This window comes from Stegodyphus dumicola, chromosome 11 (assembly GCF_044657685.1).
Source record: "Stegodyphus dumicola isolate Sdum_Otavi_A_Nest chromosome 11, ASM4465768v1".
NCBI classification, from domain to species: Eukaryota; Metazoa; Arthropoda; class Arachnida; order Araneae; family Eresidae; genus Stegodyphus; species Stegodyphus dumicola.
Window position 1 is genome coordinate 40,130,915 of NC_140778.1, and position 121,896 is coordinate 40,252,810.

The 121,896-nt window shown below is 32.6% G+C and overlaps 3 protein-coding genes and 1 long non-coding RNA gene across 6 annotated transcripts; 1 reads left to right on the top strand and 3 right to left on the bottom strand.

Moving 5' to 3' along the window:
* Positions 1–40,402: 40,402 nt before the first annotated feature.
* On the top strand, positions 40,403–45,971 carry LOC146993898 (uncharacterized). Its single transcript, XR_015043827.1, has 3 exons — positions 40,403–40,472; positions 42,755–42,844; positions 45,831–45,971. It is a non-coding gene; the product is annotated as an uncharacterized LOC146993898 (long non-coding RNA).
* Positions 45,972–57,042: 11,071 nt separating this feature from the next.
* On the bottom strand, positions 57,043–104,273 carry LOC118179794 (ankyrin repeat domain-containing protein 16-like). Of its 3 annotated transcripts, XR_015043924.1 has the most exons (4): positions 104,205–104,273; positions 95,363–95,557; positions 65,184–68,525; positions 57,043–57,939 (listed from the first exon to the last, which is right to left on the bottom strand). XR_015043924.1 is itself a non-coding variant. In XM_085826617.1 (3 exons), exons 1-3 carry the CDS (start codon positions 104,218–104,220, stop codon positions 57,911–57,913), a joined length of 240 nt encoding a protein of 79 aa, XP_085682743.1. In that variant the 5' UTR covers positions 104,221–104,273; the 3' UTR covers positions 57,043–57,910. The 3 variants fall into 3 exon arrangements, 2 of the variants coding, with proteins under 2 accessions (XP_085682743.1, XP_085682744.1); XM_085826617.1 differs by lacking the exon at positions 65,184–68,525; XM_085826618.1 differs by lacking the exons at positions 57,043–57,939; positions 65,184–68,525 and adding an exon at positions 94,749–95,217.
* On the bottom strand, positions 78,210–88,371 carry LOC146993899 (uncharacterized). The gene is made up of 2 exons (XM_085826616.1): positions 84,650–88,371; positions 78,210–79,928 (listed from the first exon to the last, which is right to left on the bottom strand). Exons 1-2 carry the CDS (start codon positions 84,945–84,947, stop codon positions 79,816–79,818), a joined length of 411 nt encoding a protein of 136 aa, XP_085682742.1. The 5' UTR covers positions 84,948–88,371; the 3' UTR covers positions 78,210–79,815.
* A 2,489-nt stretch (positions 104,274–106,762) lies between the features above and the next one.
* On the bottom strand, positions 106,763–119,077 carry LOC146993900 (uncharacterized). Its single transcript, XM_085826619.1, has 2 exons — positions 110,408–119,077; positions 106,763–108,113 (listed from the first exon to the last, which is right to left on the bottom strand). The coding sequence occupies exon 1, from the start codon at positions 118,036–118,038 to the stop codon at positions 114,964–114,966; it is 3,075 nt and encodes a 1,024-aa protein (XP_085682745.1). The 5' UTR covers positions 118,039–119,077; the 3' UTR covers positions 106,763–108,113; positions 110,408–114,963.
* Between the last annotated feature and the right edge of the window lie 2,819 nt (positions 119,078–121,896).

The following is a 121,896-nucleotide window of genomic DNA, read 5'->3' on the forward strand; positions in this document are numbered from 1 at the left end:
GGGTCAAGATACTTTTCAAAAATAGTCTAATCCAAGAATTATTTATATGAGAAATTTTATGTAAAAACAAATGGCGCACATTTTTACGTTTGAAATTTACTGGCATATTCCATGACAAATTTAGTAAGAGATTTCAGGTTTTTACCAGCTATAGGAAGTCAAGGATTTCTAGAATAATTTACAAAGTCAAGGACGAGTTCTGTCTATTGTTAATTGGTATTTTCATTTCCAAAATAGAACGTTGAAAATTAAATTTTGAGAGAAGTCTTTTTAATTTCTTTGGCATGCTGCATAATGAGTTCATTTCAAAAAAGCTGAAAATAAAAGTATCAGTTTTCCACATTTTACTAATTATTCTTTCCTCCAATACCTAGACTTCATTTCGGAAACTTCCCTTTTGGTTATAATAAATAAATCACAAAACAATTGACTGATGTCAATCGAAATCAGACGGAGATACTTATGTCCAAAATTATTTCATAACGAGTGCAAACTTTTTCCTCATAAAATTATGAGTGTCGGAGAAACATACGAAGAGCTAGGCTTCGTAATTTTTACAAAACAAATGACTTTAAATTTAAAAGTACCAAAGCGCAAACATTTACGTTTTTCAAAACACATTTGTACTTGCAAGTCAATGCCTACCACAAACGACCAAGATCCGGTCTGAACTTTTGCAGACAGTGCACAGACATGCGTTTCGAGTACCTTTCATTTTGGTTATTTGCGTATGCCATATAACCTTCTCAAATATTCTCATGCTTGTGACTCAGAATTGAATTATCATTTTAACTGATATTTTTATGTGATGTGTAACAATAATTTTGTTTATTTTTCAGGATGAAGATTCAGGCCCCCTTTGCGCATACCCACTGTAATTTGAATAGCCAGTTTACAATAACAAGCTTAATAGTAACCGACCGTCATAGGGAGACGCCCGAGGCTTAAAGGAACGCGAATCTCTATCAAAGTTGCAACTTGTGTAAATGCAATTTTGACTTTTAAATTCTTTTATTTTCCCTTTCTCGTGTCAAAAATGTTTTTCTCTTCAATATTTAGTTTAATAACGTGAAACTTTAATTTAAATTTTTCTTTTCGCTATTTTTACTTTAAAAAGATTTTAAGTTCTTTCATTTTACAAAAGTAATACTGATTTTAAAAACTATAAATATTTCCTTTTGGTTTTTTATTTTAAAAAATTGCTTTTAAATGCTCACTTTATTTATTTTACAGAAATATTATATACTCTTATAAGCTAAACATATTTCTTTTTCGTATTTCCATAAATGCCATTTTTTAAAAATATTTTACTCCTTTTTATTAAGGGGTGTTGGAAACCCTATAGCAACAATGTTGAATTGGCCATTTTTGGATTACCTTTTCTGAAAATCTGCTGTTCTTACAGGTTTGAAGGTTTTTACGTAATTAAAGTACATCTATCACCTCGCGCTCTTTCAAGCACGAGGCAGGTTCGTCTATGCACTCGCCATAGTAGGAAAATAATCTCTATCTTTGAAATTTTATCCTCTAATTTATTACACATAACGGTACACAATATACAATAAAACAAATATCACTAGTATAGTATACATTTAATTATATACATAATATAAGGCGTGCAAAATATGTTTTAAGTAATCTCTTTCCACACGGCATGGCTGCCGGTCCAATTGCTAATGTACCAAGTCTCGTATTCACGCCACCAGCCTGCCTCGATCGGTTTTTCCGAGGAATCTCGAATTCTTTTAATACGGTGTCTTTAATCATAATATTGTTATTTCAATCCATTTCATCGAGAGTCGCGATCAAACTTTTAACTTTTGTTTTTAAACTCTGCAAAATAATTTTCCCTTCTTCAGATATTTTATAGAGATTAAGAATCACTTCAGCATGATGTAAAAAGAACAGCCATTTCTCAGCTTTCGATGGTGGGTCAAACATAACTCCTTTCATTATTTTCAAATGTTTCAATAATCGTTTCCCTTGCTCTAAGAATCTCTAAGCATCTCCTATATCTTGATAAAAATAAGAACCTTAATTTCTCATTTCCATATAAAATATACTTTCTCGGTGTCTACTGGCTTTAACGCCTGACATTTGAATCATGTTATTAACAGACATAAAAACAATTATAATTTTCTAAGTTAATATGGTTAATATATAAATTAAGAAGAACTTACCTTTGATCCCGATAGTGAAAATATCGAACGAAGAGCACAACTTGACGCTGTTAACTTTAATCATGAGCACACTGCAGTGGCACGTAACTTGACATGATTACAACACGGTAATTCACATTACCCCTGATTTAACCTTTCACGATTTCACTAGGATGATGAACACTGATGATCCCATTTTACCACTCACTGGCTGTTACCTTTTTAGCACATCACGCTTTCACAAATCGGATGAATTTATTCGCACACATGGCCTTAAACGCGCCATTTTCTTTCGTCATAAAAATCTTCTCTCATCGTAGATCCATTCGTGAACTATCACCGAATTTCATTTTATAACTTTCAGTAACTTTTCACAACCATATTTATTTATTATTTTCACTATTTAGTGATTTCCTTTTTCCCAATCTTATCCTATCGACTGCGCCGATGTGCACCTCGCGCCGTTTCAACTCCGAGGCGGGTTCGGTCATTTCTCATGCACTCGCCATAATAGGAAAATAATCTCCATCAGCTTTGAAATTTTCTCCACTAATTTATTAAACAATACACAATAAAACAAATACCACTACTATACATTTAGCTTAAGTTATCTCTTTGCACACGGCATGACTGCCGGTCCAACCGCAAAAGTCACAAGTCTCGTATTCTTCCCACCAGCTTGCCTCCACTTTCCGGCGTAACTACGTCCCTTCCTTTAACCGTCTTTCGCCCCTCGCGGATAAAATGTTCTGGAAACGTCTTTCGCTAAGGGAAGGAACATCACAATACCTAGCTGAATATCCTGAAACGAGCTTTTTTATCATTTTAAATTTTAGAGTATTTTACAGTATATTTTGTTACGCATAGTAAAATTTAGCACTGATTATAATCAAAAGCTCATTTCGGCAAATATTTGGAAGCGTAGTAAATAAGGTATAAAAATTTCAGATACCTGTGAGCAGTAGTTCTTGAGAACAGGTACTACATCGAGTATAAAAAATCACGTTCGGGGGAAAAACGCGATTTTATGTAAAAATTCTCAATTATCAAAGTATTCAATGACAAATTAAAGCTAGATTTTGTACAGTCCTAATTTTCATAGAGATTAAAGAACGGTGTTTTAAGAAAGCTAAAATTGTAGAGAATTTGAAAATGCAAATATCAGAAATCCTCATTTTATGAAACGTTTTGGCTTTCAACACCCCTTCAACTATTCTATTCTTTAAAGTCCTTTCTCTTTTTTTCTATTCTGGTAAAACTTGATATATAAATTTAATTCTTTGTCTCTTAATTTTTAATTTTATATCTCTGGTCGCATTTCTCTTTAACGATTAACATTTTGCATTTGGCTTATTATTATTATATTAAAATTATGCGAAATGAACAAACAGTAAATAATGAGATGCTCAATTAAAAACAAATACAGATTTAATGATAAAAGGGAAATTTTTAATGTCATTACAAACAAGATTTCAAGGGGTTCAAGAGGCCGTTGCCTAAAAAAAAAAGAAAACAATTTGTCGTTTCCGGAAGAAATGAAACTTTAAAAAATATTTTCGTTGTCACAAAAACCAAACTTTTTGAAACATTACGTTATTTAAACTCTTACGTCACTTCCGAGTGTCACGTTATCTAAGATGGCATAGGTTTCGGCTACGTCCCCAAGCCTCTGGCATCTCCTGAGGGCGGTTGGTTACTACACCTGTACTAACGATAGTGAACTTCCGGTGATATCCTTCTGTCTGTACCTGAATGAAACTGGCTCTATTTGACGGCACACTAGCGAAACACTAAAAAGTCATGATTTAAACGACGATGATTTGAATAATTTAACTGGAATTTTGAGGACGACAATTTAGATTAACTGCTGATGATTTTTTATTTAGGTGATCGTGAGTATATGGTTTAGTGATGAAGAGTATGAATAATTGAGTAGGATGATAATAAAACTTTAGGTGATCGGGCTTTGTATCTAGGTGAAGTTCTTTTATTCTGACGACGACTTCAATGATGATGATGAAGATGATACATAGGATGGTTTAGAATGACTGATGTGATTTGGGTGATGATGGTTTATCTTATTCTGACGATGATCATGGTGACGCGATATACATGATGGTTAAAATGACGATGTGTATTAAGTGATAATAAATATTTAGATGAATTTGATGGTGACATAGTTTTGACTGATGACGATTTTATACATGATGTGAGAGTGATTTATATAATAATTTAGAGGAGTTAGACAATGAAGACGATGATTAAATGAGGATGAAGAAGATGATGATTTGGTTGATATTGCTTTCTATTTAGATGATCTGGAAGATTATGATTTATGTATCTCGACGATGATAATGGTGATGATGACATATACGACGGTTTAAACTGAAGGTATGATTTCGATGATGATGATTATTTAAATGATGGTTTTGAATAATCTGGTGATAATTTTATAATTTCTTTCTTGGTTATTCAGATAACAATTTTGATGGTGAATTAGAAGGTTGAGGTGATGAAGACGATGATCAAATGAGAATCATATTGTTGATGGTGGTGATTTAGGTGATACTGCTTTTTATTTAGTTGATTTGAGCTATGATGATTTATCTTAATTTGGCGATATTTTCAATGACGATGATGATGATAATATATATATGATGGTTTAACATGAAGATGTGTTTTGGGTAGTTATGCTTAGTTAGATGTCTTAGATTAGCATATGAAGTTGATTGGATTTAGAAGGAAATTTATATAGATGATAATTTCAATGAGTTAGATATTGATTTAGATGAAGGTATATTCATTTGATAATGATTATTTAAACAATAAGAGGGTCGTCCGAAAAATTACTTTGCCGTAAACCATAAAAAACAAAGTCTTATTACCTGGAAAAACCTATTGTAAAAGATACAGCTATATTTCTGCTACTTCTCAGCATAAGAAACATCGGAACAATACCAATTGTCATAGCGTCTGTTACCTATTTCCATTACAGTGTCATAGAAGTCTGTCGCCTGGGAAGAAAGGCAGCCCGTCACATTTGTCTGCAACATTTCACCTGTAGGAAAGTGTGCCCAGACAAGAACGTCTTCAGGTGCAATAACACGTGGAAGTACTTAACAGCAAGATCGGAGCCATAGAATGGATGGTCAGACATCTCCCAGCGAAACGTCTGCAATATATATTTTGTGGAATTCCCCGTATGCGTCCGATGTTGTCGTAGGACACCACAACACCAGCACTGAGCATCCCAAACCATTTGTTCTGAATGGCTCTTCAGATGTTCTCTAGTAAAGCGCAATAAAGATCAGCTTTCACCGGAGCACCACTCGCCAATACGTCAATGAGCAGAATGCCTTTACTATCCCGGAATACCGTGGACTTCAATTTCCGTGCATAGACTGAGGATCGTCCGGCGCGTGGATCCCTGTGACGCCAATCAATCGTGAGTTGCTGTTTTCTGTGGTGAAGTGAGCTACCCACATCTCATCACCTGTAACGATTCTGTTAAATTGCGTTCAATAAACTGATTTATGTATCTGCTGCCTCTAGTTCTTTGTGTTTAAGTTTTGAGTATTCGAAATGGAACTCAAATACAATCAATCATATATATAGATTACATATCAATTCATATATTTGAATTAAATACATATTTACTTACCGGCCCGAAACTTTCTTAACACGTTGAGCGCGGCGCCGGTCTCTGGGGACCGACAGTGAACTTTCCGTGTGGCCGGCGTCGGTCCCTGGGAACCGGCACTGGAATTTTCGTTTGCCTGGCGTCGTTCCACGGAACCGACAGTATAAGTTAAAAAATAAATATAGTCTCAATGAAATGTGATCAAATTTAGCATTAATGAAATGTATTGAAACATTCTAAACAAAAATACGGCTTAGTTTTAAGGCTTAGCTCGCTGCCGGCTGAACGGAAAGACAGCAAATTCGGCGCCGAACTCAGCGTGTTAATTAGAAAGCTACCGCTCGGCCTTAAAAACGCACAGCAGTTTGGTTTAAATAACCATTGATAACACTATTCTATAACGTTCTTTCTATAACGTTCTATAACGTATTATTCTATAACGTTCTTTGTACGTTAAAGTACATATAGCACAAGAGTGTGCAAGGAAACTGATATATAACAAATTTATTTAATATTTTTCATATAATAAGGATAATTTCAAACTGTAAACATAATTCTAAAAATCCATGACATTATCGAATTGAGACCTGTTTCGATGTCAGATATATCTCGTAATGAAATCTGAAATTTTTTGAAATTTAACAACTAATTTTTCGAGGTATTTGACAGTCCAATCTGTATAAGTTTCATTTATTTGTTTAAATGTTTGTAAAGTGTTATCACAGATTTTCATAAAAAAGGGTGTGAGAGATAAATGATAAAATTGATAGATAGAAATGGCGGGAATATTATGCATTTGTTCAGAAACATAAACGTAGTATTTGTGAGATTTCTCGCACAGCCAAGTTATAATTGTTTTGTTAAATTCTTTTTTTTTCATATTTAATTCTTTTAAATTAATTTCTCAAAGTTTGTCATAATTTATGTGACTCAACTAGGTACGAAAAATTGATTCGGAATGTAAAAGAAATATATGTATTCTGTAACATTATTTTTTGTAAAGTTTAATTTTTTTTTAATTAACAAGGTCTGTAACCAATGTTTGCACTTATTTAATGCACGGAGTTCCAAGCAATTTCACTCATCATCCTACAAGCTGCAATAAACACAAAAACACAACTCTGAAAATGAAATATTCTAACAAGGATTGTAAAGCCAAAGGCATATAATTAGTCTCCTCTGTATGCTCAGATCATTCAATATGATTTCTCTCACAGCTTATAGATTTTCAGATGAGTTACTCACGTTCGTTTTTAATGGTAATCAAAATAATGTAAAACTGCAATTAAAAAGATTAAAATTTCTATTAAATTGAGTAAATGAAAAATATATTCGCTGGTCGCTTAAAATTGATTCAACGGTACCTAGTTCCAAACTGCAAGACGGGTATTCCACACACGGATAATCGAGAATTAGTATAACATTCTACAGCAAAATAATGTAAATTCCGTGCTTTTTTCATATAATGCATTCATGCTGTCAGATTTATTATGTCTAATCTTATAATATTATTGTAAAGTTACTGCCGGTAGAAATCATTCCTTGAAAATGAAGGCCCCTTGCCACCTTCTTGATGCCTAATTTCAAATGGATAATTCAAACGTGGCCAAAGGAGAAATATTAAAATTTTCAAAAATTCGTGTTTATGGATTTTTAATACCTAGATTTACCACTGCTAACTAATATTATGATATAATAATATATTAATAATTAGTCAAATGAAATTTATGTGGCTTCGTGTCAAACACTTGGTATTTTTAACGCTGTGTTTGAGCAAAAACAGAATATTTTTTATTTAAGCTATAATAAACATCCTACAGTAACATTTAGTTATTGTACATTGTTTTTTATCAGCACTTACGAGCTGAAGTTTCGTCTTATTAAACTATCCATATTGGTGTTTTTCATGCTCCTATATTGTTTTTGTATATAAATAATGGAAATTACAATTGGGATGATCAGTTACATAAAACTCTCAGTATTCTGCCATCCTAACCACATGACCAATGGTGCCCCAAACATACAAGAAACAAACAGGTATTTACAAGTAGGAATGATTTCCGAAACGTTTGCTTGAACAAAACTCAAAACAAAATAAAACAAAAGGGTCGAATCAAAATGTTAATGTTTCATAAAAATGTGCAGGATAATGTTAGATGTAAAGCCTGTTTTCGTTTCCCTGGCAGACGTACTAGGAAGTTTCATAAATGAAAGATTTCTCTTTTGGTGGGATAGTGGCTGTGACCTATACATCGAACATTCATTGCTGGACAGTATGTGTATAATTACAGATAGATAGAGATAAGTAATTAATAGAGTATTTGACATATATAAACTCATCATTCAGATCTTCGAAAGTGTTCAAATAGTAAAAACACGATACCGTATGCTTTCACCACTTCACTTATGATGTATACTGTACCCATATGAGGTACTTCTCCCTGTTAGAGTTAACTAAATCTTAGCTATTGAAATATAGCATTTTCAAATTCTTTCCATTTGAATTTAACATGAATAATTTTACTCTGATCTCTCTCTTTCTTTTCTGTTTGTTTCTTACTTCTAGCCATCTATATCCAGTTCTATATCTTCTACTTGTGCCTCTGATATTTAATGTAACGGCATTTTGCTTTAGAGTAAATAGATTTAAAATAATTAAAAATTACATTCCTATTTTCAAAATACTTTTATTAATATTTCAAGGTAAACATTTTGATATTCGTCAAATGGAACTCGAACCTAAAATTTAATTTTTATTAAATCTTTAATCTATTTCCAGCACTATGCATAAAAACGCCCTTTCTTGTTAAAATAACGAAACTGATTTCAGATTTACTAGTAATGAATCAAATTGCAAATTGCTTAGATGACATTTTTCAGCTCTCAGAATACATTCCATTTAACTATGCAGTAAATCGAATGATTGTTTGCAGTTAACAATATGTAAAAAGCTGTTTGGGCCAGGTCGAGAAACAGGTGGTTTACATCTGGAGGAAACGAATGTTTGACAATGTCTATATACTACTATATATAAACTAATAATTAGAAACTTCCGCGTAATGCCCTTATGAAATAATTCACTGTATATTAGAAAAGTACGAGAAACAGACGCATATTTTTTCGAATGAAAAAAATCGAAAAATTATGTGCTTACTAAAATCAAAAATCTCAGGCGAACAACAAATAAGGCCTTGTAAGGCCTTATGTGTTGTTCCTTATAAGTTATGTGAATTTCCTTATAAGGCCTATTAAAATATACACACTTTTTGCTGCTGATCATTTAAATTTATTTCTTCGAATTGCTCTTTCAAACTTGAATACCCGATTCCTAAAAGAAAGTTGCTGATTTTGAAATTACGTATACTGCACAATTTTGATCGTGCGTTTATGAATTTTTTCTAATTTTATTTCTTTATTAGCGGAAGTACCCGATGTCAATTAAGTTAGTTTGAAAGCAATGTATCTAACAACAGAGAGAACGATACCGTTGTAATCCTTCTCTAACGATGTAAAAAATACGATTCATAGTTATACATTTTTCAGTCTGGTGCGATATGCAACCCCACATAAAAAATTTCGATAGAAAAATATAATTCTCTCTCATTGTATCAGAAGCAATGTCACTCAGCTTTTAGTGATTTTCGTCTTTCTAATCAAATGGTCGTAAAAGCTCAAGTTCCATCCAATGTTTCACCTATATTCAATTTTAGTCGATTCAGTGTCGCAAAATATTTATCATAATTGATCAGAAATCAATAACGCAAACAAACACACAAACAGACATTCTTCTTTATATATATAGGTTATGTAAAATTTACAAATTTTTTTATTAACAAAATGTACGAGTTGCAAGCGAGCAGTAGCAACACTTTTCGAAATAAAACAATTCTATCTCCAACGCCCGAGACTGTTACCACTAGGAAAAATGAGTGCGAAAATTAGAACTTTCAGAATTTTTAATTAGTATTTTGGCTCATGAAAGTGGTTAAGATGAGAATAGTCGAAATGGCTTCCCTCGAATTTTCGGAATCGGGAATAACGTATTTAATGTTTGGGAAAGCTATTTTTATTTCATCTTTTATCTATTTTCGTATTTTAACAAACTCTAGGATTTGAAACAGAGCAATGGTAACAACTTTCGAAATAAAGCAGATTTTCGTCTCCAGCTTGCGAGACTGTTGCCACTCGGAAAATGAGGAAGAAAATTATCGTTTTTCCGAGTTTTTAATTTATAGCTCTGATTTTAGCTATATTTTTTTTTTTTTTTTTTTTTTTTTTTTTTTTTTTTTTTTAGAAAAGTGACGTCGACCTATTCCGGGACCGATAAAAGAATTGTAGAAAGTTTGGTGGTGATAGCTATAGTAGTGACCGAGTTATGAGAGGACAAACACACAAACTTTCTTCTTTATATATTATATAGATAACAAGTATGAAACTTTCCCAAATGTAAGTATACGAACCGCGAGACTGTATTAAAATTTGGATTTACTTATTTGTCAAAAAAGATTTTTTTTTTAAATTTGACATCGCCAAAACATGAATATTTTCGTGATTTAAAAACATTTCGATAACTGGAAGTATATTACTACAAGCAACGATTGCAAAAACAAAGGTCGTGTACGGACTTTTAAGCCGGATAACGGATATTGGTGTACATATACGTGAGCATATACATATACGGTTGGTACAGCTAACCTGCAATATAAAAGAGAGAAGCAAGTCTATCTTTAGGAAATTTCAATATTCTTCGGCTAATCGTTTTTGAGTTATGCGAGATACATACACACATATATTATATCTACATACATACAGAGAACACGAAAAAATCCCTTTTGAATGCATTATAAAATATACTATGAAAATGAAGAAGTCTTTATTCTGTCCGTATGAGATGTCGCACAAAAATCATCCAAATGGATTCAGATATGGACAAAATGGATATTTCCACTGAAATGTGATACTTGAAAATTTTCGTAATAATAATACTTCCTTTATATTGTAAAAGGCAGTAATAAAAAATTACCTAAATGGGAAATCTTAAAAAGATGAGAATTAGTACCAGAATTCCACAGCTATACTTTTAAGAAGTGGTCGTAAAAAAAAGTGGTTCGCTGAGAACTTCGTGCTAAAAGTTCAAGCAATAACAAAAAAAATTTCGAATAAATTGTGTCTGAAAACTGTATGTTCCGTCGTTCAAAAGTAGTGGACTGTAAATTCACTTGATGTTCCCTCAGTGTAGAACCCAAGAAACCTCAGAGTCATAATGTTGACCGAAACTACTTTATTGGCTTTCAAACATTAAGTTGGCTGAGGAACGGCGAAGAACACTTTGAAATCTCCGACTTCAGTAGCGGCTCACCAAGTAAACTCAGAAGAACCTCTGCTTAGTTGAACTCACAGCAACTTAAAAGCTCTAAACCCGAGCTTTACGATCCTAACAAATTTGTGTAATACAATTTGCGTAACATAGAACTAAAACATTTAATCCTTTGCGGCGCACTGTACGTTAAAGTCGGAATTTCAGCAAGAAACGTTGTATTCAGTCCATTTAGTCCTAAAGGAGTATACAGGTAAAATGTTGTAAAAATTGCACTTACCGTTTTAATTCTGTGGATGTTCCATGAGGAGGAACACTGCGCCGCCAGAGCTTTTAAAAGTGCGACTAAGCGAGCATTGCAGTGAAGCACGAAAATGAGTAGAAGCGTTTGCATAAGAATGAAAAAACTCTGTATTATGGCTGTATACATGGTTTCCTGGATATACACAATATTCTTGAATATATACGGATAAATGAGATACATATCTATATACTCATGTCCTATATACAAAAATGTTTATAAATTTTCCTATTTCTTAGCTTCGTGAAATTGTTCAAAGCAAGTCACACCTTTTTGATGGAAGCACAAACCAACTAAGATTAAAATAATTAACTACGATTAATATCAACACAAAAGAAAAATAAGCTTATAATATATAGCTACACGAAAAATATCTACACAATTATTGAAAATAAACGGGAATAAGATTAAAAAGACAGCAAAAAATTCGCGTATGTCTAAGTAAAGATGAGTCAAGCTACTAATGAAATTCCCGCCTAAAAACTACCCCCAAAAATTTCGAGATGCCAATATTAATGCTTTCATAACACAAAAACCACCTCGCCCCTCAATGCTGCTTTGTTTGAATTCATTCCCCCCCCCAAAAAAAAATCAACGGAAACAGAAAACGAAAACAACAGATGTTCTCTCCTAAGAGCACAGATGTTCTGATTAGTAACAGCATGAGATTGTTAAAGGCGCAGTGTTCCCGCTAATGGAACACCTGGTTTTATTCAATGATTTTTGTATGAAAGATTAAAAAAATAATTTGGAGTACAGCCAGCAAAATTATGCCTATTTTTTCTCCAAATAAAATTTTTATATCATTAAAAAAATAGAGAAAATTACTTGAAAAAAATGGATTTTAATAACACAAAATAAATTAAAATTATGTATCTCCTTGTGATATGCTGCTATCTACGGTTTAAAAAGAAAAGTTCAAAGTATATTATAAAAGCATTTTTATCTATTTACGGTTGAATTTAGAGGTTTTCGAAGCGATTCAGTTTGGGTGTTCCATGTAGTGGAACACTGAGACAAAAAAGTTTAACCATATTTTAAAATCATTTATAAAAATATATAAATGTAAAGTTAAATATAAAATATTCTTTTTAAAGGGATCGTTGACGATTCCATATCTCTTTAGATATGGAATCTTTAGACCGTTGATGTGGTCATCTTAGAGAGACATTGTGAAATACCTATATTTACTTATTTTCTCAGATACATCGGTCATCTTAGGATGGTAGTCGACAAGAGGATTTATTGTACCTATATTTTCTTTTTGTAAAATTCTGCGTTTACATTTTCTAAATCTAAATTTAAATTTGATCTTTCTCAAAAAATTAGTGTGAAAATGAATGCAATTCCGTTAATAATCTATTTCGTTAATAACTATATCTGGCGCCAGTGGTCCAGAGGTAAAGTCGTTGAATGCTGGTAGCTAGACCCAGCACAAGAACACGCTGCTTGAGAATTTTGTGGTTTTTCTAATGTGTAATGTGCGTACGAAACGTTTCCTGAGAAAGTCCTTCCCAAACGTTTCCCTCCCCTTTAGGAAAAGAGCCCTAACGTGCTCTTCCAATAATCCAATAAATATAAATACGGTACTGAAATATTACGTAGTTCATCCTGACTTGTGTCATCACAACTAACGAATCGCAACATCCAAAGGATACTTATATAAAAGGATTACTTTGAAGAAGCTGAAGGAAAAAGAACAAAAGAAGTCTTAATTTTATTCAAAGAATATAATGTAAGAAATTTCAGACATGCATAAACCTTTTAAATATATTTAATCTGACGTAAATGCTCCTTTTCCCTTTTTTAATTTTTTAAAAATATATTGTTCATGAAGAACTGCCAATACAACGTTATGAAAGGACTTAATTAAATAATAACGTTTAATAGTTAAGTAAATAAATTTAAAATTCTCTTAAAATGAAAAAAAACCTGCGTAGTACTCCCATACGTATCATTAATTTTCTACTAACTTTGAACTTTTCAATGCAAGAGTTCCTTCTTGGATTTTTAGCAAAAAATTATTAATAAAAGGAAATATATGAAATATAGAGGTAAAAATATTCCTCATTCTTACTCGCACCTAGAATTCATTACTCGAATACGCACCAGCACCTTTTAAAAGTAGAAAAGATATATCTGCAGAATAATCGTCATGCGATTATTTTATTTACTCTATTTTATAGGAATATATTTTCCACGACGATATTTTTAAACTGCGAAGTTTTGGAACCGCTTTCTTTTCTTCGTCGATGTTTTGTACCACGATTGTTTTCTTCGACGATGTTTTAGACTTACGATCTGTTTTCCTGCCTTCTTTTCTCCCACATGTTTTCTACAACGAAGTTTCCGTCTTACGTTGTTTTCTCCGCTACGTTTTCGTCCGCGACGTCTTCGTCGGACCTCCTAGAATTCACTCGCAAGCAAGCGAAGTAATCGTTCCATTTAGACTCTTGTCCTTCGACAAAATAATACCTGGCCCAGTATGGATTTATGCAAATGTACAGAGACGTATAAGATTATGGGGTTCATTAAAAAATGACTTTTCAGTCCACTTTCATATTAGTTTGATTACCATTGAAAACGAACATGAGAAAGGTGTCTAAAAATTTGCGTCTTAAAATTAGGAATTTTTGAATAAGATTACAATCAAATTTTTTTTTTCTTATGGTTGGCACTTGCCTATGTCGGCATCGTCCTGCCCTAAGGCGAGATCGGTAGTCTCTTTATCATGGAGGCGCCTAGTAGGTGGGCCATCATTGCCTCCTATGAAGGGACAGAGAATTTTACATCCATGCCTTCTCCGGGATTCGAACCCGAGCCCTTCGCTATCGCACTCAGTTTTCTCTAACCACCATAACGCTAAATAAGGTTTGCAGGTACAGATTTGATTCTATTCATGACTTATCATTATAGTCGTTAGAATATTTTATTCTCACAATTAAATATTGTTTTTTTTTAGCTTGTACAACGATGATTCAAATTTTAGTGTTTTTCCAGCATCAAAGCGGTGCCCACATTGATTACAGACATGTTGTTTAAAAAAATAAAATTTAAGAAAAAAATGCAGATCAATTTTTGAACAGTGGGAATCAATTTTTCGTAACTATTTCCTTAGTGTCAGTTAGGTCAGACTTGGAAAGATTAATATTAAAATATTAAAACTGAGACTCGGTCTTTCAGAAAGCCTCACAAGTACTTTCTCTCTTTCCATAACAATGTATGTTATTGTCGTTATCATTGATCAATACCAGTATTGATCACTGATAATTTTTAAAAAAATCTGTGATAACTCTTTACCGACTTTTAAACAAAGGAATGAAGCTTATACAGGGTGAGCTGTCAAGTACTTGAGAAACTGTGTTCTTAAACGTTTAAAAATATTTCATATCTTTTAATGAAATACATCTGACACTGAAGCATGTCTCCATTCGATGATGCCACCGATGCTTGAAATTATATTCACAGTTTCAGCATGTTTATAATAAAAATTGTAACCAATGTGCTACTCACTAGTTTTCTCATATACTCCTGCGCTTTATGTACTTTAAAATTACAAACGCCTACAACTGTGTCTAAGTTCATCTTGTTTATTTAATCAAACTACTTTGTCTTTAACTGACAGAGTGGTGGCTTTATAGTAATATATACTTCTCACACTTCTGCTGCTTTGTTTTGTGTTTAAAATGTTTCTTCAGTTTTATTTGGACCGTAAACGCTTTCAAGAAAGTAATTCAGAAATCTGATTTAGAGTGTGCGTGTTGATGACTGACTGATTCAGATGCTTGATTATTTTCTGATTAGATCTTATTTTCGTCTGCAAGAAGTGCCAATAATTAGGTTATAAATCTATACTTTTCGTCAGAACTCGCTGGTATGCAAGTAAATAAAATGCTTGCACAAATGAATAAAATACTCCTCATATTACGATTTCGACGTTTCATATACAGATAATTTGACTAAAGCCTGATAATAATTTATATTTTCTCCCTCATTCTAATGTTTCTTTATACTTTTATAGACGTTCTTCCAAATAAATGTTTCCACAAAATTATTACAATAGGTTCTCAAGCTTTCCCCTCTTAATCGTATTCATGTTCACTCGGCTGGAGAACTCAGTAAAGAGCTTCTTACCACAAAACCCACAGTTGGACAATCTTCAGTTTCTGGCAAGTACTATCTTAGCTGGTAAAACGCAGCAGACCAACAATAAAGTGCTATATTCACATTCAATGTTCCCATGTTTAGCTATTGTCTATTTTCCCTTTCTGCTCACTTTTCGAATATTTGATTTTGAGTGAGACGATCGTTAAGATAGTAGGTGCTTTGAAATTTATAATCACTCATCCTTTGGTATTTAATTAGGAAAACTCTCATCTAAAGACTCAGTGTGAAAGTAATTCAGCTTACAGGGAAGTACTGCTATATGCATAAAGGTATGAAACCGGCCCTTTAAAAGAGCTTCAACGTTTTCATATGAACGTGTATTTCTGTTGAAATTCAACTAGTTGCAAAAGCGCAAACCTTCATAATTTATTTTGAGATGGTGGAAAAACAGTGCTGATGTACACTGCTCAAAAAACATATAAATAAATAAATAAATAAAAAAAGGGGACTGTGCTATATTTTCCGTTCTACTGGGCCGATTGACAAAATTCAAATTGTGTTTCTCATGTCTCGAAAGCGCGACTTAGGATATATATTTGTAGAATCAGAACTTAGTGTCTAGGAATATGATGTCTGTAAACTTACTTCCGATGTGGCTGTCTAGGATCTTGAAATGACTAATTCGACTTATGAATAACTCGAATATTTAATGAAACATAAATAGTTGCTACAGACTACAAAATGATTACATGCGTAGAAAGATGAATTTACATAGATGATATATACAGATGAAGAGAATCGACTGTGTTTTACATCTAAACATCTTTCAGTCGCGTCATCGTCTTAATGGCGGAATCGTCTGACTTCTATCATCGGAAAAGTAAAAGATTTATTCTCACAGCTTGTCGCGTCATCCGATTATAATGAACGATGCCATCCCACAAATGCTCGTCCATCCTGATGGAATGCGGACTCGCATTCTCGTAGCACCACCATCTACATCTAGGGATCTAAAAAATAAAATTTAAAAAAAAACAAAAAAAAATATTTTTAGTTACTATTGAGGGAAAAGTCGTCTTAAATGGTTTATTTCAGCCATCTTCCCTTATCATCTTAACATCCTCAGAAATAACGGCGTTAGCTCTTCTTAAATGCTCTTTCAGTGTTCGTTCATCTTGAACAGTCTATCTGAATACATGTATTTTACAAACACGTCTTCCTTTTATGTTGTCTGGAACAATTCATCTTCGTATTTACGTCTTCTTAAACATGAACTGAATACGTCTTTTGAATGCGTCTTCTTAGATACCGTCCGGATACGTCTTCTGAATGCGTCTTAGATATCTTCAAGATCCGTCATTCGAATGCGTCTTCTCAAAATCATCTTCTTTAAGCCGTTTTCCATCATACATTTCATCCTTACAATAGTTCATTAGTCAAATAGTGAAAAATTAGTCAAATCGGGAGAAATTTGTCAACTTGGGAAAAAGTCTATAATCAGAAATCATCAAAATCGGTATTTCATTGTCAAAGCCTTTCGGGTTTCTTCCTATATCTTCTGAATCTGCTTTTTCGCTCCTTTTTTCTCATCTTCTTTAGTTTCTTTTGTTCCGTCTTGGATATCTCTATCAGCGTCGTTGTCATCAGGTTTTCTGACTGACTTCTGCTTTTCAATCTTCTCTTCTTCTTCGGTGGTCTCTGTAGTTTCTTCGTCTCCAGTGGCTTCTTTTGCTTCTCTATTGCAAGGTATTTTACTGAAATTGTTCTAGTAGAATTCACATTTGATTCATCATCTTTAGCAACTGATTCTTCTTCGGAAAAATGCTTCTCTTTAGAATCTCCTTTTGATGTGGCGTTTCTCCTCGTTGGCTTCAGAGCTAATTGTATTGTGCTTGAGTTTCCTTTTTGCACTAATTTATCTTTAATAGCATAGTTTTCATTTACAGCAGAATCTGCATCACTCGGGACATCATCAGAATTCAAAATCAGGGAAGCATTGCCTCTAGCTTTGATTGTAGATGAAGTATCTAGTTTCATCACATTCTGTATTGTAACAGGAACTATACTAACAGGATCAGTTTCTGGTTTTAGAAGTAAAAAACCATAATTAACAACTTTTTCTAATCCTTCTTCAGAACCATTTCCATTGCAATGAGCATTTTTATGCCCTTCGGAATCACTATCAGATTTTTTATTTTCTGCGATAACGCAAGTATTTGATTTAAATAAAGAACCCTCAATTTGGAATTCATCTTCAAATCTCTCTATGGATTTGTTGCCAAATTCCGTTAACTGTAGCTCTGCCGACTTAAGTTCAGGAGAACCTATCTTCTTATGCATATCTTCTCGGATTAAGTTACCTGACTACCAGTATCTATTAAAGCATCAATTTGCAAATTACCCAAATTAACAGATTTATGCATTTCTTTCTGACAAGTCTGAGTTATTGGAGTAACAGCTTTGGCATCTTTGGATATATTTAGATGATGTTTTCGAACAATCTACGGCTTTGTGTCCAAACAAATCGCATTTAAAACACTTAAATCCTTTACTCATATTGTTACAAATATTCGACTTATGGCCTAAACTTCCACAATTATAACATCTTGGCTCTTTAATCTTACTAGGTACAGCGCGTGTTTTATTTTGTGTGTTAGTACTTGAATAACCCTTATTTTTCGTATCTGGAACGCGAATTTTCTCATAAATTTTTAATTTCTCTCTGAATTCAGAAATAGTTTTACACCCATACAAAATAATTTTGTTACTACTCTGATCTAGTATTCCATTGATTACATAATCAAGAATTGATGAATCATCAACAGAACCGCGACTGGCTATTTCACGCATGGCAATTAGATATTCGGAAAGTGATTCACCAGGTTTTAAGTGTCGTTTCTGTAACAAATTATGAAGTTGTGCACTGTTTATTTTAGAACCAAATTCAGATAAAAGATTTTCTTTTAATTTGTCCCATGATATTATACCCTTCAAAGACCTAATAAATACTTTAGCAGAACCAGTAAGCAATTTTTTAGCAAACACAATTTTCTGTAATTCCGATAACTTAAATAATTTAAAAGATTCTTCTAAATCACCAATGAAGGACTCAACTGGATATGTATCAGTGCCATTAAATTCAGAAACAGTTTCTAAGATATCACGAAAATGTAGGGAAATATTGCTAGGCATTATAATGTTTTCATCCACTGAGTTATTTATGGGAGGTGATTCTGACCGAACAGAATTAATATCATCATTTTATCAGAATCATAAACACTTTCGTTTTCAGATAACTCATCATCGTCATCACTTTCGGATTTTAAAAGCTTAAAACCACAAAGACTATTCAATATTAAATCACAGTTTTTATCAGGATTTGAATCATAATTAAGATGTAACAAATTACACACAGAAATAAAATCATTTGCAGTAAGAGTTTCAAGTAATTTTTGTTTAGTTTCTTCAATATTAAAATCAGATGGAAAACCACAAAAGTTACGCAATCTAGTTTTTTTTTTTTTTTTTTTTTTTTTTTTTCGATCACCCAAAGTACCAAACACAATTTGATGTAAAAGTTTAATTGACTTAGTAGGCCCAGTCTTTAAAGAATTTGAAATTCTAGGAATAGAATTTAAGGTAGTCATCTTAATTCACAGTATCATAGAACACTATTCTTAGAAGTAACAATGTGGAAATAATCGAAACAAAACTTACTTCTCTTCTTTTGTAATATTCATCATGCTTCTTCCTAGGCTCATCGCGGCCCGAGCACCCAAATCTGTAGAATCGGAACTTAAAGTCTAGGAATATGATGTTTGTAAACTTACTTCCGATGTGGCTGTCTAGGGGCTTGAAATGACTAATTCGACTTATGAATAACTCGAATATTTAATGAAACTTAAATAGTTGCTACAGACTACAAAATGATTACATGTGTAGAAAGATGAATTTACATAGATGATATATACAGATGAAGAGAATCGACTGTGTTTTACATCTAAACATCTTTCAGTCGCGTCATCGTCTTAATGGCGGAATCGTCTGACTTCTATCATCGGAAAAGTAAAAGATTTATTCTCACAGCTTGTCGCGTCATCCGATTATAATGAACGATGCCATCCCACATATTAGATTTATATATAGCACTATTCTAACATAGGTATTTTGACACAAAATCGGACTTTTTCTGAAATAATATATCAATATTTTTCCATATTTCCATTCTACGACTCAAATTATCCCAGAATACCAAATTTTGTAAAAATCGTGCCAGTAGTTTTTAAAATATTAGCTCTCAAAATTTTAGCTCCTCAATGTTAATTGAATTTGGTAAATATTTTTTAATATCTCTTTTTTTATTACACTTTTATTATTTTTCTTTCACATTTCGAAATTTAGGTTCATTCCAAATAAAATTTACCCATTTTTTGTGTTTTTTTTTTTTAATTTCTATTTTTAAAGAATTTTTATAAATTTTTCGAAAACTTTTTTAATTATAACCTATAAAATTTTTACCATCACCTTAAAATAGGTGTATTTTTAAGCATATTTGGAAAAAATTAGACTTTTTTATTCAAAATTTTTTAAGATATACACAAATTTACGTATTTTCGCGTTTTGAAATTTGGCATATTTTTTTTGAGCTGTAATCACGCCAAATGCGGTTTATGGATTTTTGTTAAAGTGAATTGCCACAGCTATTTTTAACCTTAAATTTCAAGTAAAATTTTTACGGAGAATTAATTATATGAAATTTTTCCCCTCAATGATGCGTAATAAATATTTATTAATGCTATATGAAAAGCTATTTTTTTTAATTATAGATGATATTATTCAAAGTTTTAACTATTTTTTTAAATTTCTCTCTTTCTTCCTTTTTTTTAAAAAACAAATATGAGTAAATTTTTGTAAGAGTAAATTTTTACCTTCGGCGTTTTATCGTCTGCTACTTTACTAATTTCGTTTAAATCGAATAGTCTAAAACTGAATATTTTCGTTTGATGTTTATTTGAATTTTATGAAAATATTTTACGACATTAACTGCATAATTTATTTCTAAACAAATTGTTGCTTATGAAGTGGCTGAAAGAGCGGCTGATACTGCCATCCATATTTTTAAAGCACAGTATATTTTATAGAAACATAAGATTTAGAATAATCATTTTTATAAAAGTCACATTATGATATAAACATACAAACCTGTAGAGACTGAATTAATGGAAGTTCAATGTTTATGTAGAAATAATCTGCACCTACTTAATGGCTGGATAATTCAGCAGGTTCTGTGGACAAGTAAGAATAATTATATAAACGACACCCAACATTCTGGATTCAATTAACAAAGAGGATACGATGTTTATTAAATGTTTATTAAATGAATTTAAGAAGTTTTAAAACATAAAAAATCGACTCATTTTTTATCCTAAAATGTATTTTAGTGCGTAGCGTATTTTCATTATATCCTTAAAATTTAGAATGTAATTGTCAAGAACTGAATCCTAATCATCAGTAATAGAATAAGTAATTATTACGAATATTAATTAATCCTTCTTATAAAGTAATTGCAAATATTTCAAAAAACTTTCTGTCTGAATGCAAATATTTTTCTATGCAAATATTTTTAATTTTATATTAATCAAGATTGCACACGATATTATTTATTTACACTTCAATTCTTACCATCAGCTCTAATAGAAGTTACAAATCAATTATATTTAATTAAGGATTGGATTAGAATGAATTATTTAATTATGGCAAAGCACACGAGGGCTGTCTCGTGCCCGAAGGTACTAAAGGGAGGGATGCCTTCGTGGAAGACTTTCTAAGGGAAACTGGCTTGTATACGCGTTACACATGGGGAAAACCACGGAAACGCCCATGCAGCCAGCCCGTTCGCGGGATTCGAACTACCAGTGTTCAGCGTCTTTACCGCTCTGCCGCTGGTGGGCTATATAATTAAAGAGGAAAAAATCTTACAAGAAAATGCAGATCAATTTTTGCACTGTGTGAATCAATTTTTCGTACCTATTTGAGTCACATCAGTTATGTCAGACTTGTGGAGATTAGTATTAAAATATTAAAATTGAGACAAATACTTCATTTCTCTTTCGAAGAAAATGTAGGATATTCTCGTTTATCATTTAGACTCTATATTATTACCGAGCTATTGTAAGATGCAACTTTGCCGGTTCATGAAGTGATGCCCGAAGGTACATGACGTAATGAGCACTTGAATTGGAGTGAATCTCGGAGGAGAAATCAGAGGCAAGGGAAAGAAAAAGGAGGTTGGCCTAAAAGGACCAAAAGCCAAAGAGGGAATCAGACAAGTACCTGGAAACAAGACGAGATAGAAAAACCAAAAGTTATGCAATGATCCAGTAATGCAAATGCGAGAAACAGTTAAGATACTAGATACAAAAAAAAAATCATAAAGGAATACATACTAAAACACGATACTATACGATAAAAAAGGAAAATCTAAACAATAGATTTACAAATGTAGAAATTAATTCCATACAATTTCAAAATCAACAAAGTTTAAATCAGATATTTGAAAAAGTATAGTCAACCACCGACCGAGATGCTACGAAGCAAAATTATGGTCGCCTTCGATAACAGTGTGTTCAGCAAGAGGTCTAATATTTTTGTGTTCGTGATGTATCTTGTGATTAAAAACTTATGCATAGTTAACGAAGTCGCATTGGATGGCTTTAGTAAAGAATTTTTCATTGGTCCTTTTGATGTATTCAGAGGTGGTGTCAAAAACCGTATACTAACTTTTAAACAAATGAATGGAGCTTATACAGGCCGGGCTGTCAAATAATTCGGAAACTGTGTTCTTAAAATTTTAAAAGTACTTTATGTTTCTTAATGAAATGCGTCTGACATTGAAACAGGTTTTCATTAGATGACACCATCGGTATGTAAAATTATATTCACAGTTTTAGATTAAAAATATTATAACCAATGTTTTACTCACTAGTTTTTTCATATACTCCTGCGCTTCATGTATTTGAAAATTGCAAACGTCCTTAATACTTCATTGTTGTTTTGGACGATTTGTTTTAATCAAACTGCTTTGTTCCTTTCAGGCAGAGCGGTGGCTATTTGGAATGAAATATATTTTTCTTGTATGTATTGCTTTAGTTTGTGCTTGAATTGTTTCTTCAGGTTCCTTTTCACCGCAAAAGTTTTCAAGAAGGTAATTCAGAAATCTGATTTAGAATGTGCGTGACGCTGTAAGACTGGTGATTGATTCAGATGAATGATTATTTTCTGATTAGGTCTTATTTACCTCTGCAACAAATGCGAATAATTAAATAATAAAGGTATGGAGATATTTCGTCAGATCTCGTTGGTATACAAGTAAATGCGTAAAATGCTTCCACGAAGGAATAAAGTACTCCTTCTAGACCTTTTGGACTTTTCGTATGCAGATATTTTGCTGAGATCTAATAATAATTTAAATTTGCTCTCTCAAAGTAATGTTTGTTTATACCTTTATAAACTGTGTTATACACAAATGTTTCCACAAAATTATTACCAATACAACATTAAGCATTCCCACGCCCTTACTCGCATTCAAGTTCCCTCGGCTTGAAAACTTAGTAAGGAAATTCTCACCACAACGCCCACAGTTGGATAATCTTACGTTACTACCGAGTACAAACTAAAAATTAGAAATTTAATATAATCACATATGTGTCAAAATATCGGTTATCTCTGACTTCATCTGAGCTGGTAAAGCGCAGCAGACCAACAATAAAGTGAAATATTCACAATCAATTTTTCCCATTTTTAGCTCTTGTCTATTTGCCCCTTTCTGTTCATTTTTTGAATATCTTATGTGAATTGAGACGATCTTTAAGGTAGTAGGTGCTTCGAAATTTATAATCCTTGATCCTTTGGTATTTAATTAGGAAATTGCTCTGCGCAAGACCTAGTGTAGAAGTATGTTAGGTTACAGGGAAATACTGCTGTCTGCAGTAGAAATACATCTGCATCAAAGTATGGAAATCGGCCCTTTAATCTCTCTTTCAAATTACTCACGTGAGCGTTGATTGCAGTTGAAATTCAACTAGTTTCAAAAGAATAAAACTTTCAAATTTATTTTGAGATGGTGTGAAAACCGTGTTGATGTGTTATCCAGCTGCATTGTCTTATGAGCAGCCGAACAATAATGATGCTGAACACTGGTTAATGAGCAATAATGATGCTGAACACCGAACAATAATGATACGGAACATTGAGCTCGATTCGAGACAGACGGGCGGATGGCATGGGCGTTTTCATGATATGTCTTCTTTTTAAGGAATATACTAAGTAGTTTCACTTAAAAATTCTTCCAAGAAGGCAGACAGTCTCCACGCGTGCTTTGCCATAATCAATTTTTACACCTATTTATTATGTTACACAAAGGATCTTGCCACAGGGTATATATTTGTCTTAAAGGTGTAAGTTGAAGGATTGGACAAACTCATTATTTGCAGCCATAATGTATAATCCATGCATTGTAAATAAATTGTTCTCTCCCACAGACTTTCTTCAACTACGTATAATTAAGTTAATATGTGTTTGCTTGTATAATACACTGCTAACCAAAAGTTCACACAAATATTTGATGTTTTCTATCATTCTTTGATTGTTTGCTTGTAAGGTGTTGCGTGGATAATGTTGCATGAAGGTAAAATACTTACAATGTGTTAACACGTATGTGACAAATCAATTTAGGAAAGGGAGTACTAATGAATTTTTGTTTGGCATTGTTATGAAACAAAGAAGGAAGATACTGATTATGAACGAAGATATTTAGTCAAACATTTCCCAAAGATGTTGCTAATTTTTTATATAATATATTTTAGGGTAATTTATTTACCCATCTTTGCAGTGCAGAGAAATCTCAAATTTAATGCTTGGCAAAAACCAATGATGTCTTGAATTTCGTTCAATGGACAGTTTTAATATATTTCGAATATATCCCCCATTTCTTCACAAAACAAAAGCATTTTACTCACTTTTGGTCATAAAAATGAGACTGAAAAAAAAAAAAATAAATAAAAGTAAGAAAGTTATCTAAAGATTTTACCATGCGTTCTTAATACTTCTTAGGACATTTTCTTAGTAAAATGAAGTGCGAAATGTAAACATATATCAATAAAGCATAATACTGGAATATAAGCACATAAATAATTGGTTTATGTTTAAAAGTAAAAATTTATTACTCCTGCTGCCAAATGATAAAACGGAAAATAAAATGCTGAATTAAATTAAGACAATGTTAATTTGTTTTAAAAAAAAGAAATGTTAATTTTTATGTCCTTTTTTTTTTTTTTTTTTTTCAGTGTAAATGTTGCAAACGATTAAAATATTTTCAGAAACATTCTTGTGTCAAAAATATTTCTAACAAATTTATCAAATGAAGTATATAAACGATTGCAAATTTTAGGGACTGAGAAAGGCGAGTAAACAGTCAAATAATTCTAAAATAATATAGCCAAACATTTTTTAATGTCCAATCTTTTGCTCTCGAATTCGTTTATTTAAGCATCAAGAGTGCTATCAGGATCATACTCGTATTTTTCCAACTTTACCGAACTAAAATAATTATTATTATTATTTTTAGTCCAAAGGGGGCAGTTTGCCCAGAAGGATTATTATTTTCGTTTTCGCAGTTTGCGTTGTTTCATTATAAATGTTATTTCAATTTTCAAAGTGTTGCCACCAAATATTATCGCCCTGCATTATATTTAAAGAGATTAAATAATGAAGAACCTGCATAAATGTATGCATGTTTCTGGCATTGTGATAAAACAACGGTACCTACAGCCATATAATTTTAAATAGCGAAATCCTCCTCCGAAATGGGTATCTGGAAGCCCAAATGTGGAATTTGTTTTATTGTCGATTTCATATTTTGTAAAACTTATTATATTTTTATATTGATGTATTATATTCTGAGAAATACAAATATCATCCAAAGTATTGTAAAGAAGAGGTCAACGCAATATTCGTATATTATTATTTCTCCACTAAATTATATAAGCTAGCTTTAAAGAGAGAGCAAGTATGCAACTTTTGAACTCTGTGTTAAATTCATAATTTGCAAGCCCCTTGTTCGTTTTGCTTGCTTTTTATGTAATATTTTTACTTATTGTTCCACTTTCTGAAAATTAGGGTTTTGTTTAAATTTGGTTTAGTGCATTGCAAATAAAATTTAAGCAGATGCTAGAAAGTACCATCCTTTGGCAATACATTTTTTAAGTTTCAAACTGTTAAACAAGCTGATGTGATGTGTAACCATTGTTTCATTTCCCAATTAAAAAACTGTAATACAATATTACAGAAATATATGCAATGAGATACAGTGTTATGTGGATATATTTATAACCAAACTAACTGTCACCAAACATTGTCTCCGTGTGTTATATTTAAAGAAATTAAATTAGGAAGAATCTGCATAAATGTATGTATGTTTCTCGCATTGTGATAACGGAATCCTACACCGAATTATATTTTTATATTGATGTATTATATTCTGAGAAATACAGATATCATTCAAAGTATTGTAAAGAAGAGGTCAACGCAATATTCGTATATTATTATTTCTCCACAAGCCTTAATTTGGAATTTGTTTTATTATCGATTTGATGTTTTGTAACAAGTTAACGATTTTGATTAACAAAATCAATGTTTCAAAGAGAGCAATGGCAACGTTGTACAGAAAAAAAAAAGTTTTTATCACCAGCGCGAGGTACTGTGTGTCGAAAATTCTAAAGATATGCTCATTTTAAATTATTTTGCGATATTGCTTTTGAACTGAATTTTACGGCTAAGTGCGAAGAACATAGTAAATAAAGGTAACACACAAAACGTTAAAAAATGTCCCTTTGGATGCCTCATTTTGTGAGAATTTTATAGATCATGCCTACCGAGAGATAAATATGCTTCAGTGCATGGTCATGCATTGTTCATTGTCATCATTATATGGCAGCACATATATTGTGAAAACAGCTCAATTTTTTTATCATTATATGTTGGTAAATTCTGCCTTTTTTGCTTTAAAAATGACTGAGTTACATTGTTCTTATCTTATGGATAAGGTATTTATTCCTTTAAATAATATGCATGCAATACTTGTAGAATTATCGACAATTTATAAGTTGTTTAATAGCCTCTAAGCCTAATTTGTTTACCACAGCAGCCATATTTGTTTACATTAGAAACTTAGTAGAATAACGAATTAAGTCACTTTCTGTTCTTTCGATGTCATTTTCCCGTAGAGGACCAAACGCAAAGTTTCACTTTAGTGCACCGAACAATTTGCCTTCTTACTCGCTGGCCGAATTGCTGGTTTTTGCCTAGGAATTTTAATTTTAATTGGAAAATTCTTTTTTTAAGCATTTTAACTGAATGTGGTGTTTTATACTTTTGATATTTTTAAATTTTTAATGAAGGTATTTTGAGGTTTTCGTGTATTTTTGCCTTGCAAGAATTGAATTAATTTAATGAGAAATATAATATATTTTCCTAACATTTAAATGAAATGCCGCACAAAATACGTATAAACTGAATATTCCCTACAAGAAATTCATGTGGTGTACACATCAGATATTTTTTGTTATTTGTTGGATAAATATGCAGCTTCGTCATATATTGGAATACGTGGAAAATAAAAAGTTATTTTTTTATTACAGTGGGGAAGTCACTGGCAGCCGAGGGATGAAATTGCTGATCCCTAGAACGTTTGATCCAGTTCGAATCAACAAAGGATTTATCATGGATTTTCGTTGAGACGAAAAAAAGAAGAAAATTTGCTGACAAAACTAGATTAATACGTAACACGTTTAAAATGCGTTTTGACATTTAAAATTTAAGGAAAAAGCCTTTAGTATTTTAAATATTTGAATTTTTAAGACTTTCCGGTGAAGTTAAAAAATATGCTTCTGAGTGAAGCATTATTGAAGTTTTTAAAGCCTTAGTCATTTTGTTATAATGTTTTCAAAAAATTTAAAATCTTCAAACTGTTAATTTTCTTTTACTTGAAGAATATGCATTTATTTACGCATATGCTTCAAGAACGTATCTCTAGACAAGGTTTTCAGAAGTGTTCTAGAACAATATAATAATCGTCATACACACTCTAATTCAAATTCCTTAAACACCTTCAGGAAAGCTCTTGTCGTGAACAGAAAACTGAACAAAACCATCGAGCACAAAACAAACAAGAAAAATAAAATAATTGCAATTAAGTGCAAAGCCACCGCTCTGCATAAATAGGCAAAGCAGTTTTATTTAAACATACAGCCACGCAATTAACCGTTCGTCCGTTTCGCAGTTTTAAAACTTATGTAGCACGGGATGATATGAAAAAACTGGTAAGCAACACACTGGCTATCTATTCTTTTCTTAATATAAATAGTCTTAGATTTAATTTAATTTAAAAAAAATATATAGCTTTATCGAATTAAAACTTGTTTCCATGTGAAGAATGAAGAAATCTGAAATTTTTTTAAACTTGAAAAAATAAATTTCCGAAGTATTTGAGAATCCAACATGTATAATTTTCATTTGTTTAAAAGTACGTAACGGTTGACCACAGATCTTCTTAAACAATTATCAAAGATAAATGCTAATTTGATCGATACTAATATTGATCGATACCAATGAACGCTTCAACATCACGTTTTCCTTTCAGAGGATAAACTTAGGCTTTTTTCACCACATGGTACTCTCTCCTTTGAATGTCTGAGAAGTATTGCTCAGGCAATAGAAACCCAGAACAACACAATATCGCAGTAAGGACCAATGAACGACAGTGTCTCAATGCTGTTATATTAAACTCTATGTGTCTGACATAATTTACGCAACTCAATTAGGTACGGAAAATTGAATCTAATGCGAATATATTGATCTGCATTTTGTTAGAATATTTTGTATTGTAAATATTGAGATTTCAATCATCATTATACGAGCTTAAAAAAAATTGTAAAAAACAAATGTCATAGGATTAGAACCGTTGGTGGGGTTTAGTGAATATTGGTTCAATTTTTATTTAATTATCAAAACCATTAATCTTGTTAAGTCCCATTTAAGATTTGTTTCTTGGCAGCCAAAGTGAAATCTGCAAAAAACGACTGCACCCAGCTTTATTCTCTTATTACATTTTTGCCTTTGACAGTAGCGAAAAGAATGTTCAGAATAACTTCTGTATGCCAAGTTCTTGTTGTTGCATGTAAAGCCCTTTGAATATGCCAGGAAAATATTTCATAGCAGCGTACAGTTAAACAAGCCAGCCTTTGCAGTAACTGTTAAATATGCTTTACAATTTGCCCTTACACAAATTACACACTTCAGAAGTAAATTGTTTTTTGATAGGTCTCAGTCGCTTAGCTAATATTTCTAAATAGAGTATATTCACGCAATAGTACTTCTTATTTTCACACATTAATTTCAAAATTGGAAAATTGTTTCCATGACAGATGCATTTCATATAGAATTTTGATATGTTTTATTAATTTGAAGGTCTCAATTCTCGAAGTAATTGGCAGTGCAATCGTTAAACGCTGTATTCATTTCTTTAAAAGTTAGTAAAGTGTTATGACAGGTTTGCTGTTATAGTTACTCATCATCAGTGATAAATGTTGATGGCTGCTTGATGCATAGTCACCCATTTTTTTTTTCATTTTAGATCCCGTTTGTTCTAGGTTCTCTCCATATCAAATAACGCCTACTATTGCTTGCTAGACTAAACCTGGACTCATCTATAAAGAGAACCGCCCTCCATTGATCAGGCGTCCAGTAGACATGTTGTCGTGCCCACTGAAAATGGTCCCTCCTATGGCGTGACGTGAACGGCACACAAATGGCTGGTCGCCTCACATACAGACCACCTTCGTGAAGCTTTCTACGCACAGTTGACGTTGACACGAACCTTCCGGTGGCTGCAACAAGGGAGGATCTAAGAAGAGTTGGAGTAGCGGTTCTATTCCTGCGTGCACATAATGTCAAATATCGATCATCGGCGCTAGTCGTAGCAGTTGACCGTCCTTGGCTGAAACTCCTGGATGCCGAATCTGTGGTTTGAAATTGCCTCCACAGTCTATGAACCACAGAAGGACTCACATTTAGCCATCTGGCCACTTCTGTTTGACTTTGTCCTGCCTCTAGTCTCCCAAAGGCTCTCCATCGTAGTTCTGCAGGCAAATAATGCATGGAGGTCATTGTTACAAATTGGCTATCTCAGATTTCTGATGTCACTGTCACAGTGAAATATGTGGGCTTGCTCTCAAACATGGACTTTTATGCTCCTCGCAGATGACGTATTCCGAAAGCAGCCTCACTAATTTGCATATCGCAGTTTTACTCAGCTACTCTTACTTGGCAACATATTCAAATTTTACACGGTTTGGCTTATTTTTGAGGGAGTTATCGCTATTTTTGTGATTTTTCCTTAATTTATGATAACCAATGTATGTGAATTCAGTAACCATTTGGAAATATGCCATGTTAGCAATGACACATAAATAAAACTTTTTAGTGTGCGAGGAAAATTTTCTGAGTTTCTAGTTGCCAATGATGCCACTGATTAAAAGTTACGGAGTGCCTATGGTTCAAAACCATGTACCTCCACATCATAATTAATAAATAGTTAGCAGAAATAGAAAAAATGCATAAGTGATTAACTTGATGCTCAATAGAGGGAGCCACAAGCTCAAGAAAGGTTATTGATAGCGAGAAAAACAAAACTTAAACATCATTAGTATTTTTATAAGTTTTTAGGATTTTGTAATTTTTTTGTAGTTTTATATTTTATACTTTTTTTTTTTTTTTTTTGGTTTTTTAAAATTTTTTATACGCAATACAAACACTAAAGCAAAAAGCAGATAGGAAAAAGAGTTTCTAGTTCAATTCGTAAAACGATTCTTGTACGTACTACTTTTAAAAGGAAGTGTTAAATAATGTGAACTGCGGTCCTTATCTTTAGAGTTTTTCTAGAACTAATACATGTACTGTAGTGAATAGTGTGTGAAAACTAATGTATGTGTAACAAGGAACATGCGACTACAGTTGGTAAATAACAAGAAACAGCTTCCCACCATATTTTTATTGATCTATTTTTCCCTTCATCATTGCTTTCATTTCACCTTTTAGGTACTCAATATATCAGGCCTATGATTACAAAAAATTATCACATCACACGCTATTCATGGCTACATCAGTTAAACACGTATTAATTTAAATACCCTTTTTTCACATACTTCAGTGGAGTCAGTCGCATATCTCGACTATATTTTAACTCTGCTGTGCCTGCAGTTCAAATTTTTCAACTTGCTGCCCTATGGAAAAAATCTGGTTTCGGAGATGGGTCGTCTATGTCAGTTTTCGCCGTTAGCTTAGATAATCCCCTGTGGGAACGGCTCTTAACCCTTAGCCCGTCGAATGATTTTCTGCGAATCCCTTTAAAACTGTCGCTAGTTTTGGACCGAACTTCCCGTAAAATATCGCGAAAATAACCCTAAACCTCTGAAAATTGTCAAGCAGTTCTTTTGTTATTTCCCATCCCTCCCAGAATTTTACTTCAATGACTCCGCTATATGAGATTAATTACTAGATATTGTTCCGTACATGTGAGTTGTCAAGAGGATTGCAAAAGACTCCGTAGAATCTCCGTGATGACCGTCTCAATGCCGCAGGGTACAGCTACGAAACTTAAAAGTTTACTTCCCTAAAATAATCTTATTTTCAAATAAATTAATTTTAAAATTTACCTGGTTAAATTTTTAATTATTACGCATTTTTAACCTAAGTAACCTAAATCTGTATGTCCCTGATTATCACAGGAATTACAATGCAGACTGATTAAACTGCTATCACTAAAATTCTATTCTGTCAAATATCTGGTGCAACTTTCATACCTTCTGAAGATATTGCTGAGACATTTCTTATTTCCGATTTTCTGTATTTTTGTCATTAATTAAAAATCTTTAAAACTCTCAACATTTTCCTATATTCTTCAACTGCATGCAAATAATAATTATTTTAAATAATTTCTTTTTGCCTTAATTATTATGTAGTTTAAAGAGTAATAAACGAAACATCTGGGTGTTATTTAAGGGCGATATTATTAATATTAAATTTGCATTTTACTTTTTTATATACATTCAAGATATTCAGAAAGGGAATTATAACTTGAAACTGTTTTCAGTGTATCATAAATTTATTGTTTCAAATTAAAAATTCTTGCTTTCCTGTCCAAGAAACACTAGTAAGCTTTATCTGAAATAGGAAAGATGAGCCATATTAATAAGAAACAAAGCAATTAATTTGGAAGTCAAACAACAAAATTTTTACAATATAATTTTCATATCTTATCTCGTTCATTTGCGCTTTTGCAGCTGAGGCTGATTGTTGTTTGACTTCCAATTTAATGTTTGTTCGGCTTGTTATTGTACCTTAATTAAACGAAGCAATGTTGTTACTCATTAGCTTACAATATAATTTATTCAGTATGGTATTTTTGTAAAGAAAGAATGTTGCTGTACATTTGGTAAAGTATTAATAAGCATTGCATTTAATAATTATAACAGTTATTAATTATTTAATAATTAATCATAAGAATATGAATAATTAAATATTTTTTCGGAGATATATTTTCCGGCGATATTTTTTTCTAGGGATCCCAGCATACATTTTTGAAGCATTATGCTCTAAATAAATGTCTTGTTTGAACATAGCATTTATTATTCACACCAAATCTCCAACCAAAGGAAATACCTTACCAGGGAGGATATTTAAACAACAAATTTTATTAGAATAAATATTTTCGTTATTTTAATAGTACTAATAATATACAAGCATTAATTTAAGTTCACTATAGTTGAGTGAATAAGATTGCTGGATGTTGCTGGCAACCGAACAGTTTAGCTACTTGTTGTCTTTAGGATTTTCCCCATGCGTAACGTGAATTCAAGCTAACTTTATTTAGAAAATTACCCATGAAAGTGTTCTCTTAAAACAGATAACCCATGACTTCTTAAAAACTGTAATATATAATCTGTGGATATTTTCCGTTATACGATAACACGAACAAAATGATTTCCTATACAAAAATATATGATCAGCGCTGTTATTGCCCGCCGTTTAATTAAATGCATCCATCTTATTCCTTACAATTAATTTTCCTTTTTCAAAGAAAGTTTGATTTCAGTAAAATGTACTATTTACAATGTGTCATTTTATTTTGCTCTTTTTTTATGCAAATATTCAAATTCAGATAGATATTGCGTAAGTTCTGAAATCCATTTTCTTAATATCCAACCGAAGAGCTGAAGGGACGTACAATGATTAATATACAATGGGTACTTTGAATTATTTTGCTTTATATGCAGTTTCCTTATATATGTAAAACAAAATAAACTTTCACCCATTCCAAGATTTCAAGAACTCACAGAGAGAGAGAGAGAGAAATATCTATAACAAATTTTATTGCTGTCTGACTGATTGCTTCGAGAACAATAAGTCTTCCAACTCAATCTTCTAGCTATTCAAATACGAACGCTTCTCAGAAGCCATTTGGACCGCATCTGCTTTGTTAAAGGAAAACTTTTGGGGGTGAAATCATCCACTTCATCGGGTTTTTCAAACACAGCAGTCAGTGGTCCTGTTACTACCTGCTGACCTAGAGAATTTTCTCAGAAGCTTTTGTTCGAAAAAAACAAGTTTTATATTTTTAAGAATTTCCAGTCTGACAGTAAGATTTTCTTATTTTTTTATATATAGATGAAAAAGAAACTAATTTGTTTTTAATAAAGAAGAAAAAAATTAATAAGCTTATTTAAATTGTTCTACACAGCACCAAGTAAGGAGATGAAATTTAATTTTCTTTATAAATATTTTTCTCAGACAATACTTTTGTGCTTTTCAAGTTACGAGAATAGCGCGTTAGTGCGTGCATTTTCAAATCAGATTTATTTAATTAATATATATGGATATGCCGAACAAGCACACTTTCGCACATATAAACTGTATATTAGTACATACATAAAAATGAAATAAAATTTGAAAACAAGCAATTTAAAAACTACTGTATTAAAAAATTATTAAAAATTTGTTTTTACCTCATTTTTTTTTCGTTATGTACATTTACTTCAATTTTGTTATATGCATTTACTTAATTTTATTTTCTTATATGCATTTACTTAATTTTATTTTGTTATATGCATCTGTTAGTCTTTTTGAAAAATTTTTAGTTTATTTGCGTATGGCAAAGGAAACGAGATCTATCAGCCGAAGGCAATGGATGCCTCCATGGACGACTTTCTAAGTAAAACGTACTCATGTTCATGTTAAACATATGGGAAATCACAAAACTCAACCATGCAACCAGTTCGTTTGTTTGGGTTCGAATATGAGTCGAACTAGCGGTAATCAGAAATCTTAGCCAGGAGGCCATTGATTGGGTTTGACAGATTTGGAAACTTACTAAATAGTGTTTAATAAATATAATATTATTAAACGAATCGGATTTATATAAACAAAATAAAATTCTTATATCGAACACAACTAAATCTCGATATAACTTACACTGATAAACTGACGTGTAATTACACTGATAAATTCAAATACTAAACGGAATATACATTAATTCTACATAGATAATTTTTTGTAATATATTTCGCTGGGAATGTCTGGCTGCAAAATCCTGATTATATATACACCCTTATTTTAAGGTTATCACATATCTGATGGTTTGACTTTTACCTCAAAACACAAAGAATCCACAAACTTCAATAAAATTAAGAACTTTATTCCCCTGTTGAAAATTCTCTGGATCATTTCAAATATAAAAGCACACGCGCCAAGCAGTTTTCTTTAAATAAATATATGCAGTAATGAGAAGATGCGCTTTTGACAGCAACTCGTTTTGAAAATCGAAAATTTTTCTAAACGTAAGAAATTTGTCGCTTAAATTTATTTTTCATTAAACAAAAAACAAAATAGAATCGCATATTATTAAAAGTATTTTATTGATAATTTAGATTCTAAAAACAAGAATATTCTTGTTATAAAAAACAAAGAAAAAATAAACAACATATTTCATTCAACGGGGGCCAACTTTCGCGCATGCACTTTTCAACAGAAAAATATTTGAAGCATGTTATGGATAATGGTTTGTTTGATTATGGCAAGGTACTCGATGGTTATTTGCCTAAAGTGAAGGATGCCTTCGTTGGAGGACTGCCTAACGGAAATTGGCTTGAATACATGTTACACATATGGAAAACTAAGAATATCATCCTGGCAGCCAGCCCGTTTGCCAGGATTCGAACCCCGGACAGAACCACCAGTTGTTCCGCTAGACTCCATTCAGTCGCTGGTGGGCTGTCCGATAACGGAAAAGCTCAAAATTCCATATTAGAGGAAAAGTGGTAGCATAGTATAATTCGAAGTTATGGCCATTTCAGTAATGTGAAGCGATTTCAAGAAGGTTTAATTATTTTATTTAGCTTATGGCAAACTAAGTAAATAATTAAACATTTTTGAAATCGCTTCTCTTAACATACTGGTAGTTTGACCTGCATTCAAAATCCCGTGAACAGGCTGATTGCATGGGCGTTTTTATGGTTTTAACTTTTTGTAGTGCGAGATTGTTTCCCTTCGAAAATCATTCATGAAAGCATACCTCCCCTTAGGCAGATCGCCTTCGCGTGCTTAATAATCTAACAAGCCAAACCAAACACAACCCGAGCGGGTACTCGTAGTCAAGGCACGTCATCATGAAAAGCTAACTGAAATTGGCTCATATCTTCACCATCGAGATAGATAAGGCCTGCGCGCTGAGTTACTATGTCACTGCTAGGGGACCGGTCATAGTGCAGTTTAGCTTCCTTGCTAAACACCCGTTTTTCTAAACCTATTCTATGAAATTGGTATCTCATACTATAAAATCAGTCTAAAACAAAATTACAAGCGGCAATATAATGTTTTACAAAGCTTATACGAATATGAAATATTTTCATTTTCTTTTGTTGGTATTTATTTTCAAAACAAAAATATTTGAGAATGGTGTGGTGCTTTTAATCATATTTAAGAACAACAGATGCTTCAATAACTGGTGCTGCTTGAGTATTGATGTGAATAAATAATGTCTCATCTTCCTTTCTGATTATAGACCAAAATTACGGGATTTGCTGAGTCTCTAAGCACTTTAAAAAGTTTGCATATGTTGAAAACATGTATTTTGCTTCTTCTGATTTCGTTTTCATGCTTTCCTGTAGAGCCAAATGCAGTTGCTGATTTTGTAATCGTATTTTTTTTATCATACGGAGATTTTCGATTCTGTTTCTGATAGGATAAATATGCAGGGCAACCCGGAAATAAAGATGGTATTGCTTCTTTCGTTAATCGGGAACGTGAAAGAGGTGCACTTTTTTTCTTCCAGAGGAAGGATAATATGCACTTATCTCCATCTCAATATCTTCATCTTTGAAATGAAGTTCGCAAACTTTTGAAGCTTTCGTTAATTTAAAATTGCTCCGAGGTATAGCTTTAAGCCATTTCTTTTTTTAAATTTCATTAGATGAAAAACTGTAGACTCTCGCACGAGGACCATTATCATAATTTCCTTTGCATCCAGGAACAATACAATGGGAAGGCATAATGCTGATAACACAATTTCGCACGAAAATATGCAGAAACAAAAATGTATCACTAAGCAATCAACTTGAAAAAGCAATGAATAATGCACAAATGTTAATAAAACTGACGAAATCTAAGCATCTAACAAGATCGTGTGAAGTATGTCTAACAGTAACAGTTAAGTATGTCTTGTTAAGAGGCAGGTGGCTACTGGTAACAGCGTTAAGAGGTATATGGACAAAGAATACGGAGAAAGTTTCGGGAGTGTCATTGTGTGAGTTATTGCTGAGGGTCCCTTAACCGTGACGTCACAAGCCAGTTTAGATTCAGACCGCAGGCCTTATCTATCTCGATGGTGACGTTCATATTCACATTAAACATGGGCAGCAAAAATTCGCGAAAACTGGTATGCAAGCAATCCATTCGTCAGGATTTAAACCCGCTTCAAACTAGTAGTATTCAATGGTTTTACTGCTACGTCGTTGGCAGCCTTTTGTAGTATCTATATAAAAAGTAATCGCAAAGACACAATCATTGTGTATCGAAGGATGAATTAAGTTTGGAACTTAAAGAATAAATTTCATTCGTGCTACTGCTGTTAGCATTGACATTTGGATAAATGTTAATTTAAATTCTTTTCATGTAATTAATTTAATTCTTCAAGTAATTGCTCTTCTGACTGTAATTTTTTGTGCGGAGTATAACCCTTCCGTACACTAACTTTTTAAATTAATTTACACTCCATTAATTTTAAGAGATTTTATATTGATACATTCTTTCCCAAAAAGTTTCAAGGAATACATATTTTTTTCTTTAGATTTTAAAATATTTTGGATTTAAAATCTTAATAATAAAATTTTTAAACCAAATATTTCTAGAAATTCCTTCGGCGTATTGATTTATTCCATTTAATTGAAGTTTCGAGTAGAACATCTTCCTTTCTACATTCATATAATTTTTATATGTCAGTTCGCCATTTCTACGGAGCACAGAGCCACATATACTAGTACAAAGCTCAGCATGCTGAAAGCACAGTTTTAACATTTCAGAATGTAAAAAAAAATAATAATAATAATAATAATAATAATATACCATTACAATAATGCGCATTTGAAATACGAGTGCAAACAAAAAAGCTGGTTGCTACATTTTATATTTTTTCCTGATGAATCAGAAATTGTAATCAATTTTAATACAAAAATAAAATATTTGATTGTATAACATATGATTTATTAAAAAGGGCGTCTTCCGTTACAATTTTTATTTTTTCCTGTTTCTACTAAAATTCGACAATGTACTATAACAACGTATGATCCTGTTTGACTTTCATTTGTATAAAGTACCAAAGGGGAAAACAGTTGTAAAGCGATTTATCTTCATTCGCAAACTTTTAGTCGCCACACAGATAATACATACCTGCTGTCTGACAATGATACTTCACTCTCAGGACTCTTTCGTAAAGTGCTCTTTTCAAAGAGATTCACACCCCATTAAGCGCTTTGTGTCAACTGACAACCGCCTGCACAAAGGTAGGGGAAAGAACACCAGAGCGCATCGTCTAAACACGTCTTAAGCATTTTTGGCAAAATTTGGGCTTCGAGTATACACGTCTTAAACATTTTTCGAGCGATTTTAAATTTGTGTAAAGACGTCTAGAGAAGTTTTTACACGAATTGCACACCTCCATATGAAGACGTCTTTTTAAAGGAAACTCTGAAAACGTTTGAACATGTCTTAAGCAGTTAAAGGGTTAAATGATTTTTTAAACCATGGCCAAACGCTAACTGGTTTGTTCACTAATGTTTAAACCACAGAGCTGGCTTCCGCTCTCTGTATACTATCTGGGTATACTCATACGGAATTGCAAGCCATTCAGTTGTCATACTGCATAAATCAATTAATAGGGGATTACAACTGAATATCGAAACACTTAAAATGTTGTTGCATTACATATGGTTAAGAGATACATATGCGTAGATTTACATCGAGTTACAAAGTTAATAGACATTCATATGATATTGGTACAATTATATATATAGAAATTCAAACAATATATAGAGAAATGCTATGGTTACCACCTATAAGGTACAGACAGAACTGTGTAGGAGCTTTACGACTACACATTAGTTGAGAGTTATGCACTCTGTGCTGTAGGTCATGTGCAAGTGCACACCTCCATATGAAGGTGATGCATTATAATGTAATTACCAGTTGACACACAGAAGTAGGTAGCCGTGCGTAGCTGATGTCTCTAATTAGTAAGGTTTGATGAGTCAATGTTCGCCATAGTCACTGAAATACGATGTGCCCAGCCAGCAAATGTCTGCCAGTGTGTATACTTTGAGCCCTACCCCCATAGCACAAAACATCCTCAGGATGTCCTATTTAAGTCGCAATATCCCGGGACATAGTTAGGATGTCCTAAGGATGTTGATTCTCAGATGTCCTGAGGAGATCGTAATTTAACATCCTGAGGATGTCTTATTTAAGTCGCTATGTCCCGGGATATGACAGGATGTCCTGAAGATGTTGATTCTCAGATGTCCTGAGGAGTTCACCAATTCCACATCCTGAGGACATTCATTCTGCATTGTCCGGAGGACTTTCGTTGTCAAACATTTTGAGGATATTTGTTCTCAAATTTACCAGTTTTAATTTTTTGACATTGCACATCTGAAACTTGCACATTATTTTATTTTTCATATGTATTTTACTAAGTTGTTTCTAAATGCTGTACATTAAAAATATTGATATGATTGATGATTTATTCTTGTTATTTTGTTATTAATTTTAACTGCTATTTTTTCTGACGTTTTTAAAAATTTATTTAGTCATGGAAAAGATTTTTTTCAATGGATTAGCATTTTCTAGAATATTTGCAAAATTCTAAATAACATATATTTTTTTATAAAAAATGTATAAATTACATGTATAATTACTTACAGATTACAAACCCTACTACAAATATAGATAAAATTAGATATATATATATTTAATTACGGAAACGAATTTTTTTTTTTAAATTTGGGTATAGAGACATTAGGTATTTTTTTTGGAAGCAGGAAACATGAAAAATTAGCAACTGCCTTCGCCGGGAATCGAAGGATGGACCTCTGGAATACCGGCCCAGTGTGCAGAACCACTACACCACGAAGTCACGCTAGGTGTGGTGGTGGTGTATTTAATTATGGCAAAGCACACTATGGCTATCTGCCTAAGGGGAGGGATGTCTTCGTGGAGGACTTTCTAAGGGAAACTGGCTCATATACACGTTACACGTGGGGAAAACCACAAAAATACCCATGCAGCCAGCCCGTTCGCGGGATTCGAACCTCGGATCGCACTACCAGGGTTCAGCGACTTTACCGCTCGGCCGCTGGTGGGCCGAAGACACGCTAGGAAAGCGGGAAAAATACCTTATATTACTTCTCTTTTTAAAGGCCGACTTTTTTTTTAAGGGGATCCAATCACTAAATCCTGGGTGTGGATATACCTCATCCAACACCTTTTTAATTCGGGCGCCACTGTAGAGACATTAGGATTTTTTTGGGAAGACGTAGAGATGAAAAATTAGCAACCGCCTTCGTCGTGAATCGAAACACGGACCTCTGAAATACCGGCCCAGCGTGCAGAACGATTACACCACGAAGGCACGCTAGGAAAGCGGGAGAAATACCTCATACGGAAAATTTTTTTCCTCTAATTACAGGACAGAAAAAGTTTTTCAATCGCGCGATCTGTTATTGATATTGAATTACAGTCGTGCGATAATTTCGCACTAAAGATACATCTCTGATGACTATCCAAGATTCTAGAAACTTTGGTCTTATATAGAGATGGTCGTCTTATAGAAATAGTGCTTAATATCAATATTTATTTATAATCTCAGAACTATTGGTCACTTTCAGAAGTGGTCGTTTGAGAGGCGATATTCTATATATTTATTTACTGATACTCTCAGATTCCAAAATTTGTTTATATTCTCAGAAATATTGGACGGAAGGTGGTCGTCCCATACATGCAAAATTTTACATTTCATTAAAAATGAATTCGGCATTATTTAACTATTTCCCTATTAATTAATTAATTAGATAAAGAAAAAATTAGGAAATAGTACTGTTTATTACGGAATAATGTAGGAAGTTCTACAGAACTATATTCTTTCGCGTCATTGCACATTGTATCCGGCAAACTACTAGTTCCTCGTATTCTTCCGCAAATCCTTAAACATCTGTCTGATTTGAAACGAAATCCAAAATGGCTGCGCCATGAGGTTAACTTGTGTGGATATTTTTTGTTGCATGAAAGGTAAGTTCAGTTGCAATACTTGTATGTTTACTTTTTTTGCTTTTCGAATTTATGTTATTTATGTCATTTTGACAGTTAAATGTTTCACAGCTTTATGAATTGTTACCATTCTGTCGTGAATTACGTGTATCTCAATGGCTGGCTGTCTTTTCAAATATCTAATTTGCCCTGCTATCCAAATGTTTATGACTGAATTTTTTTTAGTCTAGTTTATGCATTCAGTTTCAAAATAATATGTGTTATCAGATTGCTTATTATTTTATTGCAGCAATAAATTTATGTTAAATAGTTTGAACAATTGTATAAAAATAAGAGTTTGCATTGTTTTGTCCAAAATATGTATGGTTGAAACATTATCTGAATCTAGTTTGTAATTCAAGTTTTTTTGGGGGTACTGTTCTGTTATTGGGACCAGAATCGGAAATGTATGAACCTGTGTTCGTAAGTATGTGCGTAGATGTGTATATGTAGACACACAAATATACAAGCATACATAAATACAATTCTGAACCCGGTCCTGATAACAGAACAGTACCTTTTTTAATCTTTTTTGAATATTGTATAAAAGGATTAAGCATTTTACAAACTGCATATCATTTTAAGATTCGATTTTCAGGAAGACAAAATATGGTCATTCAATACTGTAGTATTGTCATTATAATAAAAGTATTGATAATTTTTGTTGAATCTTGCAAGTTGCCTAACATTCAGAATTATTACTACCGAATTTTACTGATAGGTTTTTTCGAGTTGACATAATCTGTCTGATAAATAAAAAAAAAAACTGGTGTTTAAATTATATGCATTTCTGTTAATGTTTCATTGAAAGTGAGATGGAAATATAAATGCTATCCAGAAAAGTGAATTCTTTTTGCCTGAAATAACAAACTGTACTAAATGATTAATGTTTATATCATTTTAGAAATGTCAATATTAAAGTTTCTCCCCCTTCTCTTCTTTGATTTTGAAATAATTTATAATAAAATAATATATGCATAAGTGTAATTAATGTAAAGTGTCATTCAATAATATAATTTATTTTTACTGATATATTTATATTTCTTATCTGGGTTTTCTTATGGTGTTAGAAGGAGGAAAAGACTGTAATGTTTTAATTAAGGAAATAATTAAAACATTACAGTCTTTTAAATAACACACAGTAATGTTTATTGAAGCAATCAGTACTGTGTGATTGCCAGTGATTGAATAATGTTAAAAAATGCATTGTTCATAAGGAAATTTGCTTATCTTTGTGTTATAGATTTTATTTTGACACAAGCTGAAATTTGAATTATTGGAAGCACTTTGAAAACCCGAATTATTTCCTGAATCATTAATCAGGCCAATATATAACTTACAAATTTTCATACAAAATTATTTCTTTGAGCATATTATAAAGAGCTCATTTAATTTTATTATTTGTACAAATTTTAGACAAAAGTAGCATGTAACAGTTAAAGATTTATTGAAGCCTACTTGTTACTTGTGGTAACAAAGAAGTGTAAAAGATATTGCCACATTAGCGAACATGATGATCATTGATGCTTAGTTTAGTAATTTAATAATATATTGAGAAATGCTGGGAACTTTCAGAAGTAGACATTTCGGAAATGACGGGCTTGATAAGAAATTTACATGGTTTTATTATTTATTCTTTAGTTAAGAATGGATTTTAGATGTTCATGTGAAAGAATTGTTAAAGTTTGGCATTTAAAAAAATGAATTAATAATATGCAATTATCTTTTTATTATACATATATTACTATATATTTCTAATGCGCTATGTAAATGTCAATGCTAAACAATTGAGATACTATTGTCAGGGCAATCTTTTCTTATACATGAAAAATTCTGATACTTTCTTATCATCTGCTCTCACAGCTTCAACTTATGCTAAAACAGCAAGAGTATGCACACGATAATAGCAAACTATGAATATGCATACCACACACATGTATTTACATGCTTTATATTTAATCTTTATTTCTGAATATTATTCCATTGGATGAAAAATATATGAATATTGACCCAATGTATATATTTTTGTGTGTGTGCATCCTAAAATTTCTTGTTTCTTATAAAGTGCTTATTTGAATTACTACTTGTGAACAGAGCAGTAGATATGAACCATAAACTAACCATTTTGCCAATTTTCACAGCTTTGCAGATAGTCAGAAAGCACCAAAATTTGTAATAATGTTAAGTTTAAATGATGTTCTATACTTTTGTGTTAATTTTTCTATTCTATTAATTCTATTACTGTGTTATCAAACTTTCTGCAGGAATTTCAACTGGTTAAGATGTTATTACCATGTGGAGAAGAATTTGGTTTTCAAGCTAGAAAAAATTGCAGCTGAAGGATTTTGTAGAAGGTCAGTCAAACTGGTTTTAGTTAATTATAATTTAATTTTGGGTGAAGAATTCTCAAATTTATTTATCATAAGTGTCTAAAGGTCTTCTAAATTAAATTCTGCTTGTTTTTGAAATTTTTCATGACATTCATTCTTTGATTATTATTATTATTTTTTTTTTTTTTTTTAATTTACTAACTTATATCCAGGCACATAATGTTGCATTTAATGCCATACCTTAAATATTGTAAAATGTTAAAATAATACATATCACTTAAAAATGTGGTTGTGACAGTAAATTTTCTGTTACATTTAATCATATATATAAACATTGGTATACATCATTTTTCAATAATCTGTATATTATTTTGTGCATTTCTTTTACATCCAAGATCTGGCATATGACTTCCTTTTCAAACTGATAACATGGTGTAATAATGTAATCTAATGGTTAAAGTTTACTATGGAATGGGCCAAATTTAATAAATTATTCTTTGATAGAAATTTATTCATGTGTTCAGTGTGTCTCATCTCTTTAAATTGCTAAAGTAAATTTTATGTACTTGCATTTAGGAATTTTGACTGTATCAGAGTAATTTTGTTTCAGTTATTATAACATGCAAGGGAAAAATATTCATTCATAGCTCCGTATTTAAAATTAGTTAATTAAAGTCCTTAATAAAGAGGGATGTTTTGTTGTTTTTAATGTCGATAGAGTTTAATTCAAAAATATACCACATTAAGGGTTACTTTTTAACCTAATTTAAAATTTTCATTACTTTAACATGTCCAATAATTGTTATTTTAACTCCAATATTGTAATAATATCAAAATTCCTTACTTTTTGATAGGTAATCCAAATGTAAAACAAGAAAAGAAAAAATTAAAATCTAGAAGTGTATTTATTTCATACCTCTAACAAATAAAAACAACACAAGCACTTTTTACTGTCTATCTGCATAGTGTGGCATGTCCCGTAAGACTGAGATTTGTATGGTCAAATCCATGTTTCAGTTAAAGGAAAATTCATGCACAGTCTTCTGATTTTCCCTTCGATTAAGGATTCTGTATATACTAGCATAAGAAATATATTAGTTAATGCAGTGTTATACATCAATATTTATAGACAATTATTGTGGCTATGTTTATTATAATTTTGTTCACTGTAATGGCTGGAGTGCCTAAACCATCATGCTGTGTAAACAAAACTCAAATCTTCATCTCTGCATACTGCTCCACTAGTGTTTAAACCACTGAAATGGTGATTATGGTAGAACATCTTTGGTGAAAATTTACTCTACTGTAACCCTTGGCGAATCGTTTCTTTTTTTTATATCAAGATCGTCACCTGAGAGGATCGGCACCAATTTCAAGGTGGCCGCTACACAAAACCAAAATAAGAAGTCAAAGACATACACAAACTCTGTGTCCATGTACACATCGACCTATTAAAACAGAGAACTGCACAAACTGGGCATTGTGCACTGCCTTAACTTTGTCCATGTACACATTGATCTATTTTCACTTTAAGAAAATCAGAAAGTTAAAAATATCATAGTTACCAGAAAAAATTCGCCACTGTCTTAACACACAGACAACCAAAAATACACAGAGAGGAATAAGTTACCAACAATACATATTTTCTAACATAAAAACATTAAACAACAAATCTTCTAACAGAAATTAACACACAGAGACAAAAAAATAAATGAAACATCATTTTTTTAACATACCTTTTTCACATGCATATGTTTAGGCTTCCCACCACCATCCTCCAGGTAAGCAATTCAATTAAATTTTTCGTCTCTTAGTCACCTCAGACATACTCGAACGATGGTACCCACACCAAAATAATAAATAGCATGTTCAAAATACAAGACCATACCACTTCCGTGCAACCAAACACAGCAATTGAAAAGAATGGTAAGAACCAAAAATCTGGGACCATACAAAAGGTTTACTATTAAAAAAAGTAGCCCAAAACTAAATTTATCACAGCACGCTGGCAGTATTTGCAGAAATAACTCCTTTTTATTGACAAAAAAAAAATTCCCCCCCCCCAAAAGCCTACTTTCGCCAACATTAGGGTTACCGAAAAACTTATTTGACGCAGTGGGCTTCCACATTTCACAAACAACCAATACCACTTTGCGATTTTTTTTCAGACAGAAACCAAGGTGTACCATACAGTAAAGATTAGCCACACCTTCATTTACTACTGTTACAAGTACTTCTTTGGTAAATTTCTGCGGTTAAATTCAAAAGTTTAAAATTGCATTAACATGATCAGATTCAGAGTCATAGCTAGGGTTTTCAGCGCTCAGGGACAACTGAAGATTTCGCGCCCCCTACTGCTTGCCAAGGATGGAAAACATTTAATTCTAAAATTTTCTAACATCAGTTTGGCGCCCCTTGGATTCTGCACCGGGGGACAGATGCCCCCCTCTAGCTATGCCCCTGATCAGATTTTATTTTCTGCACGTAGCTAACAATTACTTATGTGTTGTCAGATAAATGTTACCAGATGCAGTTAATTATTTTTTACTTGCCAATCTCATGAGAAGTTTTTTTTGCTCCTGCAAGACTTTACTTTGTGTTGCAAAATAAATTCATTCTCACTCTTTTTGGACTTGCTTACACATTAAATTTAAAAAAGTTTTATGAATAGGTAAGATGTGATTATCATAATTTTGTTTCTCTCTTTATCTTGGCAACTTTATATGTTGATTCAGTATCCAGGTTACCTACCAGTGGCTGATTGATAAAACTGCTCATATGTTCAGCTGGTGGTTTGAGTTTATTTTCTGACATAAAAAATTTTAAAAGGCATCCCCCATGTTTATTTTACTATAATCGAAAAATCAAATAATTGCTACTCTGTTTATAGGTACTAAATGTTAAAATATTTTAAATGCTTCCTTTAATTTGCATTCTAATAGTCATTTGTTTAAATTTAATTATGAATTATATTCACATATAGTAATTGTGAGTGTTTTTTTTATTTTAGGTGCTGTGAAAGACAATGACAGAGATCTAATTATCAAGAGTTCTTATATACATAAGAATACATGGATATAAGATTGTTTTTCATGAATTCAAATAAAATGTGATAAATTGGATTAATAAAAACTATTTTGAATTTTGAAAAGTGTTTTTCCTCTGTTAATCATAGTATAGTGCCATAAATTTCTGAATGTGTTTATTTTTCATCCAAATAAATAGCTTTACAAAAATTTGTTATATTAATAGATATTGCATAATTTAGCATTATTATAAATATTTATTATAGCAGATTTAGCTGAACTACTTTTTTAGTCTCTTTGCAGATGAAGTCACAAAGGTAAGTGGTTAGATATTTTTCTGTATTCCCCATTAAGTAATTTTATCTGGTAAATTACCATTACTTATATACTAAAGGTGAAAGAATAAGCTTTCCTTGAAGATACAAAAATTTGCAGATATTTCAAAAAATTGGTATACGTAAAAAAGTTCTTTAATTGCCACATATGCGAAACTGAAAATGTTATATATGAAATAGTTCAGAAATATAAATATTTTCACTATTTTTTTAACTATAATTCACTGCATTTGTTATATATAATCACAGTTTAAGGTAGAAGTGCTTTTCTCACTGTGATTTCTCATGTATTTTGATTCATAAATGCACATATTTTGATTTCTCTTTTGAGACCGAATAAAAAATGAACTAAACATTCTCGTTGACATTGAGAGTTGAATAAAAGCTCACCTCAAAATAAAATGAATTAATAAATTTATGGAAAATTTTACATTGCATATATTGAGCAGAAAGAGTAAACTCAATATACTTAATGGAATTAATAATTGGTAGAGTTGATAGCAGAATAAAATGGTTTAATTGCATGGTAAACAGTAGATCTTTTGAAGTTTTTCTATGTTGCGTAAAATGCAGATTTAAATTTTTGATATTGATTGTCATATAAATGGCAATTACTGTTTTATTTTGCTCTGAAATGAATGGTTAGTAATAAAATTCTGGATGAGACAACCTTTAACATGCGCTAGAATTTACAAAGTTTAATTTGGTGCTGATTTCAACGGGTAAATTTCATTTTACTGAATTTTGCGTAAAATAATACCAATGAACCATTGCAAATTATTTTCAGAACTTTTTTTTTAATCTAAAAGGGCTATTAGTTTTGAAATGTGACTTCATATCTTCAGTCGTAAACTTGTTTCGCTTTTCATTCAAGTCTTGCCATTTGGCAAAATTTAACATATTTACCTTTAAAATCTAATATATTATTGACTAACAAGCCAAGCTATTTAAAAGCATTACACACAGTTCTTAACAATGCTTTTTTAAATTTTTAATCTGATTGATTTAAAATGCATTTAATTCATGATATATCTAATTGAAAACATTTTAATATTTCTACATAATTACATGATATATTTCTTCATTTTTCAAATATATAGAAGATATATAACTTTCTGGTGTCAGTATCTTATAAAATGTTTTGCTATTTCCACTGCCCCATCTGTATTGATAATCTATGCTTTCATGAACTTTTAGCCTCTTTGAGTGACTGCTAAATTCTGAGGCCTTTAAGATTTTTTTTTTTAATTGTGTGAGCAGAAAGATAGAATTTTAGAAGAGCTTCTTGAGTTACCTTTTGAATGATATAAAGAATTGTTAACATAATGTCAAATTTTTACAACTAAATATTAAATATATAAAAAAAAAAGCCTGCAGCATTCTCATGTTACGAAAACATATTTATTTATTCTGAGGCTAGGAATTGATTTAGTTTTAAAAATACAATTTATTCCTTTTAACAATTTCCCAACAGTGTCATGAAAACACTATAAATTCCTTACATGTTTTAAAGAAAGATGATTCATTTATGTAAAGATTATTAAATGGGTAATTTTATTATTCAATTTTTAATACAAATTAACTGAAATTAGAAACTGATTTTGTAAGATAATTTAATTATGAATAATTCAATTTGGGGGCTATTGGATGTTTAAAAATGATCAAAAGATTTTTAATATCTTAAAAATAAGAGCAAAATTTTCAGTTTTAATATTTGTATTAATAATTCATTTTAATTTCCTTGCTTAGTTTTAATATATTCACAAATTCAGATTTAAAAACAAAATAAGTTGTATAAATATTTTCAACATTTCTGATTTTTCCATAGTAACCATAGGAGAACGATTTGAGACTATCTGTGTAAAAAAAAGTAGGTTTTAGATCATCACACCTTCACATACTTTCACTGGAATTTTCCTCAGTATATATACTGGGATGTGACACTAAGCAGTTGAGAGTATGTATTTAAGAGGTTAAAGGGATATTGTAACTAGTGTTTCAAATCCTGATAACATCCCGCACGCTGTCGATGGGACTTGGTTAGGATGTCCTGAGGATATCCCGGGATGTGACATTAAGCACTCGGGAGGAGGTGTTTAGGAGGTTCGCGGGATGTGCGCATATCCCGCGAGCAAGATCCTTGGGATATCCCAAGGATGTTTTTGTGCTATGTGGGTAAGGGCTTTTAAGATGACCGCTATGGTCGTTACTGCAGATTTGTACTCCTGTTGCTGGGCTCTGCATTATTCGGCATTCATCTATTATAGCCTTGATCTTTAGCTGGTCTTGTCTTAGTCTCTTTGTAGTTTGGAACCATTGATGCCAGTAATTGTCATTAGGCTTTTTGAGCCTGTACTGGGCTCTGAGGGTGCATGAAAAGAATAGATGGTCAGAGTCACCTACCTCACCACATTCACAGGTGTCATTATCTACGAATCCAAAGCGAAATTTGTACGTGAGGAATGGGCCCTGTCGCAGTTGAAAACTGCGTCATAAAATGTGTGGGACTGTGTATCGGTCTTTACTTTTGGAATAAACTGACAGATCCGACGACCCGTGGTGCCATGATCCTATCTTTGTTGCCACTGAGACAGTAATTGTTCTTGCGTCTGTCTTTTGATGAAAGAGATCGTCTTTAACCCTTTCGCCGTCCTCTCCTGTCCGCGAAAAACCTTCCATACATGAGTTTCATAGTGGATGAATGTTAATGAGTTAATGAATATTAATTAAAATTATAAGGAAGTAAACCATAATGGGAAAATAATAATATCTCTGCTTATTTCTAACAGCAGGATAATTTGATAACATTTGATCCAGGCGGTCCACTCCTCCCACTTTGTTGTTGTAATCTTTTACAATTATTGTTTTTTTTTTTTTTTTTTTTTTCTTTACAGTTCTTTTCCCTGTTCCAAAATCAATCATCGTTATTATGGACTATACTCATCAAAGTATATAGTTCTTGTCTTTCCAATTCACAACCTCATTTTTTTTCTCTTTTTCTGCTGAGTAGACGTTGAAGCCATCTCATCTCTCACTGTCTTGTATCTTATGTGAAATGGCGCGAATATTCATAAAACCCGGGGCAAATTCAATTAGAAATAGAATGCCCGATTAGTGCTACCCTCTAGGAGGTACAGAAAAGGGCGCAGCCCCCGTCCTCCTAATCGACTTGATTTAATGACTTTTTAGGGAAGCGCCGAGTCATAACCACAAACGAGGACATAGAGCAGCCCAGCCATGTTCCACCCTCTAGGAGCTATTAGAACAAACAAAAATAAAAACTCAAACAAGTAAACATTTAGAAAGCGTTTTAAACGTTTGAAAGTTTTAAAATGTAGAAGAACGCTTGAGCCGCGTTACGGGCGCCCTGCGGAAGTTTCACTTGAACGCGCTACACGCGTTACGGACGACGAAGTTAATGTGCCTTTTGACGTCAGTGGAGCAGGCTGCCTCCTTTGCCGACTGTGGGAAACTACAAAGTCGAGAAAATACAATTAACATTTTCTTCTAATATTTGATTTAAAGAAATGTCCCTATGTTGTTCAAATTTACCCACTTCATTCTGCAAGGTAATTCTTATACTGTGTATATTATGGTACGTGCATTAAGTGTTGATATCACTAAAACGTGTGCGGAACGAATGTTTTGCACACTTTTTAAATGTACACATAAATACAATTAAATCATTCGCAGTAAATCAATAATAGAAACTTTTATTCTTTTATGAAACTATTTACGTAACTTGTTAGGTTTTATGCATTTTTGTCTTTACATATCTCCTAATTAATATTTCTTTCTTTCACTTTGTCATTTCCTGAAAACTAGTGCTGCTGTTTAGTGTTTCTTATTAAGTTTTCATTAAAATATGCTTAAATTTTTACCTCATGTTATGTTACAAATAGGCATTATTTCAATATTTTTGGAAGATTCATATCTTGAATTCAGATCTTCACTTTATTGTAACATATACACATGATGTCATAAACTATGTCTTCAAAGTTATCCCTACTACTATGATGGTGAAAAACTGCAGTTGCTTATCATACTGTCAAGCTTAATTTTCCATCTGTTAAACTATTAACATGATCCAAGCCAGTCTGGTATTTATAAAAAAACATATTGAGGTAACACAGTTTAATGAATATATAATTATTTTAGATTTGGTGTAATGTGAATGCTTATGTCAAGACAGTACAGATATTTTGTAATTGTAAGCATCTTCTTTTTTTAATTGGTCTATTGGTGTGAGGAAAATATAAAATAAAATTATGTAAAGTGTCATACACATATTTCACATAAACAGAATTACTTTTGCTTTGGATATATTGTTATATTTATGTCAGGATAATCCAGCTATTTTAGACTCATAAGTCACATTTTTTTAGTTGCAATCTGCTGGTATGTGGGAAAAGCATAAATAAAAATTATGTAATGAATGAGTGGTCAATGCCATAGATGGCACAATGTTTTAAAATTTTGAGTTATCTATCATATATTAAAGGTTATAAATACTGCATCATATTTTTTTATACAATAAAATTCTATTGTCTCATGGAATCTCTTAGATAACTGTAAATCAATAATATAAATTCTTTCATGCAGATGTATTATTATTCAATAACTATTTAACATGAATTAAACAATAACTGAAATTATTAATTCATTATGTCAACTTTGTCTAAAAATATCATAATGATCATTTCCAAGTTTTTGAATGCTTTATATTTTTCCTGTTATTTGCATAACTTAGCATGCAGCCAAATGCCCACATATAAAAAGAACATTCATTGGTTTTTGATACTTTACTGGTGACCAAATAATGCTCCAGTTTGTGTTCACATACCTTTTCAAAACACAGACATCATTAGAAGTTGCTTTATATTTTCAAATAATCAAAAACAATATTCTTTTTAAGAATTTCAGTTATAAATGTAAATGTTAACACTATTGCATTTTATATTTTCAGAAAATATAGACATACCAATGAAATATTAAAACATTAACCCCTTCTTCTAACAAAAATTAAAAAAAATGCAGAAACAATTTTATTTTATTATAAAGTAAATAAAAAAAAAATCTCTCCATCTCAAGATCCCGCTCTCCAAAAACTGAATAAAATCCCCTATGTTATTTCACCATTTCTGATATTTTATACGAAACATTCGGCAGTATTCTGAAGTCCAATTATAAATACTTAAGTTCTGGTAATGAAATTTCCTGTATATCATTACATATTTTGTTCAACAAAATTTCTCTTCAATACTTTGTTTAATAAACATTCTCTATTCAGAAAAAGCAAATTTAACTTTACTATATTCTTTTAAAATACTTCATGAGTTTATGTCTGAAGAGCTCCGTGTTCTGTATTCCTCGATAGCTATAACTTTTAATGGTTTATTATTAATTTGGAATTGAATATGCATACAAAATTTATTTTGTTTTATCCAGCAACAAATAAATTAATTTCTACAACATGTTCCACAATATGTTTTCATCTCACATGCAATTGTTTTTGTCACGTGACCAAACAAGTTACGCTATTATATATGAGTCATTCAGCCTATAGTGATTCAGCATTTTCTCCACAGAGGTACTGCAAGTACATGTTAGGAACATGCATATTGGATTACGCAGAACTATCCTTGCTTATCTATCATCTTCACCAAACTTCAAGAATTGATAAATACTAACTGCATTTCTCCTACCCAATTTGGATTCCAGAAAAAACATTCTACTACTCATCAAATTCTTCGCATTATCACATAAGTTTTAATAATAAAGAATGTGTTATTGGCTGCTTCCTCAACATTGAAAAAGGCCTCTGAAAAAGTATGGCATCCTGGAATTATCCACAAAATGATAAATTATAATTTTCTTACTTACGTCATGAAAATCAATAGTTCCGTCCAAAGTAGAAAATTTACGAGTAAAATCAGGAACTCTCTCTCCTCTTAAGTCAGTTCAAGCTGGTGTTCAACAAGGCTTCGTTCTTTCAACTATTCTCTGTAATATTTTTATTAATGACATGTCTAATCCTCATCGTACGCTTTTCGCCAAATCTGCAGATTACACAACTCTGTTAGCAGGTCATACAGGCCAGACACTGCTTTTCAAATTCTTGAGAATGCACATAATGAGGTCGATAACTGGTGCATTAAAATCAACCCTTTTGAATCTGTTGCAATTCTTTTCCACATAAAAAAAAGCTACAATTTACAAATCAAAAATATCAAAGTGCAGCTCAACAAATCAATAAAATATCTTGGAGTGTATCTGGACAATAAATTAAAATTCCAGGAGCATGTAAATAGCATTTGAATCAAAGCACAGAAAGCTTTCATGGCAGTTTATCCCCTATTAAAAATAAACTCTCACGTAAGCACTGAAAATAAAAGAGTTATTTCTCTATGTAACGATGCACCCTGTCATTCTATATGCAGCCCCAGAAAGTGTTGGGACTCCAAACTGAAACCGAAAGTAAGTTTCTCCACATCATATCTGATGCCCCATGGTATTTACAAAACAGTATCATCCATGCTGACCTTAAGATCACCACCACTGAAGAGGAGCTTTCAAAGTCTTGCGAAAAATCATTTCACAACCGTGCCGTCTAACTTAGCTGAAATTTTGGAGATTTTAAATTCTGACCACAGAGATATGCAGAAATACAAACGACCATGCACTGTACATTGTAACTCAACCTGAAGTCTGAACGACTACCCCGAATTTTCAACTTTCCTCCCCACTCTCTTAGCACAACACAAAGTTCTCACCTCCGATCAGATCCAGAGTTCAAGGTCCTACTTTTTCTCTGGTTTGTATCATATTTTTACTTATGCATATTTAAACAAGCTTCTTCATACAACTAATTATCCAAGATTCTTTTATTTCTGCCTTATGTTTTTGAAAATAATGCAAAGTCTTACTATCGGAAATTTTTTATATCATTCTCAACTGCAATTTTAAATTTAAGCAATGACTACAGTTTATCATCTCATAATGATTTTTATGATTAATTCTTCGGCTTTTAGGTGACTTTATACTTAATTCTTTTTATCCAAAGTACCTCCAGCTCAATTTTTCAAGATGATCTTGTTAAAGCCACAAGGCAGATACGCAACACACAACTAAGATAATGGTAATGGTATCGCTGCTTGCACACTGATGCATATGTCCAGCATGCCCTCTTTTATTAGCAACTGTGACTCCAGGATTGTGTTTTATTTTAATTTTGGTTGTCTTTTGGTAATGCAATCTCTAATTAACGTGTAAACTGTATGCTTTAATTCCCCTTTTTACATTCGTACCTTTTCTTTTAGCATTCATTGCTTATTTTTTCATTTATTTACACAAAATAATTTAAAATTTGAGCATACATCTTACATTCCTACAATCAGAAGTCTTTAGATCATATTCTGAAAAAATAAAAAAACTGGGGAGAGGGAGGGGGAAAAATATGTGAGTAAATACACTATATCTTTATATATATATATCTTGGTAATTGCCTAAGTCATCTGTGCTTCAATCTGGCCCTGCCCTTCTTATAAAATAAAAATCGCATGTGAGAAATGTGTGTTATTATTTGTTTAAAAGGACATATTGTAAGCTGCTATTGGAAAGAAAAAGAAAAAGTAAATATAATTAGTCATTCGTATTAAATATAGAGGAGAGAAATGTTAGTATGATTGAAAAGGCCTCTGTTTAGTTCATATAAACAATTACTTGTATCTAACCAGTGGAGAGCTATAAAGATTTGAACAAAGGATTCATACACTATCCTATAAAGACAAATTATTATTATTACAGTCAAAAGTCGTTAATTCGGACACCCATAATCCGGAATGATCTATAATCCGGACCTCAAAGCTACAAACTTTCTGCGTATGCTTCGCGTTCACGCATGCGCACAGGCGTTTACGAGAGCGCGTAAGACCCTTACGGCTGCGAATATGTTTGTGCGCATGCGCGTTTAATGTTTAACGGAGTTATACGCTAAGCTAAAGTTATCTAATTCAGTTAATGTTGCAGATTGCGTTGTTCCTTAATCTTCGAATTGGATCCGGCTTATTATTTTTTGCAGACTGTTAGAGCAATTTTATAAAAGTAAGCTTGAACTTTCGATTATGTCAAATAGAATTTTCGATATATATTTACTACAAAGCGAAAGTATGTTTTGAAATCCGAAATCTGTTTATCAATTTCACGCTGCTCTGCGGCAGAGGTGGGGGCAGAAACGTCATTATTATATTATGATAGATTAGAAAGATTATGTCAAATAGAATTTCCGATATATATTTACTAATATGTAATTTGTATCTACAAAGCGAAAGTATGTTTTGAAATCCGAAATCTGTTTATGAATTTCACGCTGCGGATTGGAAGTTGATCTGTCAACACTATCCTTATCTTCAGAGCAGATGTTTTTATTTTATTTGGATTATAATTCCGTACTAAGTTTAGTATTTCGTCTCGATGTACTCCGTCTTTGATATGATTTAAATCAAGTTCCTCGTCATTATAATTCGCTTCCGATAGTGAAGAAAGTGACCCAGAGGTTATTGAAAACGAAAACATTTCGATTGACAAATTAGTCGGTATTCTCAACACAGCAATTATAGGACTTGAACAGCGGAACTTTGTAACTAAACAAGAAATTATGTCTGTTTAATAGAATTAAAGAGAAAGTATTATCACATGAAACGAAGCAACTTACATTGAAGGAAATGTTTAATAAAGTAAACAAATAAATATTAAGCTTTTTCTTTTTGTAAATTTTGATACCCTTTAGATCATAATTGTTCTTTATTTCATAAATTACGGTTTCATATTTTTAATTTTGTAATTTTTGCATGCCATCTTACCAGATTTAAACTGATGATCTATAATCCGGAAAAATCGATAATCCGGAATCGCCGAAGTCCCGACGAGTCCGGATTAACGACTTTTGACTGTATTATTTTTTTTTTTTTCTAATACTATGTTTTACTTTTTACAGCAACAAAAAGACAAGTCAATGTGCAGGAATAGAAATCATTTAAAAATTAAAACAAATCACAAAATATTAGAGATTATAACTGAAGTTTGATAACAATCATCAGTGCCCAGTCTTAAAAAATCCAACTTACAAGTTGATTAATAAAACATATTTATCATTCAATGCAAAATGCTTGCATAGAGCTTTGTGACTTCTCCAAATAGCAAGAGTTATACACTGCATGCTCTCATGTTCCAAAAACAGTCGATTTTTTTTTTTTGTTGTTGTTTTTTTGTTTCAACATATTGATCTTTACTACGGTTATTTAATTTTTCTTGATTTTGGTTGTGGATTTGAGATAAACAGAAGCAAATTTATCAAGAAAAATTCCAACATAATTCTTTTCATGAGCAGTTTTCTACCAAATCTTCTAATTCTAAGCATGATGGTCGGAGCTCTGATTTGGGTATTAAAATTGTTTTTTTGCAGTTGTTTGCATTTTTTATGAAGTCAGACTAAAATAAAGTTGAATACTACTGGTATACATAAATGCCAGTTTAATTGGAATGCAATCTAGAAAGACATGCATACCAAATGAATAAGAAATCACATGACTGGTATATATAGTAAGTTATTTGTAAATGCAAGTATGTTCAGAGCACATATTGCTTTCCACACGTTATACTCAAAAGGTATATTAAAATATGCATGTTAATCACACTAAAGGGAAACCACATGAACAAGTCACATGCAGACATCATTAAAATAAGCATGTTTACACACACTGGGGAAAAACTATATAAATGCAATGTTTGCAAATCATCCGCAAATTGAAGTGCATTAAAAGGAGAATTACTTATCCATAACAATAAGAAATGACATGAATATATATTTGTAACCTGTTATTCACAGTTAAATAGTGTGTTAGAAACATATTTTTACCCACACTAGTTAGAAATCATAAACATGTGCTAAATATAGCAGTTCATCTAAATTCAAAGGTCATTTAGCAATTGCTTATTTACTCTCATGAAGAAACACACGACAATGTTATATGCAATAAATCATTTGCATGCAAGAGTGAGCTAAGAAATGCTGCCTTTGCAAGGGGATCTCTCAAATTTAATCTTCAAATGTTGGATGTTGCATGACTTCTGTTTTTGTGAAACTTCAGCTGATTTTCATAATACTTTTTTATATTAATCACCATAATACCAAGTACCTCCGATTCCACGATGATCTCGTTAAAATCGCAAGGCTGAAGCTGGACATGTAACTAAGATGATGGTAATGGTATCACTGCTTGCAAGCTGAAGCATAGGTCCAAAATGCCCTCCCTTATTTAATAATTTTGGTATGACTCCACGATTGTGTTTTATGCTAATTTTGGTTGTCTGTTTGCATTCGGTGATCCAATGTTTACCTCATGTGTTAACTGTATGTTTCCATTCCCCTCTTTACATTTGTACATTTTCTTTTAGTGTCTGCTGCTTATTTATTTGAGGTTTGCATTTTTAAGAGGTAACACTGTGATAAATCTGAACACTACTGGTATACATAAAATGACAGTTTCATTGGAATGCACTCTATTGCCTATTTGGGAATAAAAGTTTTTTCTGCAATGCGTGTTGACTTGCATTTCTTCATTTATTTTCTAAAAGATTTTGAGTTAAAGAAAAACACACTTTTTTAAAATTAATTATTTATAACTCACTCATACGAAAAATGTATTACATAACTGTATACTTAAAGAACAATACATATTTTTCCGATTTTAGCTTACGTCTGCTAAAATCAAACAACAGTTATAAAAGGAGGAGGAAACAAAAAGAATATGTTTGCTTTTTCTGTCTGAAAGAAGAATGCTCAACTACACAGTACAGTACACTAATTTCAAATTTATATTTTATTGGGACTTACTTTCCTGAATACAGGACAGAGAGGAAAAAAAAATATTTATTTACATTTACATGTAACCATGCAAATCGCATATAAAATGTGAAACTCTTAATTACTTCAAACATTTCTTTCCATCGAAAACATGTCTTATTATTTTTTAAATGGTTTAAATATGGATTTGCGGCTCTCGAACATTCATGAAATCCACCATGAGGCTGCTGTCATCATAAAGTTTGGCCACCCCAGGTATATATAATAAGTTATTTGCACATGCAAGTATGTTAAAGGCACATATTGCTTTCCGCACAGGTACAAAACAACATGAGTGTGTTCGTGCCATTTATACTCAAAAGTCATATTAAATCTTTATCACACATGAACAAGTTGTATGTGATGAATTATTTGCATCATTAAAATAAAATTGTTTACACACACTGGGGGCAACTTACATGAATGCAATGTTTGTAAATCATCCGCACACACAAGTGCATTAAAGAGACAAATACTTATCCAGCGACAATGAGAAATGACATGAATGTGATATTTGTAACTAGATATTCACAGTTAAATGTGTGTTAGAAACACACATATTTTTACCCACACTGGTGAGAAACTATAAACATGTGCTAAATATAGCAGTTCATTTAAATTCAAAGGTTATTTAGCAATACATGTGCTTATTTAATCTCATGAAAAAGTTATATGCAATAAATCATTTTCATGCATGAGTGAATTAGCTAAGGAGTTTATTAAAAAATGCTGCGTTTGCAAGGAGATATCTCATATTTAATCTTCAAATGTTTCATGCTGCATGACTTCTGTTCTTGTGAAACTTTAGCTGAACCACGCTTTTATACTAATCACCATAATGCCATTTCTTGCAAACTGTAAATACAAATAAGAAAATATCTAGAATTACAAAATAAGCTTACTTTTAAGTTCTGAAATATTATTTGAATTTTCAAAACTGAACACAATGTAAAGCCAACAATAAAGTCGAGAAATTATCCAAATTGGTGTACAAATATTTTTAATTCATTTTTTAAATCTGGAACACAACACAATACAAATCTGATTTAAACTTATCAAAAACACAAAACTGTAATTAAACTTTATTAAGGTTCACTAGAAAGTATGAAATTATGCATTGTATGGATATTTACCTAAATGATAAGTGGAATTTGGTTGGAAATTAAGAATACAGATTTGTAAATAGATAAAAAAATAACTAGAACAAGAAAAAGAAGTTGAAAAGAAGTATTTAAAAAAGACTGATGAATAACATTTTGAATAACTCTAGAGTTCCATTTAATTAAATGAAATTTAAAAAAAAAAATTGTGTACGTATTTTCATTTAAAATGAAATTACATTGAATTACCTAAACTAATATACACCATCATATTATTTATTTAAATATGATTTATAATGTAAAATGACACTTTCCTTATAATCAAATAATTATAAATACAGTACAAAGTGTTTAATCCGGGAGTCCATAATCCGGAATGATCTATAATCTGGACCTCAAAGCTACAAACTTTCTGCACATGCGTCGTTTATGCATGCGCATAATACGTTTATGCATGCGCATAATACGTTTACACATGCACGTTTAATGTATAACAAACAGTATAAGCTAGGCTAAAATGATCTAATTATCTATTTCAGTTAATGTTGCAGATTGTGTTGTTCCTTAATCTTCTAAATGGATCCGGCTTATTATTTTTTGCAGACTATTAGAGCAGTTTTATAAAAAGTAAGCTTGAACTTTCGATTATGTCAAAGAGTTTCCGATTCTGAAGCTGCCAAAGGATCTACAAAGCGAAAGCATGTTTCGATGTCCATCAAACAAAAAATGGATAAAGGCATGAAGAAAGTGACAGAGAGGTTAGTGAAAACGAAAAAATTTCGACTGACAAGTTAGTTGGTATTCTCGGCACAGCAATTACAGGACTTGAACAGCGGAAGTTTGCAACTGAACAAGAAATTTTGTCTGTTTATAGAATTAAAGAGAAAGTATTAGCACATAAAACAATGCAACTTAAACAACTTACATTGAAAGAAATGTTTAATAAAGTAAAGAAATAACTATAAAGGTTTTTTTTTTAAATTTTTGATACCCTTTAGATCGTAATTGCTTTTTATTTCATAAATTACGGTTTCATATTTTGGTACTTTTCAGTTTCGCTTGCACAAAACTCTCCAAGCAGACTTTGTTGCCAACATCATACAGTACACACATAAAAAATGTTAAAAAATGTTAATTCTAAGAATTTTTTATTTTGAAGGCATAAATATTTTAATATGGTTTAACATTTTGTAAAAATACATTAATTTAAGAATTTACTATGCTTTCATGGTTCTACATCCTGATTTGCCGGTTTAAATCGCGTGACCCCAAGTGATCTCATCTCACGTAAACTGCGCTACAAAAATCTAATTCTCTCAGCAGTTATTTACATTAATTTCAACTTAAATCTTAATTTGGAATACAAGTTTAAATGCAAGAATTATTTCAATTTGTACGAATAGCTTACTCAGAAAATATGTAAACCACAGTGCTTTACTTCGCTAGTGCATTCTCATTAGAATTTATGAATTTAACAATTGATTTTGCCTTTTCTATATTTTTGCCTTCGGGTGTGCAGTGTGATTGCATTCTAATTGACTTAATTACCATGAATGGTCTTAGGGCATAAAATTTAACTATCTTGTAAAAATTCTATGTAATTGTATGCCAGTATTGAAAGAAATAATCAATCGGATAAGAAATGGCTGCGACTTGTTTTGAAAATGAGGTGTAAAAGGTTATCAGCGAAGATATTCCGTTTGGCATCAGTTGTACCATTATTGGCGACTTTATCTATTGCGCCGGCAAAACGGAAACGTACCCCTATTTTTAATTGTATAATTTTTGCATGCCATCTTACCAGATTTAAATTGATGATCTATCATCCGGAAAATCCTCTAGTCCGGAATCGCCGAAGTCCCGACGAGTCCGGATTACGGAATTTGTACTGTATAATAGTAAATAACTATCTAAGATTGATGTTTTAATTTAGATGAAAGGTTAATTTCATATAATATTTTTTATTATTATAATTTATATAGAAAAGGCTAAACATGACTGAATGGAAGCATAAGAGTAAATAACTATTCCAGATCATTATTATAATTTATATAAAAATTGCTAAACATAACTGAATGGATGCCTGCATCGCTATTTCGCTACCCAGTTATCGCTAAAGCATAATTTCATCTCGTTGGTTGTTCAAACATAATTTTCTATAATGAATAATGCTTTTTCTTTGAAAAAATTCTTGTAAAGTACAGAATCGCCAACTTATTTGTTTGCTGCTTTTTACAAGGGTCAAAACAATTGCATTTTTGTCAATTTTCTTTTACTTTTTAAGTGAAGATAGGTCGAAGTGTACATAGATAAAGTCAAGGGTGTGTGCACAGTGCCATTTTTCAGCAATTCTGGGATTTTTGTTTTTAAGTGAAAATAGGTCGCCGTGTACATGGATACTGAGTATGTGCAATTCTTAAAAACGTGTCAAGCAGTGGGTGATTCTGCACTTCACCCAAAATTTTATTGCAGACTTTTCATCGTGGGCATTTCCCATATTGTTAAATCCATAGGATATCAAAAAAGGATTTAAAAATTAAACTAGTATTTCAATGGCATCTTAAGAAATACAGAACTATATAAGCTTACGCAATCTGAAATCAGTGCGTACGCTAGATTACGCGAGCTGTTAAATGGGCGCATTTGCGCTGCAATTCTTTAACGGTCCTCAAAACGGAACAATAACAAAAATTCTTTTGTACAGATAGCTCTCCATGTAATAAGATTAGAACCATTTTTGCAACTTTCGGTACAGGTGTCTAATGAAGAGAAAGTAAAGAGAACATAAACATGGGTAAAAGTATATTTACGGGTAACCCCTTGACAAAAACTGCAATTTTTGGCGGTACATGGAGACCAAGTTTGTGCGAATCTTTGACTTGTTATTTTGGCTTTGTGTAGCGCCAAAAATTATTTTAGCACCAAAAAATCGCTGCTACAAAAAGACAAAATAACAAGTCGAAGAATTGCACGAACTCAGTATCCATGTACATATTAACCTATTTTCACTTAAAAAAATATCAGAGAATCTCAAACTTGGCATTGTGTACTCTCTTGGCTTGGCAATAAATGAAACAAAAACTTTATGATAATACATGGGGTACCCTTCAGTCTACAGTAACCTAAACATGTTAAGAGACCAACTTTCAGAATCAAAAATAAAAAAATCAAATAATTTTGTTTTCAATGTCCTTCAAAAAATTCTCCAAAAATAAGATATTCATCAAAAATTTCTCACAAAATATGACCATTAAATGATAATGCCAACAAGATTTAAATCATTTTGTCACATATTTTAGAAATCGTATGCCTTTAAATCCTGAGTATGTGAGTTAATCGAAAAGGCACCCCTACAAACTCTGCACGAGCAAACAGACGCAAGACTTGTGAATTTTGAAAAGAAAAGAAATCAGAAAAGTGTAAAGTGAATTTTACAGAGAAAACTGATACACATTTAAATATACAGAAACAATTACACAGTATACAGTTCTCACGAAAAAATATTAAAGATGAGAAATGAAACTAATCTTAAAATAATTTCAACAATACTTTTACCTTTGCTCAGTACTTCCAAAACCTCCATACTTTCCGAAGCACCTAGCAAAAAAGCTACTGCCTATGACATTTATTAAATTGTTTATTTTTTTTAACATGTGTGCTTTAAAGCATTTATTATTTTATTTTATTCTTCAGAGACAAACTATTCCTGAGTTCTTAAAATGGAAAACAATTTCATCTTATAATATGATAGCAGAAAATACAACTGAATTACTTTAGCTTTCTTTATCTATTACATGAAAAATTATAAAAGTTTTCAAAATAAATATCTATCATGCTTCGATTTCTTACATGCAGAGATATGACGCTACACAAATTTCTTCTTATACACACTACACACCTGGTGTCACTGATCTTAATATGTCCAAGATTTGACTGAAAATGTCGGAGATTTCATTTCACTTTTCTAACAATGCAATGGAATGCTGCACTTATTTTGTAAATTTTATACACTGACACATTTGATACTGGAGCCCAAAAGGCATGGTCTTTAATACTTGTTCAGGATGAGTGGAAATATCTAATATAGTTTTCATGACAGGTACCAAGAATGGTATTACTATCTGTAATGGCATGGTTGTAATACATAACTGTGTGAAATTCAGAAACAGTTTAAAGCAAAACACAAATAATTTACAGCATATATATTGGATGAAACATTTAGCCACCATTTAGAATTTCAGTTTTTGAAGTTCTTATCCAGACTTCATTATGCAGCAGATATAAACATTGAACACTTATCATGTAAAAATATATTGAATATTTCATCTTGTGGAAACAAATAAATGGTTTATAATTTATTTTCATCAAATGTGAATCTCTGTTTCTTCTACAGGTTCACTAGTATGCTTTACACTATTCAGATTTGCCTATCTGATTTCTAAGAATTTTGCTATACGAATATTCTGTCAACCTGTGAAAAAATTCTAGACATGACCTCAAATGAGATTTTCTAGCTACAGACAAGTGCTTACTGCAAAAGCAAGTAAAAGTTGTTTCTAACATATGTTCAAAACACTGGAGGCCACTCTTCTGCGCAGATAACATATACATTTTTGTCATCGCACTAAATGGCTCGTTACACACGTAACATTTATCTCTTATGCTTATATCCATATTTAAATCCTCTTAGTGAAAACGAATGAACATTTGTGCACTACATAAGACTTCTCGGTACAAGTGACAACAGCGGTAACCCCATTTGGTTACATCATTCAGAAAGCATACAGGAGCTTTGCAGGAGGAAGTCACTAGCGCGGAATGTTCACGATCTGGGCACCACTTTTAGTTCTTTGAGGGAGGAACATAACATTTACCCACTCTCATAAATTCATATCATATCCTGGAGAATAAGCCTTTGACATACAATTGGGGGCATTTCTTTCCTTAAAAGGCTCAACCTCTGTGCAAAGCTTAAGTGCAAGGGAAAGACAGGCCTACATTCAGAAGTTAGAATTGATTTTTAAGGCATCTTTTACGATTAACGGTGCACTCTGGTTGAAATTATAATTTATCACGAAAACTCAGAAGTACCAGAGCCGGGCTCCAGTGCAATTTAAGCTCTGAGGCTCCTGGTTAAAAACCTATCCCAGCAGAACAATTTTTTTCAATTTTTCAAATGTTGACGAGCATTGTATGGGAAAGAGTAATTGCAAGTCTGATATAAAGGTGACCATGAGTCGATGTTGACGACAAGAGTTCTAAAAATAAGCACCGAGTAGGCAAGCAAATTCACTTTCGAGAGATAGCTGTAACTGAGTGTGTAGCTGGATGGAGAGCTTGAGGAAAAGTAGCAAACCTGGTGCCATTTATTGGCCATTTCAGGAGGTGTTGAAACTGAGGAGTCAGAGCAGTCATGTGCAAAGGAGGAAGAAGGTGGTAGGTGGGCGAGAGATTCTCAATGTGCAGGGGAGCTCTTTTCATTGCCATGCAATTTTGAAAGGGAAGCCGAAAGCAAGGGGAGGAGTTAGTCTAAGACATGGGAGTTAATAGAAATTTAATTAAAATGAAGAAGAGTTGCAATTAGGAGATATCATCTGAATTAGTTAATTGTTGGGATATTAAGTTAATTAGAATTTGAGTTATTAGCCTGTAAGAGGATTAGGAAGATTATGTAGATTTTTTCAATAACAGTTTGAGATTTTCTTAATTTGTTTAATTTTTGGTTGATGAGCATTGTTAGCTTAGATAAGTGAATACTGAAAATTTTTATAGCATTAAAAAATTCTATGAAGGCTGATGGGGAGTTTTTGGAGGTTTTTGGTTTTGAGTGAGTTCAAGAGTGGGATACGGTTGATTTGGAGTTTTTTCTATCTGCTGTGGTCCAGAATTTTGATGTTTATTGAGTAGTACCCTCATAGTAGGAATATTTTTTTTTTTTTTTTTTTTTTTCTGATTTGCACTAATAGTTTTGGGTTTGGGGAATTTTAAGGAAGCACGATAAGAAGCAGAGTGAGAATTACTGCTGTTTACACAGATGGGATTTTCTAAGAAACCTGCTTTTGGGCAGAGTGAAGTTTTGCGTTCTCCTGCACACTTGACGCAACATGGGGCTAGGAAAGTTTTTGGAAGTGATGCCATTTTTGGCACTGTGAAATGAGGTTTTTGTTTATGTACCTTTGAATTTCAACTATGAATAGTGAGAAATGTGTAATGTCATATAGAGAGTCAATATTGGGTGTAGGAAGAAGTTGAACTTGACATAAAGGCATGGGTTGTTGTGTACATAAACATGTCATTTGTACTATTTTATGTACGTTATATCCTGGTTCAGTTAGAATGTCACTAATTTTTGTGGTGTCCATGTCAATAGGTAATCCTCGTATTACGACTTTAATTGTTTTTTTGTGTAGTGCATTCATGAGGTAGTGTTTTTAAGACATGTAGTGAGAGTTCTATGATCATCGGAAGTGTTTGAAAAGATTTTAAGAAATTAACCGCTGAATGATTTTTAAGATAAGTAGTGAGAGTTCTGTGATCATCGGAAGTGTTTGAAAAGATTTTAAGAAATTCACCGCTACTTTTGCTGTAAAATTTAGAAGAGGATTCAGGGGCAAGTTGCTTCAGATATACATTTTGTTTGATGTTGCTTGGGAGTTTTACCATAATAGGAGGTACAGATTTTTTTTTTAGTGGAAGAGTAGTTTGATCCTCAGGAGCTTTAGAAAGAGTATTTTGAGTATTATCCTGATGATATTTCGCATTGTCCGCATTTAAGATATGAAATTTATTGCTAGTAGTTATGGGATTTTTTTACGTGTTCTTTTTTTCCTATTTAGGCTACTCGAGTGGGTTTAATGAATCCATCATTTTGAGTTGAGTTATTATCAGAAAGATCAGAGTTATCTAATATTTTCCTTTTTAGATGTTGCAAGTCAACATTACTAGCCGATTTAGAGGGGAAGGGTTTAGTACACTGAGAAATTAAAATATCTCGCTTACCTATTAGGTAGTCCTTCTGCAGCGTGTCTTCTCGTAACATCTTTGCAAGTGCCTTGGTGTATTTATCCAGTTCAGTAACAGGTCTAGTAGTGTCAAGTTGTTTTTTCGTATCCTTGATTGTGTTAATTTTCAATTCCAATACCTTGATTTCCAAATTTAGTTTTTCAATCAACAGAAGGTCCATATTCAGTAGCGGTCATTGTATCATCAGTGAAGTCATCCATAGGCAAACTCCAGTTGGAAAAGCTTTTACCCAGAGGAAGAACACCATGGTTCGACTTAGGATCATGGCTCGCCATGAGAGCGGCGGAAGAGTAACCTTCACCCATGGAGGCTTAAGGCAGATCTCCAGAAATTCTCATCCGATTCGCAAGGTTTTGTTTTAGATATAATGTAGAGAAAATTCAATTCATGGAGGTAGGAAAGGAAGGAGGGCCCATCCGGCACTAGAAGTGAAGCACTGCTTTGAAGCTTGGGTCACCAGATAGGGTGTTCTTTGTTTACATCCAGAAGCTCGCTTGACACGGTTCTGATAGTATTTCGACAAACGACAGTACCATACAAATCGAAAAACGGGACAATTCCACATAAAAGAAACATTCCTAGTATGATGGATAATAACAATTTGTATAGTTTAGCGACATTTAAGCAAAAATCACATCTTGGTTATTTTTCGATAACTAACAACAGTGATTTTTATTATAAATTTGTTTTATAAAATTCTAAGCTGTTGAACTACAAAAATTAAGATTTTAAGATAAATGTTATGCTTAAAGAATGAAAAATACCTTACGGTACATTTAAAATTGTATACGTCTTTCGATACCCTTGATAGAGTATTCGCTACTTTTATTTTATTTTGCAAATGCCAAAATGTTTTAAATAAAACAAATTTTTTTCACATCCAAATATTATTGTAACATGTACCTTTTAAATTTTTAGAGGAGAGGCTTTACTGCTTCTCATTTTAAACTCATCGTTTTAATTTTATATATCTTATTTGTAATTAGGCACATAGGTCAGATTAAGTTTTTATTAAATAGAGTAACACATGCAAGGGTTATCTGCCTAAAGAGAGAGATGCCATCGCGGAGAAATTTTGAAGAAAAACTGACCTTTGAGTGGGTATTAAAAATAATGCATATAATTTTCATTCAAATTTATTCATATATATTTTTTATGTAAAACTTTCATGTGTATGCTAAATTAGTGTAAATTACTTTACACGAAAAATATAGTGAATGCACAGAAATTAAAGATTTGCACATGCTGGACATGAAAAATAGGAAATATGTATGGGTATTTATGCATGTGCTTGCAAAAAGCATGTATCAGCCTTTGACAAAATACATAAATATTCATTAAATTATTTACAAATGTATTCGAAATAAAGAATTTATTCACTTATAAACAACTGTAAAAGTACAGTGAAGAAATCTAATTATTAAATGTATCTAATTTATAATGATTATAAATGTTATCCGAATATATAATAATCCTAATATTGAATTGTAAACATAAATTGAAATCCTGTTGACAAATACGTTATAAAACTATTTAAGCAAGAATTGTTCGTATTAGAAAGCAATCTGTTAAAAGGTATTGTAAAGCAAATGCTATGAGATGCGCACTTAAGAACATAATAAAGAGTTTTGGAATATGTATTGTTGAAATGAAGGGTAAAAAAAAATCTGATAAGTATAATTAAAAAAATTATTCCCCTTACATTTTATATTAACTCAGTTAAAAGTTTTAAATAATACTTAAAAAAAAAATTATTTTATTCCCTTTCAGAAATGTTCAGAGAAAGTTAAGTACTATTTAAAGTATTTCCTAATAATTCTCTAATTTAAAATGAACCGAATAGAGCATTAATTATAAATTGACTTACAGTTTTGGATTTAAAAGATGCCTCAAAAGCCAAAAAATCATGTCATATTTCAGAAAGTATTTTAGGAAAAAGCTCTATAAATAGAAAAGAAATAATGCATAATTTTAATATTAATAATACAATAAACTTTGATCTTAATTTTTGTACCTTAACCGAATAAAATCGAATTACCTTAAATTTTTTTTCTAATCTAATTAATGAAAACTTGTGGAAATATTTCATTCAAATTAAACCATTCTGAGAAAACTGTCCTGTGAAAAGTATAGCATTTAATTCCGTTCTGAATGAAATGTTGTTTAAAAATATGTTGTTTTCATACACTTAGGACTCTGAAGTGCTGTAGAAAAAGAAAATATATACATTTATATGTATATTTAAGACGTAATTACAAAATATTTACATTCGAACGCGTCAAATCCCATTGAACTCAATGGTAAATGACCCAATGTTTTGGTCACCACGTAGGGATCGCCAGTGCTTCAGAGCAGGGTACGGGAGAAACTTGTTAGGGCTACTCCATCTTACTTCCTACCTCCATGCTACAAGGAGGGGGGAAGAAAATCTAACAAAGGTCGTTTTCAGGACAATTTTAGTTCACTCTAAATGAAAAAAAAAATTGTAAACATGATTAATTTTTACTGCAGTTTTCGACACGTAAATAGAATCGAATGCGAGTCGGGCGGTGAGTTAAATAAAAATGGGCAATTAAAAGCTACCATTCTGCTAAAGAAATGCACGAACTTTGATGCTAAGCTTCACCATGCCTGCCGAAATATCACATATATATATTTAAGAATACTATTAAAACCTTAATGTATGATACAATACTTCAAACACGCGTTTTAAATACATAAACTATAAACGAAGTCCACGGTCTAAAAGGAACTTATTTAGGTTATCTCCTACACTACACTTTTTCGCTGCGCTGCCCGCATTCTTTTCATCCCTCAAATATTGTTTAAACATTATTTTATTGACTAAGTATGTAGGCAACGGCAAACTGCTGATGCCTTTAATATTTCGAATGTTCTTTCGAATTGCGTTCAAACATAATTTATTTAGTTGAATGCAATTCTTTGATTTTCTGGACATTGTTTTAAAAACTGAAGCATTGTTTACATTGCCATAGATAATGATGCAATCCTCCCAGCAGTGAGCGTGAAGGTTTGCACAATCTATTAGCAACTCTGCCAACAATGCAACAAATCCCTGTGATCACGGATGTCGATGTAGTTATTTCCAATCAAGAACATTTTTACCAAATTTTCTTGATTCGAAATTACCACCACGTGAAGAGAGGATTGTCCATTTGAGTTGGTTATCTTCACATCCGCTCCTTTCTTCCTTAATTGTTCACATATTTAAAAAAAAAAAGAGGATTGTTTCGTATAGGAAGCACGTTCCACCGCCATCAACAGAGGGGTCGTTCCGCGACTTGAACACTGGTTCACCTAAAAATTAAAACCAGTTTTAGTATTAAATGCTAACTAAAATACTTTAACAAAAACAAAAGCAATAAAAGAGAAAAAAACTATGTGATGAATCATAAAGTTTCATATACTTTTCAGCAAGTATGTCCGTTTTGAAGAAATGTTTTAAATCTAAAAAATCTTTACATAAATAAATACAGTACAAAGTCCGTAATCCGGACTCGTCGGGACTTCAGCAATTCTGGATTAGGGGGTTTTCCGGATAATAGATCATCAATTTAAATCTGGTAAGATGGCATGGAGAAATTATACAATTAAAAATATGAAATCGTAATTTATGAAATAAAAAACAATTATGATCTAAAGGGTATCAAAATTTACAAAAAAAGCTTAATATTTATTTGTTTACTTTATTAAACATATCTTTCAATGTAAGTTGTTTAAGATGCTTCCACAAAAAATTCAAAAAGTTCCTTTTTCTTGTGTCATATATAGCGGACTTTCCAATGCCATGCTTCTCACATAATTTTGAGACGGATAAGCCTTTATCCATTTTTTGCAGCAATTCCACTTTTTGTTTAATGGACATCGAAATATGTTTTCGCTTTGTAGATCCTCTTGCAGCTCCAGAATTGGAAACTCTTTTTGGCATAATCGAAAGTTCAAGCTTAATTTTTATAAAATTGTTCTAACAGTCTGCAAAAAATAATAAGCCAGATCCAATTAGAAGATTAAAGAGTAGCGCAATCTGCAACATTAACTGAAATGCCTTAGATAAGTTTAGCCTAGCTTATACCGTCCGTTATACGCGCATGCGTATAAAGTTTGTAGCTTTGAGGTCCGGATTATGGACGTCCGGATTACAGACTTTGTACTGTATCATCAGGTATCGTTTTTCGTATAAGTTGTTATACTTTATTAAATATTTCTATTCTATATGTACACAGGGGGTCTCAGTACCACGTTTCAGAACTTCTAGAAAGGGTAGAGCCAAAGAACGTCTATTCTTTGCCTCAACGACTCTGAATCATATACCAATGCAGGGTCTGAAATACTTTTTTGATGCTGTAGATGGCGTTCCGCGAAAGTTCCGCAGGAGTTCTTGCAGGGAATCGTCACTTCGCACCAGGACAGATAGTTAGTAGAATGAATAATTATACAAATGGAAAGTTAGCCAATATGCATTTGGTATATGTGCTACAAACTGTAGTGGGCCAGCCGCACAGCGCTTGTACGCGGAACGACAGGCTATGAGGTGTACACCTAGCCATAATTTGTTTGCAATGCTGCACAGGAGGTTAGCTGAAACAGGTTCGTTTCTAAGAGCTGTCATGAATCGGGCACGATCAGCATAGACTCCAGACATCAAACAGAATGTCCTAAATCAGGTACAGGTAACTCCATGTTTAAGTACGCAAAGTGTATTGCATGCATGGAGGTAGGAAAGGTTTCTACCTCCATTGCGTTCACTACACCTTACTTCCTACCTCCATAAGTGCACGCAGAGTTTTCCATTCCGGTATCTGGAGGCTTCTCTGCAAAAAAAAAAAAAAAAAAAAAAGCATCCCTATCACGTGCAGCTTATCCAAGCACATCGCCAATCAGGCGATTATGCAGCTCATATTCCTTAAAATATTCATAGGAAAGAAAACTATCATTCTTTTGAAATTATATTTTTAAGGCAGGCAGAAACAGCCTTTTTTGAAACTCAACAGCAAATGGTATTGAAGAGGTAAATGAATGTATATATATATTTTTAAATTCCAAGCAGATATAAACATTGTAACAGAAATGAATGAGCTACTTAGAGCAAATAATAAATGATTACATTTTGGTAGAACAACTTATGGAAGTGAAGCTAGTCAAAATGAAATTTAAAAAAAGGTTTGCTGAAAAACGTTGCGTACCTCAACGAAGATTTGGATGGTTTATTTTAGTGAACACAAAGCAGTTTAGAACTATCCGCGAGGGAGGAATTTTTCAGGAAAGCTGTCTCAGATTTCCATTAGGTTTTTGAGGTAGATTTACGTGAGATCCTCTTTTTGCAGGAGAAAATGTGTTCAGAAATTGATACATGTTTCTGTAGAAAATTCGCACTACCTTTGCAGCTTGTTAAAGAGCGAGACTTTCCGATTTCTACGAAATGTATAAAATTTTTAAGTTATATTCTTTATCAGTATAGGATCAAATTTTTCCTGTTTTTAATTATTATGCGTAGTTACAAAATGAAGGCTTGATTTCAGAACTAGAAATTTTCTGAAACTGAGTGAATATTAAATATTTATCAAGCATCATCTGTTACAGTGTATGTAGTTGGCCACGAGAAGGCGCAGCGTTTTTTTACTTTAAACTTGTTATATTTTTCTTACCGCATTGCGGATTTTTGAGATAGATGTAGTGGCAACCCGAAAAACATGTTGAACGTTCAAATGTAAGCATACAATTGTTGTACATAGCTGTAAATAAAGCTTCTGTGTGATAAAAATTAAAAGGAATTCCAAGCGTTCCTGTGGATATTTATCAAGAAAGGTAAGCAAAAATTCACTTATCGATGTTGTTAAATGTAAATAATAAGAATACGAAAAAAGATCAAAAGTTGCAACATCATCCACCTGATTAAATTTCATTTATACTGTTTTCAAACAAATATATTGATATTTTGTACTCATTAATAATTTATTCATCTGAGTCTGTTAAATAGTTCATAAATTACAAGATGAAGTTTCTATGGAGAAATTAATAACTGAAATTTAAGTATGAACTTCTGTTACTATATCAATATATATAAGGTATTTTCTCTCTAATTTCCGTGTGCCTTCTTGGTGTAACAGTAACAAACTTCGCAAGTATTCGAGAAGTCCAGATTCGTGTCCCGGCGAAGGCGTTGCTCATTTTTCATGTCTCCAGCATCGAAGAAACCCTAATGACTCTACAAGTGGCGCTCGAACTAAAAGGTGGTAGACAATAATTCGTCACAACCAGAATTTGAAGACTGGGTTCCCTAATCCTCACTCACCCTTTAAAAGGGGAAGTATATAAGGTATTTTCTCCCTTCTTCCAGCATGCCTTCCTGGTGTAACGGTAACATACGCGGCGCGTATTCGACAGGTCCAGATTCGAGTCCCAACGAGGCCATTGCTCATTTTTTATGTCTTCTCCTTCAAAAATTAACTTAATGACTCTACATATTTATTTACTATTAAAATAGCATTCAATATATTCCAGGATTTTCTGCATAACTTTTCTAATTTAATTCCACATTTTCATTGTGTTTCATGACAAACGCACATAGACAGTTCAAATTATCAATGATTTAAACTAAAAATTTATTTAAAAACATTTAATTAAAAACCTTAAAACGTAGCTACAGTATCTCAGAAAATCCTTAAAAATAAATACAAAGAAATGTGCACTTCAAAGAACCAAACTTTTATCTTCATTTCAAGTTTTCTCCAAACAAAGCGTTGGTTTAACTAAGTAAAATCACAAAAGATTATTTGCCGCTTTGCGTGGAGATAGTTTTCGTATGCTTTCATGAAAGACTTTCTAAGGGAAACGAATTCCCTTGGTTGCGTGAGCTACATGACAAAAATCAATAAAGTATTTAAATGCTAGGCTATTTTATCGCTATTTGAAGCGGCACCTACCGGAAACATCATCATGACAAAAACATCGCAGATGAACACATCTAGAAGGGAAAAACGCAAGGCGAAAACGTCGTCTACGTGAGACAAAAAAAAACAGCAAGAAGCATCGCAGCTTTAAACAGTTTAAAAATGTATCAATTTTAAACATAATAGTAGAAAATATTGTGGTAAAAAGTCATAGTAAGGAATCAACATCCAAATTTTCGATTATGGGAAAGCACCTACAAATCATCATATAATGATAACATCAGACGCCTAGACGGTATAGTGGCTAGGGAAGCCAATTGAAATACCAAAGGGCCCGGGTTCGAATCGATGGGCGTATGTATATTCGTCCTTTCATAGGAGACGGAGGTGGCCCACCTCTTAGGTGCCTCCATAATAAAAAGACCACCACTTTTGGCCTTAGTAGTAGGACGGTTTGTGACATTGGGGAAAAAATAATGAGAACATACCTGACATTAGTTTTTTAGGTCAGACATAAGCTTTAAAAGTTGTAAATGTATATTTGCATAAAAATTTGTGAGCTCAAGAGGGAGTAAGGAATATCTTTACCTCTGCGTATTCTATTTTTGCGCCATGTCGAATCGGCGCCGTCGTGCTTAGCACGACCTTCCACCTATTGTCGGCGCAAGCCAGTGAGCTCATAGCCGTCATAGTGGAGGGACGTGCTTCTTTTATCTCTGTGACAAATGTGATTTTTTCCTGTTTCTTAAAGATTTTCATGTGCGCAATAAATTGTATCTTGTGTGTGAAATGCTTCTCTGCATCTTGACACGTGTTTCATATCAACGTGATTATTATTGTGCGTATGCTAGTTCTTTAAATCAAAATTCTCAAAGTCCAAATTTCCAGCAACCATGCCTAACTTTCATATCAATGCTTTTTACATTTTCCCTTCAAGACATCGTTTTCATCCCAAATCATTTTTCTTTTTCTAATTGGACGAAGCACCTACTGCACAAGGCACAATAGACTTAATAACATAAACTTTCATTTTCTTATAACTATCGTTCAATTTACCACATCTGATCCGCCACCCGGCCCTTCGCTGTGGTGCGCTGATAGTGGTTTCTTCCTTCTGTGCAATGGCATCATCCTGCTCATTGTCCTGCAGGACAGCTTAGGTCAGGAACCATCTCGTTGGGTAGAGCTGTCGGCGCGGGCCTGGTTAGCATAATGAAAACCTATTCTCATTGTATCAAAAAGGCATGTTATTAATAATAAACAGTGATAATTTTTTATCCCAAAATTGACATCTTAAAAACTCTCAGGCAGATTTCCAGATTCTATACATATAGGGTCGAGGATTCTTAATGTTTCCACACCCCGCTTCCTTGTTTCATTTGTTGGTCATAGTGGTGGAACCATACTTCATTTCCCTCTCCCCAGCTAACAAACAATAAAAGCTTTTTATCGGCGTTTATCATGCAGAGCTATTCTCGGACTTAATGCTTCTTCTTTCTGGCTTCAACGTTCTGGACACCACATAGCGCGGAACTTCGACATCCCCAACTTTTCACACAGGATTTGTTTTCCAACCACTGCCCATCTTTCCAATCTAGGCCCATTTCCACTGCTGCGTATGCATTGCGGTGTCTATGCGTTTCTCCAATCAGCGAGCGAATTCACTTTGATTGACATCTGCAATCCGGTCGATGTGCGGTGATGGATGACGTACAGATGGAGTTCAACAATGTTCAACTTCTATTCGTATGTCTGCGGATGCGTTGGAGTCACGTGGTAAAAAAGGAGCAATCAGGTGTTATCACCAAAAACTAATGGCGGCAGAAGTAGTGATAAGCGCTGGCTTAAGGAAAGAATGTTTTGCTAAAAAATACTTATTTCTGAATTAACATTATAGCGAGAAATCTGCGAGCGGAAAAAGACAGCAATCAGCTGAATTTAGTTTAAAAAATCTGATGTGTACACCACATGACTTCCTTGTATTGGAATATTAAATTATACGCATTTTTTCTTGCATTTCATTTAAACTTATTGGATTGAATGAAATCTACTTCGCCGACAGCGCATAAACCACAATAGAATAAATGCATTCTTTAAAATTCACTATAGTATTTGTTTACCATAGCGACACTCTGGCGCTAGATTCACTTAACAGTATTAATAATTATATAACAGTTAACTTATATAATAATTATATAATGGAAACTAAGTTAACTGTTATATAATCCAATAATTATATAACAGTTAACTTATATATTTCGTTCATATTATAACTCATAATGCACAAAATTTATATCATTCAAAGAATAAAATTATCTAATCATTGCCACATGTTCTATTCAAATACCATAATAAAGCTAGAATGATGTATAAAAGAAATTAAGCAAACAAAACAAAAAAGAAACAGTTTTTGACAGACGATTGAGTATTTCTCATTTAATTAATTCAGTTCTCACTTCACGAGAAGGCAAAAATAAATAAAAACTCAAAATATCTATGTTGAAAATTACAAAGTAAATCTTAAACACTTATTTCTTCGAAAAAATTCCAGAAAGAATTAAGCATGATTTAATTGGCAATAATAAATGAATGCGTTATCTTTGTTGTTGCGAAGCTGTTTCTCTAGATTGGCAACAAATCCACTAGTCTCCTGTTTCAAATGTAAACATCAATGGCCGCCATTAAAAAAAGGCTCAGCGGCACTTAGACAACTTTAACCCATTTATGCCTACTGTTCCATTTTTGGAACATCCCTCACATAAAAGTTATTTTTAGGCCACGGGTTCAAGGTCGCACACATGGTTTGATTTGTGATGTCAGCCAGTTTGTAAGGGCATATGGTTTTGCTTAGAACACAGAGTTTGTCACTCCTGCAGATATTTGGCTGCTGTGATGTTGTGAAATTTTGGTCTTCATTTTCGTCAAGGTTTTTGTAGATTCATCTATAAACAGATAACTATAACTCTGTTGCATTATACTTTAAAATTGTAAAAAAAAATTGTGTTATTATTTAATTAGTTACTCTTTATTACTGCAAAAAGAAAATGAATTAGTTATAGGCTTGAAATTTCCCTTTTGGAACACTAGGCAAAACCACTACCACAAGAATGCATATATTTTCTCTTCATATTTTTTTAGTTGAAATAATAAAAATAATTTAATAATTAAAAATAATTTTCCAAGACACAAGATGTCCGAAATAGCCTTACATGAGTTAACTGATCTTTTAGAGACGTGTGACAACATAGAAGCAAGTGCCACAATCATAGAACCACCTGAAAATGCTACAGTGTCTGTTTCTGATGAGGACTCTGGTGAGGAAGATGGGGGAACAATAAATAATCTGCCTGGTTCTTTGCTGCGCGCACCTGCTTATCTTGTTCGGGATGGTTCTTTTGATGCTTACTCTGACCCAGATGATCCTTCATATTTCCCTAAATTTGATTCTCCTGCAGATGGGGTTCCATCGACTTCTTCTACTTTGCAGCAATCACCTCTAACAAAGAAGAAAAAGCTTGAAAAAGTTGTACGAAAATGGGAAAAAGCAGATCTAAATGTGTAACCCATATCAGGAAGAATTACTCAGTTACCAATTACCAAAGTAAGAATGATGTCATGTCTCTTCCTAGATGGCGCATATTCTGGGAACAAAGAACCGATTCACAAAAAGCCCTTGTTAGTATTGCCATGAGACGTGACTGCTTTGAAACAATATTTTCAAATCTCCATATTGCAGACAATGCAAATTTAGACCCACTTGACAAGTTTGCTAAATTACGACCTCTTATAAACAACTAAATGAGCTGTGCATGAAGTTTGTTCCAAATGAAACACATTTCAGCATTAATGAATCCATGGTTCGTTACTTTGGTCGACACGGATGCAAACAATTTATAAGAGGAAAGCCTATTCGTTTTGGATACAAGTTTTGGTGTGCGGCAACTCGTCTAGGTTACATTTGTTGGTTCGAACCCTATCAAGGTAAAAATCTGGCAAACAAATATAAGGAGTATGATGTTGGTGCTTCTGTTGTCTTATGGTTTATGGATGCACTAACAGAGGAGCATCCTGGGCAATATCATTTTGTTTTTGATAATTTTTTCACAAGTATTGCCCTGCTTGATAAACTTGGTTCAATGGGTCATCAGGCAATAGGACACAGTTAGAAAAAGTCGTATTGATAAACCACCATTGCAATCGGATGTTGCCCTAAAGAAAATGGAAAGAGGCTCATTCGGTTATCAAGTTGATGGCAAAGGCAATATTGTCTGTAGATGGCATGACAACAGTGTTGTGACTGTTGCATCATCTGGTGCTGGTGTAAATCCACTGTGTCTTGTAAATCGTTATTCACAAGAACAAAAAAAGAAAATCCAAGTTCAGCAGCCAAACATGATAAAAGTATATAACCAATTTATGAGAGGTGTGGATAGAGCAGACGAAAACATTGACAAATATAGAGCATCAATTCGTGGAAAGAAATGGTAATCAAGTCCAATGTTGTTCTGTTTCGAATTGGCCTTACAAAATGCTTGGCAATTATACAAAACTTATGATGCAAAACCAATGGATCTTTTAGAATTCCATCGTCATGTAGCATGCAAATTATCTTGAGACTCGTGGTCATCCTGCAGAACCTGGCAGGAAAGGAAAACCCTCTCAGAAACGAAACATTGATTCACGCTATGATGGCATAAATCATAGGATCGTAAAGCAAGGAAAGCAAACTCGCTGTCGTCGTCAATGTCATAAAAACACCACTTTTCGATGTGGAAAATGTAATGTGGCTTTACATGTTAAGTGTTCTTCCAATTACCATACCGAATAATGGGAATAACCACATTTTTCAGGGAAACCCATGATTTTATACATTGTAACATTATAGCAATGATTTTGCCTAGTGTTCCATTTTTGCTTGGCAATTACACAAAACTTATAATGCAAAACCAATGGATCTTTTAGAATTCCGTCGTCATGTAGCATGCAAATTATCTTGAGACTCGTGGTCATCCTGCAGAACCTGGCAGGAAAGGAAAACCCTCTCAGAAGCGAAACATTGATTCATGCTATGATGGCATAAATCATAGGATCGTAAAGCAAGGAAAGCAAACTCGCTGTGCTCAATGTCATAAAAACACCACTTTTCGATGTGGAAAATGTAATGTGGCTTTACATGTTAAGTGTTCTTCCAATTACCATACCGAATAATGGGAATAACCACATTTTCAGGGAAACCCATGATTTTATACATTGTAACATTATAGCAATGGTTTTGCCTAGTGTTCCATTTTTGGAACACCATATAACTTGTAAACTAATTAAAATAAAAAAAAAAATTCTTTTTCAAATCATTGTTTATTATATTTTTTTACTTAACATATAGAAATTTCATGCAAAAATTCCAATTTTTAAACCTTCGGCATAAATGGGTTAAAATTGTTGATAATTCTAAAAATATTGCATACAGATTTATGAAAGGCATAAAAACAACATAATACAATCATTTTTAAAGCAAAAAATGTACAATTTACAAACATATACGAGGTGCACATCTACATGTTATAGCAGTCCTATATACAAAATTTCAACGTTCTGAGGCTACTCGTTTTTGAGTTATGCGAGATACGCACGTACATACGTTCGTACAGACGCCGCAAAAAATTCTCTTCAGAATTAATTTTAAAGCAGTTTTATAATTTTTTTGAAGGAAAAGAGTATTTTATTCTGTTACGTACAGATATCATGCAAAAACATCGTTAAATTGCATTCGATAGTGGTCAAAATGGATATTTTCGTTGAAATATGCTGCCTGAAACTTTTCGCGATTACAATACTTCCTTTTTACTTCATACAAGGAAGTAAAAAGATAAAAAAAATAAGAAAACTGCAACTATAGTACTTGTTCGCAGATAAAATCAGGCGTTCAAGAAATTCAGTTCAAGAAAATCAGGCGCAAAAATTATAATTCCAAGTCCATGAAATAGCAAAATTTGTCCTGAAAATTATTTCCTAGTTCTGCATACATATTTACCTTTAATGAAAATGAATGCCTGAGTATATCAAACTGCTATAGCAAATCAGATATTAAAAGATTTGTTATTTTTTCTTTTGAAACAGGTAAAAGCTAAAAACGTTAATTATAAATTAAATTTGATAGCCTTTTAAATATTCCGCTGCATTAAAGAGTATGTTAAATTTGTATTTCTCTATTTATAAATATACATTTCTGTCTAACATATATTTGTAAGCACATGGAATATATTTTTAGCAGCCCGTTTAACTTCAACCGGAACGCCACTTTAAAAGATAATATTTTTTGTAAGAAATGTACTAGAAGCTGAAGAACAAACTCTGGTGAATTTTTTAGACGATAGCACACTGAAATAGGACCAAAGAATTTAGTTTTAAAAATTGATTTACTTGATGATGTATATAAGCCAAAATATTCATATCGTTCCCGTGTGATGCTAGCTTAGTGGTAAAGGCTGATTGGTAACAACATTTAACTTTTGGGGTCGTGAGTTCGAATCCCATGCACTTTTTCCACCCTGTCTGCAACTTTCTTAGCTTCTTGTTCAAATTTGATCTATATTCTTGTTTTATAATTTATTTCTATTATTATATGAGTTAAATATAATGTTTTATTTATGATCTCATTTATTTAAATTTTCCCCGCAAAAAATTTTGAAAATTATATAATACGAATTTGAAGCATACCTTTGACTTTATCCATGAACACATCGACCTATTTTCACATAAAAAAACATCAAAGAATTGCACAAACTATGCTTTACGCACTCCCTTGAGTTTGTTCATGTACACATTGATATATTTTCACTTAAAAAGTCAAAGGAGCACACATTTCTACAGTAGAGGCAAACAAAAAATGCATCATCTTAATAAACTGCATTTTAAAACAAACAATAAAATAACACAAAAAAGGAAAAACCCCGTTATGTATTTGGCTAAAGTGCAGAATCGCCCGCTTATTTGGCGCTTTTTACGAGATTGATAAATGATGCTAAAGCAAAGTTTAAAGTTTGAAAAAAATTAAACACTCAGCAGTAGTAGCAATAAAAGCTCCCTGAGATATGTTGTGCAGACATTGAAGACAATAAAAAATTTTGAACTTAATCAATTTATTAACAATATAATAAATAATAAAAACACAGAAAATAAATTTCAACAATATCAGAGTCTTAGGAAAAATATAATATAACCATCATCCATCAAATAATATTTTTACCTGGTCTCCAAAACACTGGCATTCAATACAAACAAAAATGACCTAAACAGTAATTATGCGGCCTAAAAATGAAGCTGGCTACACATTCAATAAGTCCATAATCAATGGTCAAGAAAAACAGCTGAAAATTTAAATGAAGTTCTTGAAAGCACTTAAAACCGGCCTAACTCTGTTTGCACGAGGAATCGCCGCTCACGTGTTTTAAATTCCGCCTTCACTGAAGAACATGGATGCCGCCCACAGCAGTCACTCATATGGTAGCCTCTGGAACCAAGGAACTTTATTCTGGAACAATCATTTTATGGATATGAACCAAGGAACTTTTTCCGGAACAATCATCTCACGGACAGGCACCAAGGAACTTTATTCAGGAACAGCCATCCCGCAAACCGGAACCAAGGCACTTCATTCACCGGACTGCATGCATCCTTCTGAAGGGGCTGGAAACCGCTCACTCAAGTGCCAGGAAAGCAGGAACTAGAAGGGGTTGAGCCAATGATGCCAATGATTTGCAATTTTTGGAGTGCCTATGGTTCAAAACCATGTACCTCCACATCAGAATTACTAAAAGTGAGCAGAAATAGGAAAAATTTGGCATAAGTGATTTACTTGATGCTCAATAGAGGGAGCCACAGGCTCGAGAAAGTTTAGGGATAGGGATAAGAAAATAAAAACTTAAATATCATAATTTTTTTATAAGTTTTTAGGTTTTAATAATTTTTTTGTACTTTTATATTTTATAATTTTTTTGGTTTTTATAATTTTTTAATACACAATACAAACACTAAAGCAAAAAGCGGATAGGAAAGAGTTTACAATTAAGAGGCTCATTGGCATGTGGCATGTGTAGGATAGTGCAAATAATAAAAAGGGAACGCGATGAAAATATTCATAGGCAGATTTTAAAATCTGCGGGAGATGTGATTCTATGCGAACAGATTGATAACTTTGCTTGAAGATCTTGATTGCAGGTATTGATGATGGAAAAAGCAATTATATGGCAGCTCGCTGAAGAGACATCCTTCCTTCATGGTGCGGGGGCTGGAACTGGTATTGAGAGGGTGTGTCTAGCCCTTTTGGATGGCGGGTAGATGTCGAACTCTCGGCCAATCACGGCTCTCGGTCTCTTCTGTGAGCTGCGAATAGCAGGATCGTATGCTGGCATCTGTTGAAGTGCTCGATTATCAATCTGTTCAATTTTAAGGAATAAATTTTGACTAAGTTTTTTGATAAGATAATCAACAGGTTTAATGTTAAGGTCCGAATGAATCACATCTGTACGGACGTACCAGGCTGCATTTAGAGCCATACGTAATGTTTTACTTTGAAAAGATTGAAGTTTTTTTCACGTGAGTTTTTGCAGCAGTACCCCCGATTGTACATGCATACATAAAGACAGGTCTTATAATTGATTTATTATTATAGAGAAGAATTCTGTTTTTAATTGACAGATGGCTCTTTCGAGCTAATAAGGGGTAAAGTTGGGCTCTAGCACCTTTCTCTTTGTTGAGAACATTTTCAATGTGAAGGTGCCAAAGTAATTTTGAATCAAGTACAACTCCTAGGTACTTGTAAGAGTTTGACCAGGGAACATAGTCATCAAAGAACTTAATATTAATGGAACTTAATATTAACGGGAGGGGGCTACGTTTGAAGATCATAGCAGCACATTTAGCAACATTAATTTTTATTTTACAAGTGATGAGCCAGTGCTCAAGGCTGGAGAGATATCTCTGAATGATTTGGACCAAGTTTTCAAGGCGTTTGTGTTGGGCTAGGATGGCTGTATCATCTGCATAAAGTGCAAGAGTGATACTAGGTGATTTTGGTATGTCATTTATGAAAATGTTGAACAAAATTGGGCCTAAAAGTGACCCTTGGGGGACGCTGCTTAGTATAGGACGGGGTGCCGAAATGAAAGAATTAACTCGTACAGAAAAAGATCTATTACTGAGGTACGAGTTAATTATGTGAATTAAATGGGCCGAAACGTCAAGTCGTATGAGCTTGATAATAATTCCTATATGCCAAGTCCTATCAAATGCTTTGGCTATGTCAAGAAATAAAGCGCCAGTAAGCATATTGTTACGAAACCCTTCGTGAATGAACTCCACTGTCCTCAGCAGCTGGTGCGTAGTGCAGTGTTTTGCTCGAAATCCAAATTGTTCATCAATTAGAACGTTGTGATTTCGGAGAAAATCATTCAGGCGTTTAAGTAACACAAATTCGTATATCTTTGATAACGAAGATAGGAGGCTGATAGGTCTATAATTTTGAGGATTTGAGAGGCTTTGGCCTGGTTTTGGAATAGGCACAATGAGTGCTTGTTTCCAGCTTTGAGGAAAATAGCAATGCTGTATCATAAAATTAATTAGCATTACTAGGAAAAATAGATAACTGGTGGGTAAATTTTTAATCATACGATTAGAAATAGAGTCCATACCAGGGGCTTTTTTGGGTTTGAGCTTGGTAATATATTCATTTACCTCACTCATGGAAGTGTACTGAATTTCTCTCACAAAAGGAGAGGAAAGAAAGCGTTCAACATCTTGTGGGAAAGAATTTGCGTTATTCGCAAAAATTCCTTCATTATGTGGTGTAAATTGTGTTTAAAGAGAATCCGCAATTAGTTCGGATTTCTCAGCATCTGTGTGAGCCACCACTGCGTCCGTAGCTAAGGACGGAATGTGAGATTTGTGTTTGCGTAGGCGGGCAGATGTGCGCCAAAGACTTTTATCATTGGTCGTTAAGGACTGAATGTAATTTGTGTATTGTGATTGGAAGAAATGGTCACATGATGCCTTGACCTCATTTTGGAGAGTACGGAGTTGAATTTTTAAGCCAGGATTCCTATATCTTTGGCAAAGTCTCCGTACTTTATTCTTTTCTTTAATTTTGAGTTTAATTTCTTGTGGTAATTTACGAAAATTGGGTCTAAGGGTGGGTTTTGATACTTCTTTATAAGTATCTGTTAAGATGGTCGTTAATTGATCAACTGCCGAGTCTATATCATGGCTGGATTTAATTTCAAGGGAGGGCAAATTTTTACTTTTAAGTTTGAAACAAAAATTGTCCCAGTTTGTAGAGACGAGTGCCGGAGAATTTTGATTAAAAATAGTACAGTTAAGGTCTATGATCACGGGGTTGTGATCTGAAGATAAACAATTTTCAACAGTCACGTGGTATCCAAAAGGGATATTTCGAAAGAGTGCCAAATCAATGAATGAAGGGGCACCCCGTGAACCATATCTAGTGGGGGAATCCAGCGCAATAATTTTAATTTGGGCGCACTGAGCCCATTAGAAGGCCACGACCAGCAGGATTTGATCTGTGACAACGCCAATGCTGATGGTGACAATTTAAATCACCAGCTATGATTAGATTATTGGATAAAGTGAGCAATTTGTTAAAATCTACCACAGGCAAATTTCCACCTGGTGGGAGATAGGCAGAGATCATTACTAGGGAGGGCGAATTTTGAATGAAACTTTCGATGATTGTTGCCTCGAGTTTACTCATACTCGGAGTGTCAATTCTTTTGTGAGATATTGAATTTTTAATATAGACACAAGTGCCACCATGATAAACATCACGAGTATTAGAAGCTTGTCTGTCATTTTTGTATAATGCATAGTTTGCAAGCTTGGGAGCTCTCCCTGGCTGGAGTTTGGTCTCTTGGACAAAAATAATATCAAAATCCTTTTCTTCTACATAGTCTCTAAACTCATGGAATTTGGATAGGATGCCATTTGCATTCCAGGTGCATAGTTTTAAGTTTTTCAATCCTTTCAAAGTACTGAATTTTACTGACTGGGGATATCAGAGAATTGGAGAGTAATATAACTCTCAAAGATGTAGTATGCCGCATCAGCACCAGATGGAGCCACTCTGAGCTGCGGTAAGGCGTTTTTGAATGCCAAAAGAAGTCTGCTCTGGTTAATACCAGGCTGGTTTGAAATTTGAATAATTGCCAAAAGGATTTTGGTGCAATTTAGCGTCGAATTAGCTCCTAAGGGGACCGATAAATTTGGAATAATTTGGGGTGCAGTCTGTTGCATACCCGTAAGGGCAGCGGAGAAAGAAACTCCAGGGCAAATATTATTTGCACTGGGTGTGGGTGCAGCCGACAGTGTTGGAATTTGGATGTTGTTTTTGAGATTAATATTGTTTGCGTTGGTTTTTTCAGCGGTCAGGCTGGGTTTGGTGCTCGGTTTCGGATTTGATCTATTTTTTGAACCCGGGAATCTTGGGCAGGAACGCCAGTTAGCCGCATGATTTCCGAGCGCATTTGTTTGGTTCTTCAAATGGTTTCGGGCAGTCTTTGGCTTGATGGGGACCAACACAATTCACACAGCTTCTTGGGAGCGTGCACACTTCGGACAAGTGACAGAACCCTTGACAGTGCCAGCACTGTGAAGAGCCTTTCTGACCTTTGAAATGCTCCATAGCAATTTCGGTTCCCAGTAGTTCCATGATGTTGTATATTTCAGTTGCTTTCAGGCTATTGTATATCTGTAGGTAGAACAAGGGCATCGGCATATTGGTTTTCCATCTTTTCAGCTGTGAAATTTTATGGATTTTGAAACCGAGAACTTCCACCGCAGTCTGCACAACACTGAGTGGTGTGTTTGAGGGTAATCCCCTAATAACTATTTTAAGTGGTCTGTCTGATTTAAGTGTGTGTGATTTAAATTCTATGTTATTGTCAGTTAAAAATCTAACGACAGTCCAGTAATCTGTTTCATTTAAAGTGTTAAGTTTGAGAAAGTCAATATCCTGTTTTGATTGGACTGTCGGTGCGTGACGTTTAAGTTGGTTTAGAAGAAAGTACCAATCAGCACGAGGCTTAATAAAAATTGGTGGAGGTGCCTGTACTTTTGGTTTTTGGGTGTCTGCCGGCTGCTGAGTAGTATGTTCTGTATTGTCAGTATTTGTTTGGATAACATTGAAAGAGTTTGTAGTAGCTATGTTATTATTATTTTCAGTAGAGATATGTTTGGTTTGGGATTTTTTAGCTATTAAGTGTTTAGGTGGTATTACAAACCCTTTAGCATCAGTAGGGCGAGTAAGTTTCTTATTATCAGATTTTGGAGTTTCAGGTATGATTTTAGGGTTTTCAATAGGGGTGGTTTTAGGAGAATTTGGAGTGATGGGTTCCGAAATATTCGGTTTTGAAGATTTGGACTGACATTCTTTAAAGAATTCGTCTTCTGTGGCAGGGAGGGTAAATAAGTTAACTCCGAGGTTAGTACATAAAGTGTGAAGTGAAAATAAAATTCTCTCACCCTTGTCAGTCATCTGTTTGATCATCAGGTCCTTGGAGGGATTATCAGAACGCTGAAGTCTCTGGATGTCGAATAGCAAGTCCATGTGACGATTTTTCAGTGCATATATTTGTATGGCACTTTTCGATAGTTCCATGGCTGAAGGAGAAGCAGGTGGAGGAGCAGTAGTATCCATGTCAGTATTAATCCGTAGTTGAGGAGAGGCAGCGGTAGAAATACCAGCTGGTGGCGCCGTATTTGTGTTATCGTTGTCGTGCAGGAGCTCTGAGCTCTTACGACCATCGCTTTCTTCGTCCATGACGAGAATGAAGGGGTTGAGCCAGAGCGACGCGAGATACTTATAGCAGAAATATGAATGATGTCATCTCACAGCAACCAATCAGCTATCGGCACGAATCGGCTTTTCAGATGACGTAACATCACGTTTCATTTTTGCATCTCAATTAAGTTGAAACAGTCCACTCTCAATGCAAACAGTGGCAGCAAGAAAAAGAAGTAGAAGTAACTACTATATTACATTAAAATAAGAACTAAACTAAATAAACATTTCAAGGAGGAGAGATGATGCAGTAAAAGGTTTAAAATAAGCTATATTTTCCAACAATAAATGCGCCAAATGGTATCCAAGTCGATTTTGCCATTCTGGAAGGCAAATTTCAACGCATTTTCGGGCATGCCCAGTATGTATTTTGAATTGAGAATTTCTTGTGAGCGCGAAATTCGTAGGATTTTCGTGCGTGCTTAAAATTTAGAAGTTTTGATTGCTAAATAATTCGAGAACATTTCGAGAATTTGTTACTTTTTGTTCTTCGGCTGAGCGGAGTGGATTACCCCTTTTCAGGTAAGTGAAAGTATTTTTATTTTTCAGTATTTTGTAACGATTTTTAGTTTTTAAAATTATGTTTTTGTAAGGACTGGATTTTCATATTTTAAAATTTTTTGAAAGCGAAAGTATTAATTTTTCAGGGTTTGTAAGGATTTTATGTTCTTTAAATTTACTATGTTTTTTAAATTATTTAAGTTATTAGGTTTTTTTTCTTTTTGAAAGGATTTGCAGTTTTAAAAATTTCCCACTTATTTATTTGGCGCTTTTTACAAGAGTAAGAAGAATTGGATTCTTGTCAATTTTCTTTTACTTTTTAAGTGAAAATAGGTTGATGTGTACATGGATAAAATCAAGACAGTGCGCAATGCCTTTTTTGGGTAATTCTGGGATGTTTCTTTAAGTGAAAATAGGTCGATGTGTACATAGATAAAGTCAAGACAGTGCACAATGCCATTTTTGTGCAATTCTGGGATGCTTTTTAAGTGAAAATATGTCGATGTGTACATGGGTAAAGTCAAGACAGTGCGCAATGTCATTTTTGTGCAGTTCTAGGATGTTTTTTTAAGTGAAAATAGATCGATGTGTACATGGATACAGAGTTTGTGCAATTCTTAAAAACGCGTCAAGCAGTGGGTTATTCCGCACTTTTTATATGTGAATGTATTTTAATTATTCAGTGTTTTGTAACGATTTTAAGTTTTTGAAGGTTACTATGTTTTCTTAACCATGTTTGTTTTTTAAAATTATTAAGCTGTTTTTAAAGGATTTTTCAGTTTTCAAAATTTTGCTTCAACTTTTATTTTAACTGTTCGCCATTGTAAATGTTGCGCCTTGCGTAGTGTCTTCTGAAGGGGTTGCAAATCCAGCAGACAAGACACGAGAGTGTGCCGATTTTGAAAAACGTGCCAAGCAGTGGGCGATTCTGCACTTTCACCAGTCTGTGGCACACAAAATTCCTTAACAGCATCTAAAAACTTCCTAAAATTATCTGAACTACAATCCATATATTGGCATCACCACAGAAATTCACAAAAATAAGAATAATAAATATACTATGTGGATCCGGAGTATGGCTACTAACTGGTGTGTAGTGTACTAAGTGACTGGTGTGTAAATGAGTAAACCTTCATTTACACACCAGTCAAAGCACTTTTCCCCTTTCATTCCAAATCGTACAGAAACTTCAAATTAATCCTACTACATTCAGCCATTGCGCCGTCTAAACAATGAAACAAGCAATATACCTTCTAAACAACACACACCACAAAAGCCCTTGCAAAACTTCCCATGATTCAAAATTTCCCAGAATAATGCAAATGATTACGTTCATAATAGGGTTTCCATAACATTCAACTACTCAGGTTATCATAAATGATACAACAACTTGGCGATAAACAAAACAACAACTTTGCGATAATACAAGGGGGTACCTTAAAGTCAACTCTAACACTATTTTTTAATTTAACTTTTTTATTTTATTTATTTATTTTTTCAGTAACAGTACATTTTAGTTTTAATAATATATATATATTATTTCATTAATATTTTAACGCATATTCTAGAAACGCAAAAAATTTTTAAAATTTTCTTCAGCTTCTATGCAATTAGTGATGTTCACAATATGCTTTATAACCTTACTTATCTAAAAAGTGCTAGCGTACTTTATTTCGCAGTTCATAAGCAGAAATAAAAATTTCCAATAACATGGAATTTAGTAAATAAAACTTTTCTGCGTTGTACGTCAGGATCCATACTCGCTTAAGCAGGAAAAATTCAGATTTTCAGCGTCGTAACTCGCAAACTGGTTATTTGGCGCCAAAATATTACAGTGACACCTAGCGGTGGAAAATAAAAATAATCTACGGATATGCGGCAGTGGAAACGCTTGTACAGATGCTGTAGGCGTGTCTTCAATTGACGCAACGCGTTCGTACGCAATAGTGGAAACGGGCCTTAACACTGCCCATTTCCGCAGCAATCTGAAAAACTGGCAACATGTCTTTTACTTTCATTTACCGTTTACAAAAAATTATATTTATTAAACTTGCATATAGAAAATATAAAAAATTTTTATGCTTATGAGTAATTTTCGGAACCATTATGCTGTATAGTAAAAACAAACAAAAAAAAAATAATGTAAATTGAATTTTTCAGTTAATTAAGTTTCATTCTGGGGGAAAAAATATTTAATAATTTATTAAAATCAGTGAAAAATATAAAAATCATTAAATTATCCTTCCACTATAAGGTATTTTTTCCCTCCTTTCCGCATGCCTTCGTGGTGTAACTGTAGCACATTAGACGCGTTTTCGAGAGGTCCAGGTTCGAGTCTCTACGTGGCCTTCGAGAACAAGGCTCTACAGCTCAGTGACGTACAGTGCGTGATGTCAGTACAGACAGTGCACCCCTTCTTTGGGTTTAAGGGCAGCGTTGGGTCAAAGGTTATTGTTAGTCGCCATTGCTACGAAAGAAGTGGTTGAACTGCAATTATTGACCTAAAATCTTGATATACACCGTGCTTTTCTCGTAGTTGGACACTTTAAATTTGAGTTTTTTTGCAATTTGTGCTTGTTCTAGAAACAATATCATGTCTTACATGTGTTCAGTGCCAAGATGTAATTGAAATTACAATAAATATTTTCGCTTTTCCTGTTGATGCAGATGTGAAAGTGGATACGTGCAATAAAACGGAAGGATTTCATTCTGACTAAAACCAGCAGGGTGAACTTTCATTACTATGACTTTATTGATATTTAAAGAAAACTTAAATGGATTAAATATTCGATACGATTAATATGTCTGTTTTTTAAGCCAAAATGATTTCTACTGAAAAACTAGTGTAAAATATAAAAAAAAAGTAAACAATAACTATTGTAAAATGTAAAAGTAAACAATAAATTAATTAAGTCAAAAATACTACAGGATTATTTTATGTATAGCAAATTTTGTTTCATGTACTGCTGAAACCCTGTGCAGTATGATTATGTATTAATCATATAGCATTAAATGATTTGTAATATCTAATTTATTTCAGTTTTACTTTTGTCATTATATTTTTAACGATTTAAAAGTAATAATGTTTCTCATTTAAAAATTAAAATTTGTTTGTTTCACATTATTCCCTTTTTTTAAACTTTTTTAGTCATATTTTCAAAATTATTGTGAAACTTGTAATTAATATTATATTTTTAAAAATATATAACCAAAATTTGAAAACAATATTGTTACAGCAGTTGCTGATAAAGCTTAGATTTTTTTTTTTTCCTAAATTTTGCTGTTACGTTTTTAAAATTAAACTTCATACATTAGCAAAATGCTAAATTTTTGAAGAGCTATAGAGTATATGATATTTTAAATGGATACAGTAGAATAAGCAATTAAAAAAGATTATACTGGGAGAATGAAGTGCTTTCGCAAGGAACGTCCGGTATCCTATACCTATCATTGCAATTTCCTGATATGATATAGGCTCTACCACGTGCACTTTGGTAACGAGATAAGGGAACCTCGGCTAACTACCTCGCATATTTTTAAATTTAAAGCATAATTCTGCAGTGTGTTCCTTTCAAAATGTTATGGCTATTAAATTTTCAGAGAATTATTATTTTTCCCCTTTACCATTCCTTAAGGATACAAATAAGTGCCAAAACATAAGAATCAAAACTCACTAATAGTTACAGGCACAACTTTTGATCTAGAGAGCTACGAAATTAACTATTATATTGTGTTCATAAACTCTAACGTGAACATATCAAGATTTCACTAGAGAGTAATATAGAATAGTAAGAACTCATATCGCAATTAAAAAATTATTTAATAAAGACAGCTGGCAAAATTAAAGTAAAATGATTTTCTGTGACAGTTTAAAAATAGATCTTTGGTTTTTATTCTGCTCTGGATCACTGCAAGTTTAATAATAACAGAGTTATTTACATAACCCCATTTGACAATTTAAAACAATGTTGACATAAAAAATTATCATTAAAAATTAATTTTAATGTATATATATCGATAAATAAATGATGAAATATTCCTTTTTAATATTTAGTTTATTATACAAGGGCAATCCCAAAAAAAAAAGGTCTCCTATATTTTTAGATATAAAAAGAACCGTTTATTTTTTATAATTGCTACATCACTTTAAAGATTGAAGAATGCTTTATTTTTCAACATAATCGCCATTTCGGTCGATGCATTTTTGTAGACGCTGTGGCAGTTTTACAATGCCCATGTCATACCAGCTTGCCGCCATGCCCTTCAGGAAGCGTTGAACCTCATCTTTCACCTCATCATCGGAGCAGAACCATAGCGGCGAAGAAATTCGCGGGAAGAATCAACCCGTTGCCGTTTGTGGTCTTCTGTCAGCATACACGGCAGCCATCTTGCACACACCTTCCGATATTGCAACTTTTCTGTTAAAGGTGTGGATGGTGCTTCTGGAAACCTCAGGAACCAAAACGCAGAGAGCATCCAGAGTGATCCTCCGACCTTTACGCATGAGTTTCTCAACTCCCGCTCCTTTCTTCGTCATGAATTTCAGTACGACCGGCTGTAAACTCTATACACAATTTGCGAACGTTTTCGACATCCATGACAACTGTCCACACACTTCCGTCAATAGGCGGTGAATTTCAACCGGTTTAACACCTTTTGCGTTAAAAAATCGAATAACTGCGCGCACTTGGTGGTAACGTTTATCGGGAGCTCCATTTCGAATGGCTGCCAAGCCAAGACTGAGCATCCGAGAGAAGCGCCTGCGTGCTTGTGGTAGCGGAGAAGTCACCACTCACAACAGTGTTGCCAACAACCATATTAATACTTTCTCTACGTCCCCAAAAAATAGGAGACCTTTTTGGGGGGATTGCCCTCGTAAAAGATCTTCTACACTAAATTTAAAAAAAAAATAAAGAAATAACCGAAAATGCTAGTTCTTTTATTTTATCGCCATACTGAAGAAAATTATACATTATTTAAAAAAGTCTGTAAGTAAAAGTTGTTTCTTGTCTTACTCTTTTTATTCATATTTTTCATGTTCACATATGAATGAAAAATAATATGTAATGTTTTGTTTGCAGTTCCAAAGCTTAACATTTTCACGTGTTTTAAAGTTTATCCAAACTATGGAAAATAAAATGAGACTAATATAAATAATTATTGATCATCCAGGTGAAAATTTTTATCAAGCATTAAGAAAAATAAGCTCAGATATCTGAAGTCTTAAAACATGATATATAATAAATGTTAAGATAGTATCATTTATTTAATAATCTCCTATTTACTTTGCATTAGAATAACATAAAATTAGGTTTTACTTATAAATTAGCACGCTGTGGTTCACTCGCTTGGAATGCAGAAGAGAGGTTCCTTCACACTCCTCATCGTGATGTCACGAGAGAACTGGACGGTCTTGTTTCTCGAAGGTCACGGTCTCGGTGAGGACACTGCTCATTTTTCACGTTTCTTGCTTCAAAATAACTTAACTAACAATTTAAAAATCATTATTTATTTTTTCGTGTGAATCTCAATTTACCTATCAAAATAAGTATTTTCTTTTTACAAAAACAAAATTTCTTCAAAATAAAATAATAATTGGACATGGATTCGAGTTCTGGAGAAGGTTTAGGTGTTTGTAAGTATATTTTCGACATGGAGGCACTTAAAATACTATTAGCACGAGAAGTCCTCTGAAGAGGTTTGATGGAGAAGATCGATGAGAGACCCTTGGACCCTTCCGAGACGTCTTCATCAAAACCAGCACGAGGCTTTCTCGTTCTCGCAGGTATAATTTGGTCGCCCCTTGGTACACCCTCGGCAATGTTCTCAGTGAAAAACGGCTAAATGGCCAATGAACTTTGGTTACACCTGACGAATGCATAAAAGTTATAAATGTTTGGGCCATCTGAAGCAACACAAATGATATATCCAGGAGGCATTCGTAAAGACCGGTATATAACAGAGCTTTATACACGAAACGAACGAATGTATTTCTCTCAAAAAAAGAAAAACAATAATAAAAGTTGAATTTTAGCTCACTGTCTTTCTCTACAGAACATTTCCAGCCACTGGTTAAAATTATATGCTATGGATTTTAAAACAGTGGGCAGATTCAGCCGGTTCCTAAAATACAGGGTGTGTATTAAGTTCTGGACCCATTTTGATGTTTAATAACTTATAAAATAATGAAGATATAAACAAACTTATGGCATGTATTGATGGAATAACTTATATATTTTCCTTTTCAGGTTTGAATATCTTTACTTTTGTAAATATCATCTGCGCATGTGGTTAATTTCAGATAATTTCATTTTCCAGTCTAAATATCTGTACTTTTCTAAATACCGTCTGCTTATTAATTGCATTTTTCTTTCTTTTGTTTCTGGCATTGTTAATCGCCATAATGTGTGCATATGGGGATCTGAAAACCCCCATGAATACTGTGAGGCACAAAGGGATTCCCCAAAGGTTAATGTGTGGTGTGGACTAAGGCACGACCGAGTCACTGGACTTTTCTTTTTTGCAGAAAAGACGGTCTCATCAGTCGTATACTTAGACATGTTGGAAAACTTCGTATTTCCACAACTAGAACTTCAGCCACATGTCTTTTTGCAACAAGATGGTGCACCACCTCATTGGGGTACCATCGTTAGTAGTTCTTTGAATGACCATTTTACAGGAAGATGGATTGGGCGAGGAGGTGCAATTCCTTGGCCACCCAGATCACCTGATATATGGACTTCTTCCTTTGGGGATTTGTAAAGGACAACGTTTACAGGAGAAGAGTGTCGAATATGCCAAAAGTAGTAGAACCGAACTCCCGAAAAAACAGCAATTCAGTAATAGCAATAGCGCAACTGTTCAAAGACGTTTTTTCAAGCAGATAAATTCTTTTACTGCTTTTCAGTGGCAGCTCGTAATAAGCATTGTGGAACTGCAGCACCCCCTATTCCACTTATTATTATCTTTAATATTTAATATAGTGAGCCCTTTTAGTCTTTAATTCTTTCTTTTCACTTTTACAATACAGAATCTTTAAGCTTAATGTCAGTAGCCATCCCCAGAATGTGAAAAAGGTACGAAAGTCTTTGTTTGGAACTGCGCGTTTCACAGTTCCAGTGACGTAGTGTTTCGCTAAGCAGGTACGCGAGCCAAGGGAGAGAGAAGAGCACTGTCGCTCTTGCAGTGCCGAAATTCTGGCATTATTGGAAATCTGATTTCTTTTTACTCCGCGCGTGTAGTATTCCTTCATCATACGGACCATAAACAGAGTTCATGAAAATTTGCAACCTTAAAAAAATTACCTTGCTGAAATTTAATCAACATCAAATGCAGATCTAACTATTGCAAAAGCAACAGGAATTTTAAAATATCTAAATGATGATAATTTGAAGTGATGATCAGAGCTTTTTTATCAGATTATGCCTCATGTTGAAATAATATACAACTAAATGCAATCCAGAGAAATTAGTGTGTTTAAAGTTAATGAATATATAACAAATTTCAAAACTGCTATTTTAGAATTAAGAAACTCAAAGTACTGTGAGAATTTTTCAAAGACACTGATGGCAGAAGCTAAGGAAATATGTGACTTTATACTATGTACTGATACAGTCAAAAGTCGTTAATTCGGACACCCATAATCCGGAATGATCTATAATCCGGACCTCAAAGCTACAAACTTTCTGCGCATGCGTCGCGTTCACGCATGCGCACAGGCGTTTACGAGAGTGCATAAGACCCTTACAGCTGCGAATATGTTTGTGCGCATGCGCGTTTAATGTGTAACGGAGTTATACGCTAAGCTAAAGTTATCTAATTCAGTTAATGTTGCAGATTGCGTTGTTCCTTAATCTTCGAATTGGATCCGGCTTATTATTTTTTGCAGACTGTTAGAGCAATTTTATAAAAGTAAGCTTGAACTTTCGATTATGTCAAATAGAATTTCTGATATATAATTACTACAAAGCGAAAGTATGTTTTGAAATCCAAAATCTGTTTATCAATTTCACGCTGCTCTGCGGCAGAGGGGGGGGCAGAAATGTCATTATTAGATTATGATAGATTAGAATGATTATGCCAAATAGAATTTCCAATATATATTTACTAATATGTAATTTGTATCTACAAAGCGAAAGTATGTTTTGAAATCCGAAATCTGTTTATCAATTTCACGCTGCGGATTGGAAGTTGATCTGTCAGCACTATCCTTATCTTCAGAGCAGATGTTTTTATTTTTGGTTTATAATTCCGTACTAAGTGTAGTATTTCATCTCGATATACTCCGTCTTTGATATGATTTAAATCAAGTTCCTCGTCGTTATAATTCGCTTCCGATAGTGAAGAAAGTGACCCAGAGATTATTAAAAACGAAAACATTTCGATTGACAAATTAGTCGGTATTCTCAACACAGCAATTACAGGACTTGAATAGTGGAACTTTTTAACTAAACAAGAAATTATGTCTGTTTAATAGAATTAAAGAGAAAGTATTATCACATGAAACGAAGCAACTTACATTGAAGGAAATGTTTAATAAAGTAAACAAATAAATATTAATTAAGCTTTTTCTTTTTGTAAATTTTGATACCCTTTAGATCATAATTGTTCTTTATTTCATAAATTACGGTTTCATATTTTTAATTTTGTAATTTCTGCATGCCATCTTACCAGATTTAAACTGATGATCTATAATCCGGAAAAATCGATAATCCGGAATCGCCGAAGTCCCGACGAGTCCGGATTAACGACTTTTGACTGTATAATGCACTAATATTCTTCCACTAAACACTTAGCAGCTGCTAAATTGTTTAAGAAGAAATGCTTTGCTAGTTTTAGGAATGAACATCCTGTAGAAGAAATAGTACTGACCACTGAAACATATCCAATGACTGACAAAGAAAAGCTTGAAACTGAGCTAAAAGTATTTTATGGTAGTTCTGATATCCATGAATACTGCAAATTAATTGAGCTCCTGAAATTTATCTTCGAAAACAATCTAGATGATGCTTTTAGTGAAATTACGAAACTGATTAAAATTCTCTTGAGAGTTCCCATGACTACATCAGAGGCAGAACGCTGCTTTTCAACACTGAAAAAAAAATGAAAACTTTTCTAAGAAGCACTAGGAATTCAGGAAGACTAAATGCCCTAGTATTGCTTTCAATAAAGCAAAATTTCCTCAGTTGTGATCGACAGATCAAGGAGAAAATTATTCATCTTTCCGCGCAAATTAAAATAAGAAGAATGGATTACAATTTTATATGACTACATAAAGTTTGAACTGTAACAATTTAGGTTAACGTAATTAAAAAAGGTTTTATTTTTTCCTTGTAAGATTTCATGAAGTTTCAAAATAAATTTTATTTTTATACATGTTAGTTTCCTTTTACACAATTTTAAAACAAATGTTAATTTTTTTTTTTGGAACAGCACCCCCACTCATTTTAGATATGAGCCACCACTGCTGCTTTTCTCAAAAACTGCATACACTGCGTCGTTTTTCTCTTTCAATTTTTAAGTAGTAATATTGATTGAAAGGGAAAGAATCGAAAGTAAATACTGTGCTTAAGATGCCCAGTAAAATCTCAGTGCATTCAGCTCAGTTTCACTGCACAATGTGAAAGAATACTCAAACATGTTCAGCATAAATTTACATTTGACCTAACAATATTTTATGACAAGAACAGTAGATGTCTTTATCCTTTTGACTGCATAGATGGAAGTCAGATCTAATGTGAGACAATTCCTGTAAGAAACCAAGTGTAATGTGCAATAATTCCTGTTAGAATTCAAATCTAATGAGAAACAACATTAGATTTGGTTTCTAACTGGAACTTACTAAATTCATAATTCAGCAAAATCAAATATATGAATAGGAATTTTAATATTACCCAAGGACTCCTTTGTGCAAGCTATGTGCAAAGCAGTCTGGCCTTCTGAGTCCACGCTGACAGGATCTAAACCTAGACTTAAACAAAATTGGACGTATACACTTTCTGAAGACCTCACTGCGATGTGGACTGCTTTAATTTCTTCCATTTCAGCTATATCAATAACGGTGCCCCTTGTAACATGGGCATCCAATGCTAAAAATAAATTTTAAAATATGTAATAAAAATAATTAAATAAAGTTAAAACATTTAAATTAATGTAAAGTTATACAAGTTTCAGTGAAAATTTAAAAAAGAATATTCATTGAAAAATGCATTATATAGCAATATGAATGCTTTCTTCTGCATAAAAAATGTTTACAAATTTTCATTACTTATTAGAAAACTTAATAAATGTAATAACCAGTATTCACTCTAAAGGTGAATTATTCATGGAAACAAAAGAGGTAAAAAAAAGTAATAAATTGAGTCAACATTAAAAAATATACCTTTAATTATAGTCAGCAGTCTGGTGACATTACCTATCAGCATTGCTCATGTACACCATCATTAAAATTTGAAAATGGAGAAAAGAGTATTTTTTAATAGCGCAGATTGCATTGTAATTAAGTCTCATGTAATCACCTTTTGCTTTCTTAACTTCCCACTGCACCTTGGAAATGTACGATGTTGTGAATAAAAATTGCTTTTTCCTTCGAAAAAGAAAACAGTTTGGAAGGCAGAATTCTTTATAATGTGCAAAGTTTTTCCTGTATGAGATATGAATAACTGAAAAAATGTATTTCAAAGATAGGTAATGCAAAGCATTATTTTTAGTCCAAAGGGGCTTTGTACCTGAAGGACTACAGTTTTCGTTTTGCGATTTTGCGTTGAATCACTATAAATATCAGTTTCACTTTTCAACTGTTGCCACCAAATGTTAGAGTCCTACATTATATTTGAAGAAATTAAATAATGAAAATCTGCATAAATGTATGTATATTTCTCGCATTGTGATAAAACAATGGTACATAGAGCCATCGAATTTTGAATGACGTAATCCTCCTACGAATATGGGCATGAGGAAGACCAAATTTGAAATTTGTTTTATTATCGATTTCATATTTTGTAAAACTTCAACGAATTTTTGATTAACAAATTCAAGGATTTCAAAGTGAGCAATGGCAACAGTCTACGGGGGGGGGGTGGACCTTTTTATCTCTAGCGACGGAACTGTGTATTGGAAATTCTAAAGATATGCTAATTTTAAAATTATTTTAAGACATTTTTATTGAACTTAATTTTATGGTTTAAGTGCAAAGAATATGATATTTAATAAATAAAGATAACACACAAAACGTTAAAAAAAATGCCCCTTTGGACGTAATTTAAAATCTGAAACCATCCACCATTCAGATTTTTTTTTTTTTTTTTTTTTCTTATTCTCTTTTGTTTAAGAGGCCAGAAGTTAGAGATTTTGCTTGCTTACCTTTTAGTTATGAGACTGGCTTAATGAATAGAAAAGCTTTTTTGGCTAGTTTATTCGAGACTGGGAAAAGTTTCTTCACAAAGCACTTTAACAAGTAGCTTATATCTGAAGTTTATAGTATAACATTCTGTTTTCACATGTAACATTATATGTACAGGTGCAGGTAAAAGTAAGCGGAAAGGAGGAAAATCCGAGTATGTCTTACCTCTCTTACCCTGACATGGAGGTAGAAAGTAATAGTTTCACTTACGCATCGCTGAAAACTGAATTGTGAATTCATTGCCAAGCCAAACACACATAGATGTTCTTTGGCCAAGCGACGAAGTTTACAATGCTGAAAATATGCCTATTGCGCATGCGTGAAGCATAAACCATGCTAGGGTGGACGCTACTAGAAGTAAGTCCCCTATAAGAAACAGCGGACAAGTCCGAACTGGTTTTTCAAATACACTGCTACACTACTTTGAAGCAGTGACCCACCCCTCTTCGTGACCAAAACATTCGGTGGCTTGCCATTACGATCAATAAGTTTTGACAAGATTGGAAATAAATATTTCGTAATTACGTCGTAAATATAAGTATAAATGTGTATATTTTCTTTTTATATAATATTTCAGAGTCCTAAGTATGTGAAAGACTACATTTTTAAATGACATTTCATTCTGAAAGGAATTATTTGAAACATTTTGATATTTAGAACATAAAATAAAAATAACAAATACACAATCAAGGGTATTGAAAGATGTATACAAATTTGGACGCTTATATTCATTAATTACAAGGAAATTGAGTTTTAAACTGTCATACTTGAGCGATATTTTGGCATTTTAATGCTTCCTTAAGGTATTTATCATTTTTAACACATTGTAGAGTCATTAGTTTATTTTTGAAAAAGGAAACGTGAAAAATGTGTAATGCCCTTGCCTGGACCTCTCGAATACGCGCCAAGTGTGCTACCGTTACACCGCAAAGGCATGCTAGAAGGAGGAAGAAAATACCTTATATACTCCCCCTTTTAGATGGCGACCGTGAATTACGGGACCCAATTGTCAAATCCTGGTGGCAATGAATAATCTTCCACCACCCTTTTTGTTCGAGCATCACTGCAAAATAATTAAGTTTTTTTTTTTTTTTTTTTTTTTTTTTTTTTTTTTTTAAAAGCAGGAAACATGAAAATGTGCAACAATGCCCTTGCCGGGACTGGGATCTCTCGAATACGTATCGAGTGTGCTACCGTTACACCACGAAGATATGCTGGATGGATAGCGAAAACACCTTATTACATAACAGAAACATTTTGCTAAAATATATATTTTTGTAGTCCAGTAGCTTAGAATTTTCTAAAACAAATTCATAATCAAAACCGCTATTGCAAGTTATCGAAAGAAAATTAGGATGTGATTTGTGTGAAAATGCCACTAAACTATACAAATTGCTATTACCCATTCAAGCAATGAATGTTTCATTTATGCGGAAATGTCCCCGCTTTTCTGTTTGTGCAGTTTATAAGGTTTTACGTTATTTCTCCTGTGTGCTTTCCTCCTGTGCAGTGGTTAGCACATTCAGCTTGCAAATTAAAACCCGTGGTTCGATTAACGAGTTAAACACAAATAATTTTTAAATATTTCTTCTTCAAAAAGCTTAATACATTGTCTTCAAAGTCTTAGAAGTTTCGCAGTTTGTTCAGATAAACTTTTTAAACAATCCATGCATCAAACGTTATCACCTGGTTTGACGAAGATTGATGGTAGCGATAGTAAGCGAGACAAAAATCTGTTATTACCTTACACGAGGATCAATGTACAGTATGCTAGAATTATGAGCTATAAACGAGCTCAATTTATGGTTTTGGTATCACTTGATTTTTCTGCTGGAGGATGTTATTACTTTTGTAAAGATCACAGTAAATTTACGATTAAAATTATCTTTCTGATCGATCTTGACAGTATCCTGGCTACCATAAGCTGAGTCTAAAATCCAGGAAAGCATAGTTGTTTGTGAGTGTCCTTTCCATGGAGGTAAGAAAGGAAGGAGTGGCCAACTGGGCACTAAAAGTGAAGCACTGCTTCAAAGCTTCGGTCACCAGATCGGGTGTTCTTTGATTACATTCAGAAGCTCGCTTAACAGTGTTCTGATAGTATTTCGACACACGACAGTTCCATACAAATAGAAAAAGGGACACTTTCACATGAAAGAAACATTCATAAAGTGATAGATAATAGCAATTTGTATAGTTTAGTGACATTTACGCAAAAATCACATCTTGGTTATTTTCCGATAACTAACAGCGATTTTGATTATGAATTTGTTTTATAAAATTCTAAGCTGTTGAACTACAAAAATATAAATTTTAGCAAAAATGTTATGCATAAAGAATGAAAAATACCTTACGGTACCTTTAAAATTGTATATGTCTTTCAATACCTTTGATAGAGAATTCGCTACTTTTATTTTATGTTCCAAACGCCAAAATGTTTTAAATAAAATAAATTTTTTTCACATCCATATATTATTGTAACATGTACCTTTTAAAATTTTTTAGAGGAGAGGCTTTACTGTTCCTCATTTTAATTTTATATATCTGAAAAATAATTCCTTTGGGCTTACACGTTTTACTTATTTGGGTTAATTAAAAATAAAATATAGTGAATGCACAGAAATTAAAGATTTAAACATGCCAGAAATGAGAAATATGTATGGGTATTTATGCATGTGCTTGCAAAAAGCATGTATCTGCCTTTAACAAAATACATAAATCATCATTGAATTATTTATAAATGTATTTGAAATGAAGAATTTATTCATTTATAAACAACTGTGAAGAAATCTAATTATTAAATGTATCTAATTTATAATGATTACAAATGTTATCTAAATATATAATAACCTTAATATTGAATTTGTAAACATAAATTGAAATCCTGTTGACAAATACGCTATAAAACTATTTAAGCAAGAATTGTTTGTACTGGAAAGCAATCTGTTAAAAGACATTGTAAAGCAAATGCTACGAGATGCGCACTTAAGAAAGTAATAAAGAGTTTTGGAATATGTATTGTTGAAATTAATGAGAAAAAAAATCTGATAATTAAAAGAATTATTCCCCCTACATTTTATAATAACTCAGTTACAAGTTTTAAATAATTAAAAAAATCCTTATTTTATTCCCTCTCAGAAATGTTCAGAGAAAGTTAAGTACTATTTAACCCGCGGGAAGGCGCGTGGGGTGTATCATACCCCAACCCTACATAAAAGTGGAATATTCCTAACTTGTGAAACTGAAATTCTGTGCTGCTTTCAGTAGCTGAGTTTCTAGTTGTGGTTGACTTTCAGAACCGCTTTTTCTTTGCCTCTGTGTTTCAGAAAAAGATTTATCGGTATTTTGTTGGAACTGGGGTATGACACAACATACATGCCTGTCCATATAAGTGTTTTTCTGACTGAATATTTAGTTCAGAAATTTATTTCTAGAGTGTAACAGTAAATATTTCTACTCGCAAGTGATTGTAAAGTATTTGACATTAAATTCTTAAAAATTTCTAACTGCACTATGGTAAAAAGAATGAGTCCCTATGAACTGGAGATGCAATGCATGCGAGATTTATTAGAAATATTTGAAAGCGATGAAGATTGCATTTCGGAAACTGAAGATGAAACTAGGAATATTTTCTACACTGTTTCTGGTTTCGCAAGAGATAAAACATTAATTCATAATGTTCCTAAAAAAGGAAAGACTGTTCTTATGCTTTCAACATTATATAACGATCGTACTATAGATGATACTATTGGAGGAAAATAAAACATTAGGAATTATATGTTTTTAAATATTGGGGTATGTGAAACCCCACGTGCCCTTTCTAGTAATTTTTCTTGGTGCGCCTTCCACCGGGTTAAAGTATTTCACTAATTTTTAATAATTGTCTAATTTAAAATTAACCGAATAGAGCATTAATTATAAATATTTTTTGATTTAAAAGATGCCTTAAAAGCCAAAAAATCATGTCATATTTAAGAAAATATTTTAGGAAGAAGCTCTATAAATAGAAAAGAAATAATGCATAATTTTAATATTAATAATACAATAAACTTTGATCTTAATTTTTGTACCTTAACCGAATAAAATCGAATTACCTTAAATTTTTTTTCTAATGTAATTAATGAAAACTTGTGAAAATATTTCATTCAAATTAAACCATTCTGAGAAAACTGTCCTGTGAAAAGTATAGCATTTAATTCCGTTCAGAATGAAATGTTGTTTAAAAATATGTTGTTTTCACATACTTAGGACTCTGAAGTGTTGTAGAAAAAGAAAATATATTCATTTATATGTATATTTACAACGTAATTACAAAATATCTACATCCGATTGCGTCAAAACCCATTGAACTTAATGGTAAATGACCCAATGTTTTGGTCACCACATAGGGATCGCCGGTGCTTCAGAGCAGGGTACAGGAGAAACCTGTTTAGGGCTACTCCATCTTACTTCCTACCTCCATGTTTCAATTGCTTTCAGACGTCAAAAATCACTTTTTTTTTTTGGTTCATATAACGAAGTATAAAGCGAAGTTCCATAAAAATCATGAGAAATTTAAAGAATAAGAAAATGTCAGGAGAAATATATTGTAAATCGTGTTTGCCAGAGCGGTCGAAAATCGGGAGTTTCCCGCCTAAATCGGGAGAGTTGGCAACTCTGTAAATAGATTAAAAATGAATCGAATAAGAAAAAGAAGCTGAAATAGAACATTTAAAAAAGATTAATGAATAAGATTTTGAATAACTCTTGAATTAAATGAATTTAATTAAATGATAATTAAATGTTCCATTTAATTAAATGAAATTAAAAAAAATTTTAATATTTTCATTTAAGAAATCAAATTACACTGAATTACCTAAACTCATATACAGTCAAGTCTTTAATCCGTACCTCAAACCTACAAACTTTCGGCGCATGCGTAAATGCATAATGTATGTACGCATGTGCATAATACCTTTACGCATGCGCATAATACGTTTACACATGCGTGTTTAATGTATAATGGACGGTATAAGCTAGGCTAAAATTATCTAATTATCTATTGCAGTTAATGTTGCAGATTGTGTTGTTCCTTAATCTTCTAATTGGATCTGGCTTATTATTTTTTGCAGACTGTTAGAGCAATTTTATAAAAGTAAGCTTGAACTTTTGATTATGTCAAAAAGAATTTCCGATTCTGGAGCTGCCAAAGGATCTACAAAGCGAAAGCATGTTTCGATGTCCTTCAAACAAAAAGTGGAATTGCTGCAAAAAATGGATAAAGGCAAATCCTTTGTTTCTCTAACCATTCCGAAATCTGTTTATCAATTTCACGCTGCTCTGCGGGGGGGGGGGGGGGGCACGTCCCGGCATGCAATATACTGGAAGTTGATCTGTCAGCACTATCCTTATCTTCAGGGCAGATGTTTTTATTTTATCCGGCTTATAATTCCTTACTAAATGTAGTATTTCATCTCTATGTACTCTGTCTTTCATATGATTTAAATCAAATTCCTCGTCATTATAAATATCACAAATACACATCAAATAGTTTTCTGGTTGCAATTTTCTAATTTCGACTATGCATGCACACGTTGAAAAAAATTTTTAATAAATATTAAGCTTTTTTTTGTGTGTGTGTGTGTAAATTTTGATAACCTTTAGATCATAATTGCTTTTTATTTCATAAATTACACTTTCATATTTTTAATTTTATAATTTCTGCATGCCATCTTACCAGATTTAAATTGATGATCTATAATCCAGAAAAAACCCTAATCCAGAATCGCGAAGTCTTTAAAGACCAGATTAAAGACTTTGTGCTGTATAATGTAAATAAACCAGAAGAAAATAAAAAAAATATTTTCACATTACCATCCAAGGACAATGGTGATATTTTTTAATATTATTATTGAATTTTGGGTTTTCATCCGCAGAGAACCTGCTGGCGCCGTTGCATTTTTACTCGCCAAGCTTGCAGTTCATCGACGATGAGCCGAGCCGCAAACGATATTTTGTAAACGTGATTTTTATTGCATGTAAATTCAAGATAGCAGACAAAACAATATATTAAGCATATAGTAGAAAAAATTCACAGAGAATAAGCATGTAGATGTAAAGCTAACTGGTTAAACGTGATATACGAAAATAAATTTGTATTAAATTCAAGTTAGCACAGAAAAGAATATATTAAGTATAAGACAATATATAAGCATTTATAACGGAAATAAAAATTCATTTAAAAATATAAATTAGTATTAATGTACTGAAATTAACCGGTTAAACGTGACAAACGAAAAAAAAAATTGTCTTAAATTCCAGTTAACACAGAAAACAATATATTCCTTACACCAGCAGTTGTTTGCTAATTGTGATGACCATGGTGATGCATCAAACTATTCTGTCATCTTAGATAATCAATAATATATTTTATTTCAATTTAATCATCTATTTATGTCACACCTGCCATCCTCTGAAAGGTTATTTAGAAAAGCATTAACAATATATTACCTTGTTAAAATTTTATGCCAGAAAAATTGATTTATTCTCATAATTTTAGATGACAATAACCAATAATATTTTATTAACCAGCATTATTTTAATTGCTGGTTCTTTGAGCTGTTAATAATTAAGAACACAACGTGAACAACCGTGTTACAAATTAGCATTCACCCCTCACCCCCGTATTTTCTTCTTTTCATCCCGAATCGAGAACCGGCATCTATCTACGAAAATATTTCTATCTATTCGTTGTTAAAAAATAATAATAAATAACAGAGAATAATATAAATCTGCAAATGCGAACAAGGACAGCGATAATTCAACAAAATGATCGCAAGAGGAATGGTTGCAAACTTCGAACAAGCGAATACGATAAATCCGCTGGGTTACCAGGTTTGAATTATTATCGCCAAAGTTGACGATGTTTACATTTACCGGGTTCTCTGCGGAAGTGCTTCCTGAATTTTTTCTGTTTTGCATTATAATCAAAGGTACTATTCGGTTTCGAGGGCCGTAAAAAATCGCCAAACTATTGTTGATGATAATGCTGCCAAAAATAATTGCAGCAACTCTAATAACTGTGGCAAGAAAGGAAGTATAATAGTAAATAACGATCTAACATTGATGTTTTAATTTAGATGAAAGGCTAATTTCATATAATACTTTTTAATTATTATAATTTATATGAAAAAGGCTAAACATGACTGAATGGTAGCATAAGAGTAATCGTGTTAAACTAAGAATTTACCTTATTGTCGTTAGCATCCTCTGACAATATATGAAATTAAAGTTAATTTATATCATAATATATATTAAATAATAATATTAAATTGTATTAATAACAAATTAGCACTTACTTTGTACACGAGACATCCTTTCCGCGCGCGATCAACGTGACAATTTAGACAGACAGACAGACAAAGTAGACAGATGTCTTGTTCTGCACCCGCTAAGTCTTTCTGCACCGATGGGCGAAAAATCAAGCATAGGTGCGAAGGAAAGGTATATAGAAAGGGGGGCAATTTCGTATTTGAGGAGAGTAAAAAGGAACTTCATACATTTTTTACGAGTTCAAAAGGCCAGAAAGAAAAGATGGGTCAAAATAAAATTTAAAATAAATGGCCCAAAAATAATAGAGGGAAAAAAAAAAAAGAAAGGGCCTAAAGAAAGAAAAGGAAAGGAAGTAGAAAATATCCTAAAATACGATTGTGTCCATGAGTGTAGTTAAGGAGTTCATCTGCAAAAATTAGTGTCTTTAAGAAGCAAACTTTAGCTAAGTTTAATAAAAAAAAATAAATGAATGAATTCCTACATGGTAATGTGTATGCCCTTATCTTGAGACCTAACTAGAAAAGACATATATCATCACAGAGATGTACATAATATTTTAACTAAAGTAACATCCGTTCCCAAAAATTCATGTATATTTCAGAAAAACAGTAATTGACAAAATCATAAATCCATACACAGTGTGAGAGCATATCAACAAAAATAAATTATACAGTTTATTTTTCTTAAATATTAGTTAAATATAAAATTAATTTATTAATTTAACCGTTGTAATTTATTATAGTAAAAGTTTAATAAATTCCGTCACCCTGTATTTATATTTGATCATAATTCCAAGTTTGATACCTGAAAAAAAAAAAAAGGTCGGGGATCTTAGTTACAAAGATCACAATCTATACTCATCGATGGTCAAGAGATCCCCATTTTTTCCCTCACAAGAAATTCCTAAGCACGAAGAGGGGGGCCTCCGAAGGGTGTGAATTGCTGATAAGGGGGTCTAGTCTGGAAACCTGTCGAGATCGATATCGGAAAATCAGTCGGGATTCTCTTTCCACTCGACTGCAAACGGGAGAGTGAGTCTAACTCATTTTCACATTGGTCTTGTAATTGAATTTTAAATTAAGAATGAATCTGTGTGCATTTTCAGGGGAGAGAAGTTATGCTTTATAAAATTATAAATATGCAATATTTATAATTAAACAGAAAATGACAGCTGTATGAAAAAACTACCAAAAAAAGGGAATTTTTAATTTTTTGACAGGATGAAATTTAAAATGCTTATCAGCAATTAAAGCAGTGCTTCTCAATTTTTAAGATAAATTACAATTTTAGCCGGAGTGCACTGGAGCCCTAAATAAGATGAGCTTCGGTACTTCTCTTTATAAAACTGAACCACAATTTAAAGTGAAAAAATTTAGAATTCCTAACAATTTAGTTTAACAATAAGCAGACCTTGCAATACTCTATTTCCCTAGAAATACGAACTCATGAGAACATGAGACGTTCAAGTAAAGTTCCCTCACTCACATGAGAAAACCTTTCCTTTTAAGAAAAGCAATAAATTTGGGGGAGTTTGTTTAGGAACGCGTAAATTTCTCGCCATGCCATCGTATGTAGTGTATTGTTATTGATGCTTACAGTTAGTTAATTTGTGTTCTTAAACGTGCGTTAAGTGATAGCGAGTACAATAAGAGTAAAATACTGAGATAAACTGCTCAAGCACGTCCTGTACATCGTCTTTCCCACAGTATCCACTAATGGGGGGAAGCGTAACCAGCAATTTTACATTCACCCTTAGGAGTCAGATTGAGGACTCATTTTACCCCTTAAACACATCTGCTTGATGGCTATAATTATATCAGCAGAGAGCCCCGGTCAAAGAGAACGTTCTCTCTCACCAAGATTCCTCTCATTTTTTTGTTTCTACCCACTTATACCCTCTTTCTGGAATTTTCATCAGCTATAATTTAAGTATATTTAATATTTTTGTGATGATAAAAGAACTCTTACCCCTACGATCAGAGCTTAAACTGGGCCAGAGCCCACCGAGTTTCGGCTCCGGTGCTTCTTAGTTTCTGTAATAAATCATAATTCTAGCCAGAACGCACCGGAGCCCTGAATAAAGAAGTACTTCTTTTATGTAACTGAATAACAATTTCAGTAGAAATTTTATCTTAACAATAAAATTATATTAAAAACCGCGTATTAAATTTTAACTTATCTCTTTACATTTTATTTAATTTTAATTATTTAATTACTTTAATCTTTAATTATTTCAATAAATAATAATTAATTATCTAATAATTTACAATTAAATGATAATTAATTAAATAACAATTTATAATTAATTTGATAATAATTAACTCTTTAATTTTAAAATTATTAATGAGTTTAATAGTCATTTTATTTATTTATTTACTCTTGTTCCTCTTTGCTGACAGCCTTCTATAGGACTCCGGTACTTCTAATCTTAGAAATTAAGCCCTGAATTAAAGTCATGGTTAATAAAACTTAGCTGAATATTAAATACATGTATCAAATTTATTGAGAATAAAATTGAAGCTAACAGAATAATAATAATAATAAATTAAAAAATTTATTTACATGCATACAATTTTATGTTAAATATACAGAAAATTTTCATACGAGAATACAAGAATAAAGAATTGTTTTATTAAAGAATCTTGAAATAACTATAGCTTTTTCTTTCACTTTCATATTCAATAACTTTTAAAATTATAGTGATATTTATAAAAACAAAACCAAAATAATTTGATTAAACATTCCTTTTACATATTAGGTCAACTAATATTACAGCTCATGAAATGTTTCTGGTATAGAAAAAAGGATCCTTCTAAAAATTTTTTCTTTGCATATATATAACTATAAATGTATCAGTTCATTTTTCTATAATTATGTTTTATGAAAATATTCTTAAACTATTGAAAAGAATGAAATTTCCTTAGTTTTCAAATGATTATGAGATGGATTTTAATGTAATGCTGATAAAGAAGACATTTTTAACATTAAAACAGAAAAATCTAAAATAGCTAAAACATAGACACCTTGGATAAAAATTTGCGAGGGAAAAATTATAAATATTAATGAAAACAAAATTTTCATAGCACATAATTTTAGCATTTTAGTAAAAAATTATAAAAATTGCATCATTATACTTTACATACAGCCACTTTACTGAGATATTTATTTCAATATTAAATATATAAATTTCATGTTTCATTTCCTATTTATCTATTTCGCTATCTTCTAATTTAACGAATTTTGTTTCAAATCCCAGATAATGCATTAATTCCAGATTCAGCAGCAATTACTTTCACAAAACATATATGAAATTAACAAGATGCTATTAATTTTGCATGAAGGCTTTCCATATAAAATTAACTTCTCAGATTTTCTACATATATATAGTTCTATATAAAAAGAGCATCCATTTTGGAACCTAATATGACCAATATGAAGTAATAATACATAAGTTATAATTTTAATAGTCACAGCATACTGAGATATTACATTTGGCCACAGCCTGCATACCCAGTAATGCAATTATTACCATAGTCTTCATATCCAATGATGCAATCATTTTGCTTATCATATGATAAGCTTGCTTTAAATTGATTTCATTAAAGGGTGCAATAGATCCCATAGCTTTTCAGTTTATTGGCATCTAACTTTATGGCACTAAGCACAGCAACTGGAAAATTGGTCACAAGATTTGTGGCTTAATTGTCTGATTTTCCGAGATTTAGGTATTAAGTTTTTATTTTGACTGACATTCCTCTTTGGAATGTCACTGGGTTTGCTTGATGCAGCCACTTGCCCTGAAGATGGTTAGCTTGGCTGTTCACAGCTTAATGACACTAAAATGAAGCTTGCCGCAGGGTGGTGAATTTTACTGCATAACTAAGCAAATAGCTCCTTCACATTTACAAGTCTGCTGCTTCTGCACACTTAATCAGCTGGAAGGGATAAAAATTATAAACATAAATAATTACAAAATCAATTCACAATAGAATTTATATTTTAGTTAATTTATTTATTGAATAAAATAAATGTTAAAGTAATTAAAAAGCAGCACTGAATTAAAATATTAGTAATACTCATAGTGTAACAACACTGATACTGCAAATGATAAATTAAACGAGTATTGGGAAGAGTCGTAGCTAGGGTTTTCAGCGCCCAGGGACAACTGAAGATTTCGCGCCCCCTACTGCTTGGCAAGGATGGAAAACATTTAATTCTAAAATGTCATAACATCAGTTTGGCGTCCCTTGGATTCTGCGCCCGGGGACAGATGCCCCCCCTTGACCCCCTCTAGCTACGCCCATGGTATTGGGGCTTTAAAGCATTAGAAATGAGTGAGTGTTGCATATAAAGGTTTAGCATTTTGGATGCATAAATTCATGTCACACATAGAGAAAATTATGAAAACTTCCATGCAGCTAGTCTATTTGGCAGGATACAGAAGTAATAAACACGTTTAATAATGAAACATAACTGAATAAAAATATTCATAATTAATGAGGGGAAATTTATAGTTTTGTTACTTTTTATTTCAGTTAATATTTCTATTGTGAAAACTATCTGACTTATACACTGTTCACTTTCTCTTTGCCAGTATTAAACATTAATTCTGAATTATAATAAATTTTCTAGCTGCTCTGTTATTCATTCACAATGGTAATGGCTTGAGTTAATTTCTTTTGCGTTTATTTCATTTATAACCTCCCAAAGTTTTCAACTACATTTTATCCTATAGTTCCAATCTGAGGTAATGTGGTGCAAATATCCAGTGTTAAACTGTCATAATAATAGTACTATAGACAACTGAAGTTAACAAGCACATATTGTAAAGCTTCAATCATATGCAGAAGTGATTTATATGCAAGTATATCTTTATCATTTGGCCAATTTGAATTCAACAAAATAATCTAATTTTCATAACTTTCTCAATTTTCAGTGTCTGCAGATAATCAAAACCATTATTAAAGAGGGACTGTTATTGTTAAGAAATTGTTAAGAAATTATTGTTAAGAAATATATCACATTTACATTCTTCAGCTTTATTAGTTTTTAACTTTAACAAATTAATATTTAAGTACTAAAGATTAAATATAACACAGTTATAGCTCTGAAGCTATGTGACAGATGCAATGAGTGAAAGCTCTGAAGTCAGATCCCAATTAGTCTGGGTCGTATTTATTTTGCATATAAAACAATACATGTGAATTCTAGTTAAATAGAACCAATGACTAAAAAGCACTTGTTTTAAAAAATACATAATAAAAAATGTAGTTTTCCTATTACGTATCGATACAAAATAGCATATTAAAGTAAATTCATAGCTGCCCGGATTGTATAGTGGTTAGGGAAGCCTGAGTACAATACCGAGGGATCCGGGTTCGAATAACGGACAAGGCATGGACGTAAATTGTTTGTCCCTTCATAAGAGGCAAAGGTGGGATGCTTATTAGGTGCCTCCATAATAAAGAGACCACCATATCTGGCCTTGGGCGTGGCCAATGCAGGCATAGGCAAGCGCCCGCCATTGGAAAAAAAAAGTACATGTGCAAGAAATGAAGTTATTCTGATGCTAATGGTTTCATAAAATTAATCATTCTTTTCTGATAACTCAATTCATAATTATAATGTGGGGAAAAAAGGAGAAATATAGAATATCAAATCCCATTTACTTTCCTGAACCAAAGTATGAAAGTAACAGCACAGTGTATAAAAATGTTGAACAACTGCATCGTCTGTTAACACAATTATAACTGAAGTACTGTTTTGAAGAAGAGTATGGAGTTTTAGGGCAATTAGCATATACTTTGATGCTTCTTATTTCATTAAAGCTAATTCTTATAGATAGGCATAGTAATGTTTTGTTCATCAGCATTTTATGAATTATTGACAATTTCAAAACAAGTATAAATATGCAAAATAAAATAAGGAGCTGTATGACTTCAAGCTCATATAAATTGGAATACCTTATGTTGGAGCATTGCTAAACTCATACTTACAACAGAATAAAATGATAAATGAAAATTAAAACACTACTATATATGCACTGTATGTTACTTTCCTGTTAAAGCAGACAGAGTCTGGATATATTTAAAAGTTACAAGTTACAAATTTGGCGATTCAATCAGCTTATTTTGTTATGGTGTCTTTATTAAACAATAATGAAATGTCACCTATGGATATTCTAATATATTTTAAGAACATTAGGCTTAAATAAAAAGTTAAACTTTACCTTTCTGGATTTTGGAAAGCCTAACAGATTTCAGTTCACAAAAGTCCCATTTATTGCTATTACAAAGCTTTCATTTTCATCGAGCAAAAGCTTTCATTGAAGGGCAGTTCAACATGAAAAAAGAAATTAAATCACCATTTAAAATTTCATGATCAGGGTAACAATATAAAGGTTTAGCACTCGGCTTATAAATAATCCTGCTCTTTCAGAAAAATTTAATTGCCATGACAATAGATTTAAGTTGGTAATTTATTTCAATAAAAAAATGTTATGCACTTTCCAGGAAAAACATGAGCACACATACAGTATTTACCATATAACATATTCCTCGAAGTATAGAACAATGGCTTCAAATCACATTAATTAGAAAGTTTGATTTCATTTCTACTTTAACCAGGTTGCCTTCATGGCCATATGACATACAATATATTCTTTAAAATAAAGACTAATGTAACAAATTCAAATAACAAATTTAAAAGTTTTGCCCCATAAGTGAAAACATAACTTTGTGAAATAAATCTTGCATCCAATTTAAAGCCATGAGAACTGATGTTTGAGAAATACTAAAGAAGGTTTATTTATATTTTTGATGCATTAGACATGAACCTGATTTAATCAAAAAAACTTTAATATGGGGGATAGGTTGGAATAGCTTTAACTTCTTTGATAAGCATGTTTAGAACAAAATGTTTTAATGACAAGTAAATTTCCATCATTTGCAAATCATTATATTATTAGAAAATACATTTTAACAAGATACTAACAACTATGACATGTTATGGATAAAAAGAGTAAAAATTAAGCCAGTTATCATTTGGCTTTGTGGTGTCATTGAAGCTTTGCTTCTTCTCCCAGCATAAATTCTTTGGTGGTACACTACTATACTGTCAACAATATTATTTTCATATTAGTTCCACAACAGTAAATTAACTTGTTCCAGTTCAGAGTTTGAATGCGTCTGAAATGTTTTGTGCACAGTTTGAATTTAAGAAAAATCTCTTTGCTTCAGACTTATATTTTCAGCTTAATATTCTAATGATTTACTTTTTTTGAAATCGTATACTACAGCTATATCCATTTGACTTTGAAGGGAAGATTAATAATTTTTATCTTCTTATATCCTACTCATACATCTTTCTTTCTGAGTAGCTATGTGCAGAGTTAAAAAATGTATAGACATATAAAAATAATAAGGATAGCTTAATTATTTTTATTGAGAAAAATTAAATGTGCATAGCTATATATGTAAGAATACATAATTAAATTAGTCCAAATGATATTTAATGCATCTCCTTATCTATTTTAATATTTTCATTTAATATGTATTTAAATACACTAATCATTTTATCATTAGAATTCTAGTAAAAGTAAGAAAAAAGCTATAATAAATTAAATGCTGTTGTTGTTGGTTTCATTTTAACTTTGCCCAGTTTGTCTTTATGGCCATGGCAATATTTATAACATATATAATACCTAAAAAAGCTGAACTTTTTGTTATGTTAATAATAATAATTTGCTGCATTGAAAAATTACATACTATAAGTAACTGTTCTCTTACCGTAATGTTCGAAAAATAAAAACAGAAAATTTCCCTTTTCCTCCTTCCAAACTTTATTTTTTAACTCCCAGAACCCCATAAACGTTTTGCGAAAATATGAACTAATAATGATTTGCGATTTTCAAACTTTATTTTCTCTTACCGTAATGTTCGAAAAGTAAACAGAAAATTTCCCTTTTCCTCGTTCAGGAAAATTCCCTGTGTGGGTTGCAACAATTATCAGGGTTACCATATTCTAGCGCACGTACGCTCACTTCCGATGTAAACAAATCCAAAATTTCGCCAAGCGCCGGTTATCTGAAAACTGCCGAAAAAATTTTAATTTAATATCTTCATAATTTTAGTATTTTTTACCATTTTACCCTTAAAACTAATTAAACTATAAAAGAGCATTTATGATTATAATTTTATTAAAAAATACAGTTTATTAAATCAACAGGTTGAAGAACAGCAAAGTTACTTCAATAAATTCCATGAAATAAAATTTTAAAGTAACACAGCAAATTTCTATGAGAGTCCTGCTTTACAAGCACATCTTATAGTTTTCAGAAAAAGGTTTTCCTTGAATTAGAAATTATAAAAATGGTGGCAAAGTGCCATATATCGCTAGTTTCTATTCCGTTCCGAATTTGCATTATTATGGGAACCATTTAAGACACTTTCTTTTTTATGCCCGAGATGCTTATAATGATGATTTTTGCCAAGAAGAATGATACAGTTATAAGTGAAGATTTTTTTTTTTTTTAAATTGTACACACATGTTCATGCTTATAAAGTGTGCAACTCTTGCAAATTAAAAATCAAGTTTCTTTCAACACTGCTTAAAGAACATAGAACAGTTTCTGGCTCTAGTGTAGAATTTGGTGCCCTCCGATTAGCAACAAATTTTCTTCAATTTTGGCGATGAAACCCAATTTCTGTTTATCATGATTGTTTTAACTTTGATTGCTTTAGCATCCTGATTTTTGTAAATGAAAATAGATCAATGTGTACATGGATAAAGCTAAGGCATGCCTAGTACATGCCTAGTTTGTGCAATTCTCCAATATTCTCTTAAGTGAAAATAGAGCGATATGTACATGGACACCAGGTTTGTGCAATTCTTCGACTTCTTATTTTGGTTTTGTGTATGTAGCGACCATCTTAAAATTGTGCCTTCCTGGCACCGATCTTAGCATCAAAAAGGAATCGCAAAAAGAAAAAAAAAAAAAAAAAAAAAGGGGGGGGGCAACCAATTCTAACTTCTATCTAGTTTCTGAATATATATGTACTATATTTTGAGTTTCTTACCTGCATAGAAATACCACAATACAGATTTATTTTTTCAAATGTCTTCTTAGGTACTTTACACACATGGAACTGCTCTACTTGATATGTTCAGGATTTGAAAGAATTTTATCTTACAAGACCTCATTTCCCTTTATCACTATAATATGTAATAACTGTATACTGCTTTAGAATGTTATACACTCGAGACATTTGATAAGGCAGCTGGATAGTCATACTGAGAATATTTCCTCATAATAGATTTAATTAGATGAAAAATATGTAAAAAAATGGAACTGTCTAATTTGACTGCAGGTCTTTAGTATTTTAACACAAAAAATAAATCACCTAATATATTATTTCATTACAGGTACAAGAAAGGCATTTCTATCATTAATTCAATAGCTTTGATTGTTAAACTCTGAAATATTTTCAGCACAAAGAAGATACAAGTTACAGTACACATATAGGATGAAGCATTTAGTCCTGCTCCAGAATTGCATCTCAGAAGTATGTCAAATTGGTAACAATCGTATGTTCACTACAGCGCATTTAACTAGCTAACAGATGTAGCACTGAATATGAGCGATACGAAAATCTATGAAAAGTTATATCAAGGGTCAAAAATTCAAATTTCCGAAAAGGTGGAAGAAACACAAAACACATCATGGCATATTCTGAACAAAACAACAATTCCAGCTTCTTCAATCAAGGTCGGTATAAGCAGTTTTAGACTCTTTAAGATAGGATAGATAAGCAAATGTAGCTTCAAGTCAGCATTAGTTAAAAACGCAATTGAGGTAAAAACTTGCATAAATATAGTTTTTTGCTTTTTAAAAAAAATAATTAGATTATGATTTATTAGTATCAAATGACAATTCAAAAAACCTCTCCTCAGCATCAGCAACACCCAATTTACCTTCAAATCTAAAATTCTGCCACTGAATGGCTCTTATTAAGAAGAATTCTCCCATCAATTAATACTGACAACTGTTGTGATTCAAACTGACCTGACCGCAAAAAATCAGATTTCTTTGCTGTGTACACAAATCTTTACTACACTGATAAATAAAATGTTGATACTAATTTAACATCTCCTCAAAAGAGCTTCTTTTCTGCTTAGATAAACAAATATTTTTTTGAATTATTCTGCTGTCCAAATGAATTCTTACATACATGACAGATTTCTCTCTTCTGTCGATATGCATATCTTAATAATTCTTTATTAAAAATGAACTTATCCATACTTTATGCACAAGTCTTGTCTCCTGTGTGAATAAGTGTATGACTGTTTAAACTACTCTTCTGATTAAATGACATCTTACATACTTCACACACATGAGCATTCTCTCCTGTGTGAATATGTGCATGGGTATAAATTACCCTTCAGACCAAATGACTTCTTACATACTTTACATGAGGCGTCTCTTGTGTGTGACTAAGCATATGCTTGTTTAAAATATCCTTTTGTTTAAATGATTTCTTACATACTTCACACACATGAGGTTTCTCTCCTGTGTGAATAAGCATATGCTTGTTTAAATTACTTTTCAGACTAAATGATTTCTTACATACTTCACACACATGAGGTTTCTCTCCTGTGTGAATAAGCATATGACTGCTTATATGAGACTTCTGACTAAAGGACTTTCTACATACTTTACACACATGAGGTTTCTCTCTGGTGTGACTAAGCAAATGCTTGTTTAAATAATTTTTTTGGTTAAATGACTTACATACGTCCCACATGAGGTTTCTCTCTGGTGTGACTAAGCATATGCTTCTTTAAATAATTTTTCTGTTTAAATGACTTCTTACATACTTCACACACATGAGGTTTCTCTCCTGTGTGAATAAGCATGTGTCTACTACATTTAGACTTCTCACTAAAAGATTTCTCACATACTTCACACACATGAGCTTTCTCTCCAGTATGAATAAGCATATGGGTGTTTAAAGCAGACTTCTGACTAAATGACTTCGTACATACTTCACAAACATGAGGTTTCTCTTCTGTATGAATAAGCATATGGGTGTTTAAAGCAGACTTCTGACTAAATGACTTCGTACATACTTCACAAACATGAGGTTTCTCTCCAGTATGAATAAGCATATGGGTATTTAAAGCAGACTTCTGACTAAATGACTTCGTACATACTTCACACACATGAGGTTTTTCTCCTGTATGAGTACGCATATGCATGTTTAAATGCTCTTTCCGTTTAAACGACTTCTTACATACTTTACATGCATGAGGTTTCTCAACTGTGTGAATATGTGCATGAGCATTTAAATTAGCCTTCAGACTAAATGACTTCTTACATACTTCACAAACATGAGGTTTATCTCCTGTATGAATAAGCATATGGGTGTTTAAAGAAGACTTCCGACTAAATGACTTCGTACATACTTCACAAATATGAGGTTTCTCTCCAGTATGAATAAGCATATGGGTATTTAAAGCAGACTTCTGACTAAATGACTTCGTACATACTTCACAAACATGAGGTTTCTCTCCTGTGTGAATAAGCATGTGTCTACTACATTTAGACTTCTCACTAAAAGATTTCTCACATACTTCACACACATGAGCTTTCTCTCCTGTATGAATAAGCATATGGGTGTGTAAAGCAGACTTCTGACTAAATGACTTCGTACATACTTCACAAACATGAGGTTTCTCTTCCGTATGAATAAGCATATGGGTGTTTAAAGCAGACTTCTGACTAAATGACTTAGTACATACTTCACACACATGAGGTTTTTCTCCTGTATGAGTACGCATATGCGTGTTTAAATGCTCTTTCCGTTTAAACAACTTCTTACATACTTTACATGCATGAGGTTTCTCAACTGTGTGAATATGTGCATGAGCATTTAAATTAGCCTTGAGACTAAATGACTTCTTACATACTTCACAAACATGAGGTTTATCTCCTGTATGAATAAGCATATGGGTGTTTAAAGAAGACTTCCGACTAAATGACTTCGTACATACTTCACAAATATGAGGTTTCACTCCAGTATGAATAAGCATATGGGTATTTAAAGAAGACTTCTGACTAAATGACTTCGTACATACTTCACAAACATGAGGTTTCTCTCCTGTGTGAATAAGCATGTGTCTACTACATTTAGACTTCTCACTAAAAGATTTCTCACATACTTCACACACATGAGCTTTCTCTCCTGTATGAATAAGCATATGGGTGTTTAAAGCAGACTTCTGACTAAATGACTTCGTACATACTTCACAAACATGAGGTTTCTCTCCTGCGTGAATAACTGCATGAGTGTTTAACTTACTCTTCAGACTAAATGACTTCTTACATACTTCACACACATGACGTTTCTCTCCTGTGTGAGTACGCATATGCGTGTTTAAATGGTCTTTCCGTTTAAACGACTTCTTACATACTTTACATGCATGAGGTTTCTCAACTGTGTGAATACGTGCATGAGCATTTAAATTAGCCTTCAGACTAAATGACTTCTTACATACTTCACAAACATGAGCTTTCTCTCCTGTATGAATAAGCATATGGGTGTTTAAAGCAGACTTCTGACTAAATGACTTCGTACATACTGCACAAATATGAGGTTTCTCTCCAGTATGAATAAGCATATGGGTATTTAAAGCAGACTTCTGACTAAATGACTTTGTACATACTTCACAAACATGAGGTTTCTCTCCAGTATGAATAAGCATATGGGTATTTAAAGCAGACTTCTGACTAAATGACTTCGTACATACTTCACAAACATGAAGTTTCTCTTGTGTATGAATAAACATATGGGTGTTTAAAGCAGACTTCTGACTAAATGACTTCGCACATACTTCACACACATGAGGTTTTTCTCCTGTATGAGTACGCATATGCATGTTTAAATGCTCTTTCCGTTTAAACGACTTCTTACATACTTTACATGCATGAGGTTTCTCAACTGTGTGAATATGTGCATGAGCATTTAAATTAGCCTTCAGACTAAATGACTTCTTACATACTTCACAAACATGAGGTTTATCTCCTGTATGAATAAGCATATGGGTGTTTAAAGAAGACTTCTGACTAAATGACTTCGTACATACTTCACAAACATGAGGTTTCTCTCCTGTGTGAATAAGCATGTGTCTACTACATTTAGACTTCTCACTAAAAGATTTCTCACATACTTCACAAATATGAGGTTTCTCTCCAGTATGAATAAGCATATCGGTATTTAAAGCAGACTTCTGACTAAATGACTTCGTACATACTTCACAAACATGAGGTTTCTCTTCTGTATGAATAAGCATATGGATGTTTAAAGCAGACTTCTTACTAAATGACTTCGTACATACTTCACAAACATGAGGTTTCTCTCCAGTATGAATAAGCATATGGGTCTTTAAAGCAGACTTCTGACTAAATGACTTCGTACATACTTCACAAACATGAGGTTTCTCTTCTGTATGAATAAGCATATGGGTGTTTAAAGCAGACTTCTGACTAAATGACTTCGTACATACTTCACACACATGAGGTTTTTCTCCTGTATGAGTACGCATATGCATGTTTAAATGCTCTTTCCGTTTAAACGACTTCTTACATACTTTACATGCATGAGGTTTCTCAACTGTGTGAATACGTGCATGAGCATTGAAATTAGCCTTCAGAGTAAATGACTTCTTACATACTTCACACACATGACGCTTCTCTCCTGTGTGAATAAGCATATGGCTGTTTAAATTACCCTTCTGGCGAAATGTCTTCTTACATATTTCACATATATGAGGTTTCTCTCCTGCGTGAATAAGCACATACATGTTTAAACTGAACTTTTGACTTAATGATTTCTTAAATACTTCACATACATGAGGTTCTTCTCCTGTGAGAATAAGCAGATGATTGTCTGAATTAGTCTTTTAACTAAATGTCTACATACCTCACATATAAGAGCTTTCTTTCCAATTTGAATTAATATATGCATCTTTTAAGTGGTTTTTCGACTAAATGACATCATACAAATTTCATACATACGAGGCTTTTGTTCAGGATGGATATGCATGTGCTGTTTTAAATATTACCTCTTCAACATGATTTGTTACTTTGTTACAAACCCTGAACCTAGAACATGCTCCTCCTAAAACAGGCAATTTGCACTATATTGATAACTGTATTATATTCTTAATATAACTTGCTACGTATCTCGTGAATTTCATCCTCTGAAGGAATGTAAAACTGGCTGCTAAACAGAAATTTCGGTAAAAGTAGTTTTAAGTTGATTTATTCTAACATTTCATGCCTGATGTAAATACGCATTTTTCTTCGTAAAAGGATAAACACAAATTATTTATGTGACGTATCTGGTGCTTACTATTAGGACACCTTAAGAATGCCTTCATTCACAATAATGTTTAATTGAAAATTTATTTCTTATAGTTCACAAAAATAAGACTTCCTGCCCGATCACATAAACAAGTTTAAACAGGAATTTGTAAAACTGTGTCACATATGGTATGTTACGACTACCTGAAATTTTTGTACAGTAGCTACCCAATGATTTATAGCTTAAAGAAGTTACATGATACGTTAGAAATTTAGTAACAACTCTTAAGCTTACACGGAAAAAAAGTAATCGGCTTTCAAGCTTTGAATACTAAACAGCATGAATTACAATTCAGCATGAAGTAAACTTTAATTAAAGAGTCACATCATAGTTTTAAAACAGCCACTTTCATTAAAAAAAACTATAACTGCGGTAATTATTCAAATAATAAAATCAGTTTCAGACAGACAGACAAAGTAGACAGATGTCTTGTTTTGCACCCGCTAAGTCTTTCTGCACCGATGGGCGAAAAATCAAGCATAGGTGCGAAGGAAAGGTATATAGAAAGGGGGCAATTTCGTATTTGAGGAGAGTAAAAAGGGAACTTCGTACATCTTGCACGAGTTCAAAAGGTCAGGAAGAAAAGATGGGACAAAATAAAATTTAAAATAAATGGCCCAAAAATAATAGAGAGGAAAAAAAAAAAAGGGCCTATAGAAAGAAAAGGAAAAGAAGTAGAAAATATCCTAAAATACGATTGTGTCCATGAGTGTAGTTAAAAGGAGGAAAATTTGTCTTCATTTACAATAAATAGTGTCTCACAAGTGTGTGTGTGTGTGTGGTGAGTGTGTTTGGTAATGATGAATAGATGTGTTACTGGGGGAGAAAAAAATATTGACGGTATTAAATTGCTTCGTATCAAGGTATTTAGCATGAAATACAAAGTAATATGTATGCTGAGTATATGCAAAGTAATATGTATTGCATCCTGAGATATCAACAAAAGTCATCATACAAAGTATATATTAATTTAACTAAAGTAAATTGTGCTATTTTCGTTCCCAACATTTTCATACATTTTTGCAAAAAACAGCAGCAGACAAACAAGATAGAACCATATACAATACAAGACCACAACCGTACACACACACACACACAAAAAAAAATAAATAAATAAATAAATAAATAAATAAATAAAAGATATATATATATATATGTGTGTGTATGTAAATTACTGAGTATATGTATTAAAAACACAAATTAAACATAGTATTTATTAATTTATATATCATAATTTATTACAAGATTTATTATTTTGCTATCATAATTTATTACTACTTAATTAATTAATTACACAATTAATTACTTAATTAATTACACAATGAGGGACACCGTTGTTTATATAAGCTCATAGTTCTAAGAATTTATTTAAGGCAGTGACGAATAATCCATCCGTTACATATGGACATTTAACAGATAGCAAGGAACAGTATGAGAAAAAATCGGTGAGGTATAATATTATTTAAAGGCAAAAAATATTTAAGCGATCTAAAAAAAAAAAAAAGAATCCAGAGGATCCGAGAGGAAATAGCGCGATGCCGTGAGTCCCCTATTTTCCCTCTCACGAGATTCCTCAAAGCAAGATAAGGGGGCTTTGTAAGTGACGACAGACATGAACTGATAACGTTGGCGTCTGTTCGGAATTGTTTAACAAAGGAAGCCACAGGCAATAAGCAATTTCAAGTATTTTTTAATGCTAAAAACTGATTAAAAGTTAAAATTTATTGATTTAAACGCACATATTTATAGAAATTTGATTGAGTTTAGATGAAAGAAGGGTACTTATCTTAAAATTCCAGCCTTTCGTTGTACTTCCTCACATTGTCCGCTGTTTCATTCTCATCAACATCGCAACTGAAAAACTTTTGAAAACGTGTAGGTATTGTAGAAAAATCAGTATTTCAAAGTAATTTAATAGATATTCCCCGAGGGGAAAGCAATTTTTTTCACTTTTTTACGGAGCGCTGCGAACGTCCCCGTGTCCAAGCATAAGAGAAGTGAACACAGCATCGACTGATGCAGCCTATTCTCGAATCAGTTTCAACGAAAACAAAACTTATCACGTCAGACAACAATTACAGCGGACTAACGTCTTAAAACTACAGCTGGAGCAAACCGCATGTATTCGTTACTGAGTAACGGGTACATCGGTTGACTCGAAGTACCGATTCGGTACTCACAAATTCATTTCGTTACTCGCATCTCTTCGTTACTCGCATCTGTCATACGATGCGGTTTGTTCGAGTACGAATGATGCGGTTTCTATGCGAATACGAATGATGCGGTTGCTGTTCGAATACGAATGATACGGTTGCGTCACAATGCGCTCATATTTTTCATAGATAATTTTGAATTTTTTTGGGCATCGGGCAAACTCTTGTTTACATTATGTGTTTTAGTTGAAATACTATTTAGTTGTTGATATTTAAGAAAATGAGCAATTTTGATAGCGTGAAGCGTTATTTATTTGCTTTTTACTATTGCTATTTATGTTTGTAATTTGAAAATTTAGATGATTCATCTTTTTTTTTTTTTTCCTTGAGCGTGCCATAGTCAGATTTTATTGATTTTAAATATTTATATACTGCCCTTAGGTATTGTTTATATAAGAATATGTAGGTTAATATAGGTTCTTTACTTCCTTGTATCCAATAAAATCGCAGTAATTATTGTAATCGAGAAAACTTTTGGTTATCATATTTTAACGGAAATATCCATTTTTGGCGATTACGGAATCCATGTGAATTATTTTTTGGGCTGACGCCAGTACCAACGAACACAATGAAAAACTCTCTCTCTCTCTCTCTTTTTTTTTTTTTTTTTTTCAAAAAACTTATTGTTAAATGTAATCCCATTTACTCTAAGCTGATACTTATGACTAATGATTATGAGCCTAAGTTGATACTTGAAAGGGATTTTTTTCGTGATGTGTAAGTACGTATGTATGCATGTTGCATAACTCAAAAACGGTTATGTTTGAGTTATAGAAGGTTGAAATTTTGTATATGGATCCGTTATAACATCTAGATGTGCACCTTCCTTTTTATTGCAATCGGTAATACTACCAAACGTAAATATGTATATATATATCAAATAAATTATAATTAAATGTAAAGTACATATATATATGTCCTTATAATTAAATATAAAGTACACACACATATATATATATAAATATAAAATAAAAGCCAAGTAAGGCGAAAATAAAAGCCTTGGCTTTTATTTTATTTAATTATCACTAAATAAGTTACTTTTATTTTCGCAATCATTGGTTGTAGTCAGGACTTAATTTTTA

Coding starts and splice junctions, on each gene's coding strand:
- LOC146993899 (XM_085826616.1), bottom strand. CDS start 84,947: ATGGACGAAGAAAGCGATGGTCGTAAGAGCTCAGAGCTCCTGCACGAC. Junction 79,929..84,649: donor CAAACAGATGACTGACAAGG/GTGAGAGAATTT, acceptor GCTCACTTTTAG/TAATTCTGATGTGGAGGTAC.
- LOC118179794 (XM_085826617.1), bottom strand. Junction 57,940..95,362: donor TTGCACAAAGGAGTCCTTGG/GTAATATTAAAA, acceptor TTGTATTTACAG/TTTGCAAGAAATGGCATTAT.
- LOC146993900 (XM_085826619.1), bottom strand. CDS start 118,038: ATGTATGTGCTTATTCACGCAGGAGAGAAACCTCATATATGTGAAATA.